Below are 106,769 nucleotides of genomic sequence, written 5' to 3' on the forward strand. Positions count from 1 at the left end.
TGTTTTAGTCTCACCTACCCTACAGAGGTGTTGTGGCAATAAAATGGAGAAGAGAACAATGTTTTGGGTCCCCACTGGGAAGAAAGGCAGACTATAAAGCAAAATAAAACTGAATAATAAATATTTAGTGGGTTACCTGTGACCATTTCTGCACCTTGCTGGCTTTTTTGGTTGCCTGTCCCACTGTAAGAGGAGGACTGGTCCACAATGGTCCCTCTTGTTGAGAATGTTATAGTATAGAGGGGAAGAAGCAAAGCTGCTACACTGTATTTTACATTGCTCAGATTACTTGTCCTGGTAGGCAACTCTTAAAACATCTCCCAGTGTGGAATAATAACATTTTGCCTAGCAGATAACTAGCAGTGAAATTGCCTAGCGCTACCATACGGCCACAGGCACCATGTCAAAACATTGCTTCTCACCCAGGCTTTTCAGGGAAGGGTTCCATGTTTTAAAAGTGCTTTTATGATCCACTTCTAGCCTGAGGACTGTTTTCTTTTTAATATCACATTAGACTGCTAGATAGGGTTTTATGGTTGGTTTTTATGTTTTTTAGGTTTTTATTATATTATTTTTATCCAGTGAGCTGCCTTGAGCAGGTCTCTGAAGAAGCAGCATGTCATTTTTCTAAATAAATAAATAAATAAATTCAGCAGACAGATGCTGGTGTCAGATGGGGCCTTAGAGGTATATTCTCAATCCTAAATGTCACAGGGATGACTCAGCATGTAAAAGGTTCATTCCCTGGCATCTAAAGTTAATGGATATCAGGTAGCAGGGGTTGGGGAAGAAAACCAGGAGATCATCCACCAGAGAGTCTTCAGCTAGATGGATCGGTATCCCTCTATAACACAGCTCCATATCAGCTACCCGGATATCCTAGCCATGGTGTTCTCTTTCACCCATAGCTTGGATAAGACTGTTTTCATTAAGTTCATTATTTGCTGAATGAAATTTTGCTGCCCAGGGCAAATGACAGGCATGGATCCTATATACCCACTGTTTTATCCTGTGCTGAGCAACAGAGTTACCACATGTAGCTAAGTTGTCATAAAACAATTCTCCATTTGCAGCCACAATGTTCTGTGCACTGTTATGGTATTATCTCATCCCAAAATCCCTTACAAACTGATCCAATGCACAGATCTCACATAATTGCACGGTTGGGCAAACCTAGCTGCAAATGAGATAGATCTGTGCAGGACTCTTATCCCAAGCCAAGGCCTTCATCTCAGGCCAGAAATCTCACTCCCATTTGAAAATCTCTCTTCTCGAGGACTTCATGAGCTTGCAACTCATTATATACACTGATCAGATAAGGTGAAATGTCAAATCATATGGGTGTCTGAGGCTACATCCTCTGTCTATGCTTAATGCTTACATGTACTTTAAAGATTATCAATAAAAGGATGTGCCTCTCAAGGCATTGGAGCTCTGCTCACAGACCATAACCAAATGTGTGTGTTCTACTTCACTTAATGTCATTGGATTAATTCCCATTGATCATATTTAATATGTGTGCATCTGATTGCAGCTTCATTGTTCATATATAGTTAGACTACGATGGTTGATAAAATGAAAGTAGGGGAGGGGGAGTCTTGACCAATGTTCTGAATGCCCTTGGTGAATTTCCAGGCACTGTATTCCCAAAGCATATGTACCATTTTTATCTAAAAATCCTCAACCCTAATCTTTTGAGCACAATAGTTAAGGAAACTTTAGGTTCTATTCAAATATTTAAAACTGATATTGATAATGGCATTTAATAGCTGATAAAACTTCCTAATCTGGTATGACCCTAGGCTGCCTTGACCCTTTAAAGACCCATGATTAGATAATTATTATGAATACATTTTATCCTACCCTTTCTCCAAAGAGTCATTAGCAGCACACATTGTCCTTATTGTTCATCTACTCAACAACCCCGAATGGCAGGTGATGCTGAGAGAGAGAGAGAGAGAGAGAGAGAGAGATTGGCTCAAGGTCATCCTGTATAAAGGTCTACAACAACTAAGCATTAATTAGCCAGTTTTGACACCATTACTTTTGTGACTTTGCTGCATATCAGTGTGTGACAGGCTCCATCCACGACTTCATTTTTGTACACATTTTAAATATATGACTTTACATAACTGACTTGTGAAAATTAGCTGTCCTTAAAATCTGCTCTTTACTGTAGAGACCTAATTATTACAAGTTATTGCACTGATAGATGAAAGATAATCCAACTCACTACCTTTCTTCTCTGAATATTGTTTGGACAGTTCATAAGTGTCATTTCTTTGTTGTATTCCAATAGACATAATTAATTCAAAAGGGGATTAGATTGTACTTCAGAGAACGGACTAGACTTGCCATATGTAAAAAGGGACAATAAGGGGAGAGGAAGAAAGAGTCAAATGAAAGAGAAAGCAGAGCAGACTTTAGGAAGGGAAGAATAATAGGGTTATCAACTCTAGTTTGAGAAATTTGGGAGATTTGGGAGCAGTGCCTTGGGAAGGGAGAGTTGGCCAAGGGGAAAGAGCTCATCACAGATGTGATGTCATAAAGTATGGGCCATTTTATCCAGGGGAAATTATCATTATAGTCTGGAGAACTCCAGGCCACACCAGGAGAGTGGCAATCCTATGAAAATAAGATGTTAGAGGTGTTTTAAATCCTGCTACGTAGTTTCTTTTCCTGTATCAAACTACAAAGCAATTGCATTACTAGAATGCATTCCATGGATACAGCATAGGCATCCCACACCCAAATGCCTTGCCCCAGACTGCAATATATATATTTTTATTGGCAATGTAAGTCCTAGTAATAGAAGGGAATATGTGGCTGTATTTCTGCAATATAAATTTATGTTCCAATTTTCCCCGCAGTTTGTAGCTATTGAATTAGTATACAACTCTCCTTGGCTTTATCTTGGCAATACTTAGCCATCATTCAAAAAGCCCATCACAAGAATCCCAGGTGATATGTATCTAAATTGTTCTGGTGCAAAAGGGCATCTGAATTTGAGGGAGTACTTAATGAGTCAAACTATATTTGTTGGAAACTTTATCTTAGTGAATAAATAAAGGATTAAGCAAGATATCTTGTGTTGTAGGTCACCTTTCCTGCCTTGTACCTTGTTAGAATATTGTGCTGCACAAATTCCACTAGCCGTCCATCTTCCCCTGCATACAGTTGCCAAGGTTAGAGCATGTGTGGTTAGATATTGGGGGGTGGGAGAGAGGATAAAAGTTGCTAGTGCCATTTGTGTGCTTTAGAATCTTTATCACACCAAAGAGCAGCCATGAATAAAATGGGGCTGCCAATTGATGCCGCGGATGGCGTCACAGCAAGACACGGTGGTCCTGTGGCCACAGTGTGAGCACATCATCATCATCATTATTATTATTATTATTATTATTATTATTATTATTATTATTATTATTATTATTATTATTATTTATTTTTATTTATTAATTGTCATTATTATTATTATTAGATTTCTAACCCACTGCTCTCAGAAATGACTTGCAGTGGGGTACAATAGAATAAAACCTCAATATATCTTGGAGGGCCCATATCCAGCCTTTGCTGGAACAACTGCACCGGCTGCCGGTTTGCTTTCAGATCAAGTTCAAGGTTTTGGTTTTGACCTTTAAGGCTTTGTGAGGCTTGGGTCTTGCATATCTGAGGGACCGCTCATCTGCTTATGCCCCCTGCATGGCTCTTCGCTCTGTGGATATGAATCTGCTGGTGGTCTTGGTGATAATGGTGGTTGTGTGAGAAAGCTAAACTTTTTTGAGTAAATATTCTTGAAGAAATATCAAAAAGAATTGGGGGTGATTAGCTTTAAGCCAGAAATTAATTTACTGGGTGCTTTAGACAATAGTTTAGATTAGCAAGTTGGAATTTTATTTAGACATTTGTCAACAGCTATGACAATTCTATGGGCAAGAAAATGGAAGTCCTCCAATTAATCATCAATGTTCAAATGGCAGTGTAAAGTGTTGGAGTTGGCTAAAATAGTGAAACCAATGGATAAATAAGGGCATTTCTGATTTAAAACTTAATTGGGAATCATGGGCAAAATATGTGGCCCAGAAATTTTAAGACAAGAAAATGATTTCAGGGTTTGTAATCGGATAATGGGTGGTTCATTTTTTCCCTTTTTTTGGGGGGTTATCTGTATTTAAGGGGGGTTATCTGTACTTTGGGGGGGTTTATGTACTTAAGAACATATGGTTTAGGAAATATATTTTGATTTGTAACAGTTGTGTGATTTAATGTATTACTGATATTGCACTGGGAAATAGCCTTTTTGTTTTTGTCTGCGTATGTATTTGCATTTTTCATTTTTCCCTACTTTTTCGTTTTTTAAAACATGCTGGTTTGCCTTAATAATGTGTATATGAGACATGATCTAATAAAAATGCTTTTAAAAAGCACCTAAAATTCATATTTGAGAAAGCTGTTTGCTAAAAGCAAGCTAACTTCAAAGCAAGTTTCTAGTCTCTGAAGAAGAGACTGAAATGTGTTGAGCCATAATAAAACTTACTGTGAAGCACCTCTTTCAGGTCCTAGTTTTTGACTCTTCTTTGGTTTTTGGTCTGTGGCTGATGATGTTACTTTCCCCCTGTCTTTGATATAAGATTCTGTCATACCACATCATCCCTGCTGCTATAAGAACAACTGATGGTGGTATTACTTTCTCCCCACAGTGAAGTAGCAGCAGGAGATGCAGACATGTCCTTCAAATTATTATTAAGGGCCTTGTAACACCAGCTTGTGTTTTATTACCTCTTTATGGCAGGGGCAGTTCATTCCTTCCAGATCTGCACACCATTCTGTTGTCTGGGATTCCAGCCTCCTCAAAGTTGCTCTTGAGGATGTCCTTTCAGGACTTCACAGAGTGTCACTCATCACTATAGTTACTGAACTATATTGTGTGCCTGCTTGCCCACATCCTTTGGGCTGATCCTGCGTTGAGCAGGGGGTTGGACTAGAAGTATGGCCCCTTCCAACTCTATGATTCTATGATTCTATAACAGCATTGTTCACAACTTTCACTTCCCATTTTCAACACACACTTGTAAACAAAGGCACACACCATCAGCATCCTGAGATGTCACAAGAGAAAGAGGGCCATCTATCAGCACATCTCCTTCCAGCTCCACAGAACCATCTGCCCTCTTCCTATTTGGACTGCCAGTTGTTCCTTATTCCCTTCAAACAGCAAGCAAGCACAGGGCCTGCAAATGACCCCAATCCCATTAGGAAAAATAAAAAGCACTAATAACATGAATTCAGTTCACACAGAGCTTTTTGAACTCTCCTTTTCAACACACTTCCCTTGGTCCCACCTCCACAGATCAGGAACCCGAAGGCTGAGCAGCAAGTATATATTAAAATTAAAATATTTATTATTAAGTGCACATTAAGAAGAAAAAATATTAAAACATAAGACATAGTCTGTGCAACATTGCACATGCAGTCTCAATGGTTGCACATGGTATGACTATAGCATTTCAACCCAGAGGCTCTTCATCTGTGGTCAAATAAGCATTATGCACATATATAATACAGGTTTACAGTGAGATCTAGTTAGTGGCAGAAGAAACATAAAATGTGAAGCTCCAAACAATATATAATAATAATTTCAGACATGGAGCTCACAATCAAAAATTAAAGTAGTTAAGAACCATTCTATCCAGGGCCAAGGCTGAATTCTGAATATACATCCTGATGTGTAAACCAAAAGAAAGTTATTTTTGAGACTGTATGTGCAATATTTCACAGACTGTGTCTTATGTTTTATTGGTTTTATTTTGTTGTTTTTTTAATGCTGCTTATCTCTACCTGAAGGAGTCTCAAAGCGGCTTACAGTTGCCTTCTCCTTTCTCTCCCCACAGCAGACACCCTGTGAGGTGGGTGAGGCTGAGAGAGCCCTGATATTACTGCTCAGTCAGAACAGCTTTATCAGTGCTACAGCCAGCCCAAGAATCAAACCCAGCTCACCAGATTAGAAGTCCACACTCCTAACCACTACGCCAAGCTGGCTCTTTTAATCTTCTTAATGTGCACTTAATAATAAATATTTGTATTTTGATCTTTATATATATTTGCTGCTCAACCTTCAGGTTCCTGACTTGTTTACTCAGGTTAGGTTTTTGTTCCCTTTCTGTTTTTCATCCCACTTCCACAAAGACATTTTGTAGCTTTTGGAAGCATCACAACATTACAAAAGAAATTATGTCAAAGACAGAAGGTTTCCCTAATTGGGACTTGCTTCCCTTGCAGCTGCTGAATTGCTGTAGAGCTTGGGTAAAAATTGCCCTGCCGGTGGGGAAAGAGATCAGCTGGGTTAGGGGACTGTACTACCCAACTCATGGTCAGACATAGAGCTGGGCCGCAGTCTCCAAAGATGACTAAACAATCATTACACAATGAGAGAGAAATTAGGTATCTACATAATTTATGATAAAATACAGGAAAATAATTCATATTATCACATAGTACATGTAAAGGACATTACAGGGAATTCATATTATCACATAGTACATGTAAAGGACATTACAGGGAAACATTCCATATTGCACAACAGTTCATATTCAGTCTATGTAGTTCTACTGCTCACATTGAAAGCAGTGTATATTAAATAAGTACTTCAACGATTGTGTTACAGAACATTAAAATTCATGGCACATTCATATTCATCTCTTCTTTCCATATAATTCCTATCTGTGGCTTCAAAACAATTGTGATTAATCTGACTCTACTACTGAAAACCAAGGGCCCCTCCTGCTTAACTGGGCTGGTTCTAATTCCAGTTGTCCTGACCTGGATGGCCCAGGCTAGCCTGATCTCCTCAGATCTTGGAAGCTAAGCTGGTAGTACTTGGATGGAGGGACCACAAAGGAAGGCTACTCAGTGGTAGGCTATAACCACCCCCATCTGAAAATCCCCTGCTTTGAAAACCCTATGGGTCACCACAAGTCTGCTGCACTTTGATGGCACTGAATAGGTATAGGTATCCCCTGTGCGAACATCGGGTCATGTCTGACCCTTGGGGTGACGCCCTCCAGCGTTTTCATGGCAGACTCAATACAGGGTGGTTTGCCAGTGCCTTACCCAGTCATTACCGTTTTGCCCCCCAGCAAGCTGGGTACTCATTTTACCGACCTCGGAAGGATGGAAGGCTGAGTCAACCTTGAGCCGGCTGCTGGGATTGAACTCCCAGCCTCATGGGCAGACCTTCAGACTGCATGTCTGCTGCCTTACCACTCTGCGCCACAAAAGGCTCATTGATGGCACTGTACTTCACCACAAATTTCAATGAAAGGCATTTGCCAGCCATCATGGTGGACATTATCAGAGCTGCTGTAAGAAAGTTATGACACTTCTCCGCTAATCATTAGTTTTCCCTGAAATTCTCCAGCAGAGATGGAACATAAGCTTTGGAGTCTGGTTAGACCTCACTTGGAGTACTGTATTCAGTTTTGGGCACCACAACTGAAGAAAGATGTAGATAAACTGGAGCATGTCCAGAGGACGGCTACAACGATGGTGAGGGGTTTGGAGACCAAGTCGTATGAGGAAAGCTTGAGGGAGCTTGGTTTGCCAGTGCCTTACCCAGTGTCCTGTTTAGCCTCGAGAGAAGGCAACTAAGATAACCATCTTCAAATACTTGTCATATAGAAGATAGAATAGAGCTGTTTTCTGTTGCCCCAGAGGGTCGGACCAGAACCAATGAGTTGAAATTAATTCAAAAGAATTTTTGGCTAAACATCTGGAAGAAGTTCCTGACAGAGTGGTTCCTCAGTGGAACAGGCTTCCTTGGGCAGTGGTGGGTTCTCCTTCTTTGGGAGTTTTTAAGCAAGGCTAGATAGTCATCTCACAGAAATGTTGATTTTATGAACTTAGGCAGATTATGAATGGGTGGGCAGAAAGGGATGTGCCAGTGTTTGTCTTTTGTTGCCCTTCCTTGCATATCCAGGGAATTGCTAATTGTTACTGTGGGATGGTAGGTGAATTTCCTCCAGGCCAGTTTGGATTCTGGAGATTTTTGGTGGAGGGATCATTTGGGCATGGAATTGGGGTCATTGTGGGTAGGCAGGTAGTTGTGAGTTCCTCCATTGTGCAGAGGGTTGGACTAGATGACCCTGGAGATCCCACCCAACTCTATGATTCTATGATACTTTCAGTCACAGCCTCATGTGCTAGTGGGTTGGCTGTCTTAAAACATACTACCTTTTTCAAAGCATTCAAGAGAGTTGCTGCCCTACAAGAGTCCTTAAGGACTGCCCTATCAGCTCAAAGCAGAAGTTTAACTGTGGTTCTGCACTGTTCTTAGTGTAAGATTCCTAAAGAAATCCAACAAAGCCCAAATCCCTATCCAGAAAAATTTGGGTTAAGTTCACTCAGAATTATGTCCTCTGTAGTCCAAGGGACTTTGTCACCAATGCCTCTACAATTCCAACGTTTTCTAGTCTATTTCAGGCAACTTCAAGAATACAGTTGTTTTCATCTTTTTAATGTAATCTGCACAGTTTTACTGCCTGCCACTGGCCTCTCCCAGACATATGTCACCACTGTTCTTGTAGTTAGCCTACAGGTCCAGATGAGGATGAGTAGCTGAGGCTGCTGCCATAGCCCACAGGGTCCTGCTCAGGAGTGTTTTAAGGGTTTGTGGGGCTTGTAGCACCAGAGCCAGTTTAAGGATTAAGAGAACAATTGCAATGGGAGCAGCCAGAACAGGGGTAGAGGGGCCCCCAACAGTGGGAAAGATGTCACTCTGAGTGTCCTTAAAGAATGGAAAGGGGGAAGGAAAAAGGCTACAGCCCTGATCCATGAGGAGGAAGGCACTGTATAGGGGTCCTGGAAGTGCAGGACCTGGAGTATGTGCTACATGTACTGCATGGATAAACAGGCTCTGGTCCTGCTGCTAGGCAAGGAGGCAAGGGAGGAAGGTCAAGCATCAGCCTCCTCCATTGTCCTCCACTGTCCTCCCTTCTCTCTTTCCCCTTGCTTTCACCACTGTTGCTGCTGCTGGAATATGCAAGATCTGTAGTGTGTCTAACTGAGCAGTATATAAAGGGTATCCTACAGGAGTCATAGGAGGAGATGTTTATTTAGCTAGATAGGATAGGGACTTCCTGATGATTTCCAAATTATCTCTTCCAGTGTCCTGATTAGCTTAACAGGAGATTTCCTCCTTTTGAGCACCCTTTCCCATTGGCCTCCAGAACAGTAGCTAGACAACAGACTGTAGTAGGTCTCTATCTTTTTCCATACGTAGCATTTTCTCTTCTGAATCTTCTCTTCTCTCCACCCTCTCCGCATATTCAAACTCTGCCAACAACTGCAACAGTGTGTAGGCAAGGAGGGGAATGCATCCCAGGACTTCGTCCATAAAAAGAGAGAGAGAGAGAGAGAACTTTTTACAAACAGACAGGACAGTGAATGAAACTGGGACTTCATTTGTGGCCTGGCCAAATGAGTTGTGGCCAGTCTGCTCTGATAGGCTGGTGCAGCAACAGTGTTAAAAGTTGGAGGGGATGAGATCACCCCAAACCTGCTGGTGTTTAAAAACACAAAAGAACAATCGCGAAAATGCTGGAGAGCACAGATTCATTGTAATAACAGAGGGACTGAACAGGGACAATTCCAGATAAAGGGGTTAGGGGGGAAACAATTACGTGAATGCAACCAGCTTTATCAGACCATTACAGTATTCAGTGGCCTAACGCCTAACCCATTGCAGATTGAGTGATGTGCTCATGCTGGCTGTGGTTTCATTTCCTTCTTCTTATGGAAATATGGAGCAAAAAATGTGTGTGTGCACGTGTGTGTGGGGGGGTGTTACTGTTCATATGGTTGAAACCTAGGAGTGACTTATATGCAGCCATTTGCTAGCAAGTCTACCAACTTTCACAACTGAACACCACTATCTGAAGAAGGGGGGTGCACTAAGCTTCAAGAGAGTGCATTGGTGGCATGGGCAGGGAGGCTGCTACTTCAGCAGCACGCTGACTTTTGTAAGTGTCAGAGGCAGCCCATTGTCATCACTGCCCCTCCCTAGAGCTGCTTCCCATCCAACAGCTCTGCTTCTGCTCAGGTAGCAGCCCAGCTACCTGGAGGTGCCCTCCATTCTCAGTGCCTCCAGACTCAGATGTTGTGCGCCCATGAACTTATCTGGGCAGAATGTACACAGGAACACATGAAGCTGCCTTATACTGAATTGGTCCATCTAAGGCAATATTGTCTACTCAGACCAGGAGTGGTTCTCCAGAGTCTCAGGCTGAGGTCTTTTACATCACCTCCTACATGATCCCTTTAACCAGAGGTGCTGGGGGTTGAACATGGGACCTTCTGCTTTACCACTGAGCCACAGCCCAATGAGCATGTGAAAAAGCTTGAATCATTAGTCTTCAGGAAGGACATGGGCATTTCATGCAATATTTTCTCTCTTTCTAAGACTTGGGCAGCTTGGATCTTCCTAATGGTCATAATCACAGAGAAAGAATGTATCTGATACAAGACTATGCAGTTTCTTTCTTTCACACAAGCTATTTTGCCTATAAAGATTAATTTTTGTAGGATAAATTAAGATGCCCCACAAACTCAGACCTACCCAGCTCTCACAGTTACATCCCTAACTTACATTCGCAACTCTGAAACTGAGCTGTTTGTACGTGCAATTCTTACATGTTGGCACCAAAATGAATCACTGACCTCCTTCGTCACTGTAACCCCATGTAAGTCAATGGACAATACTTGTGCAAAGGGGAACTACAATGCCCTTATACATGTTGAAGACAGAAGTATGTGGTTAAATGATATGCACTGTGAGGATTCTAAGGTTGGAAGGGCCAGGAGACTCGTTCCTTTTTATTAAAAGTCCATGTTCTTGAAGTCAACAGAACATCGGTATCGACCATCAATGAATTTGAAACATATATAATTTGGCAAGCATGGGCAAGTATGATGTTGTCGTTTTCCAAAGAAAGGGACCTTTAAGAGAAAACAGAGAGAACATTACCATCACTGGCAACCAAGGGAAATTGAGCATGGAACAAGGAAAGCAAGTAGCCATTAAGCCAGATCTTGACATTATCTGTGTGGCATGATACAATTGTGTGGCCCGACACAATTGAGCAACGACTATATAATGCTATTATGACAGAGTTTGGCATTGAACACAGAGTGAACTGAAAGACAAGTGAAGCAAGAGAACAAAGTTTGAGTTCAGTGGCATCTTTAAGACCAATGAAGTTTTATTCAAGTTATAAGCTTTCATGCATGCAAACACTTATGCATGTACACACAAGTTTATACTTTGAATAAAAGTTGGTCTTAATGGTGCCACTGGATTCAAACTTTGCTCTGTTGTTCAGACCAGCACAGCTATCACCTGAATCTATCATCAAGCAAAGCAACAGACAAGTATTCTTTTATCAGGAACATTAAAAAGTCCTACTGAATCAGTTCATCTAATGGTGTATCCTGATTCCCATAATGGCTAACCTGATGGCCTCAGAGGGTCTGAAAACGGGGCACAGATGCCAGAATTTCCCCATTGTCCTCAGAAACTGCTATTCACAGGCCAGTAATCAAGATTCCTTGAGGCAGAACTAAGGGATTATTCGGTCCCTGACCCTCTTGTGAGGAACAATTTGCCACATACTGTGATGCTATTAGCACCCTACTTGGCACCATAACACCTAGCCACAGTGATCCATGTGACAGTCACCTCTAGACTGGACTTCTGCAACTCGCTCTACGCAGGCCTACCCTTATCCTTGACCCGGAAACTGCAATTGGTGCAGAACGCAGCGGCCAGGATTCTCACCAACACACCATGGAGATCTCATATCTGGCCTATACTTCAACAACTCAACTGGCTCTTAATTGAATTCTGGATCAGGCTTAAGGTTTTGGTTGGTCTTTGTTGGTCTTAAAGGTGCTACTGGACTCTGATTTTAATGTTAAATCTAGTTTAACCTTCAAGGCCATACACGGTCTGAGCCCAGTGTACCTGAGAGACCATCTCTGCCAACTGGATGGTGATCCCTGGCCCCAAACAAGTAGGTTGGTCCTCAACGAGGGCCAGAGCTTTTTCCATCCTGGCCCCCACCTGGTGGAACGAGCTCCCTGAAGAGATCAGGGCCCTGCCCAAACTCCCACAGTTCTGCAGGGCCTGCAAAAGGGAACTCCTCCACCAGGCATTTGCCTGAGACCGACCACAGGTCCCCTTAAGACTTCCCCTCCATGGCCTGAACCAGTCTGGCCTCTCTAGGGATTTTAGCTAAGTTTCTGTTCTTGTTCTATTGTTGCTGTTGGGATCACTGAAGTTGTGTTATTTAGAACCACTGTTGCATTGTTATTGTTGTATTTGACTATGTTGTATGTTGATTCATTCCATGTATCCTGCTATGATGCTGTATGTAAACCGCCCTGAGCCATATGGAAGGGCAGTATAGAAATCAAGTAAATAAATAAAACAAATAAATAAAATAAATGTTTTCTGATAACTACAGCAGTAGAGGTTCACTTTTACTTTGCAGTAGCCCATTTGCTAGCCTTTCATAACCTCCTCCAGGTTATGAAAGGAGGATCATTGTCCATGGGGGAGGATGGGGTTGCGATGGGTTGGACACAACTTCGCACCTAACAACAACAACATAACCTCCACATCTATCTTGTAGTCCCACTGAAATATGTTTGAAATAAAATAGCATAATTTATTTGGTACATAAAGAGCTGATGGATCACATAAGTAGCTGCTAGATGCTAGTTGAGCTGCACAGTGCAGCTTGCTCACAGCTTTTCTGAAAGATTCCAAAAGTTGGAGGGGACATGCAATGAAAATCAGAAGATAATACAAAAGTGAAAAATGGTCTTAAGCATTCCCAAAGAATTGGAACTGGCTAGTGGTAAAGTCAGGCAAGGGAAGAAGCCATTGAGGAATACCTTGTGACTAATGGGGTGGCATTCATCTCCCTCTTGCCCCAAAGGAGTGCACATCCGGAGCCCACGAAGCCACAAGCTGATGGCACAGCATGTCCCACCTCCACACTGGAGATCCCTCTCACAGGCCTAGGAAGAAGCACCACAGCAGGGTTAAGAAGCCAAAACGTTTTAAGACAGGAAAAAGCAGGTAAAACTGAGAGAGATAAAATGGTGGGGAAACAGATATGCCAGTAGATCTTAGATCCAAAATGTAGGCTGCACCTAAAGTCACCCGGCAAACTTCCATTATGGAGTGGTAATTTGAATCCACATCTCCTATTCTACCAAAAATGGAGATAACGGCTCTGAAAACTGTGCTTAGTTATGCTTATGTATAACCACTCAGTGCTGAAACAATCCTCTGGATTTAAAAAGTGACTTAGGCCTGCCTGCAGTTAGTTATGCAGATTAGTGACTGCATTAGAGAACAAATCAGAGTTGGCAAAACTACAGGGGACAGGGCTATGGAAGGAGGGAAGACATTATCCAAGGCACCACTGGCAAAGTCACTCTTTGCTAGAAGGAAGGGGGCTGCTGGTTGCCAGGCTTTCTCCACCAGCTCCCCAGGAAACTGCTATAGGGTGTTGGGATCCTATTTCTGAGAAACTAGATTTAACATTAAAATCAGCGTCCAGTAGCACCTTTAAGACCAACAAAGATTTATTCAAGGCGTGAGCTTTCGAGTGCAAGCACTCTTCGTCAGACTAAGAACTGACCATCATAACAGTAGGAATATATAAGCAAAAATTAATCTTGTTACATTAGTAAACTGTGTCACAGCATCCAAACACAGCCACATGATAACTCCCTGCCAAACCAGCCAATCAAGCCCCTCGAACCCATTTGTAGTTCACAAGGACATATTAGAAATAAAACTGTCAAAGCCAGAGAGTTATCATATGGCTGTGTTTGGATCTATTTGTGATGAGGCTCACCAGACCAGCATCTGCAGATTCTTAGCTAAGGCTGCACATAGCAGGGTCAAGCGAAGCCCAGTGGATGCATTTGGTCATATCTTCATTATCTTTTCCTCAAGATCTTCATTTTTGTCTGCATGGTCACCTCTGATTTTTATTATAAACTGACAAATATAGGCTACATAATAAGCTGACAAATGGATCCTGCACTTGATTAATGATAAAGATTACTTCCAACCGTTATTTTTTATTATTGTAATTTTTTCCTGCTAGTGTTTTACAGTAGTTGCACTAACATCTTTTACAAATATCTACTTACACTGTTATACAAAAAATGTCTGACTCACACACTACAGCTGTCATGATTTAAATAGATAAAAGTCAGGACAAATACATAATAATGCAATTTCCTGCATCTGTTAAAATTGAAACAGTTTAAATTAAGTAAAGACAAGGGGAAAATAAGCATCAGTCTTATTCAGAGAAATGCTAAACAAATACAAATCAAATCCTGCCAGGCCTATTCATGAGTTCTCATGATGAAACCATGAAAAGTATTTAGGGAACAGGAAATAATGTATCAAGAATGAAGCTTTCAGCACTTAGTTATCAGAATTCAAAGTTTAGCAGCTCCTTCCTTGTTGAGTTTGTTACTGTGTGTGAGGGGAGGTGATGTTAAATTGTTATTGGAATAGTAGCACTTGATGATAGGGATGAGCAAATAATTCAATTTTAATTTCTGCATTTTTCTTTTTTTAAATCCTCATTTAGTTTCCTTATATCTGTTAATAAAGCTATTTGTTTCAGCTATTCAATTGGTATTTTGTTTCTGTCGGTTTCAATGGGAAATGTGTTTCCACTGTAATCCCCACTCCATCAAAATTGGACTGAAATTCTCACATATCGTCCCCTTCACACACAAAAATACCCTCTGACCAATTTCAGACCTGTTTTATAGGCAAGGTTGACTGAGGGAGGGACGTGATGACCCAATCAAGCCAGTAGCACTGGGGATGCAAACAAAATGGCTGCCTTTATCTGTTCACCCCAATGGCATTGCTGCTAATTGCCAGAACAGGAGGAAATACGCCACATGGCTTTTTTCATTGTACACTGTGTAAAGCTTCCTATACAAGCTAAGCAGCCGCAGAATCCAGAAATTAAACAGCTCAAGTAACTGGAAACCATAGTTTATTGAAAATCAAACTTCTTCTCAAGCAATGATGTAGTTTATTTTTCAATTTTCATAATAACAAATAATTGATTTCAATGGTTTTAGACTGGAGTAACTGCATAGGATTGCACTATAAAAGGCATTGGCTCACTATTAAAGTGTATTTGTAATAAATAAACATTTCTAGTTCAAACTTTGAATGGAAACACTTAATGACTCTTTTCAACTTAATAGGTATCTGATAAATATTGTGTTCTTAGAAAAAAGAATCCAGTGTAAACCTCTTAGAATTCAGTGGGTTGATTTACATATAGGCCATTTTCAAACTGCCTTTGCATTCCATTTTAGTGAGCCTCTTGTGGCGCAGAGTGGTAAGGCAGCAGACATGCAGTCTGAAAGCTCTGCCCATGAGGCTGGGAGTTCAATCCCAGCAGCCGGCTCAAGGTTGACTCAGCCTTCCATCCCTCCGAGGGCGGTAAAATGAGTACCCAGCTTGCTGGGGGGTAAACGGTAATGACTGGGGAAGGCACTGGCAAACCACCCCGTATTGAGTCTGCCATGAAAACGCTAGAGGGCGTCACCCCAAGGGTCAGACATGATTCGGTGCTTGCACAGGGGATACCTTTACCTTTACTTTTACCTTAGCTAATTTTTTCTGTATGCAAAGCATTGTTGATCCACTTGTGAGGGAAAACGCTCCCCCCCCCATTTTCTACTCCTTTGTTGTTCTTCTGAATTGCTGCAGTACCCTGTTTAAATTGCTTATAATGCTTCCTATAATGGTGCTTTATTTTTCCTGCCCTTTATCACTGTGTAGTCTTCCATGGACTTTTTAAAATGTTCTAAGTCAGTAGTTCCCAACCCTTTTTGTGCTGCTGCCCCATTGACTACCAGGCCACATCCCTAGTGTCCCCCCCCCCCACACACATATGAACACACACTTGTTAGACTTACTACAAATTCAAAATACACTATATTGACTATAGTGGCCATTTTTTAGTCTGGAAAAAATATAAGGTCTTCGTAAAAGTCATATGTAAAAATACTTTGGGCCCTCATTTGGAAGAAAGACAAACAGGAGGAGAAAGAGGGGTGCAAGCAATGGACAATCCCATGGCCAGGAGCAAGCAGGAGAAGGCTCTTCCAGCCTCCCAAAGATGGAGACTTTTGGGGAAGGGTTGCCAACCCTGGGTTAAGAAATTCCTGGAGCCCTGGGGTGGAGCCTGGGAAGGACAGAGTTGGAGGGAAGGAGGTCCACAGCAATATGATCCTATCAAGTCCACCTTCTGAAACTGTCGTTTTCTTTAGAAAGCTAAGCAAGGTTGGCCATGGTCAGCATTGGGATAGGAGACCACCAAGGAAGTGCAGCTACTACCCAGACACAGGATAGTAGCTGGACAACTTGTCACAGCAGGAAGAATTAGACTGCTGCCCCCTTATTGTTCCAAAATTCCTTATTGCCTTCCACTGTTCTCAGGAGGGGGCATATCATCCACTTTGGGAACCTCTATTCTGAGTGCTATAGCACTAAACCCCTATAGCCCTGAAGTGCTATAGTGGCACCCTTGAGATGCCTGGATTCCAATTATCTCTTTTTTTTGAGAGAGAGAATGAGAGAGAGAGAGAGAGAGAGAGAGAGAGAGAGAGAGAGAGAGAGAGAGAGAGAGAGAGAGAGTGTGTCAAGGCATCTCAATGTTTCTGCTGTAACACTAAACTGCTATATTGGTTTAGCTTTGAAGCGCTCAGTTTAGAATGTTTCAAAAAAGCCCTCTGTTGAAGGTTGCACAGTGAAAAGGGCCAGAGGAAAGCAACATAGACAGTGAATTAACAGAAGGAAATTTACTTTTTGAAACAAGTCCCGGTATCATTTCACTCAAAATTGGGCCAACAATTTAGAATGGTATTGTGAAATTCCTCATAATAAAAAGCCATACTTGTGACCTGAGCTCAGGCTTATACATACGTACTGGGAGCTAAATCCCATCCAGTTCAAAGGGACTTACAAGTAAATGTGCATAGGGCTACAGACTCAATCTAAACTGAGAGCCAGTTTGGTGCAGTGGTTAGGAGTGCGGACTTCTAATCTGGCTTGCTGGGTTCAATTCTGCGCTCCCCCACATGCAGCCAGCTGGGTGACCTTGGGCTCCCCGTGGCACTGATAAAACTGTTCTGACCGAGCAGTGATATCAGGGTTCTCTCAGCCTCACCTACCCCACAGGGTGTCTGTTGTTGGGAGAGGAAAGGGAAGGCGACTGTAAGCTGCTTTGAGCCTCCTTCGGCTAGAGAAAAGCGCCATATAAGAACCAACTCTTCTTCGTCTAATTTTTTTACCACTTAGAATTACTGCAGCAGGCACTCAAACATCATTACTCTATATCTGGCCCAGGTTTGAAAACACATATTACTTTAATAAGTAACATTGTATGCAACCACCAAATCAGGGAGTGTTTTGTCATTAGCTTCAGAATTTCACTTGCAAGGCAGAACAGACTTCAGTGCAGTTAGTTGGGAGCCACCAACTTTTTAACATGATCTACTCATGTAAGTCATGCAACGTGTAATACATGAACTCATGGAAGGTCTCTGAAGCTTTCCCCATGATTAACTTTTCCTGTCCCAGAAGTAACTGCTGTGATCCTCCGTGAGTCGGTGGATCAGGCATTAACTGACATATGGGAGACCAGGCTGCAAATCTTCAAAGCGTACCATCTGTACCCAGATTTTAAATAGAAAAAAATGGAGCAAAACATTATTTGGTCTATGAATACTAATATTTTAATTTTCATGTCACCAGAGGGTCACATTTGGATTTTTTCCCCCTGAGTCCAGGGGTGTTAAAAATATCCAAAGCAAAGTTTTCCATGACCTTCCATAAGTCCAGGACCTAAGATTTCATCAAAAGCTCAGAACATTATAAGTATTACAAGAAAATACAGTAGCTGATAATATTTTTTTAAATTGCAAGTTGAATTATTTTACATGATAAATTTCCAGATATGCTTATTATATTTGTGAATAAATTAGCAGCTTAATGTTGGTATCCAAAATGAAATGCATCCTGAAACTTCCCTCCGTTAATTTAATTTTTCATATGCCTGTACATTCTGATTCAAACAAAACTCATCTTTTGGGCTCCTGTTGGATGTAGTTGATCCTACCATTGATTCTACCTATTAGTACCAGGGTCAGCTAACAGTCCGGATTCTGTAGCTGCTGATGAAAAGTATTGTAACCATGTTTAGTGGCTGTTTCTCGCAGGGATGTTGCAAAGATTTTGCATTTTTAAACACAACAGCCCCAGGAAACTTTCTCTGAAACGAAGGAAGCTTATCTCCTTCCATCCCAAATCTACAGTTCACCTTCACTGCAAATGTTCACTTAAGTTCTCAGTCCAGAGTCAGGCTTCTCCAATCATTACACAAGCAAGACAAATGAAAGCCACTTACCCCGGTGATCACAGCACACTTGTATAAGGTTATTAACAGAGAGAAGCACAAGACTTGGATAACTGCGTTCATGATGCTTGAGAGAATGAGCCGGTCCTTGTCCACTTCTTCCTTCTCGGGATCCCTCTCTCATGTCACAGTCACACTCTCTGTGAGGCTGCAAGTCTTTCTCCTCTCTCCTGCCTTGCTGGGTTCTCAATGAGATCTGATCACATCCCCCTCTCCTGGCTCTCTATTTAACATCTCAGTCACTAGTTTGTCTCTGTTGCCGAAGTGACACTTGCCGCGATGATCCCAGAGATCACAGGAGAAGACTTGAATCTATAGCATAAAATATGAGGAGGGGAGTCAAACAACTCTTCACAAGATTTATTTGGTGTAGAACTGGAATACACGTGTTTTGTGGGTGGTGGTGGTGGTGGTGGTGATTTTTTTTAATTGCAATGTTGGTGGGCCTAAAAATAATATAGCAATTGGGTTTCTGTAGCTCTAGTTATTATTACATGTGATTTTTCCTAGTTATGTGAATTTTGTAAGAAAAGTGCTTGAAAATCAAACTTCCCTTTTTATAGTGCCCTTTTTGTGGTAAGTTGACCGTCTCCCCATATCATTTAATATTTCCAGTAGTTATGCAGCTGCACAGGAATGATATTCAACGGGATGGCTGAGTGAGTAACCATTGTTAAGGCATGCTAATAATTTGCATGGCTTGGAAGTTCCTCTGGGTCACTGTGGGCAGGTTACATCTCATTCAAGAAAGGCTATGTCTCATGTATATGTACTGCCTATGTGCTTGCACAATTGACAGCATTCCTTGTGTTATTTTATAGTTAGAACTTTCAGGTTCAAACTACAGTTCCCGGAGGGCAGGGCAAGAATGTGTAATATTTTGCAATCCATCCAAGCACACTGTCTCTGGCAAATATGAAATTTGCTAAAGACAAGCCACGCTGTTTCTTCCTCCCCACCAAGCCAAACTGTAACAATCAAGCAAAGTGTCTTTTGCAAGTTGTGTGAAAATGATGGACAAGGGGTGGAGAAAAGTCTATGAGAATGTGCATGCGCTAAGCATTTATGACCCTGTTATGGATAATTTTACAGAGCCTCTTGTGGCGCAGAGTGGTAAGGCAGCAGACATGCAGTCTGCCCATGAGGCTGGGAGTTCAATCCCAGCAGCGGCTCAAGGGTGACTCAGCCTTCCATCCTTCCGAGGTCGGTAAAATGAGTACCCAGCTTGCTGGGGGGTAAACGGTAATGACTGGGGAAGGCCCTGGCAAACCACCCCATATTGAGGCTGCCATGAAAACCATACAAGACAACTCTTGGATTGTGTGGATCAGTGGTCCCCAACCTTTTTATCACCGGGGACCACTCAACGCTTGACAATTTTACTGAGGGTAGTTTACTCCTCTATTCTCAACCACTGCCCTAACACTCTCTGATCACTATGGTAATGTTTAAACATTCCTTCAAAATAAGATACAGACATGCCACAACAATGAACATAAGGAACATTTTATTTTCATGGAAATTTTAACTCATGACAATGACAAATCAATGGGAACCCTGAGCTTGTTTCTCTGCAACGAGATAGTCCCATCTGGGAGTGATGGGAGACAATGACACCCGAAGTGTGTTGTAAAGGGCTGGGGGGGATGAAGTAAAGGGCCGTGGGGGGGGAGAAGGCGTTCTTCGGGGCCCACCTCCAATTAGTCGAAGGACCACATGTGGTCCGCAGCCCACTGGTTGGGGATCGCTAGTGTGGATGAATGTATTACCATGTGTTTCATAGTTATAAACCAACAGTCACAACTTTGCTCATGATTGCAAACTTTCCACATTGCAAACATTCCAAATATATATTGAACAGTGACAAGCAAAATGACACCTAAGCTATTATGCAATTGGTCTGCCTATTCTGTTCCCAGATGGCAGAATACTGCCTGGCTATGTGTAGTAGATTTTGCATGAGAATGATTTAACAGTGGCAGGAAATGTTTTCATTTTGTTACAATAAGCCACTGGCAAGCATGCACACTTCCAGTTGGGATGCATTAAGTTGTTTTTACAACAGTATCCTGATGGGTCAGGAATGACAATTAATCAGCTATTAGACTGGGCCTATTTATCTTCTTAGCATTGGCATTAAAATTTCATCTATTATCTTGACTACCTCTGCTGCTTTCCTCAGCAGTGAAATCCTCAAGCCTAAACCAGCATCTGTACAGCTTGCTATTGCTACTGTTTATACTGGTCTCCTCACTACTGTTTTCATTGTCCTCACTGCATTGCAATCTAGGAGGGAGCAAATCAAAAAGGTGCTTTTGGGTGTAGGCCATTTGTCATTTTCAGAACTCAGGGCTGATTCTCTAATATCCAAACAGAAGCTAGTCATGGTAGGAAATGGATGTAGCTCTCCTTATCCCTGAGTTTCTCAGGGTCTCTGCCCCTCTCACAAAGGAGCCTCCCCACAAAATTTCAGGGAGATAAGAGAAAGTGTCCCAGTTCCATAGGAAATTAAAATGTAATTTGAGATTGGCAAGAAGAGACCTTCCTCTTCCTCTCAAGTCATTAATAGGTTTAGAGAACTGTGAATTCTATTCAGCACCTATTTTTCAACTTTCATAGAACTTCCAAGGCTAAAGTGTGTCATATATTATAAAGCTATGCACAGAGGTATGACTATTTTCAAGACCAAGATAAGTGCCACAAAGAATACAACTCTGATGTGTCTAGTTGTAAACTAAGATTACGGCTGAAAACCATAGATAATGTTTCAATGGTAGATGATTTTGAATTAAGAAAGGGGCCAAGAGAACATGCACAAGGGCAATCATTTTTGCAAAGTCCTAAGGAAAGAAGGAGTCAAATAGAGAGAAGTAAAACTATAGCTGTATTAGGAAAAGAAAGCCAAACATTTTTCCACTGTGCTCCTATAATGTCCATCTGCCTATTGAACAGGTATCCTTAGGGCTACGTTGGTCACCATTTGTAAATCACATCACTGATTATCTGGGCTGAAGAAAGTTTGAAGAAACCCCTGGAGGTGGAAGTAGTGATGGTGAGAAGGACCTTTAGACCACGGAAGAACTAGAATTGTCATCTTCCAAATGATTCAATCTCCACTGTGCAGTTTCATACCTTGTGGTACTCCTCTGCTGAGTCTGGTATAGACATGCCATTTAGGTCTGCAGGTGACTTGTGGAGGGTCACAGAAGAAGTCAGCACTTCTCACTCTTTATGCAGAAGAAGTTTGTGTAGACCAAGTCATACTGAGTCAGCCCTGCGGTTGTTAACTGGATGTCAGCACTGCAGTGAAAAGAGGTTGGTAGCATTTTTCATGCAAATATTCTTTCAAAAGCTTGACTTAAACACTCCGATCAATAACATTTTAATTTTCTCATCTGACAAGCCAGGATCTATTGACACAGATGGGTCAATTTACTGTAGCTGGCAACATATTTGTATCTATGTGAGAGTTTACAAATGTACTCCCTGAAACTTACTGCTTTCTGAGTGTATCTTCTGAAAAACAGTTTGGCTGGAAAAGCTTGGTTTTGTTGCCTCAGGGGACTTCTGACCACAGAAGTAGGAAAGAATCCAATGCAAACAATTCAAAGAAACTGGTGAAAGGAGGGGGAAATTCTCCTGTGGATGGCCCTTTGGAATAAATGGGAGCTGAGTAAAACTGTCTTCACAGATGTCACCTGTCTGGGGAGGAGGCTTGTAGAGGAGAATTCCCCAGTGATTTATGCCTATTATCAGTCATTTCAGTAGTGACAGTTAAGCTGCATTCCTAAATGTACCTGGAAAAAATGTCCCTTGAAAGCAACACCAGGTCCTTTCAGAAAAATCAAGTTAGAATTGGGCTGAGTCCAAAGTGCTTTAATTCCATTTTCCTAGAATGCTTTGAGAGGCAGGGGCTAATATCAGAGGGGTGACCATGTTGATCTTTTTCACAGCAAAATAAAACAGCACCTTCAAGATGAACAGCACTTATTCCCTGAGTGTTGCATTGGCATATCTGAAGCACTTTATTTCAGTTTTAACGGAGCAAACTGAAGGAATTTGTTTCAACAGCTCAGGCTGTCCACTGGAGCTGTAAGTCATCTATATTAAATAACTGATTGAAAATGTATTTCACACCATGAAAAGATGACAGGATCAAAAATCTCATTTAAACAGTGTCTGTAAGTAGATGGTTTTTCATAAGGCGATATCAGCCTGAGGCTAGACATGTGCATCCTTCTGCTGTGTGGGCACTTTGAATCTGTGCAGCAGGTGAAACGGATTCTGCACCAGGGTCATGGGTAGCTGGCTCAAGTAACAACAGTAAGGTGGTGGGGAAATGCACATGCACAAAATAAAGTCAATAATGCAAAGATAAATATTCACCTAATTGTAAGGTTTTTTTATTTAAAAAAAATACATAATGCTTATAACCACTGGCTTATTGACTGATCAGCTCATGTTTAATTTAGACACTAGGTTGCTGAGCTGTGTGCAGCAGTGACAGGCCTAAGGACTTCAAGCAGGCAGTATGAGAATGTACATGTATAGAATACAGTCAGCTGTATTATGTTGTACAGTCTGAATGCACAAGAAGTAACCTGATAAACAGACTCAAGCCGGCAGGAACAGCTCAACTGCTTGACAAAAATTCATCCCCCAGCTTCTGACTGGGGAACAGAATGTGAGCATAACTGGTGGGTGTTTAGGCATTCACAGTCCAAATACTGGTGCTACCTCTACCACCTCCTCAACTTCTTGAACCTCCTGAACCATGTCACATCTACTAGAAGACAGGAAAAGCATTACTGTCTGTTGGGCCAGCTTCTGCAACATTATCCTGAATCTGTTTGCCAAGAGTTGAACTGCCAACTCACAGCACGTAAAAAAAGGTTGCTAATTTTCTCTTCAGCCAATTGTGCTCAGATTTGGCTGGCTCTAAATTCTGTTCCTGCTGTGCTGTGGGAGTAGTTGAAAATTTAGCCAGAAGGGATCTACATTTCCTTGCTCTGCAGCATCTGGAAGGTATGTTGCATCATACAGAAATGCTTGTTGGATGTCTCTCTTAGACTATCACATAGGAGGAGTTCTGTCAGCCTGCTGGTTCATCCTACCTCCTCCCCTTGACTTAACATGTCTAGTGAGAGAATGAGGTGGTGTGGTTTGTTTTAAGGTCTTAAGGTATCCCCTACCCATAGTGAATGCCCAGCTCTGTAGGGCATCTTGACATGTGTCTATCTCAGAAGCCATGGAAGAAAACCTTCCTTATCATCTGAGTTGTCCTGTTCTTCCTTCCGTGAGTAGCAAGGGCAAAAAGCGTCATCTCTAAAACTTTGTTCTGACTCTCCCTTTTTCCTGTGTAGGACTCAAATCAGACCATGTTATCCCAGTGCTTTCCCACTGAGCCATGCCTGCCTGTGCAATGCAGTCGGCCTTGTCCCATATGAGTGATGGTGATGTGAGGGCTGCCTGATGGCCTGCCTTGTTCACATCTGCCTCCTTGGCCCAGTGGTTAGGGTGCTAGTCTTGGGTGTGGTGGCTTTGAGGTTTTGCCTGATCTCTTCCTTTTTTCCCTGAGGGAAATATACAGTGGCTTGGAGCAAAGATGGCTGCAAGTTTGCACCACTTTCATTGTCAACTGGATTCTTGCCAGGGGTATTGTTGGTATCAGATCTACTGTGGGCTCTCCTTTAGGCTAGCGATCCCCAACCTGTGGGCCGTGGACCACATGTGGTCCTTCAACTAATTGGAGGTGGGCCCCGAAGGACGCCTTCATCCCCCCAGCCCTTTACAACACACTTCATTGTTGTGGCGTGTCTGTATCTTATTTTGAAGGGATGTCTAAACATTACCATAACGATCAGAGAGCAGTAGGGCAGTGGTTGAGAGTAGAGGAGTAAACTACCCCCCCCCCACCGGGCCTCAGTAAAAGGCGTTGAGTGGTCCCCGGTGATATAAAGGTTGGGGACCACTGCCTTAGGCCATGGGTGAACACAGGCCATGTGCTTCTGATGGGACTACACTGTTGCTGGGTATCTCCTCCCTGTCCTCTGCCAATCTGTGATGCAGGAAAGGTAAGAGTGACCCTGACAAGCAGTGAGGGAGAGGCTTGCACCTAGGAGGAATGTTGCTATTGGGTCCCAGTGCCTGTTATGGACTCCATTTCTATGTGGTCTTTGCCTTGAAATAGGGTGGTATGTTCTCCCCCTGAATGTTTATAGGGATCCCCCCCCCCCAGTTGCAATCACTATTACATTGGCAGCTGCCTGCCACCACTGCAACAGCTTTCATGATCGAGATCTTAATACCTATGTGGTGAATGTTTTATGTCTGTGGGTTCTCTGAGCTGTGCAGGTGAAATATGCCTTACCCCAACTGATTCCTGCTTGCCTAGAATGATGGACAAGTTTTCTCTTCCGTTCACAGCTCCTTGTCCGCCGTATGATAAACTTTTATTTTCCACACATCGTTCAAATGACTTTTCACTTGGGCTCTGGGCTGCTGATGTGACAGATGGGTTGATGTTCATCACACTCCCATAGGTGATTGGAAGTTCCAAGGGAGACATAACTCTTTTTGCGCCTGACTTTCTCATTAGGGAAAGAGTGCTGATGCACCAGAATTAATGTGGCATTTCATTTAATATTCAGAATATAGTACTCAGTTCCCGTTGTTGCATATAGCATTGAGGGTCAGTCACTGGTGCTGTTCAGGAGTGGGGGTTGCCGTCTAGTTCTGCAAAACAAAGTTTGGCAGTTTCAAGAGGGGTGTGAGACAGACAGAGACTGTTTCTGCATTAGGAGACATTCCTCGTTTTAGCCTCACTTTGGATTTCCTTTGGGTGCTGCATGTCGACTCAAGCCTTTCCAACATTCGGCCTTTCCTCCCCTTGTTTCCCAGGCTGAAAATCATGATGAGCTTTCCGCATCTGAGTCTGACAGAGGTAGCCTCCTGTCATGCTTTGCTCCCTCCTTTAAGAAAAAAATTGCTTGCACTTTATTTTCATTGCACCCTTAATTCCACTATTCTGTACCCTCAATTGTGCCCCCCCCAAGTATACTTTTTTAAATGGGTTATTGTGTTACAATGCTGCTGTAGTGCAATGCAGAAGACTGTCACTTTTTAAAAATTATTGCTAGAAACAGCATTGTGACATAACCCCTTTTTTAAAAGTCAGATTTTCAGGACAGAGGGGGAGGGAGGATGGTGGCAAGAAAAGGGGCGTGCACAAATTTCTCAGAATGGTGGGGAAAAACGTGAATGCATGCATTTCTCCATTGGGCAGCCCTGAATCAGATTCTGCTGTGACCAACGAAATCACTGTAACTGAGAATTTTCAAAACGCATGGTAAGTCATAGAGCTATTTGGGTCTTCGCCTGTAAAGGCAAATTTTAATGCAGTAAGGTTGGCCCTTTAAAAAAGCAAATCCAACCAATATCACTAGTGCGGAAACAGTCAGAGACAGAGGGACAGACAGAGAGACTGCATATTCTAGTTGTAAACTACTTTATTGCATTCTTTTTTTCTATTTATTTCATTTTGATTTTTGTAAACTACTTTGGGTCCCCACTGGAGGGAAAAGCAAAGTAAAAAATGCCTACAGCAAGCATAGAAGCCCCAAATGTTTTTATATTTCAGGCAGGAAATCCAAATAAGTAGGTTTAGTAAATTCTGCCATCATATTTGCTATTTGTGGACATCAGAAGGATATTAAAGCAAATTGCCCTCCACCTCTTATTTTCAGCAGTATATAGACATGAATAGACAGCGTAGCAACAACCATACCATCATAGTGGATATGATGTAGCCACGTAACTCAGCGCAGTCCAAAGGTTAATTTGAGTTGCAGGGTTTCATTTTTCATTCTTTTTTGTTTTATTACTTACAAAAATGTATTTGCTTGTGTATTGAGTACTGTAGTAATAATGGGGGCATAATACACTCTAGAGTGTTTTGTGCTGCAGTGAAGCACTAAACCAAATTGCAGGGAATAGTTTTGTGGTGCCTTAATTGGCATCATGGGACCCATGTGGAGGAACAGCCATGTTGATTGGAGAGTTGCTGTGAGAATAAAGGGAGGGGTGTTGAAATCTTTCTCTTCTGTCATGATAGCACTGCTGTGTTGGTACCGTGGGCTGCACAAGAGGAGCAGTTTCTCCCCCTTCCCTCTGCTCCCTGTAACACTCCAACCCATATGGATATGCTTTCACGAGGGTCTAGCATTCCTCAGGAATTATTTTCCTAGGAGGTGGGACTGCCAGAATTGATAGAAATGGAGAAAAATCAGTGCCCCATACATGTGGTCAGATACGGGCAGTATTAAGTAAGGGGTCATAAGACTGAGTTGTGAGAGGCAAGTCAGTCGATCCCAAGACTTGTAACACTGGATTATCTCTGGCACTGTTGCCATACTGGCATAGGTAACCTATGCTGACATGGGGAAATCCCAAAGGAAGGCAATAAAAAGTTTATGGTGACCCTACCAACAGCCACCAATCAGGGATCAACATGGTACTGATGTCCCTAAAGAAGATGATTTGGTTGTTATACTCTGCTTTTCGCTACCTGGAGTCTCAAAGTGACTTACATTCACCTTCCCCACATATCTATGGCAGCACTAGTCTATTCACAATGTGCATAAGTTATGCACCAACAAACCAAGTTCTTGGGTTCACAGTGCTTGCAAATCGTCACCAGGGTCATGTCTACAGTAACCACTGTGGCCATCATTGGCGGTATTGTATGGAGTCGGTGGATGGATAGGGCCACCAGCACCAATCAGGGGCCATGGAATTCCGCATCCCTCTCAAGAGGGGTGGGCATAGGCCTTCTTCTCATTGTCAGGAGCATACACCTCACCCCCTTAAAGGCACCAAGGAGGATTAGTTGATCCAGGCACCTGATCATAGGGAAAGGATTCAAGCTGTCCGCCTCACAGGCATTTGGCCTCAATTCCCGCACGGAGTCCCCAAAGGGCAAAAGGAGAAGGGGTTGTTGTTTCCACTCTATGCATTCACTTACTGGAGGGCATGCTTCCCAGCATCCCGGTTATGTTACTGAGAACATCCCCACCCCAACCAGTGGCAGAATAGGAGAGGGGGCTACTGGGATGGACTAAGATGTGGGAACATGTAGGAAGCTGGCACATTCACCCAGACCACCCTTGGTCCCCTCTCCCCTTCACCCCTTCAGTGAGGGGACCTGTTGTTAGGTCAGCTTAGGAGTTGCCCCCATGTTTCACACATGGCCATGACCAGTGGGACTTGCATAACTACCCCCAGTCATCAAAGGCTCCCTCTTAGACATGTCCTTAGAAAGCTCTCAGGGGAGAGTCTGAGAAGGGAGTGGGGCTGGGAGGGGTGTGGAACCCCTGTCATGTAGTCCAAGCAGACAGACACACAACATGGACTTTACTGAACTGCGAACCATGACAAGGTATGAAGACTCCACTTGCTCCCTTCCCGAAGCCATGGAGAAGAAGACTGAGGATCCCTGGCATGGCGTGCATCTAAAGTGGGATGGCATAGCAGGTGGAACTTGGAAGGGCTATGTTGCACTTCAAGAAGAGGGCTGTAACCACAGACTGAGCTAAGTGTCTACGTGTGGTAGGGGAGGTGGGACTTGCCACAGCCAGCAGTCTCCCTGTTGAATCATTACCTCCAGGAAAGTAAAACAGAGATACATCCAGCCATGGCAAATGGGCAGGAGCGCCATACCGGGCTCAGCCATGGATGTGTTGCTCTGACAGGTCTGCTAATGTAGAGGGCTTCACCACAACCCTTCCCCCTTTGAGGCACATGATAGTACCACCCAAATTACACTCACCTGTCCTGTGTTCATAGATTACTGGTGAGCAATCCACAGCAGTACCTGCAGCTGCCACTCAAGGCTCCGAAGGTGGGTTCTGAGATGGGAGAGGTTTAGCCACAGAGTATGGCCTTAGCTCTCCTCCTTGGATGTTACTGCTAAGTGCCCACTCTTGTGTTTTTACCACCACAAAAGTACCTCATCAGTTGCTCTAAGTTCGCATGGTAGTGAGCTCTGAGATCCATGCTGTGCACCCTAATTACTGAGTTGCAAGATGTCCTGCCTGATTTTTTTTCTGGGGAGGGGGGCTTGGCCCCTGCAGGAAGGGAGGTAATTGGTCAAGCCTGTAGTCAGCTTCCCGAGCTTCCCTGAGTCTATTTGGCAAGGCTGTAGTAGTGGGTGGAATAACTTCAGTTTTCAGTTCAGTTGGTGTCTACAGACTTCAGTTGAGTTGGCCATGCCATGTTTTTGTTGGAGTAACGTTCCACCTTTGGCTGAAAGGGCTCAGGGAGCCAACTGGAATAATAGAACTATAGAACCATCCCCTTGCTCAATGCACGATCAGCCTAAAGCATCTGTCCAGCCACTGCTTGAAGACTGCCAGTGAGAGGGAGCTCATCATCTCCCTAGGCAGCTGATTCCACTGTTGAACTACTCTAACTGTGAAATTTCCCCTGATATCTAGCAAGTACTGTTCTATACATAGTTTAAAGCCATGACTGCGCATCCTATCCTCTGCTACCAACAGGAACTAACTCTGACCATGCCCCCGAAACTACCCACAACCACACCTGAGAGCAACAGAGCAGTGCGGGAGGGCCTGTGACACCATAACTAGACCTTACAGTGGCATATTTTGGACATCAACCAGTGCAAAGGTCAGTTGGCTCCAGAGCACTTTCACAAACACACATCCCAATGCACTGTGCTGTCAGTGTGGGTAGTGGAGTCTATATTTTCAGCCTCATGTTGCCACTGGCATCATATAAGGATGCCGATTTCCAGATGGGAAATTAAGAAACAATCCTGTGTGATGTAAAAAAAGAAAAAGTATTTATCAAAGTAAATAGCTCGCGGGGGCCGGCTCAGCTTCTTCCCTCTACATCTCAAGCCAACTTTAAGATTGCAGACAACATCCTTCTTTACTTTGTAAATGGATATATTTTAAGTATTGTCTTCAATAGAACAATTGTTCTTCACAAAATACTTTCACCTTAATGATGACAATGGTTTAATAAAAGAACTTCACAGAGTGCATAAAAAACTGCGTGGTTCTTGATAAGACAATTGCTTCCCTTTAAAAAATAAGCACTTGCATACGTCCCAACTATTCCTATTTTCAATTCTTTCCGCAGAAGTGCATTATTAGCGTGCACTTTTATATGCACTCTAAAAAGTACCTTTGCTGAGGTCCCCAAACTCCGCCCTCCCCAGGCTCCTACCTCAAGACAGCCAGTTATTTCCCAACCCAGAGCTGGCAATAGCACGCGGCGGCCGGCTCAGCTTCTTCCCTCTACCTCTCAAGCCAACTTTAAGATTGCAGACAAAAATCCCCCGCTCAGATCGCACTTTACTTCGTCGGAAAATCTCCTAGCTCTCATCTTTTCCCCCACACTCCTTACTGGACTTGCCATGAGGGCAACTACTACAATTCGTTTACCTTACTGGGACATTGTGAGAGTTAGTAAGCATGAGAACCACTTTTAATACCTGAGATCTGCTACACAGATGATAATTAATCAAAGTGACAAATCTCCCATCCCAAGCACGGTCAACCGGAAGTAAATCCCGTTTATCTATCGAACGCCTCCCCGCATAAGTCGGATCAAGTCTTAATAAAATAAAACATAAGCGAGTGACCCCCGATCACGCAACAACACAAACGCGATGGCCGCCTTCTCCGCTAAGACTCTTGGTCCTTCTGGGCCACCGTCCACGTTCCCTTATCAGGTGACCAAAACCAGCTGACGGCAAACTTCCGGGTGCGGGCGAGGCCGTGGTTGCGAGCAGGATGGAAGGGGCGTTGGAGCACCATTTAGAAGACACGTGAGCGCCGTCCCCCGTTTCTCCCCCGCATACAGTTCCCACTTGCCGGGGCGGGGGGGCGGATAGTTCTGTTTACGGGCCTCTTCTACTGTCCTTTTCCCTTTTCCTAGAATGAAGAACCCTTCCATTGCAGGGGTCCTGTGTACCGATTCTCAAGGACTAAACCTGGGCTGTGAGTAACTTAGAAACTCTACTTCTCATATAACGAACCTTCAAGCTTTCCTTTCCACTTGCATTAAGTGTGCCTCGACCTCTCCTCATTCTTAGTGAAAACAAAAAACCTCATGTCCTTAGCTATCTTCTCGGTTATTTCCTGGTTGCTGTCGACTCCTGATAATTCCTCCTGTGCACTACCAAGGACTCTTAATTTGTTTAAGATGAACCACTGAACTACCTCAGGATCGAAGTGGGGTTGTCCTTTCTGAATTGTGGCTGGGGGTGGACTCCAAACATGCGCCTCTCCCAAGTAAGGGGAATAAGGTTATCTACAACTCACACAACTGTGGCCATTCTTAAATTGCATTTATGTAAGTTAGGTAGCTAATGCAATCGAATGAGCACAAGTTAATCAGTCTTGTATCTTTTGAGTGCTGGCGTGCTACAGAATAGTGAATGCAAAGCAAAAACAGCTAGTTGCCATAACTCAAGATAGTAAAAATATAGCTTATATCGGCTCCCTGTCAGTTTTCTTAGTGACTTGAGGGAGCTAGAATATTTTCATACTGACCTGTACATTGGGTATTTTGAGAAATAGGCATATTCTCTCTAAGTTTGGGGTTTTCCTGCCTTTCTAAGATCCTTTGGCTTACATTCCCAGACAGTTGAGACAAGCCTTATAGTGGGTGAAGGGGGAGTGAGAGCCTATACTAAAGAATGGAATACATGGGCAGGGGGAGAGGGAAGGACGGACTGACTCAAAGGGTTCAGTGCCAGGACAGAGAATTAAGAGGATCTGTGAAGAAAGAAAAATTGGTGGAGAAAGAAAAGGAACGAGGAAAGGGATAATGAAAATAATGGAATAAGAAATTATTATTGGATTTCTATACTGCCCTCCCATAAGGCTCAGGGTGGTTTACATGAAACATCAAGGACATACATCATAATCACAACACATCAACAGCAATCACAACGGTGGTTCCAAATTTAACAGAATATTACACAAATTCAATTGAACAAGAACTTTAACAAGAACTTTAACAAAGAACCCCCTAGGGAGGTCAATTTGGTTCAGGTCATGGAGGGCGGTGTTTGGGGGGAACAACCAGTGGATGTTGTTGGGTCAGTCAGCCTCAACTAAATGCCTGGTGGAGGAACTCGCTTTTGCAGGCCCTGTGGAATTGTGGGAGTTCGAGCAGGACCCTGATCTCTTTAGGGAGCTCCTTTCACCAGGTGGGTGCCAGGACAAAGAAGGCTCTGGCCCTTGTTGAGGTCTGGCGTGCTTCTTTGGGGCCAGGGATCACCAGCCAGTTATTTTGGTGGTATAGACAGAGAGATGGTCTCCCAGGTACACTGGGCCCAGACAGCATATGGCCTTGAAGGTGATTAAACTTGATCTGGAATACGGCTGGAAAGTACAGACCAGATGTGAGATCTCCATGATGTATTTGTGAGGATCCTGGCCACTGCATTCTGAACTACTTGCAATTTCCAGATCAAGGATAAGCATAGAGGGAAAGTGGCAATTATTGGGAATTAAGAATATGTTGGATCAGACAAAAAGCCAATCTAGTCTAGTATTCTGTTCACACTACCTTTAGAAAGCCCACCAACAGGAAGACTGCCTATGCTCCCTAGCAACAGATTCAAAGAGATATACTACTCAGGTACTGGAGGACGTAGATATCCATTAGTTGCAATTGATAGCCCATTGAAGTTTCCTCTTGGAAGGCTTAATTCAAGTAATCTTAATTGAAATCAAGGTTGAGCACTCCATTGTCGAATAAAACTTGAATACTTTTGCATATGTGCATTCAGTTCTTTCACTGCTACAAACAGGGCCAAGACAATAATGGTGTAGCACAGGCAAATAAAATTCTAACTCGTATTCAGGTCCACGTGGGACAGCATTTTGTGTTCAACAAGTGGCCAAAGAAACTCACCAGTGGTGTGACTTGCCCCCAGCATCTGGGAAATGCCTTTGGCAGACTTACCTTCCCAGAATTGACTTTTAAAAACCCATCTAAGCTACTAAACAAAACTATACAGTGGAAACAAATTCCAGTTGTTGTATGAACTAGTACTTTCCTTGATCCTTGAGCAGACTATTGCATTCCAGCTTCTGAGGCAGTCTTGGCACATTTTATTTTGTGGGGCTAAAAGTGAATGGAGGTACTGCAAATAAAGCAGTGTTAACAATGCTACCATCCCTTTTAAAGAATAGTGTACTCCTGAATTAACTACATCCTATATTTCTTACTGGCTTTAAATATATATAGGATTATTTTACCATCCTGTCTTTTAGGTCGTGGCACACTTTCAGATGAACATGCAGGCGTAATATCTGTTCTGGCTCAGCAGGCAGCCAAACTAACATCTGATCCAACAGATATTCCAGTTGTTTGTCTGGAATCAGACACTGGGTAAGCATATATCTCAACAATATACCTATTTTTCAGTGTGGACCCATCTGTAGATATCTAACTTCCCCCACCCCTTTTTGTGGAAATATAAAACCATTTTCGTAAAAAAAAAAAAGAAAGAAAAAAAAGGGAGGGGGAGGGGGTAAATTTCCTCCCAGAGGAAACATGTTTGTACTTTCCCTGTGGAGGATGGTGAAAGAAGGGGACTTGCAGCTTGAGTCTGATAGAACAGGGAGGGCAGAAGCTGATGCTACAACCATACTCTACAGAATGATGGAGGGTGGGGGGAGGCAAGCAGACAAGCAGCAGGGGAGGGAGCAGGGAAGCAGACAGATGGAGGAAATGGAGAGTGAGCAAGCAAAGCAGATGAGGGTGTAAACAAGCAAAGTTTCCCCTCCCCATGAGTTTGCTTGGGGGGGGGGCAAGCTTGAGTTACCACTTCAGCCTGGGCCCATGGAGGTTGCAAAGTAAGAGAAGAGAGGGCTGAGATCCCTCCATGCTCATTGGCCTCCACTTGTTTGGATATATTGTTCTCCTTTCTCTTATTCCTTCACTATACCAATCTTAGTGCATCAATGGCTTGCATAATCTCTTGAGCAGCCCTGTGGATTGCTACTCGCATGGGGCAGGTAATTACTTTTACATAGATGGCTTGGGAGGTCCGCTGGTTAACTTACCTTGTGATACTTGAGTGTAAGCAGGCTAGTAAATTTTTACTGGTTTGGGGATTCCACGAGAAGACACCTTTTTGTATTCGGTAAGCATTTCATAAGTAATAACTGTTTGAATGCAACTCTGCATGATTTAAAAGGGCACAGGACAAGAAACACTAACAACAATGCTTTGCTCATTCAAAGTGGGAAGTGTAAAAAAATATTGTGCTCAAATGGACAGAACATTTATTTGCTTTTCTGTAGTATAAGGCATGCTGCAAGCATGGTGCTGAGTTTGTCTCTTGAATTTATACATCTCTTGAGCAAGACTTTGCTTGCTTCTGCTATTTGTGGCAGGTGATCTCAATGAGACTACTTGTCAGTGATACTGGAAGATTTTAAATAGTCAAAACAGACTTCTTGCATTTTTGAGTGCTTACACGGGAAGTCAAACAGCAAAATCTGTGTGAAGCCCTATTTTGTGACATAAAACACAAACATCTCACAAACAGGGCACTACCCTGAGGCTGAGTGGTTTTGGGAACCTTTGTTTCATAGACTTCAGAGCTGTTGCAATAATAAATACTGCAGCTTCACATAAAAGCACTTTGAAAATTAGACTAAAAGTAACTGAGCTATAGAAAATCTGTGCAATTTTTGTTAAGACATCTGTTAATGTGAATGCTCAGGATTGTAATAGTGGTATATGGGGGAAAAAACCCTTTCTGTTTCTTTTCAGTAATGTCATGATCCAGAAACATGATGGCATCACAGTAGCAGTGCACAAAATGGCATCTTGATCTCACCTGCAGCATGTCCTCTTGCCCTTCAATAACTCACCGTTGTGGACCGTTCTCTTCTCCTGCACATTTAATACAGATTGTATATCCGGTGTCACTAGAACTCAGTTGCTTCTGACGGCAAATACTTCCTGTCTTTGTAAGTTCACACAGGAATCTGGTTGACCTTCATATCTGATGCTTCATACTACCAAACCTGGAAAGCTTTTCTGCTGTGCATTGGCAGAAACAGCATCTCAGCAGCATCCACACACCCTTCACTAGAAGATGGTGAATAAGAGGAAAATGCACTGCTTGTTGAGTGGTTTTGACTAAATTTCTGTGCATTTTGCATTTCTGGCTATAATGTTATGTCCAGGAAGTATAGCTGACTACTGTTAAAAAGCACTATTATGTTCTTGAACAAAATGTTCTGATTCTTACAACTTCATATTTTACAAGCCTTGTTAAAATTTGCCTTGGAATTTGAAAGGAATGTGATGGTTACGGTCATGTGATTGCTCTTACATACAGCTATTTATGTCTGGGGGATAATTGTGTGAACAAAAAGTAAATGCACGTTATCCAATTTATTACCCTATTCTGTGAAACTTGCTCCTTGTTTTGTATTGTGCTACCTGATCAAGAGATACAAAGTACCTGAGCAAGAGATACAAAGAGGACGTTTCGCTAGTTCCCGAGACCTATCTATCAGATAGAAGCACTCCAAATACCTACATTTAGAAGAGAGCTCAACATTGTTAATCCATGGAATCAGAATTCTATGGCAACTATCCTAGATTAAGTAATACAAAGGAGCTTCAGGATGGGATAGCTGTACTATGTAGTTTTTGAATGCTGGTTCCTCCAGTTGCTGGCAAGTGATATGTTTTTTGTTCTTGCTTGGGCTGAGGGATTGTTGAAATCTAATATAGACTAATCCCCAGTAGCAGTCTATCTTTAACTCCTCCTGCTTCTAAACAGGCCATTTTAACTGATAATTAGAGGATGAGTGACTGCCCCCTCCCAGCTGTAGTCTCGTGGCAGCCTGAAGGAGGGGGAGAGCATCTCTAGTGGGCCTGCCCACGGGGCTGGACGACTGTTCACCCGGGTCTCATAACCATCAGACCTGCTAGCCCGCTGGGAAGGCAAACCCTGGAAGCCCCATGGGCGTCAACCATTAATGGAGCTTCCATGGCTGCCCTGCTGTGGTTGGCTGGAGGCGGTGGCACAGCAAAAGACCGTCTGAGTCACGTGCCCCCCTTATAGAGCCGCTGCTGCCCGACCACGCCTCCATGGGGCGTCATGTGGCTTGTGTGTGCTGGCTGGGGACTTCCCCAGCACCAAGCATGTGAGCAGTAGTGCACCTATTGTGCTCCGAGCCCTCCTGACCAGCAACAGCCGCCATGTGCTGATGGGGCAGCAGCGGCTATGTATGGAAGGTAGGTTTGCCTCTTATGACAGTATCTCAAATACCTTTGTAATTCTACCCTTTCTGTGAGATGTCAGGGAGATGTACATAGTTCTTGCATCAACCTGTGAAATAAATTAGGCTGAATCCAGAAGTGTTCTGAAAAAGCAAGTTAATGCTACTGTAAAAAAACCTTTATTCCAATTCTATCAAATGTAGTCACCTGGGTCCATGCTACAATAATGAATTAGACAATTATAATTCACAGTATGTGGATCTGAAGTCCAGCCTATATGTCTGACCACACATGGTCACTGCCAGGCGTGCCCATTATTTTCATCTCATCAACCAGCTCCTCCCTCACCTGATATTCTCTGCAGACTCAATACTATAGTGGCAGCTAGAGGAACAATTAAAAAGTAACTCTGTCATGTTTAGGACTAAGTTGGAATACTAGTAGCCATCAGAATCATGGACATCTAACACATATTAAAGTGCCATTAGATTCCTGCATGCATGGGCAATTCATTCATACTGGGATCGTCATTAAGGAGGGAGGAGTGTTAAAAATGATCCACTCCAGGTGTTTTTCCCAATAATCTTCCTTCTGCATTCAATCAGTGAAACTTCTAAAATGTACAACTCTGGCTTGTATACTGGGTTCTCATTTGGCAACAGTTCAACTATATATTTTGTCAGAAAATGGACAAGTTCATAACTACAACTGGACACTCACAATTGCTAAATGTCAAGTGCAGGACAGCAGTAGAGCTGGCAGAGAGCCAACCTGTCCTCCAGATTTAGGAGCAGAAAAACCCTTTGCAGCCTCAGCTTTCAAGTTACTCTAAAACAAAATTTGAGAGTACCAAGTGGATTTGCAGTAACAAAAGGAAGGATGGCTGTTCTTGTTTGGAACGTTGTTTCAAGTGACAAGTCTTTCTGCATCCCTTGCAGAAAATGTAAAAGGATAGAGAAAAGGAGGTTGCATTTACAGTTTCTCGTTTCTATAACTGGAAGACAGCTTTAGATGCCAGAAAGGGATTTTGCAAACATTGCTCATCTAAACCCGACTTAATGGCAATGTTTCGAGAGAAAGATTTGGTTAGAACTAGGAAAAGATATTTATACTTCACTGGGACCAGAGCAGATAATTAAAATTAGGTATCACATTGAAAACACTGCAGAAACTATCTAGTTCCTTGCTGTTAATGAGTTATCTTTCTGTGGTAGTAAGGGCCATGGGCCCATAGCAATAAAGTAGAAAAGGAGGAAGAAAGCCCTGGTGAACTATGCATGGCCCTCTTTATATCATACAGATGCAAAACTCCAAGCACTTGTTCAGAGTATACCTGGCAATTCCAAATGGAGTAAACTCTATCCTGGGATCAATGGTTATAGAAGGAATCGCTTCTCTTTACAAAACCAGTGAAGTGAATTTCTTCTGTGTAAAAGCTGATAAGGCAGATTTGTAAAAGATCGGAGACCAGCTGAACATCTTTTGAGTTTGCATGCACTTTCACATTAAACATATCTGATCTGCTTCAAATTCTGATTGACTGGTTTTAATCCTGAGCTGCTCATAGTACAGTGCTAGTGTTGTGTCTGGCAGATCAGGTGGAGTTAAATCAAGAGAAGCTGGGTAAAACTATACCATACATAACATGCAGTGCTGTAGTCACCAATTACATCCTGTGCTTATTAAAGCCTGTTCAGAAATAATAAATGTGAAGCAGTTTTTTGACACATGTAATGGTTTATACTAGAAAACATGTGAACCATCTGTATTCAGGGTTCTCAGCTCAAGAGACTCCTAGATCATAGTTGGAGTGAACATTTGACCACTGCAAGAGCCATAAGTGATCATTTTAGAGAGGTGTGGATAGCAGCTGAAGATCCTGAAGGGGAAGCCACAGCTTCCACAGAACTGCAAAGGGAGACAAAAGGTCTACATGGCACATATGAGAAGGTGAGGTTTGCATTTTTAGCACTCCTATATTTGAGCCAGGTAATGCAGCACTGCAAGACAAAGCATAAGCATGGGAGTACTGTACAGTCATATAGTGGCCAGTTCACCACCATTCTAAACTGCCCCCTTAGTAAAACAAACAAAAACTGTTCTCTCTCCCCCCCCCCCCCAAAAAAAAAAATGGCTTCAGGCTTGGTCTGCTCTTGAAGCTAACCAGTTAGTACAGAATACCACAGCTCAGTTATTCTCAGAAGCTTGATGGAGCATGCACATTATATTCATTGGGCAATCATTCTACTGGCTGCACAGCAGGTGCTGGGTACATTTCAAGATATTATCACATACAAATCTCTGAGTGCTTTGGATCTCCATAGCTATTCAACCACCTTCCTGACAGTATTCTGCTACAACAATTCTGCTCAGGGCTTTCTGAACCAATGAGCACCAGGATGTCACCAGGGTAACCATTCCGAAACAGCTGCTTGCTTGAAAACACAGCCTCTTCTGGCAACAGATCTTTATATTTTAGAATTAACATGCCATGATTTTTACCATTTTATCCCGTGTCTACCCTACTGTGCTACATTAAACACCTGTCTCAGATAGAAAACTTATGACTGTCATTGCTGTGTGACAATGTTTATTTACTAAATGTGTAAGTTCACCTTTTTCAGTGAGACTTAGGGTCAAACTAGATACCATTGCCAATTTAAATAACCATGAGGCAGCAATGGCTGGTCCAGACAATCTTGCCCTCACCCCTAACACACACCTCTCCAACTGCTGAAACAGCTGCAAGGAAACAGCCATTTTGGCACTTGAAAAGATGGGGGGGAAGAGGGGGGAGACAAGAATGCTTGGCCCTGATGTTTTCCTCCAGTTACCCACATTAGGCTTTAAAATGGCAGCAGCATCCCTGTGTCAAATCTGGTGATGCTACCTCATCTACATTGCCCCTCAAAGTATATCACAGTTTCAGTCAACAACAATTCATACAAAGAGACAGCCACCCAGTTCCCTGATAAAGCAGGCCAGGCCAGAAATCCACAAAAAAAATTTGCCTGCAGGGATAAATAGAAATTTCCTTTCTGCAAGGACTTTCCCATAAAGCAGCATACAAAGCAACAGTTAAGAAGCCCATCTTGCTTAGAAGCCACCCCTTTTGCAATATTTTCTAACGTTTAAAATTGTGGTTAATGGTTAAGTGGAAAGATTAGTATTAAAGCAGCAGGGCCAGCTTGCATTCTTAGAGGCTGAGAAAGAGTCGAGCTTTCAGAATGTCAATCGTCTCTACCAAATGTGCAGTAAGAATAAGGATGAGAAAAGATCAGCCAATAATGGTAAAATATGGCAAAGACCACAACAGTATAGAACCTCCTGATGGAGGCTGGGGATGGATGATCGTGCTTCATTTTTTCCTGGTAAGTAAGAAATGTTACTCTGATCCTAGGAGGTAAGCTCAACACATTTTTATTTTGCTCCATGGAAACATACAACAAAGAAAACTTGAAGCTTTTATTTATCTTCTAGGCAGGATAAAATTCACATTTGAGAAACAGGTAATAAATCAGCTATCAGGAGAGCCCCAATTTCAAAGTTTAGGAGAACTATTTCAGATTTTCTGATGCCTGTGACCAAAGCAACAGAGGTCACTTGAACTCATAAGGACTAGTTATGACAGCCTATGATAGAAAGGCTTACGTAGGTTGGCTTTGAATTATTAGGTGCGAAGTCGTGTCCGACCCATCGCGACCCCATGGACAATGATCCTCCAGGCCTTCCTGTCATCTATCACTCATTGCCAACTCCCTGTAATGAGCATGGGGAACGGAGGCAAAAAGTTACATCTTTCTATTAGGTTCTTTCTGTGGTTCCCTCATCCAATCAGAAGCAGGGGAAGTTTTCATGTGATTGAGCCCAGTCAACTGCAAATTGCAAACAAATACCTATAGAACACCAAGACAGTGAGGTGTGTGCGCACAATAATGTTACAAGAGGAAAGGTAGATGGAGGCCTAACAGAGGATCTACCATAAGAGACACAAATATCTATGGAAGGATCCCCCAACTCTAGTTCCAATACAAAATCTAACCTAAACTGGTTAGTACTATGTTCTACAGAACAGAGACAAGTGGGAGCTAGTGATTAGCTTTCTGTTGCATTTAACATTGTACTGAGTATTTTTTTTCTGTTGTTATTAAGGTAAATGTGTCTGTAATGGGAACAATGAAGAACTTCGCAATTTTCTTTGTGATCTTTCAAGAAAAAGTTGGTGGCTCTTCTGAACACCTTGGGTGGATTGGCTCTATTATGAGTTCTCTTCGATTCTTAGCAGGTCAGCAGAAGAATGTTTGTTTAAAGAGACAATTCAGAGAGATTATCAATCAAAATGTCATCAATGTCCAAATGGAAACATTTTCCTGCAATTTTTTTCTTGCAAGCCACTGTGACTTAAAAGTATTCAGAACAGGAATTCCTAATCTAAATTCCCACTTAAGGGAAAGAAAAAAACTCATATTATGGCTCAGCCAGGAACCATATTCTTTACATGCAAACACCATGAGATGCAAGCATCTGGTTTGTTTTAATCTTGTGAAGCTTGTTTGAAGCTTTCTGGTGCAAGGAACTCTGGGCCACTGGACCCATCTGTTGTGGCTTCAGAAGATTCCATGCACCAGAGGAAAGGTCCACTAATAACGGGAAAGTTCTGAAATAATCACTAATTCTCCCAGCTAAATCCTTGAATTATTATAGTGCATTGTTCTGAATAACTTTTTTCTTTAACTCTGTTCCAGCTCCGCTAGTAACAACAGTATGTGATATGCTAGGTGATCGGCTGACATCACTCATTGGTGCATGCCTGTTTGGCGTTAGCTGTCTTATAAGCACACTGGCCACTAGTATCTCTTTCCTTTGTGTTTCTATGGGATTTCTATCAGGTAAGCACAGGTAAACCTATCTAGTAAGAAGGCAGCTCAAGATTATTAGAATATGGCAAACACATTCAATTGCAACTGGCTGAGGACAGAACATGTATAAATATAATAAATGTTTGAATCTGTACATTTCAGGACTGGGTTTCGCTTGCTTGTATCAGGTGGGAGCTGTAATGATTGTAAAATACTTCAAGAAGCGGCTGGCTCTAGCCAATGCTATTAGTCGTTCAGGAATGGGACTGTGTGTTATACTAGCGCCTGTTGTTCAACTCCTGATAGAAAAATACGGTTGGCGAGGTTAGTGACCTTCCCACATCTCAACTTGGACAAAACTGCAATTTGGCTTTTTTGGCTCTGACATACTTTATCTCTAAAATGCCACACTGGAGTCATTTATGTTTTCCTCCAGCTGTTATTCAATAACTGAATTTGTTGATGTTAAATCTGAATCAGATATTTTCGAGTCAAACAGTAACTTTATTTTCCTGCTGCATCATTCACTTGGCTATTCTTTCTATAAATAATCAAGAAGTCTTTAAGGGAGGGACTGTGGCTTAGTAGAAGAGCATCTGCTTGGTATGCAAAAGATCCCAGGTTCAATCCCCGGAATCTCCAGTTATAGGATCAGACTGCAGGTGATGTGGAAGACTTTTCCACCTGAAACTGAGGAAAGCTCCCAGATCTGAGTAGACAACACTTTGATAGACCATTGTCTAATTCAGTATAAGGCAGTTTCATGTGTTGAATCTGAAATTACACATCTTTCATGTACAACTAATTTTTAATAGAATAAGAATAATTGCTTATTTTTGAAATGCACCACCTAATTATCAGCAGGTGAATTTCATAAAAACGTATAAAAGTTCTGAATATTAAAGTATCCTTTTCTTCTTTGTTAACCATGTCAATAGGAAATAACATCATGAGATAATACATTGTTTCAGAGGAAAAAAAATGTTAAACTCTTACATGTTTTCAAAGCATATTTCTTGCAAAGAATAAAAAACGTTAGCCAATTTTGCTTTCCTGATGGTATGATGGAAAATCTCATCTTTAGTCTGTCCGTTCACTTAGGTTCTCTACTGATATATGGTGGCATGATGTTGAACCTTGTACCTTCTAGCATGCTACTGTGGCCAGTTAACAAGAAGAAAACCAAAGATACAGATATGGAAAATGATGACACACAAATATCTATGAGCTGTAGGTTTCCAGAAATTTCTGAACCCTGTCAAGACACCTTCTGTACCACAGGATTAGACAAAATGGAACCTGCAAGTCAGGACTGGGCTGGCACAAGCAACTTGCAACTGGCTGAAGAACAAATGCCAGGTCCAGTAAGCCACAAGTGTTCTGAAGCACCGCAAAAAGACAGCCTAACCAGCTACGATGCAAACAGCCAAGCCAGTAGTCGAACCTACTATCTACCCCTAAAAGAAAAAAAAGTTAAGCCTTTTCCCTTCAAACGATGCCATCTCGATTTTTCCCAGCTGAAAAATCCTTTCTTCTACCTTTTCACTTGGACTTTTCTCTTCAGCCAGCTAGCCTACTTTGTTCCCACCTTTCATCTTGCAGCCAGGGCCAAAACTCTGGGCATAGATCCAATGGATGCTGCTTACATCATTTCAGTGGCTGGTAAGGAAAATGCAGCTTGTCTTTTAAAATGTGACATTATTACGGTCTCTGTGGGTTGGATCCAAAGCTGCCCTTCTGCTAGCAGAAGGTACTTAGGCTTACAAATGAGTTCCATTAATGTACTCAGATTTTTTACACTGTTCCAGGGGTGGAGAGAGGTGAACCATAGGAATAATGTGTGTGTGATGTAGGCTAAAGATGATGGTAAAAAGAGTGGGAGGGATTCATTGCAGCAGCAGGGCCCTATTCTCTGGATCACACACACAATATATATATACATACACACATATATACACACACACACACACACACACACACACATATATAAGAGCCTCCCTGGAGAAGGGTCGGACACGACTTCGCAACTAACAAGAACATATGTTGTTGTTGTTAGTTGCGAAGTCATGTCCGACCCTTCTCCAGGGAGGCTCTTCTCCAGGGAGTCCTTCCTTCTCACGAGGTGGCCAAAGTATTTGAGCCAGTTTGGTGTAGTGGTTAGGAGTGCGGACTTGTAATCTGGCATGCCGGGTTCGATTCTGCGCTCCCCCACATGCCCCCAGCTGGGTGACCGTGGGCTCACTGCAGCACTGATAAAGCTGATTTGACCGAACAGTAATATCAGGGCTCTCTCAGCCTCACCTACCTCACAGGGTGTCTGTTGTGGGGGGAGGAATGGGAAGGCGACTGTAAGCCGCTTTGAGCCTCCTTCGGGTAGGGAAAAGCGGCATATAAGAACCAACTCTTCTTCTTCTTCTTCTTCATCTTTAGGATCTGGGCTTCTAAAGAGCAGTCAGGGCTGATCTCCTCTAGGACTGACCTGTTTGTTCACCTTGCAGTCCAAGGGACTCGCAAGAGTCTTCTCCAGCACCAGAGTTCAAATTTACATTTATATAAATAAATAAAACCAGGAGCACATGACACAATACTTACTCTGCATGCTAATATCTGAAAATGTGCGCATACACACAAAAGCAGAAGAAGAGTTAGGGTTTTTATAACCTGTTTTTCACTACCTGAAGGCGGCTCAAAGCAGCTTAGTTGCCTTCCCTTCCTCTCCCTACAATAGTCACCCTGTGATTTTTGTGTAACCCGCCACAAGTCTCCAGAGAGTGGCGGGATAAAAATCCTGAATAAATAAATAGGTGGGGCTTAGAGAGCTTTGACAGGATTGCTCAGTCAGAACAGCACTATCAGGACTGTGATTCACCCAAGGTCACCCAGCTGGCTGCATGTGGTGGAGAAGGGAATCAAACCTGTTTCGCCAAATTAGAAATTGTCACACTTAACCGCTACACCAAACTGGAGCTATGGATCCCAGTAATTGGGGATAAGGGAAGTATGGTAATCAGAGAAGATGGTTTAAACAAAGGGGTGTGAGATACATGAATGTTTGCACTCCTTCTCACATTTATTCCATCCCATAACACGAGGGTGGTGGTGCTAGGAGTTACAGCCTTTCTCTGACATTGGTGTTGTGTTACGTCAGGTCCATAAAGAATAAGATCACCTTATACGGAGCTTCCTATTGGAGCAGAATATGGACCTGGCATGCTGAGATCTGGGTGTGAGAGGGCAAAACTGTTGCTCTAAAAGAGATGGCTCTGCCCGGGTCCTCAGTCCCCCACCAATCCTGGACCAAAGGCTGGGGTGGGGGAAGAGTTGCAATACTGGTCTAAGAACCTTTTTCCTTTAGGGCGCTCCCCGCCCCAGTGATCCCAGGAATTGAATGTGCAGGGCTTGTGTGGCCACAGTGAAGTTTGGCCATCTGTTTGGTGTACTGACCACCTAACACAGCAGGAGATGCCTTCTGAATTTCATGGAGCTGGTGGCTGGGTAGGCCATGCAGTTCCCCAGGATTATATTTTTAGGGGGAGGATCCACCATGGCAAAACTAGGAGCCTCCCAATTTGTTACTAGTCCCACACACCAAGTAGACCACACCCTGGATTTGACCTTTGGGATGGGGATACACATTGGTTTGGTACAACTGCAAGAGTGCCAAGGACAGATCATTTTGGCTTTAAGGCTTGGATCGATTCCCTGCTCCCTCACTGTATAGGCAGAGAACAGATTTATGCTCATCCAAGGAGACTTATGGAACTAATGTGTTTCTGGAATTCTCTGTGGGAACCAATGCCCCCCACCAATGAATCATAAAACTTTGATAGTCTTAAAGGTGCGACTGGACTAAAAGCTTTATTCTGCTATATGCTGGTAGTTCCTTTGACTCAACAAATCTCTCTCCTCAAAAAAATAAGTCTAGGAATCTTTGATTCTAAGGCTAATTTAAATACATCCGTTATAAAATATCTCACCTGCACTAAGATAGTAGGCATAAGCAAACTAAATGTAGTACTGCAAATTGAAAGACAATCAACTTTAGGAAATATTGACTATGATTTTGGATTAGTGTAGATTGCTCCCTGGAAACATGAGCATAATATGCTGTAGACCAGTGGTCCCCAACCTTTATTAGGCTGGGGACCGGCAGGGCATTGGGCCGCGCCCGCAGGGACCGCGCAGGCCACGCCCACGCTTCCGGCCGCGCCTGCGAGCCGCGCCCGGCCGCGCCCGCGGGCCGCACCCGCGCCCGCGGGCCGCACCCGGCCGCGCCCGCGGGCCGCACCCGTGGATCGGGCCGCACCCGCGGGCCGCGCGGGCGCGGCCCGGCCCTGATTCCCTCTCCCCGCCCTCCCGCAGTAAGTAGCTTCCCGGGCTGCAAGCTTGCGGCCTGGGAAGTTTTTTACTGCGGGGGGGAGGGGCGGGGAGAGGGAGCCGCGGCCCGGCGCCATGGCCTTTGCGGCCCGGCGCCGGGCCGCGGCCCGCAGGTTGGGGACCACTGCTGTAGACATAAAGAACATTAGGAAAGAACGAACTAATTATTATGATGCAGAATATGCCACTATAATCGTTGTCTCAAAGGTACCTTTACATCTTTGTTAATGCATGCATTTTCACAAGCAATTCATAAATAAATTGTTTTGAACAAAATGATCCCTCATTAAATATTTATGAGTAAGAAACATACACAAATAATTAAAAAGACTTTATTAAGTGCCAACATTCACTGTCAACAAAATCACTTCAAATGTTTACTTAAAAACTCTGCGGCACAGACAGTAACACACAATAGGGATTAGCAACTGAAGGTCCTACAGTCAATTTCAACTCTTGAGGATTCTTGTCTGGCCTTCAGTTGCCAATCAAAGATAACGGGGTGCATGAAATGAACTAGCAGGTCATTTTGGGGTAAGGGTATCACATACTTAGTTCTAGCCCCTCTAAAAATCTGTTAACTTTGGATGTGGAACAAGGGAAATAATTTAAAACTGAGAAGAATGGGAAATGGCTGTAGTCTACAAATATGCATATGCAGCTGTGCATTTAAAAAAAAAATAACTCAAATCCTGGCAGCATAGAATCTTTTTATTACTTAGTGGTGGGGGGGGGAGAAGTGGGACAATAATAATTTGTTGCATCCTGGTATTCGTTCATAAAATATTTACTCAAAGATGGAGGACCTAGCAGCTTATGAGACCACCAGGCTATCACCATTGTCTACTGTTATCCGTGAATAAGAAGTGATAATAAATGGATAATAAATGTAATTATTATTATTTGTTTCATTTATAACCCACCACTCCCACATAGTGGCTTGTGGTGGGTAACAAAATCGCCCCAACAATACAATATACTAGACAACGAGACTCTCACTTCCCCCCAGCTCCACAGAACTTTCTATAACAGTGCCTTGGGGGGACAACTACAGGGGCCCCACGATGACCTGGCTAGCAAGCAGGGGGCCAAAATCTTGTAATATAAATAAATGAGTTCTGAGCAAAATCAGTGACTCAGGAATCACTGTCATAAAGGGTATTCTTTTTTTTTGGGGGGGGGGGGGTTAGCCTCACAGTGAAACAATTTGTTCTGACAATTTAAGGAGGTTTTTCTGAATGTTTTATACATGTGAAATTATTCCAACTGGCCTGTTTTTGAAAATACTAATCTGCTTGGGGAAAATGTATTATCCAAAAGGAAGAAGTTTTAGAGTTATGTCCTTTTTCATGAGCATTGTTATCAACTTTTAGGAGATGCAACTGAGAATTTTTACATGTGGACTTTATACCCTCTTGTATATGATACATACTTTAAAACTGAAAAACAGGTGCCAATGTTTTAACAAGCCTAAGAAGATTTTGGGGTTTTGTTTGAATGTACATGAACCTCCTCCCTCAATCTCTTTAGGAATAACAGAGACAGTCTGCCTGCTGCTCTCTGGCTGGATTGCAGATCAGAACTGGATAAAGAAATACCATTATCATAAGGCATACCTCATTCTTTGTGGTGTCACTAACCTGCTGGGTCCTCTAGCCACAACCTTCCCAACACTGATGACCTATGCAGTAGTCTTTGCCATTTTCAGTGGTGGATACTTGGCCCTGTTGCTTCCTGTCCTGGTAAGTGGGGGGAAAACTACGTTAGACAACTGTCACACAGCACTTTACTTCCAAAAAATAATTTGTAGAATATACACACATTTCTGATGAACTTTTTAAAAGTGTAAAGAACAACCCTGACTGTTATTAATTTCATTATGCAGAACAGCTAACATTTGGAGAATTTAAAATACTTTTAAGATGTCATATTTCAAGTTTCTTTCAAAAGTCAAGTTTTTGCAAGCTTTGGTCCCTACTTCCAGTTGCGCCTGTGCCTGTTAAGTCAGTCATATGAGCAGCCAATCAGAAGCTTTGCTGGGCAAAAGACTCACTTGACTCTATTCGCTTCCTTTAAAAAAAAACAAACACTTGGCAGGCCTCAGGAAAGGTGTCCATGGGTGCCACGGTGCCCACAGTCCCCAACTGGCATGACCCAGATGCAATAATGGCTACTTGGGGGGCTAAATTCCACTTCCTGATGGAATTGGGCCCAGTCCGGGGCAGTCCCAGGCCAGGCCCAATTCAAGCCTTCAGTTGCCCTGCTGTAAGGGAATGTGGATAAATCCATGTGCCTTTATTTGCTGTGGGTCACAACAGAGTGTATGTCAGGGCTGGGCCATCTGGAAGCGGAAAAATCAGGCCTTCCCCCATCAGGGCATCCCCCCCCCCCCCAAGCATCACTTCTGTCCCCATCACTGCCAACAACCCATGGCTTTTAAAAGTCTGGAATTGTGTTGCTGGGCCATCTGGAATTGCGAACAAAGGTGCACTGTGCAGGCGACCCCGGCCCCACACACCTTCTCAAGCTGGGCTATAGTTTTGGGGGTTTTGCCTAGAGGATGTCAAGCCACTCTCGGATGGGGGGGTAGATGACAATTTTGTTACACTGGAGTTGAATTGTTATGTGATTCCAGCCTCTTTTTTAAAAAACAGAATTATTTCAGCCTTGGAGGGGGGGGTGCTCAAGTGCAACAAAATGCTACTAGAAGACGATTGATAGTTTTCACCACATGACAATGATTGATGTGTAAAACAAATGGGTGGAAGTTTTGCCTTCTTGTCCCTCGGCTCTCCCGTGTGTACACAACTCCTGGAGGCAAACAGGGGGGAGAGTGGGGCAAGGGCTTCTCGTGCAGTAGTGGGAAGCATCAGGGCAACTACCTCGGGCCAAAAACCAGGGGGCAGCACAGCATAGCATCCTCTGTGCAGTAGATATCTTAGTCAACATCTTCACTGAGTTATCTCTCATGGCATCAAGATCTCTGGGATCACCCCTGTCCGTGTTTTTTAAGCGCCTCAAAGAACTCCAAAAAACTAATGAGATGACTGAAGGCACGCTGATTGCTCCTCAGTGTGGCTTGTTCTTTTATATGCTTAATAATTCTGTGTTTAATAATAGTTTTCACCAATTTACCTGGAGCAGATCGTAAGCCTGCAGTTTCCTGGATGCCCTCTGGACTTTATGTTTTAAAAATATATGTTTTATAAGGTTCTGATTTTAACCTTTAAGGCTTTGCGCAGCCTGGATCCTACTTATCTGCGGGACTGCTTACCTGCTTATGCCCCCTGCAGGGCTCTTTGCACTGCGGGTATGAACATGCTGGTTGCCCCAGGCCCCCGGGACATATGCCTGGCCTCAAAAAAGCCAGGGCTTTTTCAGCCTTGGCCCCATCCTGGTGGAATGAGCTCCCAGAAGAGCTATGGGCCCTTCAGGATTTGTCAGCTTTCTGCAGGGCCTGCAAGACAGAGCTCTTCTGCCAGGCGTATGGTTGAGGACAGAGTGGTTCCCTAGTGTTGTCAGCTGAGGATCTCTAGCTGGAATTAACCAAGTCCATTGTTCCCAGACAGAGAGCAACAGACTCATGCTGAACAGGGGGGAAAGGGGGTGTGGTAATATTTTATTGTCCATCACCTGATATTATGCTATTGTTCTAATTGTGTTTTAATGGGTGATTTTAGGGGATTTTATTGTATCCATGGATTTTGTAAACCGCCATGAGACATTTGAGAGCAGCGGTATATAAATATAAATAAATAAAGCTCTGTTCTCCAAAGCAGAGTTCACAGTTTAAATGTCAATCAGCCTGATTTTAAAGGCATTTAATTTCAGAATGAAACCAGTTATGGCCACTTTTTGGCAAACAAGTCACAAGTGAAGTCAAACCGAGAAGTCAGTTACACTCTAGCTTAGGCTACAGTACACGTTTAGCCCACCATGCTTTCAGATGGTGTTGCCTGTAATGCAGCAGGCTAAAGCACAACACTGTGAAGAAACAGGCAGAACTGTCAACATAACTCTAACCCCCCCCCCACACACACACACACACACACACTCCCCAGTTCACCCTCACTACCTGTACCACCCACAATTTAATCACCAAGGTCTGGAATAAATCAACTTATACATACACATCTACATTATCAATAAAATACTCTTAAGGTGGAGGTTCTGCATAATGACAGGGTACTTCATCCAATCAGAGTTAATTTAACACATACAAACACAAACTCTCTGCTGCAAAGTGAGCAGAGCTCCAAACAGCATTTATCAGAGTGGGAGGTGAAATTGAGATTAACCCAGACCACACAAGGAATGTGCGCACTGTACCATCCATATGAAGCCACTATGAGCAGCCTCCTGCTCACCTATCTCTGGAGCACAGCAGTATTATGGAAAGAAGGGATTTCATAATTACCTCTCCTATCCATCAAGGACCATAACGTATTCCAAGCTAGTGGTAATTGGTCAGAATAACATTATTTAGTTACAGCACAAAATAAGCAAAAGGTAATAAATACTTGTTTTTTCAACAGGTAGATCTTGTAGGTGCCCCAAGCTTCCACAGTGCTTTGGGACTCTCTTCATTCATTGCTGGGTTTGGAGTCATCGCTGGTCCTCCCATTGCAGGTACCCATAAGCAAATATTTTAAAAACCCTTAATTCCCTTAATGCCACTCTACCAAAAACAAGCTTGAGAGCACATGCATCTTACTTTGTTCTTTATTTTTAAATAAAACCAACTGTGATATGACAGATTAGAAGTTTTCAGTCACTTAATAGGAACAATCAGCACAATAGGATGCTTTTTTAGTTCTGCTAATGATTCAAGGAAGGAAAAAATAGAGCATGTTCTCTTTTTTTCCTAAGGGAGACACATACTTTTCTGGGGGGAAAAAATCAACTAGAAGGCAGCAATGAACTTCATCCAGCCTATAGGAACAGAAACGATAGCAACTATATGTCATAATCTATTAGTAATTACTATTTGCCTTCTACCTTACTTCTTCCCTATTCTATTCATCTCTTATGTTCTCTACAACTTTTTGTCTACATCTACTTTGTATTTTCATTTTGAACTCCTTAGTAACAAAAGTATTGCACCTAATTGTTGCCACATTAGAGCCTTATTATTCTTTATTACTACCATGATCATAGTTTGTGTCTGCTTAACCCCAAATGATGAGTTTATTCCTTAGTGTAAAACCAATGCATCAGCAAAAAGAAAACTCACATACCTCATGGCCAAGCAAGCTGCGTCCACTGAAAAATACTGACAAAGATTAAGCTATGGAAAAGAAATGAAATACAATTAATATCATTAATGTACTACATGGTTTCAGCACAGAGTACTTGGAAGGACTGTATTCTTCCATACATACCTGCCTTGTGACTGTATTCTTCCATACATACCTGAATACTAATCCATTAATGTGTTAATTTTATTGCCTGCGGAATATTTCTATGAATTTTCAAATGGCTGAGGATTTTTTACTGCTGGTTTGGCTTGTATTAGTATTATTGTATGTGTGGCTCTGTAATCATGGTTCTATGGTTTGTGTTTGAATCGTAAGATGGTAACAAACATACAGAAATAACAGAAGTATCATAGCAAAGACTGCATGTAAAAAAGCATATAAAGGGGGCTATAAAATATATAATTGTGTTTGGCTAATGCTAGATCTAAAGAACATGAGAGACAATATACAATTTTGAAAGAAAACAATTGGAGACACACAAGGAATCACACAGGGAAGGGAATGGACTATTTGAAAATCCCCAATCTTCCTTTCCAGGATTATCTCGGAGACTTGAGTAGTTTAATCCCCATTTTCTCAGCTGTTCTCCAACTGGTTATTAAGGGTTCCCCCCCCCCTTATAGTTGATTTACAAGTATTTTTCTACATTCTTGGGTGGTCTCTTAAGTATGCAGAGACCCTTATCTTGTCTGTGGGTAGCCTGGTTTTGCTGCTTTACTCATCAATTAGATATAGTAACATAGTGAAATCAGAATCATGACAGAATTGTGAGAATCAATGGGGGCCAGTTACTTACCCCTATATGAATAGTTACAGAAAGGATATACATATTCACCCTGGCCAAAATCCACAGTGATCTTGAGGTGGGAAAACAAGTCTGTAAAGGCAACCAAAGGATGACATGTAATGATGGGTTACTTCAGTTATATACTTGTCCCATGGTAAATGTGAAGGTGATGACGCAAAATTTTCTAGATCTGAACACTTAGTTCTTCAAATATCAACTGGTTGGTCAACCCTGGTCCCAACCAAGTGGAATGACCCCTCAGAGCACATCACAGCGCTGCCAAAGTTATGCAAGTCCACAAGGCCCCACCCACTCATTGATCCATTTACTTATATACTGACCACTTCCAAATCATCTGAATTTCTGGGAGAATATGCTGCTTTTAGCCTATTTCAGCATCATTTTAATTTTATTACTGTTACTGTATATTTTATATCAGTGTACACTGCTGTGAGCCAGCTTACTGAAAGCGCAGTCTAAAAATCTAATAAACACAAAGTTCCAATACAGAGAAGAACAACTTTGCAGAAGATGTATCAACATGTCTTCTGTAAAGGGAAGTCCTTCACTAGTCTTCTAGAATCCTTTATAATCTGGGAAAAGAGGACAAATTTTAAAGATCAGTAACTGGTTAAAGAACAAGAACATGCGGGCAGTTTTCTGATTAGTAGAAGTAAATGATGAAATCATCAAAGATTCATCTTAGGTATGGTGGCATTTAACTTGTTCATAAGTGACTAATGATCAGAGTTATATTCTATTTAGAACAGTGTTTAGTTATGTTTATTAGCAGTCCTGTGTTAAGATATTAAATTTGAGGTTTTATGTTTAATCTATTCTGTAAGCTGCTGTGTGCTTCATTTCTGCCATGAGGGAAGTGGTCAATAAATGTTTTAAATATAGCCAGATTTGTGAGTGGTACCAAAGTATTCAGGATATGGAAATCCAAACCAGCCTTCCCTTTCCTCTCCCCACAACAGACACCCTGTGAGGTGGTGAGGCTGAGAGAGCCCTGATATTACTGCTCAGTCAGAACAACTTTATCAGTGCTGCGGGAGCCCAAGGTCACCGAGCTGGCTGCATGTGGGGGAGTGCAGAATCGAACCCGGCATGCCAGATTAGAAGTCTGTACTCCCAACCACTACACCAAGCTGACTGCAGGAATGGGCAATGAAATTACAAATTGGATTCAGTGTGTATGAGTACAAAGTTATGTGTACTGGGGGGGATCTAACTTCATATATAAATATTGATGGAGAACTAAATAGATTGTGACTACATAGGAAATAAATATTTATTTTATTATATTTTTAGGCTGCCCTTCTATAGCAGCAGTCTTGGGGCGGCTGACAACAGTTAAACTCCATACAAAAATATAAGTCATTTACATTAAAACAATATTTTTTACAATAAAAACATGCCCTGTTACTAAAACCTGTAGGGAGTGGGAGGTGTGTATGTGTGTGTGTGTGGGGGGGGGGGCTGTTCATATGTCAGTAAGTGTTGGCCTTGGCTTCAGCCATATGCCTGGTGAAAGAGTGCCATTTTACAGGCCCTTTGGAACTCTTGACAATTCCAAAAGGGCCCAGATTTTTTCTGCAACTCACTCCACCAGTCTGGAGGCCAGGTATACTTCTCTGGGGCCAGGGCCACCAACAAGCTGAAATGGGCGGAGTGGAGTGCTCCTCGGAGGAGTATACTTGGAGAAGCACTCCTAAGGTCCCAGACCATGTACAACCTTAAATCATACAGGACAATTCACTGAACATATCTGTTCAGTATGCAGCTGTACAAATGGTACATGCAGTATTAGGAATGGCTAGAAAACACAACAGCCCGAACTCTGCCATAATATTATGTACAGCTCTGACTGCCTCCATTCAAAGGGTATCATAGCACTGGAACAGCTGCAGAAAAGAGCAATTAAAATTAACAGAGGATTAGCGTATCTTCCCTGTGATGCTAAACCATTCACTTTTTTAAATGACAGGTGTATAAAATTATGACTGCTATGCAGACATTGGCCAGATAAATTCTTCTGTTTCTCATGATGGTAGAACTCAAGATTAAACTCATTGCTAGTAGAGTCAGAATGGACAAAGAGTACTATTTTAGGCAATGCATGGTTAACTTCTAGAATCGACTACCAAAAAATATAGCAAAATCTGTTAGCCCTAAGTCCTTAAAGCAAGTCAGACCTATTCTCATGGTTAGTATCCATGACAGCCTAATGAAGTCTAACAGCACTGAATCTCAGATACTGAAGACATACATAGAGAGGACTGTTAGAAACCCCCTAATGCTAAGACAGATTCAACAACAGAAAAAGTTACCTGGGGAGGTGTGGTGTTCTTTGTCACTGAAGGGCTCCAAGCAGAGGCAGGGCAGATATCTTCTGGAAATGTTCTTCTTTATTTATTTATTTATATGTTTACATTTGTATTCTGCCCTTCACTGGCAGGTAAGGGCTGATCACATTAATTCTAAAATACAGTATTAAATATGCAAATAAGTTAAAATCCAAATAAATTAAACATTTTAGGTCTAAAGATATAAATTTAAATTCAAGATTTGAAATTGCATAAAAATTGCCTCCTTCTCCCAAGAAAACTGAAAACTGATGGGGAGCCATACAATAAGTTTTTGGAAGATAGATGGATTGGGTGGATTTTAGACAGGGAGGCCAGCATTGTCTTGATGTGTTATGTCCAGGTCTCAACCATAAGCCTGGCTGAACAGTTCTACCTTACAGGTACTTTGTATTTCCTGCCATGAAGAGAAAGTTTGGATAGATGACCCATAGGGACCCTTCCAGCTCTATGATACTATGATTTTCAGTTCTTGCTTGTGGGTTTCTCAAAGTCATCTGGGTTTCTCAGAGTCACCTGGCTATCTACTGCTGGAAGAGGTTTCTGATCTAGCCAGTTTGGTGTAGTGGTTAGGAGTGCGGACTTCTAATCTGGCATGCCGGGTTCGATTCTGCACTCCCCCACAGGCAGCCAGCTGGGTGACCTTGGGCTCGCCACGGCACTGATAAAACTGTTCTGACCGAGCAGTGATATCAGGGCTCTCTCAGCCTCACCCACCCCACAGGGTGTCTGTTGTGGGGAGAGGAATGGGAAGGCGACTGTAAGCCGCTTTGAGCCTCCTTCGGGTAGGGAAAAGCGGCATATAAGAACCAACTCTTCTTCTTCTTCTTCTTCTTCTTCTAGTTGGATCCGTTCTCTGATCCAGTGGGATTTTTCTTATGTTCTCCACTGTTGTAAGTGACATAGCAAAAAACCCACATGAGCATAAGACATCATAGTATCAGCAGTAGCAGTTCTTAGACAGGAATTTATTTCAAAATATTTTCAAATAGGTGTCCAATAAAGGCTGTCTTGAAAAATGCATGGGCCCTCTGGTGGTGCATTTTTAAATCAGCATGAAAATATCATTATGAAAAGAAAAGGATAATTTTACCAAACACAACCTTGTGGGTTCATAAGGATGATTGTGTTTCACCCCACTACAATGTGATCAGAGTGGTATTTCATGACAATCTGCATCCTTTGAAAAATGTTATATCTGGTTAATATGATATTCATATTATTACGAAACTTAAACAGGCTTGCAAAAAAGACATGGGAGAAATATGGCTCCTTGTCTCTCCCCCATTTCTATAAGCATAACATTAGAAGTGGATACACTGGAGACAGAACTTCTGACCCATTAGCATTTCTTCAATAATACACATCAGTAATCTATCTGTTGAGGATGCCCTTTCAGCTGAACTTCTAAAAAACAACCCTAAATGGTGGGCTCCTCCCTTGGCCAACTTATTTACCTTAATTGACTTACATGGGATTGTCCCAAGTTCTTGGTTGAATTCAATCATTATTCCCATGTTTAAAAAGGGTGACCATAATGACCCTAATAATTTTAGACCTATTAGTTTATTATCAATTATAGGTAAGATTTATGCAAAACATCTCGAACGGCGCCTAACTGATTGGGCTCGCTCTCAAAGAATTATAGGTCCTGAACAGATTGGTTTCTTGCAGGGTAACTCTACTATAGATCATTGTTTAACTCTTTCATGCCTGGCCGAGAAATATACGTCCCAAAATGGTAATAGGCTATACACAGCTTTTATAGATCTTAAAAGTGCCTTTGATAAGATAGATAGGGATATGCTCTGGAATAAATTGCGATCAATGGGTATGGAACCGAGACTTGTGTTTCTCATCCAAAAACTTTATGTGTCCACCTCCTGCCAAGTCCGGTATTCTTCAAAGGGAGACTTAACCTCTAAGATTCCAATGACCATTGGAGTTAAGCAAGGCTGTATTCTGGCCCCCTTGTTGTTCAATTTATTCATTAATGATTTAGCGTTAAAACTGGAACCAATTAATGGTCATCCCCCAAAACTTGGTTCCCAGCATATTCCTTTGTTGTTGTATGCCGACGATACTACAATACTCTCATATACAAGGGTTGGCTTACAACGATACTTATCCACCTTTTACCAATATTGCCAAGATAATAAGTTAGTAATTAACTATGGTAAAACAAAAGTTTTGGTTTTCTCTAAGAGCTGGCATGCAATGACTTGGTCTATTGGAGGCACTTCAATAGAACAAGTCAAAACATTTAAGTATCTAGGTGTTACCTTCCAGTATAACCAGAAATGGAGCTCCCACTGCCAACGAGCTATCAATCTGGCCAAATCCTCATCTTCTTTGATAAAACAGTTCTTTTTCTCTGCGAAAGGTAACCAATTTATCCCTGCAGCAATTAAAATTTTTAATGCCAAAGTAATGTCCCAGCTCCTGTTTGGATGCCCCTTATGAGTTCCTGCCTTTAATAAATCTATTGAGGGTGTTCAATCTGCTTTCTATAGGCAAATTGCAGGGGTTCCCAACTGTGTCTCCTACCATGCCATTTGCGCAGAATTTGGCCAAATTAGGGTAGAGACAAGGGCCTGGATAGCTACTTTTAAATTTTGGGTCAGACTGTTTTTTAGAATAGAAACTGGCAGCCTTTTAACTTGTCTAAAAAGTGACCCTCTTAAATTTCAATGGTTCCAGGCTATTGAACAAAAATTAGTCTCCACTGGCATCGATCTGAACTCCCTACTACCTCTGGAAGAAAAATGTATCTTCCGGATTATTAAACAGAGAATTTTAGACCATGAGCAGCAGGAACTCATACCTACCCAGCCTCGAGTCTGCTCACCAGCATTCTTTGGCATCATTATGCAGAGAAATATTATGCCTTCATATTTGCATCTCCTTGATGTCCCACCCCTGAGAAGAGCTTTTCTCCTCGCACGAATGAATGCTTTCCCCTCAAAGGTCTTAGAGGGAAGATTCCACCATATCCCATACCATGCGAGACTCTGTCCGTGTGGTTCTGGTCTCACACATTTTGTTAGACTGCCCCTTATATGAGCAGTGTCGGGATGACAGCTTTGTTGCCTTGCTGGGAAACAAGCCTTCTGTAAGTAAATCTATGACCTTGCAATTTCTGCTCTCTGACAAAGACCCAGAGATAACCATTTTAGTTGCCAGAGTTTTAACTAAGATGCTTTTATAATATGCTGCCTACCTTGTATTTTATCTCTTATAGTTTATTTAATCATTTTAAGATCTGTTTGGTCATGTAACCCCATTTTATTATTTTGTTGAAATTTTAAACCCTATTTTTATATGTCTTATACTTTTTATGCCAATAAAAGGTTACTGACTGACTGACTGACTGTTGAGGATGGTATAGAAAAGTGAGACAGAATTTGGAACAGATCAAAAATATGGCTTTACAAGCATAACCTAAAGTTAAAAGAACCAGATATATTTAGTCTTGAGATCAACCCAGATCTATATAATCTAAAATGATAAAAGCTAGCAAAAACATGTAGAACAATCTTTCCACAAAGATTACACAGTGGTAGGATTCAGAATCAAGAAAACCTCCAACCGTGGTCAGGCTGTAAAGAGCTACATTTGAAGGATTATGCACACACAGCAGGATTTTTAATAGAAATGCAGTCTGCTATGCTACACTCCAGACTTTGAGGTATACAAGTCCAAAGTCTCCTTGTTTTCCTTATGCCAGGAAACGCTCTGGCATAACAAAGACTGTAGAAACATTGCTAAAAGAGATCTGGAAGAATTTAAAAGTAAGGTGAATTCTGTCTCCTGATCTACAGTGCACTCCTACGTAAAATCTCAATGTAATTTAAAGGGCATAAAACTCTACTTAAAGGTAAAGGTGCAAGCACCGAGTCATGTCTGACCCTTGGGGTGACGCCCTCCAGCGTTTTCATGGCAGACTCAATACAGGGTGGTTTGCCAGTGCCTTCCCCAGTCATTACCGTTTACCCCCCAGCAAGCTGGGTACTCATTTTACCAACCTCGGAAGGATGGAAGGCTGAGTCAACCTTGAGCCGGCTGCTGGGATTGAACTCCCAGCCTCATGGGCAGAGCTTCAGACAGCATGTCTTCTGCCTTACCACTCTGCACCACAAGAGGCTCTACTTCGGAGTACACTATTAAATCTGAAATACATAAGATGCTACAGATGCTCCCCGTTCACATACTCTTACACAAAAGCCTTGTTTAAATATGCAAGGGCAATATATAAACTAGTTTAACATTCATAATTCAAACTTATAATTATTCCATTTTACAGGTGGTGGTATTGTAAGCTATTATTGATTGGGAATATGCATAGGAGTGTTATCTACTAAAAGTTGTCATATCTTTAACACAAAACTCTCTCAAGTTATAGTGGCTGTGGGTATAGTTGTTCATTCTTTGAAAACTACCACCTGTACCCTGGATTCTTGTCCATCCTGATTCACTAGTTGAGATAGTAGCAGCAGACTGACTCCACAATTTCTTGGACAACTCATGGGACAGAGATGGTGCTGGTGGCTTTAACTAATGAGCATCTGAAGAGAGACCAAGGCCTTTATGCCTGCATTTATCTGCTGCTTTTGATACAGTAGCAGGCCATGCTACCTTGCTGAAACACCGGGAGGCACCAGGTGATGTTCTTTGGATTGGTTTAAATAAATTAAATTAATAATTCTTTACAGATCAGTCTCAAAAGGGTTGCTGTTAGAGACCAGGATGCAGCTTTACCTTCAATGCTATTCAATTTTTTGTAAAGCCTGTAGCAGAAATCCTTTATAGTTTTGGAAATGACTTTCCTGGGGATACAGGAGCAACTGCCTGGCTGCTGTGATTAAATAGTTGAGAGGGAAGAAATTAAAACTAAAAATTAAAACTAAAGCTGCTGTTTCCTCTCTTCACCTCACTTCATAATTAAAATAGAACAGCCCAGGGGGGCCAATTTTGTGGGCCACCAAAGAAGCTGCCTCATTCTCCATTATCTCCAATGGGGGGAAGGTGTTTAAAGAGATCATGGGCCCTTTAAATGCTTTCTCCAAGCTTTAAATGAACTCTGAAGGCAATTAAGAGCTTGCAGTCTCTTTAAATGCCTTCTCAAAGTTGAGAGTTCAGCCAGAAGGTATTTAAACGGACATTATAATCCCTTTAAATGCCTTTTAACTTTGGCTATCCAGTGGTCACAAAAGCTCCCAAATGGTTTCAGGAATTTTGGGGCTTGGCCATTTTGGATAGCTGAACTTCAGCCCAATCAATATGCAGCTGAAAGAATAGCTAGGAAGTACCAATAAGATATTTTTTGGATTTTTTCCAGCTTGGATTAAAGAACATAATGCCTCCCATTTTCGTTGTGCTTTAGCTCAGTGGTCCCCAACCTTTTTATAACCGGGGACCACTCAACGCCTTTTACTGAGGCCCGGTGTGTGTGGGGGGGGAGTTTACTCCTCTACTCTCAACCACTGCCCTAACACTCTCTGATCGCTATGGTAATGTTTAAACATCCTTTCAAAATAAGATACAGACACGCCACAACAATGAACATAAGGAACATTTTACTTTTTTACCGCTTTGAGGTAGAGAAAAGCGGCATATAAGAACCAACTCTTCTTTAATAAACAGGACTGTGGACTATATTTATATGTATTTTTGCTATATGTTTTTATCCTGCTATCATTGCAGGATATTTCTACTTCTGTAAGACCATTTTACTATATGCTTGCTTTCAGATTTCTGTTGCACTGTTTATTAGATGTCTTCTAATTCTTAATCTGTCAAGTCACTGAGAAAAGTGGACTATAACAAACTTTAAAAAAATAACATTTAACCGTACAGTGTGGTTAACAATAATGAGCAAATTTGGTTTATTGGTTAAGAGCGGCATCATCTAGACCTTTTATGCACTGGAGGTTTCATGCTTGGCTGCAAGCTGGAGTTTTAGTCGTGGCAGGTTGCCCCACCTCTTCCTGCATTCACATGGGGGAGCATTTGGCCCGGTGCACCTCATCCGCCCCCAATTTGTACTCCTGCATGAGAGCTGGGGCAGTGAAGTTCCTAGTGCATAAACGGTCCTAATCTGGCAAGCTGGGTTGTTTTTTTGCCCTGCTCCTCCACAAGCAGCCAGCTAGGTGACCTCTGGCTAGTCACAGTCTTGTTAGAAGCTGTTCTCAGAGAGCAGTTTCTCTCAGAGCTCTCTCAGTCTCATCTACCTCAAAAGGTGTCTGTTTTGGGGAGAAGGGAAGATGATTGTAAGCTGCTTTGAGACTCCTTCGGGCAGTGAAAAGTGGAGTATAAAAAACAATTCTTTTAATCCAGCCAATTTTTTCACTCAGTCCTCTCCTCACTACAGCCCTCATTGATCATGGCTTTTGTACATGATCATGAGCCACAATGTAGATTTGGGCGGTTATTAAACAGCACCTCTTCTTTTTGCATATATATAATGCAAACTCAAAAGTTATAAATCAAAGTAAGATTTCTACCTAGCCTTTTCAATAGTAAGATCTGGTTTTAGTTTGAAAGTGATGTCTAAGATCTGATAGCCTTTTCTGGTGATTTTCTTTTTACTGCACAATGAATGCACTGTTACTCAGATGCTGAAAAATAATTCCGGGAAACACAATAGTCTCAACTGTTTTGTAGTTCCCTTATATCAGGTCTGTAACAATTGCCTTGGAAGATGCATCAGCAAAATTACACTTAATATATATATTTTCTAAATTTTCATCTTGGTGGAAATACAAATGCTTTAATAACTGAACTGTGCTGTGACTCTTACAGGTTGGTTGTATGATTACACTCAGACGTATTCCTGCTCTTTCATTTTTGCTGGCATCTGTTTCCTTGTTTCTCCAATTTCACTCTTCTTCGAACCTTTAGCCCAAAAATGGAGGCAAAAGAAGGAACTTGAACAAGGTATTTAAGCAGACAAAGTTTTCACCAATTGGAAAAAGCTAAATCTTGCCAAGGTTTTAATTTACTGACCTGTTCATTATGGGGAAAGGCATAAAATAAAGAACTTTTAACCAAGAAGTCACCTTTCTGAAATTGTTGTCTCAGGATGAAAGTAACCTATGCTTCAAATCAAAATAATTATGTTCCTGAACATGTGACCGAACTGCAAGCTGGTACTGAAGACTCTCATCCACCTCCAGCTATCTTGTGTGTTGGCTGTCTCAGCATGCCATTTCACTATTCTTAGGAGACAACCAGATTACTCTTACATACAGTGATATGCAAATAATAAGCACCCCATCCCACCGAAATCTTGAGAGGGGCGTAATTTTATTGTCTAAAACATAAGAACAACCAACTCACCTTTGAAGAGCCCAAATCTGTGTTCAGAAATGAAGACCAGTACCATTTAAAGAGTAAACAGGAGGCCAAAGGAGGAAACTCTAGTGAAGAAGATGGAAGAAATTTAAATGTTAAAGGGGAAAAAAATCAATCAGTTACACTTTAAAGAGTAATATGCCAAGTACAAATCCATTAAGGATGAGGACAGATAATAACAGTGCTGGCTCAGGTCATACAGCTTCATAGAAGGGATTACACAAACTCAGTAGGACACAAGTTTTCCATTTCATCTATATTTTTGCGCACAGGGCCTTCTCACTGTAAAACAGAGATACTAGCCTTTGGTTAATAGGGGGAAATACATAATCAGGGGTGTATAAACATCTGTAAATAAAGCTACTTATAAATGGATGCAAGGTACTCATACAGGAAAGTACTTTTCCTTGACTAAACAGACTGTGCAAAAGCAAAGATAGAAAACTCAGTCAGAATGAATAATTTTTCTCCTACACACAAAACAAGGATAACCTGTGAGCACAATTAATTTCTCATATTGTTCGTGTTACATAATCAGTATTACAACTCCTGTAGACATGTATTACCATTATATACAAGTGTTTCACTGCATATACACATGCCAATCATCTCTTCCCTAGAATCATAGAATGATAGAGTTGGAAGGGACTTCATGGGTCATCTAGTCCAACTCCCTGCACTATGCAGGGCACTCACAACCCTATCGCTCATCCACTGTAACCTGCCACCCCCTTGAGCCTTCACAGAATCAGCCTCTCCGTCAGATGGCTATCCAGCCTCTGTTTAAAAATTTCCAAAGATGGAGAACCCACCACCCTATAAGCCAGGTTTTCTCAACCAGGGTTTCGTGGAAGCCCTGGGGTTTCTTGATGGTTCTGGATTGGTTTCCTGAACAGGTGTAAGTTAATTTTATATATACTTTAAATCTGTTTAAAATTTATCAACCTGCCCCCACCCATGGCCAATGATGAGCCTGGAAGGGGTGAGGAGGGGCCCCAGGTGGGCATGTACATCTATGCTTCCCAACCATATACTGTATGATCACACCACTTCTGGGGCAGCTATAAGCATGCTGAGACCACATATGATAAGGCAGGATATTGTCTATTCAGGAACCTTTGAGTTAGGAAATCTGTAATTTGAAAAGTGTCTCATTGTATATGATGGAGCATTTCCCCAACTAATAAGGGTAAAAGTAAATATTGTGGAACTTTACCAGTGATGAGAAGATTTTTTTTGGGGGGGGGGTGTTATTCCTATCCTCCCATTTGTTCATCATTGGTATGAACAATATATGAGCAAATCCCCAGATAATGGCACTTTTGACAAAGCAACAACAATAAGCTCTTGCATAATGTTGCCCTTCAAAACCTTTTACCCCAGACAATGGGATGTATGTGGGAATCTGCCATTTTTGTTTTCTTTATGATGACTTTAAAATTGCCAGCTGCCTAGTGATAAGAGGTAGCTAAAAATAACTCCATGACCAAAGTTGAATTCAAAGATATTTAGATCTGGTCGGGTGGCATCCAAAGACACAGATCCACATGGCATGTTCAGGTAGCACATATCAATGCTGAAGCACATGGTTTTTATCTAAAAGATTTTTGGGAATTTCACTGAAAGATATCCAAGTAGCTTGCTAGCCTTGACAATTTCAGTTGTTATGGTGCCAGGCAGGTGGCATATCAAGTCACTACCAGTGCTGGGCTACATACTCCACTGACCTTTATTTTCCTTGAGTATGTCTGTCTGACTGTATTGCACATTTGTATTTAACCTAATTCTTTCCCAGAAAACAAATGTGTGCAACTAACATGTACAAGGGAACGAAAGTGTCAGTACTTGTCTAGAGCAGCCAGACAGCAGATTCCACATATTTTTCTTTGATTCTTTCCCCTGGCCACTCTTCCAATGTCATAATGGAAGATACTTTTACAACACAAGACATAGGGTGAGAAGAGATCACAAGAAAATAAAGACTTTAAACCCATTAACAGAGATCCGTAATTTAGCAGCCATTTCCTAGGAGGAATCCCTGACTTAGTAATAGCCTTACTTTCATAACAACATAAATCTCCAATTTATTCCATCTGTGGGCATCTGCTTTGCTTACTAAAGATAAACGTTCTTAATGAAAATCTCTTGCTTAGATTTGCAACATAAGCATGGAAATTTAGACACTAGACATTACAGTCAAGAATCAGATTTCATGCAGAAAGTGTATCACTACTGCTAATCTTTCACTTACATACTTAGCAGCAGTAATAGGAAAGCCAGTGGTTTCAAACAGTTTCAAACTAGAATCTAGAATACTAAGGTTCAAATACCCAATCTGTCATAGAGTCTCGGTTTACCCTACCTCACAGGGTTGTTTTGAAGAGAAAATAGAGAAGATGCTGTAAGCCGTTTTCAGTCCTCACTGAAAGGCATATAAAAGAATAAATACATTTGATGGCTGCATTCAATCACAAAACCTATAATTTATTTGTTATCTGAATAATTCTGAAATCTAAGCTTGCATGCTCCTTCCTACCATTCCCCCTAATAAAGAACTGAGGCTGAAAACTTCTTGGTTGACAAGATCTTCCATCTAATTTCAATTTACTGTGATGTTCATACTTGGTCACTTAAAGAAATTAGTTTCTCTCTGCCCACAAACTTGCTCTGTAAGCAATCCCAGTTAGTTAAAATCTCTCAGTTTGGATATCATACACACACACACAAAAAAAGGTAGTTAGATGGTAGACTTATCCAACAAGAAAGAATGTAATGTTCTTGAAGAAGGACACGTATGAACCCTAGGGTTTCAGGCTTATACAGATCATGAAGAAATTACAACTTGTTGATGACACCTGAGTATACCATTTGTCTCTTCTGTTTGTGGTTATATATGGATCAAACTTAGGGGGGGTGTCAACAGTGCTCCAATAGAACGGCTAAGAAGATAACAGTAGGAGAGAAAAATGTATAGTAGAATTTTAAAATGTTTTATTATGTTTTAATGTTTTAAATACATGTATGTGTTGTATAGTGCTCTGAGCCCACTTGGTGTGGTAGGGCAGTCTAAAAGTTAAAATAAAAATATTCTGGACTGTGTGTTGTTCAAGCAACATTCTTTACCCTCACCTTCTTGCGTAAAGGTAAAGGTAAAGGTATCCCCTGTGCAAGCACCGAGTCATGTCTGACCCTTGGAGTGACGCCCTCTAGCGTTTTCATGGCAGACTCAATACGGGGTGGTTTGCCAGTGCCTTCCCCAGTCATGACCGTTTACCCCCCAGCAAGCTGGGTACTCATTTTACCGACCTCGGAAGGATGGAAGGCTGAGTCAACCTTGAGCCGGCTGCTGGGATTGAACTCCCAGCCTTATGGGCAAAGCTTTCAGATGGCTGCCTTACCACTCTGCGCCACAAGAGGCTCTCTTGCTTCACTTCTAGGACATTTTGTAGGGAAAATGTGAGTGAGGTAAAAGTAGGATATTAGATAGGAAGAAGAGATATGAGACTTAAAATGATTGTACTCTATTGAAAGGAAAGAGCATTCTCATTTTAAGTCACATATCTCTTCTTCCTATCTAATATCCTTCACTTCCCCACTAACAAGGTATTTTTCATTGAGGTTCATTGTGGAATCCAAGTTTGAACCTCACTGAGTGATCTTGGTCCGGTTATACCCTCAACAAGGGGTTGTTGCAAGAATAAAATGGAAGAAAGAAAAATCCCTTGTACCATCCTGTGTTGTTCAAGAAGAGTAAGATACAAATATGATAGTGGTAAGTGATTCTTTGAACAAAGTCCCCATGTGTTTGCAACAATAAATGCTGTCTCATCACTATTTAGAACGAAAAGAACTTTTCTATCAATGGCAATGCTCATTGGGAGACAGATATGCAAACCTGACTGCAGAAACAGGGAAGCCTACCTCCACCCTTTGCTCACACCTTGATTAGTTACATGATACAGTCCTTCTGATATGCCAGACATTAGGCGCATGCGGTCCATTTGAAGAAGAGCTCCTACAGGGAACAGAAGCATGAGATAGAATCGTATGTGGATTCGCGTGAAAAGCAGTTGGGTTGGATACAGCACAGGTAAAGTTATCTCATGCTTATTTACAGCACATTTATTTAAATACTGATATTACTTCAAATAGTAACTCTAGCTTAAAGGCACATTATCTACTGAGCAATTCCCCCCATTTTTATGCTCAAACAGCAAACTTCTCTAACAAGTACACTGGAGCATGATTTGTCATCATCTGCATTGGTTTCTTTTCTTTGATCATTCACTATTTCAAGGGGCCCAGCTAGTTAAGGGACCCTTTAACACTGAAATATAAAATTCATACCCATAAATAACAGAAAAGCCTCGTATCCGTGCCACAAATAAGTTCCCTCTTCACGAAGTGACAGCTCCTCATTTCTCAATCAAGTATGATTTCATCCTCGAACAAAAAACAAAAACATTTTTTTTATCCTGTGTAATTGTGTTTTTGAGGGTTGTTACAGACACTGACCCAGACTAACATTCATTTATGCAAGGCTCTTCTGTCCCGAACAGCATATTTCTGCTCCGACCCCCACCTGAACTCTCAGAAATGCTGCTTCTGACTGAGGCTAAATTAGGGGCTTGCAATGGGCAGAGGGAATTGGTAAAAATTATTCCTTCTGTTAATGGAAAAATTGGATCTAACACTTGGCAGCCTGGTCTCTTAATCCCTACTCTTGCCTTCATAGTCTTAGCCACTTTGAGGGTTATGTCTCTGCTGTTTTTAATTGTGGATAATGCTAGCCAGAACTCGAGTTTTGCACAACTGCTTCCAATACTGATTAAGTAGTAACCCTAATAGGCTTTAAAGCATTGTAAGTAACATCAGTAATCATTACTAAGGCTATTGGTAGAAGAGCAAAGGAATTCAACCAAGATACAAGATAGAAGTTAGAATGACAAGTTTGTAAATTTAGACTCACACTTCCTTTAGTGTCCTTTTTTCAAAAACAAAATAATCTGGTGTTACAATTGTTACCAGCCAGTCTGGTTAGATTTAATAGTATGTTTTAGCTACTTAAATTAAACTATTGATGATGATAGGACAAAGAGAGCCCAAAATCGTAAGGGAGAATGGTCTAATGAAACTCGGGGTATCAGTAATGTATACTAGGACTTCTCAGAATCCAGGTCAATCATGTATTAAATAATAAGTTATCAGATGACACTACATCATTCAGGAAATGCTGTAGAAGGAAATTTCTAAAGGGGATAAATGGACAACAAAATGGAAGTTATATTCAACAGAAGTAACACATGCAAGGATCAAAAATTCTACCTATGTTGATGGGGATCTAAACTGGGAAACTACTGGGAGGAGGGCAGTAAAATGTCATGAAGATTTCAGCTCTGCACACCTCAGCACTTAAACAAAATATCTTATATACTATACAAAACCTCTATACAAAGCTTAAGCTCAGCTATATTCAAAATAATATGTACAGTTCTGGTCAGTTTACCTCAAAGAAGACTATTGTAGAATGGAAGAAAAAACAGAAATGCTCAACTGACTAATGGGTTAATGCCTCTTCCTTACAAAGGAAATCTAAAACATTTGGGCGTTTTTAGCTGAGATCAAGAGAGAAGGAGGAGAGAATTAGACCATAGTAGACACTCATAAAATTATAAACAATGCAGAGCAAATGAATAGTGTGAAATATTTCCCTCCCTCAACAGAAGAGCTTAGGGTTACACACTAAAATTAGTTAGCAGTAAAGTTAGGATAGAACTGATACAGAGATTACTTAAATTGGTGACTAGATATAAGATGAGATGAAGACTATTCACTTTTAAAAGACTGCATTAGATACATTCATTATATCCTTTGGAATCATCAATACTGTACACAGTATTCCTAAATATACTTGCACTAGACTAGATATATGTCTATAAATGGCATATAAAATATTATACTTTCGTTTCAGTCCTTTTTCTAATAATATCTAAATTTTCCTTTCTACTTCCATAGCACACCTCCCAAGAACTACAAGTAAAGGTCAATTCCCTCTCTTACCACAAAAAAGCCTGTACTAAGAGTCATTTAAATCTTTCGAAACACAAGATGCAACATGGGGAGCTACAGTAGAAAGACCATACAATGAAGAAAATGCTCCTTTATCCATGGAGTATTTGGATCCAGCAGCCTATCTCCAAAATTTTTTCCTAGATAATCACTGACAGTTCAGACCCTTGTGTGTGGTGATATCATTTCATTGCTCTGAATAATCTAGGGTCATCCACAAATTTGGTTCTCTCACTGTTCACCCTTACCTCCACATCATGCTCAAATTTGAATGTTACAAATAAAGCAGTTTAAGAAAAAACAAGCTAAAAAGGGAAAAAGAACTATATGTAAAGTGTACAATACAATAATGAAAACATACAATACTATACTAATTAGTCAAAACTAATTACCTAAATCTATTTCATGGATACAGGACAACTAAACTTAATCTAGCATATCTGAGTAACTTTCTATAGGTAAATTGATTTAATTAAGAAATATGTTTCCTTAATTTTTCCTAGTCCATTCCCAGATATCTGGAAATACTTTTTATCACAAGACTCTAGCCATAGTGATATTGTGTAATCTAAAGTTCCTGAATCTTTCGGAGACACTCTGGCATTATTTAGCAGCAATGCCTTAGGAGCAAGACGTACACACCTAAGACCAACTGCAACACAACTTTTCAGCAATAGTTCTCCAATATTTAATGACACGTGGGCAAAACCACCACATATGTGAAAAATTGTGCTTTGGGTTGTTTGCAAAACCAACACCTATTCTAAAACCTGCAAATTTTAGCAGGTTTCTGTGAGGACATTACAGGATGCAGATAATTTAAAATATATATGCCTTTACCTGAATATGAATGACAAACCATATGAAAGTATACAATCCCAAATTTGCTCTGGAATCATATAACCAAGCGTCTTACACAATTTTTCACAAGAAGATTTTTTTAAAGTGAGCCAAAAGCCTTTACTCATATTTAGAAGTTATCAATCTTAGATGTAAGCCGTTCACCACTCTTCAGGAGTATTTGCTCGGTCAGAACTTATTCTGGGATCCAGACACTTTATAAACGTTTTGTATAAAATATTTCAAAGCTGAATGTATTCAAAGGGTCTAATCAGATCACTACATTCTCAATATTATCTCATTGTTAACTAGAGTGATTTGTAGGCAATATAACCTTCCTTTTCCCTACTTTCTAATAAGGAGGAAAACTGATAGCGCTGTAATCTAAATCACAAACAGCAGAAGCTAAAGGTGAGACATGAGGTCATAAATTTTACTATAATGATCCCAACCACTTAGTAAATTATTTTTCTTTTTTAGAAATTCATAAAAATTATCTTAAAGGCATACTGATATGTACCTGCTCAATTACTATTTCTGATTCATTGTCTGAATACTATCTACTTAACCCAACCTTTCTCAACTTTTTTACCAATGAGAAACCCCTGAAATATTCTTCAGGCTTCTAGAAACCCGAGAAGTGATGTGAACATGCAGAATATGGTTGAGAAGCATAGCTGTGTTCAAGTCCGCTTGTGACAAACTTAAAAAAAAATTACAAATTAATAAACTCCCACCCCATTCAGGAAACCCTCCCAGAGCTGTCAAGAAACCCCAGGGTTTCCCTGGCTGAGAAAGCCACACTTAACCATTTTATCTTCTAGCAGCATGGTACGTTTTAACGTGTGGGATTCCTAACCTACCTTTACACCATTTAGATAGTACTAGTGAACTCTTAAGCCTTTTTTCTCCCAGATAAATCAGTTACTCATATTTTCTCTAGTTACATTATTCTGTATGGATTTAACATTAGCTTCTTAACTGTATCCACCCCTCCTGAACAATCTGGGTTGGATGAAAAGGAGAAACAGATTAGAAAGATTTTTGTTTTATTTCTCCATGGATATTTTTCCATTTCTATACATGCAATGCTTCACAAAATTATAAACAATATAAATGGGAGCCACTGCCAATACAATATCAGGTAAGGTAGGCAGATCCAAAGTTGTAATTAAAATTCCAATCCAATTATTCTTAGGAATTGTGTAGAAAAGCACATGCATGTTTTATTGATTTATAAAAAAATGGGAGAGGAAAAACAATGAAACACAAAGACACATAATAACCAAAATTTTTAAAATCAAGTAATAATTAACTTGATTGTCAAATCAAAGCCAAAATGAAAATTTGTATTTAAAGACATTTCTTATTTATATAATTACTTGCAGAGCAGAAACGATACTGTAATTAATCTGATATGAAACTGTCTAATAATGCTTAAGAGTGACAGTGAAACTGAGGACAACCACATCCATAGCATATTGTGAACAGTTCTGTAGATGTGCTAAAACAAGTGTGTGAGCAGTTTTTAGTGCCTTCTGGGGTCCCCCCATAGCACTTATTTCTCTTATACTATATTTAATTTTTAGAAATATTCCAACAAAAAGAATTCTCACCATTAAAGCCAATTTCCTTCCTAGATCAAAGTCAAAATGAACATCAGCTCAAGCTATATAGAACATCATTGCCGACTCGGAAATTGCAGCTGGTACAAAATGTAGCTGCACGGGTTCTCACTAGGTCATCTTGGAGGATCCATGTCTAGCTGTTGCTACAACAGCTGCATTGGCTGCCAGTCTGCTTCCAAATCAGGTTCAAGGTACTGTTTTTTTCCTTCAAGGCTATATGCGGTCCTGGTCCTACCTATCTGACGGGCCGCTTATCTCCTTATGCCCCTCACAGGCAACTTCACTCTGTTGGTATGAATATACTGAGGGTCCCGAGCCCCTGGGAAGCACATCTGGCCTTGACCAGGGCCAGGGCCTTTTCAGGCCTGGCCCCCACCTGGTAGAATGAGCTCCAGGACGAGCTGAGGGCCCTGCCAGAATTGTCAGCTTTCCTGCAAGATGAAGCTCTTCTGCCAGGCTTTTGGTTGAGGCTGGGCTGCATACCGGGCAATAAGATTGGGTCTTCCCCCATGCTTGTACAATCTGGACCCCCTGGAGGGGGCCTATCACCCCCAGACTTACATCAGATGAACATAGCCAGAAATAGAAGGAATTTGATGAATAGGGGTTTAGGATTATCTGACTGCCATCTTTCTGGATTACTGTTTGTTTTTCTGTTTTATCTGTTTTTTTTAGCTTGTATTTATGAGGTTATGTTTTTAATATTGAAGCTGCCATGAGCCAGCTTGTCTGGAAACAGTGGGATAAAAATTTAATAAAGAATAATAAAATAAGAATAATAAGAATATTTTTCAACTCAAATCTTTCCAGAAACCTACAACAGCTATCATTGTCTTATTGATCTTCCCTGGCTAAAGGACTAAAACTGTCCACAATACTTTTCATTAGCCACAATAAACATGAGTTCCTCTAGCAAGCAGCTTCCCTCCCACATACCCTGAAGGGCAATGCAGTACATCCAAACTACAGGGATAGGCCTAAGCCAGGCTTTCTCAACTAGGGTTTTATGAAACCCTGGGGTTTTTGGAAAGTCCTAGAAAGTCCCAAATGGGTGGGAATTCATTTTTTATATATTTTAAAAATTTGTTAAACATTCATGGGGTGATATGATCTGGTCTTGTTGACCCATTTTTCCCCTTCCAAAATGGCCAATGATGGGTGGGAAGGAGGGGTCCCAGGTAGGAATGTACACAGATTTGCTTCCTAACCCTATTCTACATAATAGCACCACTTCTGGGGTTTTTCAAAGCCTGAAGAATGTTTCAGGGGTTTCTCAATGTTAAAAATTGTGATAAAGGCTGATCTAAACCTCCAATACTGTGAACTCTAATTTGACACTATAAAATAGCTCCCCACAAAGTGATACCAAAACATTTTTATTCTGTACAATACCACATTGTGTGCAAATGACTCCATTCCAGAGTGGACAAACTCAGTAGTAGCAAGCTATTCACTAGCTAGAGCTAACAGAAACAAACAAGGTCACTTTGTTGCCCTTTTGCTGGAGCTGCACATTTAATTTCAGAACTCCCTTCTAAAACATCCAATTCAATCCAAATTCTTAATAAAGAGCATACTTACACAACAGAACTGAACTGCAAGGACAGCAACCGAAGCCTACTTTAAGGACTTGGGTCAACCATTTATTTTACCTATCAAGAAGGACAACAAGACTATGCCTCTAGATAAGTGGAATCTTAGCTAACTCTTGAAGCCTTCAGCAAAGAATCAGATCACTCCAAGTGATTGGGGAGTAACGGCATTTATTCATTTTAAAAGCACAACCCTCATCCCTGTTCTTGCAGGCAGCTCTTTTGTACACTACTGGGTCTGCAATAACCTGCAGCAATGGAAGTGTCACTGACCTAAACATCCCAAAGCAAGGAGGTGGAATACCTGTCCTATCTCTGCCTTGCTGTCCTCAAAATACTTTTATTTCATTGTTGGTGCTATTGCTGCAGCAGCTTGACTGCAGTACAAACACTCCTACTTACCACCAACCTTTTAACAAGATGCTAATTGTCTAATTGTAGAAATATAGGGACCAACCGTGTCAGTCAATGAAGTGTTCTCTCCTGGGTACTGACCATACATAATACCCCTATAAGCACTAGCCCTTCAAGAAATCTGTTCCTCCAATCTCAGCAAAACTATCAAATCAGAAACAAAAACATTCTAGTCCAAAAGGGGAGAATTTGGAAGGCTAGTTTTTGCTACAAGCTTGTTGTACGTAATACTGCTCAGCTACAGAAAGAATCTCAGCTGTTATAGCTTTTGTCATGTTAATGGCTAAACATACTATACTTACAGTGCAATCCTATGTAGTCTAATCTAACTTACTTCAGTAGGCTTGGACTGGAATAACTTTGTATAGGATCATACTACTAGACATATTCCTAACATTTTAAATACATGCCATTATGACCAAGTTTTATTTATTTATGTTTCAATTTCTATACCACCACTCTCAACAACAGCCGTCTCGTAGCGGTTTACAAAATATAAAATCAATAAAATCACAATATAACCCATAAAACCCCATAACAAACATAACATTAATTTCAAATAAATGTTCCTGTCTAGATTTGTGTTCAGCTTTTGTTCTGAGTAGTGTAATTAAAAAAAGATTTAAAACTAAAATAGAACTATTTTAGTTTTAAATCTTTTTTTAATTACACTACTCAGAACAAAAGCTGAAATAATGTTTTTAAACAAAAGGAAAACATAGTCTGGAAAGAAGAAACGGATACACAGGGCTGACTGTGAAAGAAACATTCAAAAGGATACTTTATATGATCCTTTCTGGTGGAGTACTTAGAATGTCAGACTAGGAAAAGTTCAAACCTCTGCTCTGTCACCAAGTTTTAGTGGGTTACTTTGGTCACAATCCCTCAAACTCAACCTAATCCACAAGGTTGGTGAGAAGATAGGGAATGAGCACAGGGGAATCATACGACACCTGAACTCCTTGCTGGAATGGTAGAATAAAAATGAAAAACACTACCTGCAACCTGTAAGCAATGAAAAGAGCTTCAAAGAAAACTGGTTTCCGAAAACAGGGTGGAATATAAATCCCAAAATAAAGTAAACAAAGTTCTCTTTGAAAAGAAAAAAATATATACAGGTTTCTTGACTTCGTATTCCAAATTTTCTGGCATGCTCAGCTGCCAATTAGAGCAGAGCCCAACTGGCTGCAGTGAAGGGCCAAGTGTACAAGACTTCAAAACAAACCAAGCTAAGAGAAGCTAAAGTTGTCACCCATTTAAATTAAGCAAGTTTAAATATATTTGCTTCTTTTGTTTCGTTTATTGTTTACTATTTATAATGAGGCAAGAGCACAAAAATCACTTAGAAGAAGAAAGAAGAAGAAAGAAGAAGAGTTGGTTCTTATATGCCGCTTTTCTCTACCCGAAGGAGGCTCAAAGCGGCTTACAATCGCCTTCCCATTCCTCTCCCCACAACAGACACCCTGTGAGGGAGCTGAGGCTGAGAGAGCGCTGATATCACTGCTCCGTCAGAACAGCTTTTATCAGTGCTGTGGCAAGCCCAAGGTCACCCAGCTGGTTGCATGTGGGGGAGTGTAGAATCGAACCTGGCATGCCAGATTAGAAGTCTGCACTCCTAACCACTATAGCAAACTGGCTCTCTTTGAAATCTGTGTTAAAAATAACTGGTGGAACCTTAAATGCATTAAAGTTCCAGAAGACATTTTTGTACACTTTCTAACCCAGCTTCATGTACACGCGGGCTAAATCTGTTTAAAATTCAAAGCTGAGAATACTGGATACTGCCTTCCACAGCCAATACAAAAATTCTCCTTCTCTGCAGGATCACAGGACACACAAAGCCCTGCATGTGCTTACTTTTAGCCACAACACCATAACTATACAGTACTACTCTTCTGTGTCAAAAATATAGTATATGCAATAACTATATACAACTTATAACTGGAGGCATCACTGAGACTACAGTTTAAGATAAAGACAGTCTTAATTTCCTTGTATACTCTTCTCACAATCCATTTTAATTTCTAATTTATTTGGAATGCCATAATACTTATGGCCATACAGGCTTTACAAGACCATGTGTAGCTAATGCCTGCTCACTCATTCCTGATATGCACTTGGGAGCAAAAGTTATCATGTATTTCTTTTGCTCACAGTAAGTACTTCTAAAAGACATTCGATTTACTAGAATGCAGGTTCTAGATAAGACATGGACCAACTTCATTTCTGCAAAGAACTTTTAAAAACCAAAAACTAGAATCTGTGATCTGCCAACATATTTTACAAATTAGAAATCAAGTCATTAGACAGAACTGCTTTATTTTTTTAAGGAGTAACTTGCCTGCGATCTTGAATTATGTACTTTACAATTTGTATCTTATACTGCCCTTCTGCTTGTACAGGATGGCTCTCTATTACTGGACATGTTCCCCTGGTACCAACCACTTTTCGGTCATGCAGAAAGCACCTAATGCTAGAGGACTGTGTTTCACAATGGGGAATTATGCTCTACTATTGGAACTAAAATATAAGATCCAAACCTAAGTACTTTGTTGCTTCACAGAACCCTAAGATTTACCCAATGCTGCTTCCTGTGCAAGACTCAGAGTGATGAGCACTCACTAGGCTGCCCAGCAGAAGTCTGCCAGTGGACCATGGCCTTCCTTCTGCTACAGTCAATTACCAAACTGCTTCATGGTTCTTAGTATCTTTCAACCTCATTTTCAATAAAAACATCCTACCTTAATTACCTGCATAATGCAACAATGCATTGGATTAGAGCCTGGATTTCACAAAATACCAACAAAACACCAATGATCCAGGATCTTCCCCAGTCTCCCAGGAACCATTTCCAGGCCCAGTTGATTTCCCAGGGTTGAGCAACTCATGTGAACCAACAGCCACACCTTTCGGATGGTTGTATTGGGGAGGGGGAAGAGAATTAGATCATTCTTTTTTGCTTCCTGTATGAGCACAGCTCCATTTACAACAGAGTAAGAAAGGGGCGATTTCACCCTCTCCTGCTACAGCCACCCAACGACAAACAAAGGGCTGTTTGCACACATAAGTCCTTCAACCCCAGGGATAAACTTTCCTGGATTAGAAATGACTCTGAAGCAAGAGGAAAATGGGGGAGGATTCTGCAATTTTTGCACCTGTGTAATGCAGTCTTATGTCTACAATTCTAACTATGGTTAAAATTGTTTAGCCTAGTATTAGAACAGAAATCTTATTTAAAGTTTCATAAACGCAGACTGCTGCCTTGTGTAAAGTCAGTTGAACTGTTATCAACCCAGAAGAAAGTTATCTGTGTTTACACTCTCTATTTGTATTTCATCTCCCTTTACTATAGAACAGGAGGATGAACTACAACTTTCATTAACCAAAAACAGATGAAAGCTTGGTTAGCAATTGCTCATAGTTGTTCATCAAAAACCAAACAAACTAGATGATCAACTCACATCTAATAAGACACCCTCAAACACAGGAAGTTCAGTTGTCAAATACATTCATAGAAAAATTCACAGCATCCCTACTTGTCAGCCTAACTATAATTTCACTGGGGAAACTAAGCATCTCCTTCTCTCTCCCTGGAATCAGTGGAGCTTAAAAATGCATCTTTAGCTGGACTGTGCTCTTAATTTATTGAAGAGTATATCCCGGCATTCAATAAAAGCAATTTCAAAAACCCTTACCATACAATGTAATGCTAAACAAATATGGGTTCATTGTCTGAAGAACCACCTACTCCTGTTTGGCCCTTTTACACTTGAATCTATCTTTTCATTTTCTGATATCCCATAGCCCCAGCCAACTTAAGCAGCAGCAGTTCGGTATTTTAAGAAAAGTGTACAGTTACCTTTCAGTTAAAGATGTCCCTCTAACCAATCCAGAGGGGCTGACCAATCCTGTGAAGAAATAACTCACTATTATGCACAGCCATTACAGCAACTGTCAGCACCACAAATCAATGCTGTTAACATTACTAGGGTAAACAGTAAGACTGTACAACCTATAGTTCAGTTGATTCAGAGTGATCCTGCTTGATCCAGTAAGGGGTCCTCAGAAAAGTAAATACAGAAGGAATTCTTTATATTTAGCAGACTACAGCTCCAAAAATTCTCAGTTTGTTAAGTACATTCACTCCATTCAGAAGTCTTCCCAGGGCCCAAATTACCTTTTTAAATGCAGTGAATTTTTAAGCTACCTCTTTATATTCCACTATTAAAACTGTCTGTTCTATTACAATGCCAAGATACTCAAAGAAAAATTATGCTTAATTTTGAAATCTAGTCTAGCAATGTACTTTGCAATATGCTTATTTATAATAGCCTAAAGTCTGCTTCAGCATTCATCAAGAACTGCTGCATTACTTGCCTGACCTTCAGTACACTCAAAAACAATAAAGACATACTCTAAATCATTAAACAGCTACCAAAGCCCACACAGTGATCTTCCTATGGATATCTCATGTTGTAAAGTGCAGTCACATGCTGAGTACACCTATGTCTATACTGCCCAGTGTACAGCAAACAAAACACAACATTACTAAATTACTAAACAGTAACATTTACACAGGAAACCATGTATGAAGCAGCTATTGTAACCAGGCTAAATTGCAGCAGTCTAGGTTGCCCAACAGAAATGTTAACATTTATTATTGGATCACCCCCAATAATTTGCATAATTACATTCAACCTGAAAAATGACATTAAGTGAAAGTGACAACTATTGTATTAGTATTAATTCAGACTAGAAGTCATTACTGTGAGATAGGTTAGTAAAAGTTAACCAATAACTTGATGGACTGGAGGCTATAAGAAAAGGTTTAAAGCAGTAAACCCAGATTCCTATTATTACAATTTAGTTTGACCTCTTAAAATCCCCTTACCTGTTTAAGAGTTTTATACAGCAGATTGCCATGGGAACAGATAATTTGTTGAACACAATCGTTGTATCCTTTGTTGATAAGCACCTGCTGCCTAGCAATCATCCTGCATGGATACAGGACAGTGCTAGTGTTCTTTATCCACAATACGTTAAACATTTCAAGGCAACCAGAGCAAGCTTGCATTTCAAGATGTCTTCCATCTGCATGTCAAATGGCAACTAGTTAATTCTAAGACAGACTGGCAAACAAATGCAGTTTCTGCAGCTACGGTGCAGGTGCAGCACTGTGCACTTCCTCTTGACCTCTGGTGAAGTGTTGTCAGCTGTGCCCCAAAGTCTCCTGCAGCAAAGAGTTGTACTCCTGCACCGTGGGAACAGCTTTCCAAAGCTCAAGAGCCCCAAATGCAGGAATTAAAGCACATATTTTTCAAAGTGTCACCACTTTTTTTCCTCCTCTCATCATCTGTACTACAAACTACAAGTTTGCAGTGGTACCTACGAAACGATCAAGGTTGCATGCACATCCAAGGTGTGTAGAGCATTTGCTTCAAAACCGGTCAAGTAAGAGCACCAACACCAATGGCACATGTTTTAATGACAGCACTCTAGCTCTCAGGAACTCTTCATCCATTCAGAACTACACCCAGGACTGTATAACTCTGGTGAAAAGCCCCTGGATGTGGAGGAGCTCTTCAAGTATGTCTGGAAACGCGCTATCACTTAATTTTTTAGGAGTTATTTTTTCTTTTTTTCAATTTGGTGGAAAGGTTTTATGCGCAAGATGCAAAGTAATTTCAAACTTTCTTCAAACTAAAATCAGAACTAAGGCCAAACACGTTAGATGAACAAAACAAATCAAGAACTTAAATTCAGGAACTCCAGCTCTTCAAAATCAACAAAGTCCCAGATTTGTACACTGTTCTGAGACTTAAGATGCTTTCCCTGTTTCTTGCATGCCAGCAACAGCACCATTTCCTCGTATAGATGAGGAGATAGCAGCCATTGATCCCCATTCACTGTAAACAAGGGGACACAGCAACGCAACAGACTAGATTCTTCAGATCTGATACAACAGGATGGTCAATATCAAAGCGTAGGTCTCCCTGTTTCTTGTATGAGACCAACAACTATCAGATCGAGGAGGAAGAGCAGCAGCAAAGTACCCCCACAGCTGCAAACAAAGGGGTCAAAGGTTTGTCGTCAATTCATTTCCAGGCAGAAAAACCATTTTCCTCAAAAGAAACAATTTATTTAGAATGAAACAAAATCAGCTCGACTGTGAGCGCATGTTTTGAGTGACAGCTACTTTTAAGCTGTGTGAGCCATAAAAATGTTTTTTTCCTTTACTTTTGCAGAAATCTTGTGTACACAGCACAAAGCAAAGAGGTCAATTTTCCACTTAAAACACGGGCATTGGCATCACAATAGCAGATACACAACTTTTTAAAGCTGCCATTTTAGTAAAATGCACAAATACTAAACAGATAAGCTTTCTTCCATGAGGCCCATGTAAATTCCATACAAGCCAAAGCTTTTCTTCGCAAAGGTCCATTAGAGCTTGGAATCCCTTGTCATCTTCGGTAGTTCACCAGCCTTGCGTTCAGGAGGGAAGAAGAGGTTATTCAGTACAAATGTTTATAACAGGTTTGCCCTCTCCCTAATATTACAGATAGAGAATTACAAGGCATTTACTCAGTATTCTAGAGTCTGAAAGCACCAATCATCCCTCACTGGCACAAGACTTTTGAAATTGAACTTCTATGTATAGATGCACAATGAACAGTTCAGGGGTTAAAAATGTAGTTTACAGACTGATAAGGTAAAAACCCAAGAGAGAAAAAAAATCTTTTTTCAAAAAGGGAATTCAAACCAGAACATGGAATTTAGTGTTCTGTTTGCGCACATCTCCAAAGAAGGCTCATCAGTTACTACAGAAAAAATATCTGATATATAGCAGAAATGCCCTCTCATTCTGAAATTTTTTTACAAGTATAACAATATTCAGCCAGTTTTTCCAAAACACTGTGGCTTGGGCAGAAATAACTGGACATTTCTATCTCCAGTGAGACACCTGGAATATCTGTTATTTCTACCTGCAAAAAAATAAAGATATACCAGGGAAACTCTAGTTGCTTTTATAACTATTTCTTATATCCAATTACACTTCAAATCAAGCTATTTGGAAGGTGCTCTATATGTGTTTTACAGGCAGCCCCTATATTTTCCATTTAGCATACAACACCAGGCAGTCTACAGGACACATTCTCTGTGTTTTCCTCTAAACTGTGTCTACAGTGTAGTGGCTTATATATGTTGTCCAAGAAAGTTTTCTTCTCCTCTGCTCAGTAAAAATTGTTTTAAAAATGCTAATCTTCTACCTCAAGTATTCTCTGAACCACCCAAACTCAAAAGGCCACTCTACAGAATATAGATGTGGAACTCTCAGTAGCAAAGTAGCTTTATGTTCATGCTGCACTGCCAGCCAATTGCTGTTCACGTATTGGATTTCCAAGCATGGCCAATCACTATTCACTAAAACAAGTGTTTAAGGTTCCAATTGGAAAAATATGCTGATATTATCCGTAAGTTCATCTCCCTAAGTTGTGAAAAAAACCAACCCAAAACCCCAAAATGATGTTCAGAAAATATCACTCCTCCATTCTGATGCAATGTACTCAAATGGAGAACAACAGACTCAAAGATACATGTAGCATTCAAGTATGTATTGCCTCTACTAAAACCCCATAGTGCTACATACTGAGACAGCAACTCCCCAAGTTTATTCTCATCTGTGTAGAAGTGACATTAAATTCAACTCCTGCTACAGCTGAATTATTTGCCAGGATGGTTCAAGTGGGTAATCGCACTGCTTTGCATATACAAAACAAATATAGCTACACACACAAAAATCATATTTCAGTTTCAGGGCAGTTACAGCTAAGTGCTGAATCATAAAATATTTTGTCTTATAGAGGACACCTTCAATTCTAATTTATCTCCTCTAGCTACAGATGGGCTATTTAAATCCAATACTTGTAAATAAGGATTTGGAAAAACTGGCATCTGCAATAGTATTGCCCATTTCATAACCTTTACACACTTCAAGTCATGAAGATAAGCAGCAGAACATAATTTGCTTTCATTTTCAATGAGAAAGAATCCACAGTGAAGTTTCCCCAACACCTGGTTTCTAGCAGATTTGCTAGTAAGCAGGCATTTTCACACAACTCACTTCAAACTGAAGTTCTGCAAAGCTTTTAACAAATTCGAGTACTGCATATTAGATTTAACACACACTATTGCTGACTTAAACGGAACACACTGACATTTTATATTTTTGAATAGCAGGGGACCATTTTTAAATTACTAAATGGATCAGGCTCCCTCTCCAAACAAATACAGTAAGGTGTAATTTGCCAACAGTGCCTGATAAACACAGTGACAGACAACACAGTAGCATTAATGTTATGCAGTAACTTGGAGCATACACCTGACCTACCAATGTTGTTTAGAAATGCAACATCTGAAAACACCTCTTTATGCTAGTGTTACCTTTTAAAACTATTCTTCTGCTTTCATTGTTAGCAGCAAGATAAATGGCTCATTTGTCTATGCTGAAAAGGTCTCCAACTTTATACTCCAAAGTTGTGAGTTCTCTAATAGGCATAACAGCATGACTAAGTTTCAATCTGCATCTTGGACCAATGTAATCTTTTCAGTCTGGTTTTTACTCCATGAGGAGCCATAGTTCTAAGAATTAAAAAAGTACTTTGCGTTGGGAGCGAATTGTCTGTTCTATAAGGTGACTGTACAAACAGCCTGTACAAGCTACTTTACTGAGCAGCATCTCATTTTCTCTCAGCCACATTTTAAAGAACATTAATCCTCTCTACCTGGGCAGAACCATTTTAAACTAAACAAATAACAACATTCTTCACTATCAATGGGCTACTACAATATTTTAGAAAACTTAAAAAATGGGGACTAAGGAAATAAAGTAAACGATGCCATAAATCTGTATTGTTTTCTGTCATGGAGCATATATGGAAGAGCTATTAAAAAGCTCATTTTCAAATAAATTATGTTCTGTGAATGAAGGAGACTGATTCCTCAACATCTGGAAATATAAGACAATTACAAAAATGTCAAGAATAGAACAGTACTATCCAGATTACTATAAAACCTTGCATAATGCCCATTATATTTTACCTGAAAAATGTCTAGCAGGTAGTATTTCTATTAACAAGGGATAAAATGATGTTGAAATGGTTGTGTGGCAGAACTTTTCACCTAAATTAGAAACCATCTCTGAAAGTTACACTTATTCCCAAGTTACATTTAGAATTCACTGTACCTACCACACTTTGCAAAGGGCAATAGGAACAAAAATGCAAGTAATCACAGTTGTCTTTTAAGCACCTGCTTCTTGCATTCTGAAACACAAGATGGTCACGGATTATAGCAAAGCTCTTGGCTCTTTATCAGTATTACAAACCAAAAATTCACATGGGTTTGAAAAAAAAAACAGAATATGCTTGCTTAAAGCATTCTTGGTAGCCATGCACTTCTGTGAACTTGGCAAAATCCCCAAACTAATACCCAGTGAAAGATGACAAGTGTGACCAAGAAGGCAGCAGCCAACAGGGAAGTCAACCTTGAGTCAACTTAACTCACATTTTTAATTTCTCAGGTTCTTGATGGAATAATTATTTTGATTTTTAGACTCAGGCCTCCACTTGAGACCAAGCCCAAAAACTCCCAAATGGATTTTTACTTGTCTTTTTAGTCCTGTGATTGTATATGGGTCATGAATGCTTTCTAGCTGCTTAAGTTTGTACATGTAGGGAAGGAATTTTTATATTTGCTTTTTAAAAAGTTATGAAATGAAAAAGGACAAAAAGTTAAAAGCTAAAAAAACAGGCAAACTTTTCGGGGTTTCTTATTTTAGTTGAAGGAGACATTCCCTTCCTTCTACCTGCATATATGCAAGACAGTCAAAGGTAGCCTAGTCATATTAACAAGTAGGTATCATGTCTGCCTTCTAAAGAGTTTATAGAAAATTAGGGGAGATAATATTATCTACAGATCTAATTAAAATTATACTCAGGGAGCTGGCTAAGGCTTAGCGCATAGCACCTGGCAGACACTTGAACTAGGGGGCTGTGTGTAGAGCAGGGTAAACAGAAAGCATGAGGGTTTTAAGATGCACCACGGACAATGATCATAACCAAGTAGTCATCATCTGATTTAGCCAGGGCTTTGGCTGTAGAATCCAGAAACTGCTGAGAAAAATCACAGGGTGGAAAAGCATGCAAGACCCCGCTGTTTTCTTTGTCTTTGTTGCCCCCTACAGGGAGGCTAATCACCCCAGCTGCCTGTTTTTGTTTAAGATAGGACACCAGGTTTCTGAGTGGCCGCTGTGTAGAGGTGGTGTTAGCTTCACCAGCCCCAGATGAGGCACGGTTCTCCGTGGTACCAGGCACGGCCAGGAGAATAGCATATCCATTGGGCCCTGCCACTTTGATACGACGGGTAACCTCATCCAGCTTGGGCTGGTCCAAACGAAGACGCTGGGTGATCTTCAGTTGGGCAACTTTGCCACCAGTTGCTCCTTCTACTAGAAGACCGCTGGCCACGCTCAAATCCCCTTGAAGTAGATGCATGTTAGATGGAAAATTGCTGTTTTTTAATAGAAGCATTCCTTGCCAGGCCAGACATAATTTGGGAGAGGACCCAGACTTTGAGGTTCCATCCTGCTGCTGCTGCTGCTGCTGTTGCTTTTGGGGTGGAGGTTTCAGCCGAGAGCCCCCACCACTGCTCCCTTCCGAAGCATGCTCATCCTTTTTAGCTGGGCTCTTACATTCTTGGGGGGTAGCTGACACAAGGGCACGGTGTTTTCTCTCTCTTTCTGCTGAACTCTTACGGTCACGCTTCTCGCTCTGACTTCTCTCCAAGCTACCCCTACGTGGCTCTCTGATTGGAGAAGGACGCTCCAAGGGAAGCAAACGGGAGGATGGCCGTTCAGTATCACTACTATAACGGTCCCTGGCCACTCCTGGATCGGGACTACGGTCCTGTGGAGAGGCCACAGCTGGGCAGTGCCGCTTTCGGGATGAAGATCGTTCACTGTCTGGTGAACGGTCCAAATGCCGCCCTCCATCCTCCACTAGCCTCCGTTTCCTTGCTGGGTCTCTACTGCTGCTGCCTAGTTCCCTCTCCCCACGGGTTCTTTCTAGAGACCAGCCATCACGCCGGCGTTCCAAACTTTCAAGTGCATCATAGACAGTTCCTCTATTACCTCTGTCCCGAACAGGAGGTGGAGGAGGTACCCACTCTGTCTCAGGATAGAGATCTCTTTCCCGATCTCCATATAGCAGTGGAGGTGTCCTATCCCGAGCACCCCGGAGTGGATCAGGTGGAGCTCCGCGGTGTGTTGCAAAGGCAGATGTTTCTGCCACCAAATCATAGTGGGCAGGGGGAAGCGGCAGTGGCTGCAAGTAGGGCTGCTGATAACGATGTTCAGTGTCAGCAAAATCAACTCTCAGACGGCGATCCGGCCCACCCAAAGGAAATCCCCTCATGTGGGTACAAGCAGCCTGGGCAGCATCCAAGCTCTCATACTGGATATAGGCCCAGGAGTCACCTTTCCGATAATCAATGGTGCGAATAGTTCCAAAACGGTCAAACTCTCTGGCAAGGGCAGCCAATGGAACCCAGGGACCCAAGCCCCCCACCCAGAGTCGTGTGGTGGGTGTTGCCTTACCATAGCCAATTTTGAGAGGATTCCGCAGCAGCAATTTGCCAGACATGGCTATTTTAGCCCGGTGGGCCATATCCAAGTTCTCAAATTTGAGAAATCCATAGGTGCTAGTCTGACCTCTGGATGGCCGTTTAATGTCCACCTCGGTGATAACCCCAAAGCGGTCAAATGCCCGACGAAGGTCAGACTCGCTCACAGTAATATCCAGATTGCCCAGGAACAGGGTACGGTTGGCTCTCTGGTCATCCTCAGGACTGATCTCTTCCTCACTGGCAGTTCCTGTGCCACCAACCCCACGAAATCCTGCAGCGGCTGCTACCACCGCTACCCCAGCCACTCGATCCAGGCTGTACGCAGGCCTCACACGGTCATAGAAGCCCCCATAATCCCGCTCTCTTTCCAGCTCCCTAGGCAGAGGGGGTGGTGGTGGCAGGTGGCCCAGGGCAAGCTGCTGTAGTCTGTAGTCTCTGTAGCCCAACCCTGCTCCTCCACCAGCTGGAGAAAGTGCCCTCTGCGTAGCCCCAGTAGCAGGATGCCTGATTGCTGCGGCTGCTGCAGCCGCTACACCCACCGCCGCAGCGCCATAGGGCGACTCCTTGTCCAAAAAGGCCGGAGAACGACTGCTGCGGCGCCGGCCGCTTCCCCCTCCTCCTCCTCCGCTGCTGCCCCCCACATACACAGCCTCGATCTTCAGCGGCCGGTCGTAGAGGACCAAGCGGCCGCGAGCATGCTTGGCAGCCCGGGCGTCCTCCGGGCGGCGGAAGTTGACGAAGGCTACACGTTCATCGCCCGCGCCGGGCGGGAGGCGACTGATCTTGACACTCACGTCTCCGAACCGCTTGAACTCATGGAAAAGCCCGTCCTCGATGGCCTCGTCGCTCAGCGCGGAGCCCAGCTCGCTGATCTTCAGCGTCTTGTACTCGCTGCTGCTGCCGGAGTCCGAGGGGGGCGCCCGGGAATCCCCGCCGCCGCCGCCGCCGCCGCGGCTGCTGCTGCCCCGCGAGGACGAAGACTCCGCGTTCTTGCTGCTGCTGTTGCTGCCGCTGTAGCCGTGACGGCTGCTGCTCCCGCCGCCGCTCACCGTCGCGGACTCGTACTCGCGGCTGCTGGGCCGACTGGCTTTCTCCAGGTGGAGGCTCCGCCGGCTGCTGCTGCTCCCGCCGCCCTCACCGGAGCCGCCTCCCGCGGATTTCCCGCCGCCATTGCTCGGCTTCTTGCTGCTCCGCTCGCTCCTTGCCGAACAGGAGTCGTCGCCGCCCCGGGACCGCTTGGCCTTGGCCGGGGAGCGCTCCTTGCCCTTCATGGCGGCAAGTGCCTGCGAAAGAGAACCGCGCGCTCAGTGTCGCGCCTCACGCACCCGCCGCCATCTTGGAACCTCCTGCTGAAGGGAGCTCCGCCCCCTCGGCAGCCATTGGCCAGATCCGACTAAACGCGCCACGTTCATTGCACAAAGCAGCTGTCAGTGTCGGGAATATAAAATCTTGGGCCTCAGAGCCCCGGAAGCGGAAAACCCGCCCTTCTGAACCCTCGCATTAGGCGGCGCTCCAGCCGCTCTTAACGTTCCGGAGCCTCGGCGGGCGAAGCAGCAAAGGAGCGCTCGCATAGGTCTGTCGCAGGGGCGATAAAAGCCCGGCTTCATTTTCGTTGGATAATAATCTTATCAATCATGGTGATTTCTCCATCCGTCACGGTCAAGCCGTCAGAGCATTCATTGGCTGCCCCCCCTTCAGCCCTGCGCCCGCGATTTTACTTTCTCCTGCTCGTATTCGCTACAAACTCTCGCGGAACACCTTTGATTTAATTGGACGACGAGGATGTCGCTCAATACCGGCTCAACTGGTGGGCGTGATTTCGGCACCCACGCGCCCACTAGACGGGGCCCACGATCGCTGCGCTTCAGGCGAGTCGCTGGTTTTGTTCCAGGAATGTGGCGCGAAGGACGCAACGGGCCCCACCTACCCCTCCTCCTCGATAGGCGGATGCTGAACGCGGCGCTCTCCTTGCACAGGAGTTGTTCCTGGGGTCTCGTTAAGGGAGAGTGAATAGAGGCGAGAGAATGGGAAACGCAGCAGCTCCCAGACGGACCAGAAACGCTTTGGAGTGGGTCGCCCTCGTAATGGCCTGTGCCAGAGTCAAACAACGGAACCACCGTGCTGCGGGCGTGTGCAGACCAGAAGGCCACATGTTGTGCCTCGGGACGCCCCCCCCACACACACACACAGTTCCAGGGAGCCTTGGAGAAATGAATTGTCGGGGGCTTTCACGGATCGAGTCACCTGGTGGTTGTGGGTTTTTGGGGCTGGGTAGCCGTGGCCCATGGCTTCGGCGATAACTGGCTGGTATCCTCTGAGGCAGGGCATGAGAAGATGGGAATCTCTTGCTGTGTCCTACCTCTGAAGAGGCCAGCCAGGTGCTAGTGAAATGTCAGGGAAAACGCACAACAACCAGTTCTGTAGAAAGATGGTCTTCATCCTCCCAGCACATAATATCCTAGCAACTCTGTTAACATGCTTTGTGGTTGTGTGCCCACCTGCTGTGCCTCGCAAATTCTGCATGATACATACACTCATGCATTGGCTGGGAATCAGGAAAGATGACCACCACCCCCAATGTACACAGGCTGTGCTCTCTGAGCCATTGCAAGCCTCCCAAGTAAGGAAAGGTCCTCCAGGGTAATCTAGTCCAACAATGCACCTACCTTGTTTTTGTTAGGTGCGAAGTTGTGTCCGACCCATCGCGACCCCATGGACAATGATCCTCCCAGCCTTCCTGTCATCTACCATTCCCAGGAGTCCATTTAAGTTTGCACCTACTGCTTCAGTGACTCCATTCAGCCACCTCATTCTCTGTCGTCCCCTTCTTTTGCCCTCAATTACTCCCAGCATTAGGCTCTTCTCCAAGGAGTCCTTCCTTCTCATGAGGTGGCCAAAGTATTTGAGTTTCATCTTCAGGATCTGGCCTTCTAAGGAGCAGTCAGGGCTGATCTCTAGGACTGACCGGTTTGTTCGCCTTGCAGTCCAAGGGACTCGCAAGAGTCTTCTCCAGCAACGGAGTTCAAAAACTTCAATTCTTTGACGCTCGGCCTTCCTTATGGTCCAACTTTCGCAGCCATACATTTCAACTTTGAAGACCATAGCCTTGATTAGACGCACTTTTGTTGGCAGGGTGATGTCTCTGCTTTTTAGGATGCTGTCTAGATTTGCCATAGCTTTCCTCCCCAGGAGCAAGCGTCTTTTAATTTTTTTGCTGCAGTCCCCATCTGCAGTGATCTTGGGGCCCAGGGAAATAAAATCTGTCACTACCTCAATTTCTTCCCCATCTATTTGCCAGGAATTGAGAGGGCCGGGTGCCATGATCTTTGTTTTCTTGATGTTGAGTTTTAAGCCAACTTTTGCACTCTCCTCCTTCAGCCACATCAAGAGGCTCTTTAGTTCCTCTTTACTTTCTGCCATTAGAGTGGTATCTAATGCACCTACCTACCCCCAATGACCACAGCTTCATGCCCAAGTGATCCCCACTGCCACCAAAAATCTACAGAATCCAGCCTGGCCTGGATGAAATTTACCCACCATCCTACAGTAGTGATGATATCATGAGCTTAGATAGTTTCTTTTCAATAAATCGCTTTTCCTGAATTTACCAAGCCAGTTTATTTGAGAAGTCAACTGGGAGCATGACACTGACCTATTGTTGGCCCTCCAGAGGAACTGGTTGGCCACTGTGAGACAGAATGCTGGACGAGTTAAACCACTAGAGACCAGCAGGTCTTTCTTACGTTCTTGATTGGAATGATTATGTTTGTAGAATCAACATTGTTTTTATGGGAGGGATCTACACTATGATATAGAACAGCATGCCAATTTTTCATTGGTACACACCATAACTATTTGAATTATAAAGTCCTTACAAAATGACAAGGGGGGAATGCAATCGGCATTCAGTCCCAATAAATAACAGTATTTTTAAAGCAGCAAAAATTAAAAGAACAAATCTTGCAGCACCTTAAAATTATTATTATTATTATTATTATTATTATTATTATTATTATTATTTGATTTATTTCCCGCCACTCCCTAGGTAGGCTTGTGGCACGTAACAGCAGTCTTAAAACCCCAGTTAAAACCCCTTAAAAGACATAAAAAATTCCCAACATAGCAGCAACAATCCCATTCCATCTCCACCTACCAAGGCAATTGAGAAGGAGAGAGGTGATGTATCCTTCGGACCCCCTGGGGGGAGGGGCAACGTCCTAATCATAAGATTTAGTATGTAATAGATACCATTTCATCAGATACATGAAATGTGTCCTCAGCTAGTTAATTTATTTACATCACTGAATATCCTGCCTTTTTCACCAATATGGACCTAAAGCTGTTTGCATCCTTCTACATTTTATCCTCACAACAACTGTGAGGTAAGTTAGGCTGAGACTGGCCCAGGTCACCAAGTAAGCTTCCATGGTAGAATGGGGATTCAAACCTGGCTTTCCCAGATCCTAGTCCAATACTTTCGCCACCACATCACGCTGGTTTATATAAAACTAGTAAAAAAGCCCACTGTATCTCAAAATACAACAGGTGCTAGGCACCCTCACCCCCACCCCAGGCATGCCAGTCAAGGCATAGAGAAGCCTCAGTGTGCATTTTTTTGGGGGAGGAAGCCACCCTGAAAAGGCTTGGCAAGGCCTCCGTAGCCCTTGGTAGGGGTTTTCAGGGTGGTGGTGGAAAGCGCTGGCAGGGATTCTGTGCCTCCCCCTGCCTCCCTGAAAAGGCTCGCTGAGGCCTTGGCAGGCGTTTTCGCCATGGTGGCAGGAAGCACTGCCCCTTAAGCATATCGAAAAGGTTCATCAAGACCTCCGCAGGCCTCATCAGGTGTTTTCGGGGCAGCAGCAGGAAGCACCAGCAGGGACTCGGCACTTCCCACCGCCACCCGGAAAAGGCTCATCAAGGCTTCAGCAGCCATTTTTGGGGGTGGTGGCAGGAAGTGCTGCTGGGGGTTCCGCTCTTCCATCCGCCACCCCGAAAAGGCTGGCAGAGGCCTCAGTGGGCATTTTTGGGGCAGTGGTGGGAACTGCTCAGCAAGCGTTTTCAGGGTGGCGGCTGGAGGTCCTGGTGGAGACGCCGCTCATCCTCCTGCCACCCCGGGCAGCCCTGCTGCAGCCTGGAAAAGCTGCAGCTGGAGGTACTCAGGCCAATGGGAGCACTAGTGAGGGCTGGCTTGCCTGCTCCCCACAGTGCCACTGAGGCCTGGTGAGGCCACAACTGGGGCTGCTCGGAGCAGGGGTGAGGACTGGTGGGGGGTCTCCCTCCTTCCCCACCTACACAGGGCTCAATCCCAGGCCCTGTGCCCTCCTTCCAGCAGGCACTTCTTCCATATGAAAGAAGCTTAAGGGGGATGCAGCCAGGGGCCGGGCACGCTTCCTGATTGGTCATGCGTTGGCCGGCCAATCATTGATGAGATAGAATACTTGATTGGTCGGCAATGAGTGCTATCTCCTCCCAGCACCCTCTTACTGTTTTACTTATATGTTCAGATTCAGATATGTCATTTTTTATATAGATTTAGGTGGCTGGGGAAGTGATTTCTAATTTATGCAAGGCTCACATAAATACACAAATACCTGCAGGGTTATTTGCAATCTGCCCATACTTGTATATTTAATTTAACACTTATACAGTTATAAAGGCTCATTCTGTTTGTTGAAGCATAATGAGATAATGTCAACATTCCTGATGAATCCAGCCTCATTTAAATTAGTAGGAAGCTGGTAAGAGCACCTGTAGTAAAAGTAAGGCTTTGTTACAGCTCCCATCAATCAAGCTTACATAAGGGACTTTCCTGGTGGACTGTATCCTTTGTCTTTTCATCTAAACAGGCTTGGGACACAGCTTCGTTGACAATGCCAAGCTAAAGGAAGTGCTCTACAGTTATTTAGGTAAAAGGGTTTCACATTGTCTTCAACTGCAGGCATATCTGCAGTATAACATTATACTGAGAAAATAGCCTTCAGATTGTACTTTAAAGAAACAAAAGGTAGTAAGGGGCCTAGGTATATATATGTTATTTGTTCAAGATCTGTGATGGGTGAGAGAAGGATGGGAGAGATGAGAAGGAGAGAAGCATACTACTCTCCTGGCAAAATTCCTCAGCATAGTAATTCCCCAGCCAGAGAACCTAAGGCTGTTGTTTTGTTTGCTGCAGTGGCTTCAATGATGAACAAGGCAGTGGCATTAGAGAATTCTTCCGGTCATCTGTTTTCTGTCTAACACTGAAGGTCTTGCCATGGACAGACCATGGGAAAGACTAAATCTCAAGTCCAGCACTACTTCATTCCTTCAACAAGTCCTTCAGTTCCAGAGAAGGATGTAAGGAGTGCCTTGTGCCACTATTAACAGCAAGAACTGTGCTAGTGGAAAAGGACGGAGAATGGTACAGTGTTGTCTTTTCCCCTTTTGAATTAAACTTTTTTGGGAAGAGGGTTTCTTTCCATGACAATACTGGGCCAAAGTACAGTATTTTACTTCTCCAGTAGAAAAGAATTTACATATAGTGTGTTAAACCTGGAATGCGGGTTAGACTCTCTCCTTGCCTTGATGACCCCAGTTATGAAGAGTTAAACCTGCTCTTAGCTACGTAAACCTTATTCTGAATTTGGTTGGTCACTTGAGCATACAGGATTGTTAAGAACGAAACCTTCTGTATATAAAGGTGTCATTTTGTCTGTATCCCTCCTTTCCCCCAGGAGTTCAGAATGCCATATTAGTTTTAAGCAAAACAGCATCAATGGCTTGCTTCAGTTATACCTACACTTAGATCTGAACCAATTTTTTCCATATTTAGGCTTATCACTCTGCCCCCTGCATTGATTAATACTGATATTGTGTTAAGTGGCCTAGTTCAGTATTTATACTTTTTGATGCTATCGACAGCTGACTTAGGCACCTAAGAGATAAGGCATTTTCCAACACGAGACATTTAGAGGTAGTTTGCCATTATCTGCTTCTGTGTAGCAACCCTGCACTCCCTTGGTGGTTTCTCATCCAAGGCAAGGACTAATTCAGGCTGACCCTGCTTAGCTGCTTAGATTTTATACGACAGGGTTAGCATGAGCTATTCAAGTGAGGCCAAGTTGTACTGTAGCCTTGTATTTAATATGAAGGTAATAATTGGTGACGTTTTTAAAAAAATAATCACCTATTAATACTGAGACTGAAACGTAGCAGCGCCTTAGTCCTCAGTATGTGCTGAACTTCCTATTAAAATCAATGGGTATTGTCTATACAGTGTGCATGTGGGAAGATGGGGTACTACCATACTACTGATACTAAAAGAGGAGATTCTAGTTAACTGGATTGGGTTACAAGTTTGTAACGAAATCTTATATTGGATTACCTTGAGATGTGTTAATGGTAGAAATCAATGCCTATAATTTCATATTACAATATGGGTTTGTTTCATGCAGAGTAAATTCTGACTAGCTGTGTGGGAGACAGGCAGAAGAATACAAAGTTAGACTGGGTGTCATAGAAACGAATTAATAGTTAGCATGAATCTATTTTCAAATCATATTGACAGAACCTCCATTAATATCTATTTTTGGCTGGTTTACTGCATTTGGAGAGTAATGACATGGCAGAAGAATATGCACAGCTTGCTTTGATTTTAATGCAGTTTAAACCAGATTCTAGTCACCCATAATGTGTCATTTTACATACTGTACAAACTCTTAGTGCTTCAGCTGCTTACCTCCTTTTTAAAGTATAAAACTGAAAGACATATAACTACATAAAATCTTGAGACATTTTAGATAATGATGATGCATCACTGAAAATACATCCTGGAGCAATGCATTGATTTCCATTCAGAAAACTTGATATTTACTATCACTTAACTTGGATCCCACCATCCAGGATCATATTTCTCAGGATGTCAAATTCTTCAGTTCTGTCTAGTGCCAGCATATTTTGTAGTAGTGTTTTTTTTGTTGTCAGATACCATGTTGATATATCTCACAAGCATCTGGAAAGAGCAGTCTACAGTGATTAAGTGATTATGGTGTACTTCAACATTTAGAAAACCATTGGTGAAGCAAGTATAAAAAGTTAAGTTGTGATCGTTTAACCAGGAATTTAACTATACCAGTTCTTGGGTTTACATAACAGCATGTTTTGTGTAACCCGCCGTGAGCCGGTTCTGAGAGCAGCATTCTATAAATCCAATAAATAAATAAATCTCAAGGAGTAAATGAAAGCTGAGGTAAAGTAAGCTACCTCCCAGTATTTCCTGCTGGCCTTTCTAAGTGGTGGTGATAGCATGTAACCTGCTGACCTCTCTTGGATGAACAAATCTTTTTCCTTTCAGAAGAGTATAAGTCAGGATTTTCTGTGTGTGCTTAAATTAATTGGTATTTGCAGAACAAGTAAAGAGCATCCAATGACCAAATAGCTTCAGAGATTCATCCAAATTACTTTCAGTCTTTCCATTTCACTTTGGAGGCCAGAATCTTCGTTGCTTAAAGGGAACTTTATTTTCCACCTGTGTGTGGCTAACCACATCATGAAGAAGAAGAAGAGTTGGTTCTTATATGCCGCTTTTCCCTACCCGAAGGAGGCTCAAAGCGGCTTACAATAGCCTTCCCATTCCTCTCCCCACAACAGACACCCTGTGGGGTGGGTGAGGCTGAGGGAGCACTGATATCACTGCCCGGTTAGAACAGTTTTATCAGTGCTGTGGCCAGCCCAAGGTCACCCAGCTGGTTGCATGCGGGGGAGCGCAGAATCGAACCTGGCATGTCAGATTAGAAGTCCACACTCCTAACCACTACACCAAACTGGCTCTCAATGAGTCAGCTGTCAATTTACTGGTCTCTGTTTTCTTCTGACATAAAGCTAGTACAATTAATTCCAGCCCATTGAAATACAAGTTGTTTCAACTACATTAGAATGTCTCAGACATTCTCTTTAATATAGACCAGCAGAGGGCAGACACTGTATAGGAATTTCCCCATTGCCTTCCTCATGTGATGTTCCATCTCATCATCATTTGACCTTAGATAACAGGAATAATAGCTTCCAAAATCTGAGCTCTAATTTCCAATGAAACATCTAACCAGATGTTTCACTCCAATGGTACAAGACCCAGTTATGTTTTTCAATCCAATTACTGGTGCTGAGTTTTAATAAATAATGAAAGAACTTACACACCCATTAGTGCAATAATTATTCAAGTCTTTCGAACCTTTCAAGACTAATGGAGAAAAGTTAAACCACAAGATCAGGTGATTTGGCAGGAAAATGAAAAAGAGGCAGCAGACCACAAAAAAAAGGAAGAGGCAAAACTCAAAAAGGTAATTGAAACAACCATATTTAATTGTGCTGGATAGCCCTCTTGTGTGGATTAAAAAATCCAGACAGGGAAGGGAGTGGGGAAGTCTGTGATAGGGTGAACATGGAGTAATCTCTTCATTTGTAAATATATATTTAAACATTACCCCCACACACACACACGCACACACACCTATTATCTGTATGACCTGTGCATGTACAAACATCAATTAAGCCAGGACTTCACAAACACTCAGCATCAGGTTAACATGGCACCTAGAAATTTCATTTGTGGAATGAGGTCTTTTCAGCGACAAGTTTACTATGAAGTTCCCAGTTCTGACTGGCAGTACTAAGGGTTGGATCCAACCACTAGTGGGAAAGGGAGTTTTCCTGCTGTTGGAAAAGGGAGGATCTATTTTGACCATCAAAAAGGGTATACATGGGATCATAAACTGCATGGATAAAAGCCTTGTGAAACTGTTTGCTATGCTGCTATATGGTGAAAATTGCAAAAGACAGAGGGAGCTGCAGGAAAACCTTTGAGTGAGTTGGTGGAAATAGCTTTCAAAGTATATGTGGAAAGGATATGGGAAATAACAAAGAGGAGAAGCAAAAGAAGTGTCAGATTTCTTTAATTGGAGCAGTCATAAGACCACAAAGTAAGAAGGGGGGGGGGGGGAGAAATTTTTCTGTCTCCTGCTGGGCAAGCTAATGGAAAGCAAGTTCTTCTTACTATGGAAATGTGCACCTTCTGCCAATAAAAAGGTCACTGGCAGAGAGAATACCCTAAAAGAGAGGAGGGCTGCTGTTAAAGGATCAAGAGGTAAAGCTGAAGTGGAAGTAAGTGTAACAGCCAAAGAATGCAAGAGGTGAAGGTTTGAAGTGAAAAACAGGTGAATAATTTGTGACGATAACCATGAAAGGGATAGAAAATCATGTAATGTTTTTCAAAATTATTTTTATTAAAGAATAAAACAACGTCTTAGAAGAGAAAACAAAACAAAATACAAGACAAAATGTTATCAGTACAGTTTTCTGCAAGATTATTATACCATAATTGTTTTCAGTTTTCTCCTCTATCTTCTAGTAGTGCAATCCTTTAATACATTTATATTCTCTTATTAAACTTATTAAATTTAGCTTTCAAAGCCTTCAGCTAGTAAGTAATTTTTGTCGCTCTGTCGTAAAAATTCTAGTAGGGAGCTCCAATCTTGTATGAAAGGAGTTACTGAGTTTACATTCAGTAAGGGAGTCAATCTTGCCATCTAAACAAGTTCTCTTAATTTAAATAGCCAATCCTCTATCATTGGTATTTGCGGATCTTTCCATTTCTTACCAAAAACAATTATTGCTGCTGTTATCATATATCTGAACAGGGTTCTATATTGCATATCCATTTCTTCTATTGATCCTAGTAACAAAGCCTCTGGTTTAAACCAGAATTTTAAAATTTAAAAAGTCTGTACTCCAGAAAATCATGTAATGTTAAACAAAAGTATGGACAGCAGTGTGTATCCAAAAGTTGTTTGTTCATGATTATGAAAAGCTTGTAACTTTAGTCTTTGAAATTCAGGCTTTTGATGCTTGGGTTCCCCTTTGTTCAAATAAAGTTTTCCTGCTCACTTTAGAAGCCTCACTGTTTGTGTTTCTGATTGAGACAAATCCATCAGGCAATAGCCCATTTGGCTAACAAAATGGCTGCCAGGTTCCAGTGTTTCACAGCTGCCCCACTCTTTTTCTTGTTTACTTACTTCCCTGCAGCATTATTTTTTTCGTATCTCCATCCAAGAGATTAATGCCATGTACACTTACTTTGCTTTGTTGCTTAGAAACCGTGGTGCAGATCCCAACTAGCTCTGAGGTCATTGCATCATTGCTGTCTGAAAAGCTGCCATCGTTACAAATAACAACTTTAACAAGCGGAACTTTAGAAATACATCTGATGAAGGGAGATTTGATAAAGGGAGCTTTGAGTCTAGAAAATGGAAAGATGGACCAAATGCAGAGGAAAAAGTTGATCAGTGGTGACATAGGAGACCAGTGCAGAAAGGATTGACATTGTGTTTGTAGATTATGCTTCCAAAATGCTAAGGACGCTCCTCCCTATGCAATTTTACATTTCTGCAGTTTAGTTTATTCCTGTGGACTGAACGCTCGTGTTAAGAATGCCAGTGAGCTTAATGTTCTTGCTTTCACACTTTAATGTGACTACATTTTCAATGTCTTTGTTGTGCACACACACTCCTTCAAAAGCAAAATAACACCATCTCCCACATTGATATTTTAGCCTTTTGCCAAGAAAACCCAGTCAGATACTATTAGCATATACTTTAAAGATTGATGGAGCTAAAATGCCACCACTGTCCCCAGTTTCAGAGGGTGAAATGTAAAAACAGCAGGAATCAAGAGCTATTTGTCAGGCTGTGAATGACAGCATTTGAGCCAAAATACATGGTTCCCACAACTGCAGCTATCCTGAGGCAACAGAAAAATAGAAGTCTGAAAGCAGAAATTTTAATTCTATGTACTTTCCAACCCACTGGAGTTTCACGATGACAGAGATGGAAAACAGTATGGAGGACAACCAAGATGATTAGGGAGTTGGAGCTCATTCCCCATAAGGAAAGGCTGAAGAGTCTGGGAATTTTCCCCTCTTTCGTCGAGTGAGAGACTCCCAGCTAATTATACCCACTAACCAAACAAAGAGAGAGCTTTGAAGATTTGTTGGTGAAAGTTCAGTGTGGGAATTTGACTTGATACGGAGATCGACAAACTGATAATTTGGGATCGCTCGTGCTCCCGCGAGACCTCATGAGACTTTCTGTTTATAGTCTGTGACTGCCTAGAACTATGGAAGAATTAACTAAGGCACAGCTTTTCCATTTGTTATGCAAAGGAAACTCAAAGATACTGAAAGCAGTCAATAAGCTGGAAAAGGAAATCCGTGGGACTAAGGGGGAGCTTTTGGATGGAGCCCATGGTCTGGAGAGACCAGCTGATGACGTAGCTCAGCTAACAATAAATCAAACGAAACCTCAATGTCTGGAAGTTAATCAACTGGAGGGAGAGAGTGCCAGAGATGTAAAAACCCAAAGTACCTTTGAAGAACCTGGGAAAACAGATTCAAGGAAGGAAAGTACCGAAAACCTGGAAGTCTATTCAGAGCAGGAAATAATTTGGATCAGCAAAATAAAAAGAGTCTATTCAAAAGCGACAGCAACCAGGAAGCTATCAGGAGATATTCTTGTGCGACCAGAGGAAGAGATCCAGATTGATAAAGGATTCAGAGTCTACTCAAAGGCGACTGCAAGCAAGAATCAAGTAAGAGATTTCTTTGGCCCTGACAGAAGGACAATCAGAAACACTCTACTATGGAAAAAAACACAATTTCATTTTCTGCGACCACCTGAAGGATGAGTTGAACAATGGAGTATTCTCCTGGCTTCCTGTGGCAGTAACTTTTAGGACAGGACCAATATATGAAGGGAACTGACTTTATAACATCTAAGACAATAATAGAATATATCCTTATAATAGATTATACCCTCATATGTATCAACAACTACTTTGCTAAGAAAGATGGTAATAACTCCTAGATCAGGATTAATATGCGATGGAAATTGAATATGTATGTCAATATGTATGCTAAAAGAGGATGACAAACCATACTTCATAGGCATTAACAAGACGGCAGTAGTAATTCTTGGGTCAGGGACAATTTATGGAGACTGACCTAATATCATTTAAGATAATAACAGAATGTATTCTTATAACAGATCATACTCTCATATGTATTAACAATCACTTGACTAAGAAAAATGGTAAAAACTTCTAGATTAGGAATAATATGTGATGGGAACTGAATATCTATGTTAAAAGAGATGGCAAACCATATCAGCTGGTCGCTTTTTCTTCTCAATTTCTCTGTAAATGCTTTATATAATAATAAATAATAAAATTATTAAAAAAAAGAGTCTGGGAATTTTCAGTTTAGAAAAGAGACAACTAAGGGGACATAATAGAAGTTTATAAATCATGTGTGAGGTAGAAAAAGTTGACAAAGTGAAATTCTTATCCCTTTTCCAAATTACTAGAGTTTAAGAGCATCCAATGAAGCTGGCGGGCAGTTGGTTCAAGATGGGCAAATGAAATACTGCCTTACACAGAGAGTGATTAACATGTGGAATTCACTGCCAGAGGATGATCACTGTAAAATAAACAGCTTTAAAAAGGGATGAAATAGATCCATGGAAGATAAGTCTACCAATGGGTTCTAGCCATGGTAACTGAGGGGAACCTCCATATTCAGAACCATTAAATGTCTGAATTTTAGAGCCAGGAGGAAACATCAGGGGAATGCCTCAGCCTCTATGCTCTGTTGTTGGCTGCCCAAAGAACTGGTCAGCCACTGTGTGAGGCAGTATGCTGGACCATTGGTAGGATCTATCAGGAGTCTTCTTATGTTCTTACTAGTAGTAAAGTCTATTGTGTGCTGTAATGCAATGAGTGCTAGCTCATGGTTTGGTGTGGATTTAGTGCCTCACTTGGAAGGCGGAAACCCTAAGAAGAGGTCTTTCTGTGCACAGCAGTCTTGACCCTCATAGAATATATGGTTATGTCTACCTGCCCGTCCCCTTCAAAAATGGCCAGTGATGGGCCTGGAGGGGGCTGAAAAGGGAGGGGTCCCGGTCATTAAAATCCTTGCTGACTGAGTCTTGTTGCACCACCAAAACCAAAAAAGGAACACAACCCAACCTTAACAGGTAGGAACTCAGAAGTTCAGCTGTACAATAAAATAATGTAAAAATGTTGATTATTTATTATAGTGCACAATTAAAAACAGAATAAAAACTAAAAACTGTGTGAGGTACTGTTCTGCTTCAAAGGTGGCTGGAGTGATAACAGTTCTTAGAAATCAATGTTTATTTATTCATTTACTTTTTTAGTATCTTACTAGCTTTTTTTTCTGACGCACATGAGATACACTCTCAGCAAAGAATTATATAATAGCGAAGAGTGGTGTCCCTAGGCATCTGTCAGAGGAGGTGGTCCCCAAAAAGTCAAAAATTTACATATATTGTTGGAGCTATAATTTACAGATCCCATTCAACCACTCAGCTACATTTTTTTACATTATTTTATTGTACAGCTCAACTCCTGACTCTTGCTGTACACAGTAGTGAATGGGGTCTGGAGAGGTGAGTACTTTCATTTTACCTTAACTGCACTGGGGAGGTGGCAGGGGGCAATGGAGCAGTGGATGTGTGCCCCAGCCCTGTTCCCAGCCCAGCGGAGTACACCATCAGGCCATTTCTGGCATGGGAATGGGGGGTGGGGAAGGAGGCGATGGAGCATAATGTTACATCCAGTGGGAGTATGGGTAATGTCACTTCTGGTGACATGTGACTTCTTGGGTATGACTGGGATGTGTGGCCTGCTGACACTGACAACCCTATCACTCATCCACTGTAACCTGCCACCCCCTTAACCCTTCACAGAATCAGCCTCTCTGTCAGATGGCTATCCAGCCTCTATTTAAAAATTTCCAAAGATGAAGAACCCACTACCTCCCGAGCAAGCCTATTCCACTGAGAAACAGCTCTAACTGTCAGGCACTTTTCCAGATGTATAGATGGAATTTCTTTTTAATTAATTTCATCCCATAGGTTCTGGTCTATGAGGTTTAGGCATGCCAACCTCCAGGTGGGATCTCAGGATTCCCTGGAAGTACAGCTGTTTTCCAGCTTTTCTTTTTTTACAGGAAAGTAGACATATTTATATTTATATTTAAAAATCAACATAAATAGTGTCTAAAATATTGGAAAACATCGAGGAAAAAACAGAGTGCCAAGAAGTTCACAATGCCATTCTTCCATTCTCTGTTTTAACTTCTGAATGAACTAATTATGGTAACTCCAAACTACATGATCAGTCATGGTTTTCTGATATGAAATTGCTCCTATGCAGATTTAGTTCAAAGAATGGTTGTAGCTTACAGAGTTATCATGGAACAGTTTTCCTATTAACGTATTCATGCAATGTGTATCCAAACACAGGAATGATTTGTACAACTGACTCTTGAGGGTGCTCCAGTGTTCTCCCCAATGAGTCTGACTCTCCCTGGGCTTCTGTGCTGCAGACCAGGGATTTCACACACCATTTCTTCCTACTTTTCTCCTTGCCTCTCTCTGCACCCCATTTGTTGTGTCTCTAAACTGAGAGAAATGGCACAGGAGTGCCATACCTGGCTACAGATTAAATAATGCCAAGCCAGTCTGTGCAGTCTCCAGACTTTCACCCCACCTCTGGCTCAGCCCCTTCAAGCCTTGGCAGCTGGCCCAACTCTCCAGTTGCCTATGACAGAAGGACTAACTGCTCTGTTCATGCCCTTGACCACAGCCGTTGTGTTGCTTCAGGGATTGGCTTCACAGTGTCCACTGTCATCAGCAGGGTCACTCCAGTGGTGGCCAGGTGGCAGACTTAATGTTGTATGTGAGCATCAACTAGATCATTCTTTTTGGATAATTAGATTACTGTTGTATTTTTATTATTGTGTTATTTTGATTTTATTACTGTAAACCACCCCAAGGCTGCTTCAAGGAGGGGTGGTATGAAATTAAATTAATAAGAATCAGAGTCAAGATGGCTTTGGCCACCATGCCTGATATAAGACATTCAAGAAGGGCTAAAAATTCAGATAGTATATCTAGTAACTCTGAGAAAGCCATTTAAGCATTCTTCCATCTGTTTAGTAATCTGGGTTACTGCTCTAGCAAAATAATATTTGTTGCATAATAAATATTAAATACTAAGCATAATCTTCAAAGGTTTGGTGCATACCCTGTCACTTTGAGCAGGAAATGTTATTTCATTGTCCCATCTTCATAAAGGGGTGATAGGGCAGAGAGATGAAACTTGATAAAAACATCTCTTTAGAGAATGGTGTGGGCATTTTCAATTTATTTTTTTCTTTTCTTATATAAAATGATGCCCACACATCTCTTGACACAAACCCCTTTCTTGTGGAAGCAAGCACAAAACTGATCAGCACCAAAGGCAGGTTTGATTCAAAATGCATCTATAAAAGTTCTTCCTGTCCTGCTTTTGGAATGTTTTCTTTGTAATGTGAAATATTTCAAAGCTATTTTGGCACTCAAATATTTTTAATGATGTGTGCCTTGTCACCTCTGCTCAGAACTGAAGGCCTTTTAAGTCTGAGATCTATTTTATTACACTGTGGGTATCTAAGGCAAGTATGTTCTTCTCTTCCAAAATAAAGGAGCTAAATTTAGGATGGAATGATATGAAATACAGTACCTGGCAAGGGAACAGAAGAACTAGAAAAAAATGAAAGGTTTAACTTGCTATACCCACAGAAAAAGACAATTTAATGCCAAATCCTTTTGTTTATGAAGCTTCAAGTCATAAGACCACTTTAGCATTTTTTTGGTTTTTGATTTTAAATATTAATTAAAAAATAAAGACAGAAATATAAAAGGAAGACAAAATTGAAAAGGGGTGTGTTGACCTACTTCATGGAGAGAGAAATGGGTTGTCTTAGTAAACTTTAAATACTGGTTAAAGACCCATTTCCACACCCGACCAAACAGCTCACTAATTAACCTCTTGGGAGATCACTATTCATCCAACTGGTTTAACAAGGCCATTTACAAACTGCAGACAATTGGTCTGGATATTCCATTGCTGACTGTCCAAGAGGAAATGGTTATTGCAAAGCTAATAATGCAGAGACTGGAAGACATCAATGCCGATTTGTTACCAACTGTTTGCTCACCTTGATTTTGGGACATCCCTATATCATATAAGTCTATCCCAGTATACCTCCAAATTGTGGATGTATATTCTTTAAGAAGAGCATATCTGTTAGCACATTTAAATATCGTCCCTTCAAATGTAGCTTAGGGCAGATTTCTCCAAATTCCTGCGTCTGAGAGATTCTGTGTGTATGGATATAATGCTCCTGACACACTTTACCATATACTTATTGAATGTCCTAGGTTGTTCAACTGCATTGTCCTTTAGTGAGTTACTTGAAGAAAATCAATTTTTTCTGTGTGGACGAGAAGCATCTGATGAATGTATTATTAAGTAATAAAGACCCTGCATTTATTGTGATCTTAGCCAAGATACTGCTGGCTATTCTAAATTATACTCATGAGTTCATAAATTCTGTAACCCTTTCAATGTCTAATTTTTAATATGTTGTCTTATATGTGCCCATAAAGGTATTCTGATTCTCAGTTAACTGATACTTGGTCTAGATAAGTCTGAGGTATTGTGGATCAATAGGTGTTGCCAATGAAGGACAGAAGAGTTCGTCTGTTTTTAAGAGGCTATCACTCCCCCTAAAGGAGACATTAGATTTGCAGGCAGAAATACAAACCACACTAGTCACTGAAGGTTTTTTCCCCATTGGACGAACTCAGTATTTACCAGCAATTTGAAAGTATCCTGTTATCCTTGTTCTTCAAGAGGGCTGTTTGCATTTTTAATAAGTGAGATGTGCTTTTATTTGACGCATCTGATGCCTTTTGAAAAGAAAACATAATATGCAAAACAGTGTTAAGCCAAACTGCATGGAGAGAGTTCAGATAAAACAAATATCAACCAATTAGCACAGCATACAGTTGACTTTGCTGCAAAATCTGCAGGATCTACCCCCACCAAATCTGGGAGACAAATAACTACCTCGGGGTACTTCCAGAGTAGAGCAACTAAGACGCGGCCGCGACTCACCCCGGCCGCTGATTGATGACATGGGGGCTGGCAGGCTGGCCCAGCGACGTCCCCAGGAAGCGTGCGTGCCCGGATGGGCGCGCAAGGCATTGGGGGGGAAGGGGGCAGGCCAGAGGCGCCTATTTAAGGCGCCACGTGCAGCGGCCCGTCCTTTCTGCCGCCAGCCTCCAACTGGACAGCTTGCTGTTCAGGCGGAGCGGGGGTGGGCCAGAGAAGCCGAGGAAAGCGGCGGGCACATGGCTCGAGCGGCTTCGGGGCCCATGGGGTTCTTGCCTCCCTCCTGCCTTCGGCTTTGCGGCTCAGGCGGGCAGTGCCCAGCGAGGATGTCGGCCGGCCGGCGCTTGAGGATGGCGCAGGAGGTCGCAGTAGAGGAAGCCTGGCCCGGGGCGCCGCCGCGTCGGGCAAGCGGGGCGGGTGGCAAGTGAGCACTCTGCGAGCCCGAGCAAGCCCAAGCGGCTTGGGCTGTGGCTGTGCCGAGTTCCCGACCCGAGGTAACGGCAACCCGAGGCGGGGCGGGGGCCCGGGGGGGAAGCAGAGGGGAACCGCTCCAGGTCGGCCCTGCGCACAGGGGCGAAGGGGTGGCAGCGGACCGGAGAAGAGGGTCCGGCAGCGAGGAAGGGAGGTTGGGTCGGCGGCGCAAGGGGACCACACCCTCCACAAGCGGGACCTCTGACGACGGGTCAGGGTCTTCGGGCAGCAGCCGGATGAGGGGGCGGGAGTCAAGGCCCCTGCGGAAGGCTCCTAGGGGCAATACGGCCGGGGAGGGAGCCAGTATGCAGGACTGAGCCCGGTGCCTGGGCGGTAACAAATCGAACAGGGGCAGCCCCAAGCAAAAGGGGCACCATTCCTCTTCGAGGGGGCAAAAGGGGGCAGGAGGGGCTCCTCCAGGGCCCGGCCTGGGGTGGCCAAGCCCCGCTCCAGCTCCACGGGGGGGAACCCAAGAAGGATGCCTCATATTCCCAAGCCCTAGCATTGATGGCTGGGGGCACCAAACATCAGTGCCGAGCCCAGCTCAGCTGAGTCTGGCAAGTCACCGAGTTCAGGCAGTTCAGCTGTGGAAGGGGAGCGTTCTTCCTTCAAGGATGGCCACCGCATGAAGAAGAAGGGCCACAAGAACAGGAGAGCGGTGCAGGTCAGCCCCTCTTCGGGTGAGACATCGTCTTGGGACAGGGACGAGGATTTGAGGGAAGGGTGGTACTGGCTGGAAAGGGCTTTCATGCCAGGCCTCCCTTTTTGGCTGCACAAACGTAGGGAAGAGGCCCTTCACCTCTTGGTGAAGCCCAGGGACAGGGAACCCCCAGGGTGGTTTACGGACACGGACTCCCCACCAGGGGTCCATCTGCCCCTGAAAGTCCGGGAAAGGGCCTTGGAAGGGTTCTTCGTGGACATTTTCAGTTTTTTGAAAGGGCCGGGTAAAGGAGGCGTCACGGGCAAGGCCAAGGAGGCAAAGAAGTCGGATAAGCCGCAGGTGGAGAAAAATTTCTCCAATTGGCTCCGGGGATTTATAGAATATATGGCCCTCATTGCAGCAGCTTACCCGGAGCGGGGGTGGTACCTCTGTAAGTACCTCGCACACGTCTTGGAGGCCAGGGAACTGGCTGGGGAGGAGGCGGCTCTCGAATATGAGTTTCGGGAGCTGGCTTCTCATAATCCTTGTGCTTGGTGGGATTTAAAACACCACGACACTTGGATTGTGCAAGTTGGCCTGAGTGTCAGGCACCAGAAGGAAAAAGGGAGGGCAGCCGCCGCTCCCAAGAAGTTAGCTGGTCTCATATGTTGGGACTATAACCGGGCAGGGTGTAAGAGGAAAAAGTGCAAATTTGAGCACAAATGCGAGAGCTGTGGGGGGCGCACTCCATGCCCACTTGTGGGCAGGGGGCTGGTGGCCCGCCCTTTCGAGGTGCCCGATCTGCTGGCAAGAAGGACGGTGGATCAGGAGCATCCGCCCCTTCGGTCGCCGCAAAATAGAACGGAAGCACATGAGTTGTTGAGGTGCTTGGCAATCATGCCTATCCGGGACCTCTTCAAACTTGGCTTACCCAAATGGGGAGGCCAGGAATTATTTACTTTCAGGTTCCGGGAGGGTTTCAGGATCCCTTTCATGGGGGAGCGGGTTTTCATGTCCTGCAGCAACCTGCGGTCTGCCAGAGAATATCCGGATGTCGTGGCGGGGAAACTGGCTAAGGAATGTGCTGCGGGTCGAATGGCTGGCCCATTCCCAGAGCCCCTCTTGCCTGACCTCCGGGCTTCACCATTGAGCATCGTGCCTAAGAAGACGCCGGGGCAGTTCCGCCTGATACACCACCTCTCTTAGCCGAGGGGCGGGTCAGTCAATGATGCCATAGCACCGGAGTTGTGCAAAGTACGTTACGCATCATTTGACAAGGCGGTGGACATGGTGCGAGGATGTGGGCGCGGGGCCCTGCTCGCAAAGTGCGACATCCAGTCGGCCTTCAGACTGCTGCTCATCCATCCTGAGGACTTCAGCCTCCTGGGTATTCTGTTTAATGACTGCTGGTACGTGGACAAGGCGATGCCTATGGGCTGTTCCATGGTATGTGTGGCCTTCGAGGCGTTTAGTTCCTTTTTGGAATGGGCAGTCAGGGTCAAGGGTCAATTCACAGAGGTCACCCATTTACTGGATGATTTTCTGTTTGCGGGCCCTGGGGGGGCACGGGACTGCGCGAATAGATTGTGCACATTTCAGGAGCTTGCCAGCGAACTGGGGGTGCTCCTGGCGCCCGAGAAGACTGAGGGTCCTGCCACCCGGCTCACCTTTCTGGGCATATTGCTGGACTCAGTGGCGGGCACTTCCAGTCTTCCCGAGGAGAAGCTTCAAACTCTGAGGCATCTTTTGGGGCAGATGTTGGGGAGAAGGAAGTGCACGTTGCGGGAACTGCAAGTGCTTCTAGGGCATCTAAATTTTGCCTGCAAGGTGGTCACGCCGGGCAGGGCTTTTTGTGCATGGGCCACCAGAGGCTTGGAGCATCCACACCACCGAACAAGGGTCACGGCGGGCATCAAGGCTGACCTGAGGGTTTGGTCGTCGTTCCTCCAGGGATTCAACAGGGTGGCCATCTGGCAGACCCCCTTGGAACCAGGGATGGAGCTCGAAGTGCAATCTGATGCGGCTGGTGGGTGTGGATTCAGTGTGTTTTACGACAACCGGTGGTGTGCCCCCGATGCGTTTGCCCTGTGCATGGCTTGGCTGGTTATTTGGCACTTCGGCCCCAGGGTGCGGGCCCGTTGCTAGTACACAGGGACGGCAAGTGCCTGTCAAGGTTCCAGCTGGTGGCCGTGCTACGGATTTGTCTATGCTGCCTGGGCCTGAGAGCAGAGTGCTACGGCATTCATTCTTTTCGCATTGGTGCAGCCACCCAGGCCTTTCAGGATGGGTGGGACAGCGAGGCGATCATGCGAAAGGGGAGGTGGAAGTCACGGGCCTTTCGGCTTTATGTCCGCCCTAATATGCCTACCTAAACTGTCTCCTATGTTTCAGGCCCTACCGTCCGCTTTGATCGTGGGGCACAGCATTGTTTACTGAGCCGGGCGTTATGCGGAGTCAGCCGGATGGGATAAGGATCTTGGCCTCGGCAACCACTTGTGCATCAGATGGTCTGGGCGCTGAGGAATGTTATGGCCAGCCTTACTGGTCTTGGTGTCCGCAGGAGTTTATGGGCATGGAGCTCCAGAGGTCGTCCTGGTGCATCTTGGAGAGAACGACTTGCCGGGAGTTACTGCTCTGCTGCTGAGCACAACTATTATGGAAGACCTGAGGGCACTCCGGTGTCGTTTGCCACAGGCTCACTTGATTTGGTCTGAGCTCCTGGACAGGAGGCAATGGAGGGATGCAGAGAATCCGCAGAGGGTGAACCGGGCGAAGTTCAAACTGAACAAAGTGATCCGGAAGTTTGTTATTGGGTTAGGGGGAGGGGTGGTTGAACACCCAGACATCACCCGGCAGTTGCCTCCACTTTACAGGGAGGACGGAGTTCACCAGTCAGAATGGGGTTGCGACCATTGGTTGCATGGGGTTCGGGCGGCGTTTCAGGCGTGGCTGCAGCAACAGCGGGGGTTGGCGGGGGCGGGGCCGGCCGGCTGGCCCAAGCCCAGTGGCGATTTAAGGGGGCACGAGTCTAGAGCCCGGGTTTTTTCAGGGCACAGTTTGCGTACTGGAGCCCTGAAACAGGGGGTCTCCTTAAGAGACCGGCTTTCGGAAGCACAGCCTACCCGGCTGGGTAGGTAAGGCTTCGCGCCAGGCGGCTGGGGGCCGAATGAGGTGGACGCCCGTCGGCCACCCGCCAATGCTGCTTCCCGGAGTATTGGACCCTGGGGGCAGGGACCAGTCCACCCAGCTGGGTGGGAAAAGCTCCTGGGATGCTTCCAGGGCCAAATAGGAACAGCCGGACGGCTGCAAGGGGCTCAATGACTCGTGCCAAGCTAACCCTCCGGCTGGAGGTGTTATTCAATAAAGCTGTGGCCAATTTATCGCCAAACTGGAGTTGGGTCATGCTTGCCAAAATGCCACCTACTAATCAACTACTTTTGTTGTTGCTCTTTTGCATATACATCTCTACATACCCTGGTATAGAATGAAAATAGTCAAGAGAACAAATCAGGTTGACAAGGAACAATGAAAACCAGAAGTGGATTTTGAAATACATTAAACACAAGAGGTCAAATATATAACGGGAAAGGTGAATTGTTAACAAAAAGAATGAATCATCCAGGCCCAAGTTTCCTTCCCTGATCACAAAAAAGGAAAAGCTGAAAGCAGGATGAGCCACATTAACGCAGACCAAGAAGGGGAAAGACACAGGATTCATGAAAGCAAAATAGCACAAAGAATATCTGTCATGTCTGAACTGCTCTAAATCACAGCTTAAGAGTCAAATGCTGGGAGGAGGGAACCCACTGATGGATGAAATAGCAGTAACACTGACAGTTATTTTGAGAATTTGTGAAAGACAGACACAGCATAGGAGAATGGAGAATGGTAAACATAATTGTTCTGGGTTTTGAAACGCAGAAAATTTTAGACCTGTCACCTTATCTGCAGTACTTAGCAGGATGTTAGAATATTAAAAAGTTGACCTTTCTGTCTACAGAGGTAACGCAGCATTACTAACACAAAAATGGATTCATGTGTATTTTTGGATGTGCAATTTTCCAGGTGGCAAAAAATTGGATGGAATTGAAACCAACTTGGAAGCTATGGTAACGTTTGTTTGTTTGTTTATATTTTTAGGCTGCTCTTCCATACGGCTCTGGGCAGTTTACATAGAATGACATAGAGTAATTACATAGAACATTATAGCAATATAACAAGTATAACAATTATAACATAACATGTCAACCAGGACAATATTTTAACAGGAACAGTAACATTGGCAAATCCTTGAATAGGTCAGATTGTTTAGTCATGGAAGGGGGGGGGGGTTGGTCAGCCTCAAGCAAATGCCTGGTGGAGGAGCTCCCTTTTGCAGGTCCTGTGGAAGTTCAGGAAGGGCCCTAATCTCTTCAAGGAGCTCATTCCACCAGGTGGGGGTCAGGACTGAGAAGGCTCTGGCCCTTGTTGAGGTCCGACACGCCTCTTTAGGCTCAACCTTGTTGAGGTCCAATGTGCCTCTTTATATCTTGACAGCTCAGAAAAATAGACTGA

General features: G+C 42.6%; 4 protein-coding genes and 1 long non-coding RNA gene across 19 annotated transcripts; 2 read left to right on the plus strand and 3 right to left on the minus strand.

The window, feature by feature from the left end:
* Positions 1-10,872: 10,872 nt before the first annotated feature.
* Positions 10,873-18,843, minus strand: PROK1 (prokineticin 1). Its single transcript, XM_077336325.1, has 3 exons — positions 18,528-18,843; positions 12,952-13,077; positions 10,873-10,992 (listed from the first exon to the last, which is right to left on the minus strand). Exons 1-3 carry the CDS (start codon positions 18,597-18,599, stop codon positions 10,873-10,875), a joined length of 318 nt encoding a protein of 105 aa, XP_077192440.1. The 5' UTR covers positions 18,600-18,843.
* Positions 18,844-22,918: 4,075 nt separating this feature from the next.
* LOC143835841 (uncharacterized) lies at positions 22,919-30,252 on the minus strand. Its single transcript, XR_013230359.1, has 2 exons — positions 28,363-30,252; positions 22,919-25,271 (listed from the first exon to the last, which is right to left on the minus strand). It is a non-coding gene; the product is annotated as an uncharacterized LOC143835841 (long non-coding RNA).
* Positions 30,253-30,266: 14 nt separating this feature from the next.
* Positions 30,267-34,994, plus strand: LAMTOR5 (late endosomal/lysosomal adaptor, MAPK and MTOR activator 5). Its single transcript, XM_077334176.1, has 4 exons — positions 30,267-30,390; positions 30,501-30,562; positions 32,852-32,969; positions 34,362-34,994. Exons 1-4 carry the CDS (start codon positions 30,356-30,358, stop codon positions 34,420-34,422), a joined length of 276 nt encoding a protein of 91 aa, XP_077190291.1. The 5' UTR covers positions 30,267-30,355; the 3' UTR covers positions 34,423-34,994.
* Positions 34,995-35,230: 236 nt separating this feature from the next.
* Positions 35,231-63,930, plus strand: SLC16A4 (solute carrier family 16 member 4). 4 transcript variants are annotated; one of them, XM_077334172.1, is made up of 8 exons: positions 35,231-39,199; positions 39,981-40,113; positions 40,574-40,717; positions 40,850-41,011; positions 41,789-42,349; positions 46,595-46,806; positions 49,600-49,693; positions 60,280-63,930. In XM_077334172.1, exons 1-8 carry the CDS (start codon positions 39,056-39,058, stop codon positions 60,420-60,422), a joined length of 1,593 nt encoding a protein of 530 aa, XP_077190287.1. In that variant the 5' UTR covers positions 35,231-39,055; the 3' UTR covers positions 60,423-63,930. The 4 variants fall into 4 exon arrangements, with proteins under 4 accessions (XP_077190287.1, XP_077190288.1, XP_077190290.1 ...); XM_077334173.1 differs by having other exon boundaries at positions 35,231-37,778; XM_077334174.1 differs by lacking the exon at positions 35,231-39,199 and adding an exon at positions 39,819-39,878.
* On the minus strand, positions 45,381-85,007 carry RBM15 (RNA binding motif protein 15). 12 transcript variants are annotated; one of them, XM_077334166.1, is made up of 7 exons: positions 76,266-85,007; positions 75,234-75,282; positions 65,179-65,274; positions 64,753-64,846; positions 60,817-60,896; positions 53,443-53,592; positions 45,381-51,199 (listed from the first exon to the last, which is right to left on the minus strand). In XM_077334166.1, exon 1 carries the CDS (start codon positions 84,325-84,327, stop codon positions 81,463-81,465), a length of 2,865 nt encoding a protein of 954 aa, XP_077190281.1. In that variant the 5' UTR covers positions 84,328-85,007; the 3' UTR covers positions 45,381-51,199; positions 53,443-53,592; positions 60,817-60,896; positions 64,753-64,846; positions 65,179-65,274; positions 75,234-75,282; positions 76,266-81,462. The 12 variants fall into 12 exon arrangements, with proteins under 12 accessions (XP_077190281.1, XP_077190283.1, XP_077190276.1 ...); XM_077334168.1 differs by lacking the exon at positions 53,443-53,592 and adding an exon at positions 63,194-63,253; XM_077334161.1 differs by adding an exon at positions 63,194-63,253 and having other exon boundaries at positions 53,443-60,896.
* Positions 85,008-106,769: the final 21,762 nt, after the last annotated feature.

This window comes from Paroedura picta, chromosome 4 (genome assembly GCF_049243985.1).
Source record: "Paroedura picta isolate Pp20150507F chromosome 4, Ppicta_v3.0, whole genome shotgun sequence".
Classification (NCBI taxonomy): Eukaryota; Metazoa; Chordata; class Lepidosauria; order Squamata; family Gekkonidae; genus Paroedura; species Paroedura picta.

What these genes read in the sequence shown, in the direction of transcription:
- LAMTOR5 (XM_077334176.1), top strand. Translation starts at nt 30,356, where the DNA reads ATGGAAGGGGCGTTGGAGCACCATTTAGAAGACAC. An exon ending in GAGCACCATTTAGAAGACAC is followed by an intron (nt 30,391 to 30,500) that starts GTGAGCGCCGTC and finishes CCCTTTTCCTAG; the next exon opens with AATGAAGAACCCTTCCATTG. An exon ending in TCAAGGACTAAACCTGGGCT is followed by an intron (nt 30,563 to 32,851) that starts GTGAGTAACTTA and finishes CCTGTCTTTTAG; the next exon opens with GTCGTGGCACACTTTCAGAT.
- PROK1 (XM_077336325.1), bottom strand. Translation starts at nt 18,599, where the DNA reads ATGAACGCAGTTATCCAAGTCTTGTGCTTCTCTCTGTTAATAACCTTA. An exon ending in AGTGTGCTGTGATCACCGGG is followed by an intron (nt 13,078 to 18,527) that starts GTAAGTGGCTTT and finishes GCTTCTTCCTAG; the next exon opens with GCCTGTGAGAGGGATCTCCA. An exon ending in GCCACCCCATTAGTCACAAG is followed by an intron (nt 10,993 to 12,951) that starts GTATTCCTCAAT and finishes TTTCTCTTAAAG; the next exon opens with GTCCCTTTCTTTGGAAAACG.
- RBM15 (XM_077334169.1), bottom strand. Translation starts at nt 84,327, where the DNA reads ATGAAGGGCAAGGAGCGCTCCCCGGCCAAGGCCAAGCGGTCCCGGGGC.
- SLC16A4 (XM_077334172.1), top strand. Translation starts at nt 39,056, where the DNA reads ATGTCAATCGTCTCTACCAAATGTGCAGTAAGAATAAGGATGAGAAAA. An exon ending in TCGTGCTTCATTTTTTCCTG is followed by an intron (nt 39,200 to 39,980) that starts GTAAGTAAGAAA and finishes GTTGTTATTAAG; the next exon opens with GTAAATGTGTCTGTAATGGG. An exon ending in AGAAAAATACGGTTGGCGAG is followed by an intron (nt 41,012 to 41,788) that starts GTTAGTGACCTT and finishes CCGTTCACTTAG; the next exon opens with GTTCTCTACTGATATATGGT.